The sequence below is a fragment of the Myzus persicae genome, unplaced genomic scaffold (assembly GCF_001856785.1).
Source record: "Myzus persicae strain clone G006 unplaced genomic scaffold, MPER_G0061.0, whole genome shotgun sequence".
Taxonomy (NCBI): domain Eukaryota; kingdom Metazoa; phylum Arthropoda; class Insecta; order Hemiptera; family Aphididae; genus Myzus; species Myzus persicae.
Genome location: NW_019103930.1, coordinates 2,862 through 116,333, shown reverse-complemented (window position 1 = coordinate 116,333; position 113,472 = coordinate 2,862). Strand labels below are relative to the sequence as shown.

General features: G+C 29.8%; 8 protein-coding genes, 3 long non-coding RNA genes and 1 other non-coding gene across 18 annotated transcripts; 6 read left to right on the top strand and 6 right to left on the bottom strand.

Moving 5' to 3' along the window:
* Nucleotides 1-6,547: 6,547 nt before the first annotated feature.
* LOC111036481 (probable ATP-dependent RNA helicase DDX20) lies at nucleotides 6,548-10,718 on the top strand. Its single transcript, XM_022318508.1, has 7 exons — nucleotides 6,548-6,870; nucleotides 6,964-7,137; nucleotides 7,346-7,550; nucleotides 8,175-8,480; nucleotides 8,551-8,807; nucleotides 8,868-9,125; nucleotides 9,191-10,718. Exons 1-7 carry the CDS (start codon nucleotides 6,687-6,689, stop codon nucleotides 10,555-10,557), a joined length of 2,751 nt encoding a protein of 916 aa, XP_022174200.1. The 5' UTR covers nucleotides 6,548-6,686; the 3' UTR covers nucleotides 10,558-10,718.
* Nucleotides 10,719-10,850: 132 nt separating this feature from the next.
* On the bottom strand, nucleotides 10,851-33,035 carry LOC111036478 (chondroitin sulfate synthase 1-like). Its single transcript, XM_022318505.1, has 6 exons — nucleotides 32,025-33,035; nucleotides 16,039-16,179; nucleotides 15,754-15,940; nucleotides 15,479-15,636; nucleotides 13,649-13,850; nucleotides 10,851-12,161 (listed from the first exon to the last, which is right to left on the bottom strand). The coding sequence occupies exons 1-6, from the start codon at nucleotides 33,033-33,035 to the stop codon at nucleotides 11,092-11,094; spliced, it is 2,769 nt and encodes a 922-aa protein (XP_022174197.1). The 3' UTR covers nucleotides 10,851-11,091.
* An 8,613-nt stretch (nucleotides 33,036-41,648) lies between these two features.
* Nucleotides 41,649-45,880, bottom strand: LOC111036489 (DNA helicase MCM9-like). Its single transcript, XM_022318514.1, has 12 exons — nucleotides 45,544-45,880; nucleotides 45,309-45,487; nucleotides 44,952-45,118; nucleotides 44,572-44,706; nucleotides 44,397-44,503; nucleotides 44,118-44,334; nucleotides 43,815-44,054; nucleotides 43,603-43,749; nucleotides 43,332-43,507; nucleotides 43,031-43,261; nucleotides 42,551-42,720; nucleotides 41,649-42,489 (listed from the first exon to the last, which is right to left on the bottom strand). The coding sequence occupies exons 1-12, from the start codon at nucleotides 45,636-45,638 to the stop codon at nucleotides 41,789-41,791; spliced, it is 2,565 nt and encodes an 854-aa protein (XP_022174206.1). The 5' UTR covers nucleotides 45,639-45,880; the 3' UTR covers nucleotides 41,649-41,788.
* An 82-nt stretch (nucleotides 45,881-45,962) lies between these two features.
* LOC111036483 lies at nucleotides 45,963-50,294 on the top strand. 3 transcript variants are annotated; one of them, XM_022318510.1, is made up of 9 exons: nucleotides 45,963-46,172; nucleotides 46,504-46,637; nucleotides 46,817-47,122; nucleotides 47,195-47,281; nucleotides 47,472-47,640; nucleotides 48,312-48,558; nucleotides 48,682-48,813; nucleotides 48,881-49,182; nucleotides 49,796-50,294. In XM_022318510.1, the coding sequence occupies exons 2-9, from the start codon at nucleotides 46,507-46,509 to the stop codon at nucleotides 49,931-49,933; spliced, it is 1,512 nt and encodes a 503-aa protein (XP_022174202.1). In that variant the 5' UTR covers nucleotides 45,963-46,172; nucleotides 46,504-46,506; the 3' UTR covers nucleotides 49,934-50,294. The 3 variants fall into 3 exon arrangements, with proteins under 3 accessions (XP_022174202.1, XP_022174203.1, XP_022174204.1); XM_022318511.1 differs by having other exon boundaries at nucleotides 45,963-46,264; XM_022318512.1 differs by lacking the exon at nucleotides 45,963-46,172 and adding an exon at nucleotides 46,209-46,281.
* A 2,301-nt stretch (nucleotides 50,295-52,595) lies between these two features.
* Nucleotides 52,596-60,659, bottom strand: LOC111036484 (facilitated trehalose transporter Tret1-like). The gene is made up of 3 exons (XM_022318513.1): nucleotides 60,429-60,659; nucleotides 58,702-58,820; nucleotides 52,596-54,907 (listed from the first exon to the last, which is right to left on the bottom strand). The coding sequence occupies exons 2-3, from the start codon at nucleotides 58,745-58,747 to the stop codon at nucleotides 53,478-53,480; spliced, it is 1,476 nt and encodes a 491-aa protein (XP_022174205.1). The 5' UTR covers nucleotides 58,748-58,820; nucleotides 60,429-60,659; the 3' UTR covers nucleotides 52,596-53,477.
* A 4,102-nt stretch (nucleotides 60,660-64,761) lies between these two features.
* LOC111036482 lies at nucleotides 64,762-66,019 on the bottom strand. The gene is made up of 2 exons (XM_022318509.1): nucleotides 65,686-66,019; nucleotides 64,762-65,596 (listed from the first exon to the last, which is right to left on the bottom strand). The coding sequence occupies exons 1-2, from the start codon at nucleotides 65,789-65,791 to the stop codon at nucleotides 65,349-65,351; spliced, it is 354 nt and encodes a 117-aa protein (XP_022174201.1). The 5' UTR covers nucleotides 65,792-66,019; the 3' UTR covers nucleotides 64,762-65,348.
* An 854-nt stretch (nucleotides 66,020-66,873) lies between these two features.
* LOC111036479 lies at nucleotides 66,874-74,055 on the top strand. The gene is made up of 8 exons (XM_022318506.1): nucleotides 66,874-66,978; nucleotides 67,063-67,153; nucleotides 68,270-68,296; nucleotides 68,463-68,625; nucleotides 69,935-70,089; nucleotides 71,544-71,745; nucleotides 72,403-72,520; nucleotides 73,872-74,055. Exons 3-8 carry the CDS (start codon nucleotides 68,272-68,274, stop codon nucleotides 73,911-73,913), a joined length of 705 nt encoding a protein of 234 aa, XP_022174198.1. The 5' UTR covers nucleotides 66,874-66,978; nucleotides 67,063-67,153; nucleotides 68,270-68,271; the 3' UTR covers nucleotides 73,914-74,055.
* Nucleotides 74,056-78,924: 4,869 nt separating this feature from the next.
* LOC111036480 lies at nucleotides 78,925-85,948 on the top strand. Its single transcript, XM_022318507.1, has 3 exons — nucleotides 78,925-79,402; nucleotides 83,953-84,097; nucleotides 85,452-85,948. The coding sequence occupies exons 1-3, from the start codon at nucleotides 79,182-79,184 to the stop codon at nucleotides 85,680-85,682; spliced, it is 597 nt and encodes a 198-aa protein (XP_022174199.1). The 5' UTR covers nucleotides 78,925-79,181; the 3' UTR covers nucleotides 85,683-85,948.
* A 2,161-nt stretch (nucleotides 85,949-88,109) lies between these two features.
* On the top strand, nucleotides 88,110-93,570 carry LOC111036486. The gene is made up of 3 exons (XR_002604770.1): nucleotides 88,110-88,221; nucleotides 92,465-92,545; nucleotides 93,497-93,570. It is a non-coding gene; the product is annotated as an uncharacterized LOC111036486 (long non-coding RNA).
* LOC111036485 lies at nucleotides 90,364-93,624 on the bottom strand. The gene is made up of 3 exons (XR_002604769.1): nucleotides 93,517-93,624; nucleotides 92,458-92,543; nucleotides 90,364-90,460 (listed from the first exon to the last, which is right to left on the bottom strand). It is a non-coding gene; the product is annotated as an uncharacterized LOC111036485 (long non-coding RNA).
* A 10,633-nt stretch (nucleotides 93,625-104,257) lies between these two features.
* On the top strand, nucleotides 104,258-108,632 carry LOC111036487. 5 transcript variants are annotated; one of them, XR_002604774.1, is made up of 9 exons: nucleotides 104,258-104,353; nucleotides 104,613-104,658; nucleotides 105,171-105,285; nucleotides 105,376-105,488; nucleotides 105,558-105,692; nucleotides 105,848-106,133; nucleotides 106,324-106,487; nucleotides 107,230-107,904; nucleotides 107,972-108,632. It is a non-coding gene; the product is annotated as an uncharacterized LOC111036487 (long non-coding RNA). The 5 variants fall into 5 exon arrangements; XR_002604772.1 differs by having other exon boundaries at nucleotides 104,275-104,504; XR_002604775.1 differs by having other exon boundaries at nucleotides 104,275-104,658; nucleotides 107,972-108,034; nucleotides 108,164-108,632.
* Trnad-guc lies at nucleotides 107,755-107,826 on the bottom strand. Its single transcript has one exon. It is a non-coding gene; the product is annotated as a tRNA-Asp (tRNA).
* Nucleotides 108,633-113,472: the final 4,840 nt, after the last annotated feature.

Sequence of the window (113,472 nt, the reverse complement as noted above, 5' to 3'; positions counted from 1 at the left end):
TTGGTTGTGCATATTACGTTATAATAGATGCAACAAGCTCACATTTTTATCAACAGCTGTTATTTTATTATTTTTTTCAACTCAAATGACAATTTCTAAGAAATCTTAATAACGTTGTAATTCTGCAATTTATGTTATACAACTAGGTTGTCCAGTATCATATTTTCAGTCGATGTTTATAATGGTATACATAAGTGTTGAGTTTTTCTTTAATTATTCATACCATTTTAGTTATCAAAAACAACACCGTCATACAAATTTAAAAAGTGGTATTTAAGGTTTAATCAGCTATCAAATATATAATACATCTCAAACCCAAGTATAAATAATATTAAATATTTTAATAATAAGAATGTATTTTTAAGGTTTAACGTCTCAGACAAGCAGTAAATATTAAAATGTACCGTAAAATCTTGATAATTCTCTTTAATATTCGGCGTTCGGCTAATAAGTAATCGTATAGCATAACTACGTATATTGGTGTATTACTATATACTTACATAGGTACAGCTAATTAACAGTAATAGGCATACAATTTGTAAAAATATAGTAATTATTATCATTGGAATAGTGTTTTACCTAATTGTTTAAATGTTTATAAGCTATATCATATTATTAAATAGATGTTTACATTGTTAACACTTGTAAGTAGTAATTATTAACTATGTTTAATTTATATGCGTGCACTAGTAAATCTACATCAGACGAAAACAAACCGACAATTAATAATATTATAAATTAACGTTTGTAAATATGTGCTCGTGTTTTTAATTGCATTGTGAGATATTAAATTATAGAATATTATAATTATGCATATAGAAACCAGCTACAATTGTTATTGGCCCACGAAATTTTGAAATATTCGAATTTTTGACGTTATTATGCAACATTATACCTATTGTTAATTATTATAATAATTATTATATTTACGGCAAGCCCGAGGAATAGAGAGGAAGTAATTTTGGTGATGGTGTCTACGAATTTTTTTCGAGATCGTGAATTTCGATCGTGTTCAATTTTAAATCAAATACCTTGTCTTTCATTATATACATAGGTAATGTGATTGTATACATTGGCTACCCAACAACAGGTATCATATGTGATTACAATCAGTTGATCGTTTACACGACCTGCTGCAAGACAAAAAGCTGATTTCCTTATTACCTATTGCACTTATAAATTGCCCAGTTGTTGGTTTTATTATACACATCACACCGTACAGAAACGTGATGATATTATACACCACTCGTACTACCTATACAGTATCAAAACTTTTTTATTTTAAAAGCTATTTAAAATAGATAATTTAACGACCTTAGGCATTAATCACAAATTGGTGGAGAACTATAAAAACAATATTATAGCCTATAGGCTATAGGTAAATGTGTTGATGAATCTCACACAAGTCATAATAGCAATAGCCAATATGTATAAAATATTTAGCCAATGGCCATATTATTGTAATATATTTATATAATATTATGTAAGTATTTAGTATAGGTACTGTATTTCAATATAATTACTGCTGCAAGTTTGTTTTAGCGTTGTGTCTTAATTACTAATACTTTTATACCTATAATGTAAAACCTAATTACGAATAGGTTCTGTTTGTTTTTATTAACAAAATGGTAAAATAAATGATTCAAGTGATAATATAAAACATTTTAAATAAACGATTTAATTTAAATATACCTCATCTTCCTTGTCATATATTATGTATTGTAAGATACTAAGGTGCTCAATGTTTATATTTGTTATTACTTACATTATGCAGCAATGAAATGTTTATAGAATATAATTATAAAGCGTAATAACGAAACTATGAAAGCCGAAAGGTAACAATAAGAGAATCGGAAATGGGCATCTACTTCAATGATCACGATTTCAAGTCGTGACGGTAAATTATTACAGCAAAAGCGTCCGCCAACAGTATTGCATCCGGATAATTCAGTTACATTTTATTTATAAAATAGAATACCTATTATATTCAATCTTTGTTATTATTTAATAATTAAAAACTTATAGAGAATATACTATAAATATCATATTACAAACGTCAAAAACACGAAAGTTTTATGAAATCGAACGAGAGAGAGAGAGAGAGAGAGAGAGAGAGAGAGAGAGAAATTGCCCGATTGCAGTAAAAGTAAATTGTTTGACTCGTTGACCAGAAAATTGAAATTTAAAGTACGAAATAAATACTATTTAGTATTATTTTACAACATTAGCAGAGTTACAAATAAAATTACTACAGCAGTATTGTATGGGAGCTGGGAGTATACAATAACAATGGGAACTTTTACACCTTTAATTAAGAATTCTCACCAAACCTACACTATTGGCTTCGCACTCAGAGGGCATCCGTGAGACCAACGCACATTAAACAATACTATTTGCACACTAGATGAACATTGTGTATAAAATTGATTATAAGAATAATTTTAATTTTATTATTACAATTGACGCTGTAATAGTTTATAGCTGTTAATTTACTATTAAGTGTGAAAAAATCTTGGTTATGATTTTTATTCAAAAAAACCTTTCCCAATAAACCCTTAGTGATAAAATAAAATATAATACATAAGTATCTCTTACTACATACATAGTGGTGTGGAGGGGGATGCCATGGCAATATATTACTATATATTTGACCTAAGGGACAAAGACAAACTAGCATCTTATGGCAAGAATTTTGATGGAGCACTAATGCACTTAATTAAGCTTTAAAAATAATTTAATTAATTAACTTTTCTTTAAAAACGTCAATGTCATTTAAAAAAAAAAAAAAAAATAGAATTACTAGGTCACGTTATTCCACAAGATGGTATTAAACCACTAAACACCAATATTAAAAAAAACCTGCTTAAAATGCATCAAACTCTTATAATAGGTACTAACTGAAAGAACACTTAACATCCCAACCTTTGCTTAAACATTTTGATGACAGTAAAAATGTATTCTTAACAACCGACTCATCACTTAGCAAATTTGAAGCCAACTTTCTTCAGATATTCGATTTGTGTATAAGTTTCTCACTATTATAGTGTACTCGGTCATACAACTTTCTAAGAATTGGTTATTTCCGTCCTGTTTGTCGGTAAGTTTCCTTGATTTATTAAGTAGGTACTTAGAAATTTAATATAACGCCAATATAACAATTATTATTGCCATTTCATAGTATATACTATATTTTAATGAAGGTACAATTTTTTTTTATACTAGGTGTCTAATTTATATTTTGCACCAATTATACATACATATTATGATTTACTCAGCCAAAGATTATACATAAAATGGAAATCGTTACTATTCTACATGAACACAGATGGGAACATATTCAGCTCAACTTAATAAAATACATTTATCAAACGGGAACCTCTTCTGTTACTCTCCCTAAAAATGACAATGACAACCTTACTATTGACTTAACAAATATAAAAAAATTAACAAATTAATGATCAATTGTGCTCACAAATTTTACAAGCAATTAATAATAATTAAATCGATCAAATACCAATAAATGTTCAAAAGAAATCGAGACAGTTCATAATATCAAACAATTTATTTCATTATAAACAATATAAAGTATAAACACAACAAATCACCAAACATTATCATTACCCGGTAGTATTTTTTGACAATCTTTAACAGAAAAAGTCTTAAAATCAAATCATGAATCACCTATCGGTGGCCAAACGGAAATAACACAAACCCTTAACAAAATACAAAAAAAAATATTACTGGGCCACTTTATTCATTATATTCAATTTTGTCACAATTGTCAAATAAATAAGAAAAATAAAATGAAAAACCTATTGACCAATTACAACCAATAGTCATACCTTTTTCAGAAAACCTTTAGATAGGATGAACTTTCGACTATTTAGGACCATTTATAAACAGTAATAATAAAAAATATGTTTCGTTAGCAGTCTGTTTAGAACACCAAATTCATATTTACTAAAGATGTAGAAACAGCAACTGTCTAATCAACTATTACTTTTAATATTCAAATTTCAAATAATATCGCAATGGGGTTGTTTCCACCAGTTTTCATCCGATAGAGGTATACGTTTTAAAAAACAAATGTTAAGGGAATTATATGGAAATGTAGGAATAAAACAAATATTATCAGGTAGATATTTCTCACAAACACAAGGATTTGTCGAAAAAATAAACTATGAATTATGCAACTCCATTAAAAATTATATATTGATGAAAACAATCAATCGAGATTCGAGATGGTTTTACTATTTAATATACGTTACCTTGAGTTACTCCACAAACTAGTACAAAATATAGTATTTCTTATCTAATACACGGATTTGAACCTTACATTCCAATTGATAATAAAATAATTCCAACCAATAAATTTCTTATGACATAAAAAAAATCACTAATAGAGCTAAACAGGCTAAGAGACAAAATTCCGAATTTAATAAAAATTGCTCGACTAGCAAAAAAAAATATTACGATAAAAAGCATCGCTTATTCACATTTAAACCAGGAGATTCTGTATTAATCGAATTCCCAATTAATACAGTAAGCAAATCTCCCAAAACTAGACTTTTATTATGAAGGACCATTCAAAATACTCAATTGACAAAATATAATACCTAAATTATAAAGTCCAACTAACATTAAACAATAAAATAACAAACCAGTGGCTTGGTATAACGCTGTGTCTACATTCAATTGCGTAAGCGCTCTGAGTGTATGGCACAGGCTGGTCGCTGGTGTTATTAGTTCCTGGATGGATAACCATTAACCACCCTGGATTTTTAGAAACAAATCCTTTCCACACAAACACAACACGTATTCAAACCAACCATACCCCCATAAAATAGTTGTAAGTAGGTACAAAAATAGCTTAGAAGTTAATCACTAAAACTTCTAATAAAAAAAAACACAACAATTTTATTACACAATGAAGTGATAAGGAAACAATGTGATATAAAAGGAACAAAACGATTAATTAAAATTATAATTAGCCACATAAAGTCTATACAAATTTGCATATACTAAATTGGTGAAGAAATCATCGCAATAAAATCAGGTGAAATAATATAGGCACTTAATCAAATGTAAAACAGTCGATGTACAATATGCACAAAAAACTGCACAATAGAATGAACCACTCAGTTACGCATGACAACAAACATATCTAAGGTAGTACTACAGAGTACAGAAACCTCTTAAACTATTACAACTCACAAGAAATTCAGACTACCCAAAAATGTATTGCCTGTAATATATGTGATATTCATATTATGTAGACCAAGAACTATGTTTATAAAGCTCGATTGGTGGCAGTATAATATCAAAAATAATAGAAGACGGATTATACAAAATGGGAAGATAGTCTACATTTCAAGACCTTTCAATTTTTTGTCTGAAGACCAATATCATATCAATAAAAACGAGTATTAATATAACCATCATAGTATAAGAAACAAGTAGTATGCTCAACACGAACAGTGTTTTCGTTCTATTTCATGCGTGTGCATCGCCTTGCGTTTTTGTGCGTACTGCATTACATAAGATAAAAATAAAAGTATACGTGTGACGCCACCTTGGGTTTATTATTGGTTGCATATATAAATTATGCATTGCCCCTTAAAAATTATGCGCAGTCTTATCATTGTGCATATTTCTTATTTTCTTATTCCTTATACCTTGAACCTAACTCATGGCAGTAATATTCTCCAGTACAACACGCTATATTATGCACCATGAAGATTAGAGATATCTCTAATCTTCATGTTATGCACAATTTACACAAAAAAGATGGCATAATAAAAAAGAGCAACGCTATCTTGTGTCCAATATCCAAACAACAAAAAAAACAGATGAAATAAAAACATCACGGACAATGCCTGTCTAAAAATGTGTGTATAAACGGTCACCAATGCTTGTAACAAATGGATAAATTAACCCTCTTTAATATCTTGTATACACTAGTACACTACCTACTTCATGAGCATGTCTATGCGGGAGGCAGGTGGGCAAAATGCCTCCCCAGTGACTTATTGGAGGATTATACCAGCGTTTAACCAAGCGAGTTGAATATTTTAAGATGTACCAACAATTTACAATTTTAAAATATTAATAACTACCTTCAAAATTAAAATATAAAAAAAGCCTTTTTTAAATATATTTGAATATGTAATCGGAATATTTTAATACTAATTTATTCGAATAAGTATTCTGAATACCCACAAAATAAAACTAGGTATAAAACTATAAACGTATTCTTAACAAGACTATCCACTATATAAACTACATAATAGAAATATAGTACTACTCATGTCTCATTACTTGTAACGATCAATTGTTTTTAATACCTTTAAGTTATAACTTAACTAAAAAGGAATACTAGTTTAACAATAATAATAAATTAATAACTAATAAATAATCTTAGTTCGTACTGTTCGTAGTAAATTTAAAAAAAGATACCTATTGTAGTTGCTGATTACTGATAACGGAGATATCAAATAATTTAAAAATTACAAAACATGTTGTCCTGATAATCGTTATCAATCATTACAATAATGATAATAATCTCACAATCATGAGACAAACAGAAACGATGTTTGAACTTTCGAATTAATTATACTCATTTCATAGAGGCTTTTTTTCATTCAGTTATCTTTAGTTTTTTTTTTGCTTGATTTTGTATTGACACGATGCCGGTGTCTGAATATTCCAAGGACTCTGACCGAACCACAGATGTACAGACACACGATCAGGCGCCATTCGACGCCATCATAACGGGACATCCGCTTATATTGAAAGGTTTATCTGATTGTGGATTTATAAATGCTTCTCCAATACAAGTTGCCGCTCTACCGACAATCATCGCAGGACATGGTAATTACTAATTTGTACAAATTATTTTCATTTTACCTCTTACCTACATCAAAAAACCACATTTCCTACATGATATATAATTTTTATTTATAGACACAATTGTTGAGGCAAAAAATGGAACAGGAAAGACATTAACTTTTGTTATACCGACTTTGATTAGATTGAAATTAGAACAGGTTCATTTACAAACTATTATTTTGGCACCAACACGAGAAATCGCTGTCCAAATACAACAGTGTTTCAAAAAAGTCGGACAGCACTTGCCAGGTAAATACACAAAACTTAATTTTCTCCAAACTTAACTATATGACATTCACTAGGTTAAACCTTCCCAACTTATATTATCTAAATAAAGATGTATTTATTATTTAGGTATCTGAAGTTGTTAAACAAAATTTGGTTTACATTAGTATCTTTATGGTTATACAATTGAGTTACAAAATCTAAATTAAACTTATCTGTTTGCAAAATTTAGAACTGAAATGTGAATATTTCATTGGTGGTACTCCAGTTGATGTTGACAAACAGAAGGCAAAATGCTGTCAAATAGCTGTCGGTTCCCCCGGTCGCATCAAACATCTCATCAATGAGCATGTGTTAAAATGTTCAGAAGTAAAAAGCTTTATTCTTGATGAAGTTGATAGACTATTTATGGACAAAAGTTTTACAAAAGAAGTCCGGTAATATTATTAATATTGACATTTATAAAAAATTAAATAAATAAATATTGTTCCTACAACCTACTGAAAACTTTATTTATACTTAGGAGTAAATATTTTTGTGTATCCAAATTGTCCATACTTACTTAAATGTATAAGCCAGTACTTATTCACAGTAGATATTAAAACAAATAATTAATACAACATTTTTTGCATTATTGTTTAATATTTAAAAGTTATACTACCCATTTTTATACATTTTATTGATTATTTCTTCATTTTTATATAGTTATTTCAAATTTTAATTTAATTTTATAAAATGGAATATAAACTATAAAAACTATACAGGCTAACTTAGAAGATGAAGTCTAACAATAATTTTGTCATAGATTATTTTAATGATCAGTAAAAATTGGTTATTATAAAATGCTATGTACTACACAAATGTTTTCATTGTAACCAATCCTTTATATAGTAGATATTATAAGTAATTTATAAACATATATATATATATTTAAAATAATACCGAAATTGATTACTTTTGATCATAAAATTGTTGGTAAAAATATGTTTATAAATAGATAAAAAAAAATTATGTTTATTTTTTTAAATTTATAATCAATAGAAATATATATTTTTTTCCAGACTAATTGATGCTAAGCTTCCAAAATTAAAGCAAACAATTGTTGTAAGTGCATCAATTGATAAAAACGATATGTCTGTCTTTGATGAGTTCATGAAAGAGTATGTTATGGTTAAGGGAGCAGAAGAAGATATGAATGCATTGCAAGACCCATCAAAGTTCCTATTAGGTATTAAGCAATATGTAGCATGTGTTAAAGCAGTCAGTACTAATATAATATTATTACCTGCAAAAAATGTGCGATTACTCAATATACTACAAAATTTGCCGTATACTCAATGTATCATATTTACTAACTACATGACAAGGTACTGTCATTGATAAAACAAATTAGACAAAAAATAATGTGTACTAATTTTGTTCATTATAATTGTACAGAGTTGAAGCTGTTTGTAATATGCTACGTGACCATAAATACAAAGCTGATTACATTAGAGGTGATCAAGATCAAAGTATTCGATTGGAGTTAGTAGATCGATTAACATCTTTTAAATCAAAAATACTTGTTGCCACGGATTTGATTGCTAGAGGAATAGATTCGTCAAATGTAGACCTGGTGATTAATATGGATTGTCCTAATGACTGGGCTACGTATCTACACAGAATTGGTCGAGCTGGAAGATTTGGAAACAAAGGTTGGATAATAGTTTTTATAATTCTGAATTTACAAAAAAAACTGAAATGTTCTTTTTTAGGAAATGCTTTTACAATATTGGATGATGACAAAGAGTTGAAAACTTTTAAAAATATTATTAACAGTATTGAAAATGTTAAGGTCAAAATGTTACCAATCGCGATTACAAAACCTATACTTGAATATGCAGACAACGAGCTTGAAGACCTCAATTTAACAACCGAACCTAAAATTTTACCATTCCAAGAGATTGATAATAACACAACAAAAGAAAATGGAAATGATGTGATTGGAGAAAACTTAAAAAAAGATAGTGAAAGTAAGATAATATTTTAAATAATCGATAAACATTATAAAAATTTTTTATTTTTTTTATTATTTAAGGTGATTCTAACTTTAGTCCTAACAACATTGAATCAAATACCAACATTATGTCTGAAGAATGTGAACCATGTTGTGAAATAAAATCTGTTTATGCATATGGTGAATCTGAAAAGGAGTCACTACAAAAGCTATGTAAAGTTGTTCAAGAAACTGAAAAAAAACTCATTGAAGATAATATGGTTGACAAAAGACTTTTAACTGATGACAGATCTTTTGTGTTATTTGATCCAGAACCCTTTCTTGAAAACACTGATCAATATCCAGAATATAGTCCCGATGATCTATTAGAAATCATAACAAAATATGATTCAGATTTTGAGAAATATGAAGCTGATAAAAAACGAATGTTAAAAACAACTGTTAGTGAAAATAACCTCTCTAATATTAATCAAGTGTGTGAAGAAAATGATTTATCAGATTTGTCCAATGCTACTGATAATAAAACAAACAATATAAATACAGATCTGCAATTACAGAACCAACATGAAGATCAAATTAATTGTGTAGACAATATGCAGATTGTTAATGAAGTATGTCCTGAAAGCAGCTTATCAAATGAATCAAACAACATTGTTGATGACACTAAAATTGATACAAATAATAGTCAAAGACTGCGATTCACCGATATATATAGTTTATTTGAAATACCAGATTTTAGCCTTTTAAAGCCAACACAGCATGATAGTGAAGTTATTGCTCACTCAACAAATGCAGGAGAAACTGATGTGTCAACAATGATGTGCGAAAAAGCTAGTGAAGGTGAAGAATTGTCAGAAGATGAATCTTGTGATGAAGAACAATCTTACGATGGAGAAGAATCTTACAATGAAGAAGAGTGCTGTGATGAAGAAGAGGGAGAAGAAGAAGAATACTATGATGAAGAAGAATGCTGTGACGAAGAAGAATACTGTGATGCAGAAGAATCCTGTGAAGAAGAAGAATACCATGTTAAGCAAGAAAATTGCAATGAAGAACATAGTGATGGTAAAAAAGAATATGAGGATAGATTTGAGGATGAAAATCAAGAAAAAGAAAATGAGGAAGAAATTAATTTAGAAGTACAATTTAAGGAAAAAATGAAATTAGATGCAGAAAATAAAAGATTTGATAAAAATATTACAAATACGAATTGCTCTTATGATGATCATCTTGACAACCATGGAATATATTTTGTGAAACACAACAATAAATCTATACAAAAACCACTTTGCAACAATATCCAAGAATATTATATACCTAAAAGAGAAGAAGAAAATATTGATAACAATGATCAACAAATAGTGGATTATGAAATTTTAAATGACTGGTATGGCCAGTGGAAACAACAAATGAATCGCATACAAACATTTGTCAGGATGAGTAAGTGATCATCTAGTGTGAAAAGCTATAAGTTTAAGAGAACTGAATGATTATTTTGCTTAGAAACTTAAGTCTGTTCTTTAATATTTAGTTTTTTATGTTTTGGTGAACAATGATAATCACCGATTTTATATTTTTCTGTAATAATTTATGAATTATGGGTGTAGTTTTCTTTTTATAGACAATAAAACACCACAAAATGTATTTTAATTATTATATTATTATTTTCTTAATTGTTATGATAAACATTTATCAGTCGTAATAACTACTAATAATAGTATTATAAATACCTACAAGTAATAATAATGATATCATATTAAGGGTATTATAATAATATCACGATACGTTTTATACATTATATTTATATACATATAGAGAGCGAGAGGTAAAAAAAAAGAGAGACACGATTTTCTCGATCGACTTGAGATCACGACGCGAATCGCCGTTTTTGTTCGTTTACAATCAAAAAAATGATAAACAATAGTGTGCCAAGTACTATATTATTGTTGAAATAGTAATTAACATTTAACGTAATAAATATATTAAACTCGAGGCCGCGGCGCCGACACCGAAGCGGGCTGCTGCGGCGGCGGCCGTGCAGTCGCGGCAATCGACTCATTGCGCAGCCTTCTGGCGGCGAATTCGTACACCGCGTCCCGGTTCCTGTAGATGATGTTGGCGAACTGGTCCACGTTGCCGTACGTCTCGAACCTGGTGTTGGCGCACATCCGGGCTTTGGGCTCTGGCAATCCGGCGTCGCACTCGACCGGGTGGTAGACGTGCACCAGATCCGGGTCGGCGGCACGAAACACAGACGCCGCGGTTCGCGACCGCACAAACTTCTCGTACAGGTCCACGTCCTCGTTGCCCCAGCCCCTGATGGAAGTGTCTAGCCCGCCGGCTGCCGCGAGGTCCGTAGCGTATGCGCTGACGATGCCGAACCCGTACTGCCGCCAATATCCGGTGTCCTGGTTGACCAGGAAGTGGTTCGGGGACCCGGCCGCCCGGCCGTACACCACCACGGGATCGTATTCGCTGTACACGATCGGGAAGTACGCGGTGTGGCCGCGAACAGTGTTCAGCCGAACGCGGTCCAGTGTCGCGGCAGTCCACAGCATGTCCACGTCCACGAAGAACAGTAGGTCGTCCGGCGGCGGACCGGCCGCGTGGACGGCGCCCGCGTGCAGCGCGGCCGCCCGGGCGAACGGGACACCGGGGTCCGGCAGCACGGTGAGCCGGGCGTCCGGGTGACGGCCCGCGAGCTGTGCCACCGCGGCGGCCGCCCCGTCCGCTGTGGCCTGCCCGAACGGGACCACTGTCAGCGTGACGCGTTCGCCGTTCGCCAGGCACACCGACTCGTAGTTGTCTACGAACCGGGCAAACGTGGCCAGCCGGTTGAACAGCGGCAGCACGAAGTGCACCGTCTTGGCTCGGCTGTCCGCCCGACGCTTAGCCGGCGGCCCATCCTGCACCCGGACCATCCCGTTGTCCGCAATGTCCCTGGACGGACTTCCCGCCGCGTCGTCGTCGTCGTTGTCGTACGCTTCGGCGTCCTGTTGCTGCGTAATGAGCTTCACTTCCGACCCGTCAAGTACTTCGCGCACTTCGAAACCTGTAATGGCCGAGAATCATATGGATAAGTATATACTATATATATATAGGTATTCAATATTATTTTTGTTACATAACATGCACTCTATGCGAAGTCAATGCGATAAAACTCGGTAGTCCCGTGTATTTCAACTGGATAGCCTATGTGAGTTGTGCCATAACATGGACAATTGTTTTGCGATATCGCACAAAGTAACTTCTCGAGTCTGGACATTAAGCGTATTATTAGTCTGAGACATCTATAGGATTTAAACTTGAACGTCTCACTGCCTAATGAGATATCTATGTGAAGTATCGAAGATTATATTTTGCACAAAGTCTATGTTTAATACTTGGAAATACAATTAGGATAAAATATCGTTTAATAATAATGTGAAATTATGAACAACTAAAATAATATTTTAAACATTTTGCAGTGTCTTGTATTATATTGGAAATAATTTAGTGCTTAAAGATTTTTCGGGATTATTCAATTTGATTACTTCTCCTAAGTGTTATAGGTTAGTTACATTTACCATACTTTCAAGTTCCGGACATCCCCAATGGTCAGAATAAAAAACGGGCAATATCATGACATATGAATAGTGAATACCGCGGTTAATAGTATAGTCGTATTATAGAGGTATACATTTCGGTGACAGTCATAATATGATCACAAATATTGTATATCTTGCAGTTCAAATAAAATATCCAAAAAAATGTAAGATATAGTGTAACGTCCCCTCTTTACCTATCGCTAGATCTTACTCGCGACCTGTGTCGATCTGTTTATTTTTACGAGGTCTCGGGGACTCGACCTCGGTGTGTGATATTATTGTTAGGGATCAGGGTTACCTTATGTGAAGCAAAGTACACAATGTATATATATAATGTATTGGTTATGCACAACTATTAAGAGGACGCCACACCCGCATGTGTTGTCTCCGTCTTACAAACGCTTAACATACCAAATTTACGCTCAGCAGTTCACGTTTTATGCCTTTAGCTTAAAAATTAGAGTAAATCGACCTATTATGAAACTTGATGATAAGAACTTTATCTGTGTTTTGTTGGAAGTTTTTTTACGACAATTCAGTTTTTAAGCGAGGTATGCTTGTATAATAAATGTGAATTAAAAATGCTCATAACTCACTTAAAAACTGAATTATTGTAAAAAAACTTCCAACAAAACATAGATATAGTTCTTAACATAAAGTTTCATAATAGGTCGATTCACTCTAATTTTTAAGCTAACGGCATAAAACTTGAACTGCTGAGCAAATTTGGTATGTTACTCGTTTGTAAGACTGCGACAATACATGCGGGTGTGGCGTCCTCTTAATGTATAAATGTAATATATTCCTGTTTACCTATTAGGAGTATTAGGCGTATTAAACTGTAACAGAGGGTTACCGATCGGTACAATCGTTAAAATAGCTTCTAAATTATTACTGCGAAATGCCGCTATTTTAGTTTCACTATAATAGAATATCATATTATCCTCCTTACCGGTAAACTGCTGTTGGAGGTATGCGTGCCGCCGCACTGGAACGGTCATCTTTTTTCCCCTGTATTTCTTGTACATCAGTAACATGTCTAACATGTAATCCACTCCAAACAATGGATTCACCCTCTGGTAACCATAAAATATTTCTTTAAAATCGATCACCCGACCGCGCTGCTTGGAAAATTTATTTATCAGATCCATCACCTGCAGAATACAATATAATATAATACATAGGTAGGTACATACAAATGTAATATTAATATAGGCAGTATATGCCTTATTTGGTTTTAATGTGTTATAATAAAAACAATTAAATACATTGGTCAGAAGTATTTTATTTTGTATCCAGCCCAAAAACATGTTTAAAAAAATGTTCAATCTTGTTCGATAATCTATTTAGTATAGATTTTGTCTTATATTATTTTTGTAAAATTACATGCGGTATTTATTAGGTATATATTATTTGACCTTATTAGTATTTTTCCAGAATTCTTAAACGCAGAACTATAAATTTGTGTATTATATAGATTATACCTATGTTTTATGTATATTTGGACACTTAAAAAAATTGTATGAACAGAATGATCCGATATGCTGCAATTGTTTGTCATTTTTCAGCAGTCGTATTATCATAGGTGCAAAAAATGATAAGTTATAAGGTAAGTAACCTTCATAAAAACACTTCGGTAGATTCAGAAATCCAATTCCATTAACCAGTTCACTACCGTTCCTACGGGACACTATATACATATAGATCAAGGCTGGCCAACAGGGAGATCTCCCTTTCGTTTCTCATTGAGATTTTTTTGAAAAACAGTAAGTAAAACATTTTTTAATAATTTATTATTCTTTGTTTAGCCTACGAATGTAAAAATGAATTACAATGGCACAATTCAATTTAAGTTGCAAATAATATTATTGATTTTGTTTGGCAAAAAAAAAACTATGAAAAACGAAATTATACATTCAGAATGAGTGACCATATGAACATTTTACGTAATCCGATAGATATCAACCCGACCATATGACTATCCTATTAACGAAATGAATATTATGAATATATTAAACTATTTGATGTGTACAACTATAAAGTGTTATTTAAATAAAAAGTATAGCACGCATGTCGCATATATAAATATATATATTACAACATGCAAATCATTTTTCTTATCATTAATTAATAAATCGATCGATTATATTATTTAGTGTTGCCATAGCCATACATCCCGGTTTGACAGGGACTGTACTGGTTTTAAATATTATAGTGTCCCCTTGTTTTGGACGATGTATTGTTTTCCAGGAATAGTCAATTACTATTGATAAATATTTTAATTGTTTTTCTGTTCTCCTTGACAATTTTTGTTACTACTTATCAATCACTAATTGATTTATGTATTAATTTGTTTGCAATTTGTTGGCTACTCATTCCAATTTGTAATGTTGAGTTGATTTTTGCCTTGCAAACGCATGTCAATGAGTGCTGCCCATTGTGAGTCGTTTTCTATAGTTACGAAAAAATGGTGTGTTAAATGTTAAGACTGTTGACTAACCGTGGAACGTGGTACAATTTTTCCCATAAACATTTAAAAAAAAAGTTTATCCCGGTTTAAGTGAAATAAAATACTAATCACAAGTCTATTAAAGTAGGCCACCTCTGATATACCTACTGCCAAACAGGTGGATAATGTAGGTAGATACATAGAGATTATTGAGTTTCGAAAACAATGATACCTAGTTAGTCCGTTTATTCATTCATGGTGAGTATGTACACAGATATTCTCAAATAAACTTATATTTCATTATAATATTGTATTATACGAATATATAGATACCTCCCGGACGACGTCATCGAGTCCTTCTTTCGTGTACGAGTCGATCCGACGCCTGGGATTCGCATCCGTGTCCGAGTACCAAGCCTTCGATATGAAGTCCCATTTGATGACGTCCGCCACCTTGCGCGGCCTATACTTGTTCAGGCCCGGCGGAAGTCCTACACGTCATATGATTATATGATTATAATTTATAATACACGAACGATACGGTTTTAGCCGGTTCCGCATGACATATAAGCGGAACTGTAATATAATACAATATTGTTTATAGTTACCCAACAGATCTGGGTCGCCCAAGTAATTCGGACTTCCCGGCCGGGACGCGAACAGTTGTTTCGAGTCGCCGGTCAGCCGGAACTCGTTGGACGGTCGCGGGTGCTCGCTGTTCAGTTGATCGATCATGGATCGTACGTCCCGGTGCAACAGGATCTTCTTCTGGTGTATTTCCTGTAGCTCGAGACCCTGCAGCATCGTGAAAAAGGTCACGAAACAAATCAGTACAGTCGACGCGAACGACAAAAAACTATTGAATAAAAAATGCTCGACGTTGCGCCATATACCTTCATGTAGTTGTGTATCCTATACATGTGAGTGTGCTGTTTGACAGGATGGAGAGTAATTGCTCGGTGCACTTCTTTCTGTTTCAAATTTCCAGTGAACGCATCGCGGCCACTGGAGTTGTGGTACAAAATAGTTTGCATCTAAAAATAAAATACCAAAAATAAATAACAATCATTAAGTATTATTATAGTGGCTTTAAATGAATGTCAACGGGGTATGGTTACATAACTATTTATAAAGGGGTGTTTAGGGCTTGGTAGCGCTTGAGCACGAGGTACGAGTTACAACAAATAGATGAATACAGCTAACAAAATATATTATTATACTCTTTAGACTTATGGTATTAAAAATAATAATTATAATAATAATATAGTTTGATCATTCCATAATTGTATATTTGTATATGGCCCGTTAATTGATCGAAACAATAATGATCCCACAATGCAATTGGACAAACATTTTTGATAGAAAAAAATCAAGTTCAATTATATAAAAAACACTGATTTACTTCGGTTATTACTTATCTTAGATATCTGTATCTAATGAGCTAGCGAACTCAATGACAACTCTCAACCCAAAATATTAATGTTGAATAATATTTAAATATAATTTTATTATTATATGCAATTTCATGGAGATATAATTCTTAATTTCCAATTTATTGTATCCAAAGACATTTTTTTTTAATATTCTTTATAAAACAGTTCCAAATTTAATTTCATATTTTTTTCTCTTACCTCATCAATCGTATTACCTTTTAATTTGAAATAATCATATAAAAATTACTCAGATATTTCTTCATTTTCTGTGGGTATAGTAATTAGTGATTACTTTCAATCAAAACATTATATAAAATGTAATAAAATTTTCTTTAGGTACCGAAGCTAGTTATAATTTGCAATAAAAAGTCGGGATTTTATATGCATGCCGAATTTCGAATATGGTGCCATATACATTATCATATTATACAGGTATCGTATGTGCCAACCTATGAAAAGGGCAACCATTTATTTATGTAGGTACTGAAAAAATTCCGATTGAATGTCATTGTGGTAGCACGTTGCTTAAAATGGACCATCGTGCTTCTTGGACATACAATTGGTTTCAACAACTTTAAGGTTTCAAACATTCTACAATAAGTATATGCTTCAATTTTCGCTGCGGTTGGAAAATGATTATTATGTGCGGTAAGGCACACTTGCTTCAGACACCAGTTCGACGTGAGCCGGTCGTATAATACCATAATATGCTCTAAACTTACGAATAAATTCCTCTACAAAAGATATTTTACAAAGCGTTCACATCATTACGTCAGTGAACGAAAACATTTCAGTAATAAACGTTATAGTTTTCTAGTAATTTTTAATAATTTGTTTCGAGTATAACGTTCAATAATCTTTTTTCGATCAATAAATTGTCATGTGCGATCGGAGGTTTTTCGATCAATTAGTCTGATCATTATAGACTACGTGCGTCGCATGATCATTTGTTTTCGATCAACAGCGGTAAACTATTGCTAAGATGTGCACACAAACACAAGTCCGCCTTTATGATATAAATCATGATTCTCGTATTTATATTATTTTTATCTTTGAGTCAGCCGGGCTAGTTCTTTATATCCCCAGTGCTCATAAGTCATAATATGCATAAGTTATAATTACAATTTGCCTTGTTACGACTTATGAGAATAACTCGTATATAATTTACATAAAGATATAGCTGATCCCCATAATATTTCAGTACTATACACTATAATATTCCTCCGCGGTGTTAATCTTATTTTCTCGAACAATAAACATTCTCACCCCGTAACTTCTGGCTTTAGCATTTGGTCGAACCCTCTCCTCTGCTGTTACATATTTCATATCCGTTTAACGTGTTCACTGTTTAATTTCACAGTGTCAAAGATGATTATCAAATATATGTCTAACTTTAACGTCGCATAATATTGTGCATTACGAATACGAGTTATTTGACTACCTATTGGTACGTTTTCAGATTACACGTGTACTTATCAATGGGCGTATATTGTTTCACTTTATCTTTCTATACTTAATAATAATTTAATATAATCGATTTTAAGCTGAATGGTATCGTGTTCAGATTGCACGCGCAGTGATAAAACTTATAATATACTCGTAATATAGATAATAGGTATTATGCAGACTGCTGTATTGCACCCGAGTGCAATAAAATTGCATTTCTTGGTTTATTGTGTTTTAAAGAACATTAATTTATTCATTAAGATTTAAGGCGACAAAAAATAAAATTAACATCTTAAAAGATTGTTCTGTGAATTATAATATTGTTTTCTAGTTACCGACGTATAACGGTTATACGTGTGAATCGTGTGGTTCTTAGTGCTGGTGGGGTGTTAAAATAATATTATTTACCTCTAACAACAATAAGACGCACATTAGATTCTTAGCCATGTAAAAAACTTGATAAATACAGCTGTATAGGTACAGTAGATGTACATTGTACAGTACATACGGGTGTTAGGTTACGTTAATCGTTACATTAACGATTAACGTAATGTACATTTATTTCTTCTGGCCCTCTTTGTATAGGTACAGAATGGCTCCAATGGCTATGCACCTATTATATTCTCCTCAAGTTCATTCACTCCAGTAAATTAATAACCATATTATTAGTTATTGGTTTTTTTTCGTTTATGTGTATAACCACATGTTTCAGTCCAATAATAATATTCTATGACTAGTAACAACTATAACTATATTATATACTATAATACTGCTACACTTACACGTCTAACGGTCTACACTTACAGTATAATTGACGTATAGTACATTAGTACCTATTCTCACGTGCGTATGATAAATAAGTAATATATAATATAATATGACTCGTTCGAGTATTAATTAACGACGTTTTTGTTATCGTATACCCACTTTAATTTGTATACGTTCATACAGTGATAATAAAATAATTTAAATCATCTACCGACGTTTTTATAATCGTTATTATTATTTTAATAAAATAAAATTGATCTGTACGCCAAATTATGATGTTCGTTGTAACACCGGCTCGTAATGTTACGTGCCTTCGTGGGTATCCGTTTACTCTTCATCATACAATGTTGCTCGACAGCTGATTTTATTTATTGTTAAAATATTTTACGGTAGAAATCGACGCACCCATTGCGGGGGTTAAAAGGGTCGAATTCCTATAATATAGGTATAGCCAAGTACACGACTATATGTAGGCATAATTCAGGTGAGGTTGTATGTATATATATTATGTGTATAATATACCTATACATAGCCGTGTAGGTAGTATCAGTGTTACGATTTTCGATCTACTTCATGGATTTATTTTTTTACAATCAAGTCGGATCTCTGAGCCGAAAATAGGTAAAAGCAACATAATAACGATCACAAACGTAGGTTACACAAGGTTTTTATACGGCCAACAGGCTAATTAAATATTATAAACTGTGTATTATTATTAACAACGCACTGCGTCACTGCATCAAATCATAATATTATATGCGTCATGAACCGAGAGGATTTACGAGCGCCCCAGCCAGAGTTAAAATATTTTACAGTGCGACCCGTCCCGACTCGACCCGATTACCGCGGGGTCTGTGGTCGAAAAATTTTCCGTTTCGCGTGCTCATAATAAAACATATAGAGGGACCTCCATATAATATTTCCAGCGCACCTATTACGGTAGAAACTAGATAGGTAGTACAGAACATACGACTCCGGCACACGTGGTACGAGCCAAAATCACGGCATTCTTCGATAATTGCGTATATTCGCGGCGCACATGACTCGGCGTAAGATTCGGGTGGGAAAAAAACCTCACACGTACGACGTACCTACGTAGGTACTATTATATTATTATATGGCCATAAGAGCGGCATGTAATTCAAAACGGTTTCTCGAGTGTCCCGAAGCGACCAGACGTTTCGCACATACCTACCGTTCTATTTCTATATATGCAATAAACGAACCTATACCTACACGTATACATAAAGCAGCGCAAGAAAAAAACAAATTCGCGACCAAATAAAAACAATAATTATGAGTGACCATAATTGGAAAACGAGTCCATTCTTGTCTGCGCTCGTCCGACAAATATAATAATATGTAAAATAATGATATTATTAAACATCCTCTAATTTAATATACAGTATATATATAGGACGTGCATTGTTATACTGAGCGTCATTTCGGATCTTTTTCTTTCCTTTTTTTTCCTCATTTGTTCGCGTATAATACACGACATATTATGGTATATACCGAGCGCGTCTGCAGATGTCCGTCGCAGTCTATACCGTCTAAACCGATTCCTCGTGTGCTATTATATAGACAAACAATTTGTTTTTTTCTTAAGGCACCGCGCGCCTCATAAAAAATCCATTAATTATCCGTGAACGAATTCGTATGCATATAATATATATATATATAGGTGTACAACTGTGAGCTGCAGTGTACACATTTCTTTTCGATTTATTATTTTTTTTTTTCGTCCCATTTCCTCCGCTGTCCGCGGTGCGGGCACAGCGGTGCTGTTCACCCTCTACACACACACACACACACACACACACACACACACACACACACACGCGCACACACACCCACAAACACCATTTCATTGGATCGGGAGGAAAAAAAAAATAATGATAAAAAACAAAAAAACCGGTCCTCCGGACTGGCAACGGTATCGCATTAGGTCCGGCGGCCTTGGCAGTTGGCCGCGTCACACACATAATATTCTCCTCGACTTACCTACGTGATCGCAGTCGTCATTGAGCCACGCACACATAGGTTAGTGACTTCCTTAACGCGCATTTTTATTTATACGCTATTATAGAGCGCGAGCACGCAGCATGCGGAATAGTTGGCACAATAATATAAAAAGGGTTCTTAATTTCGTAATTGGTCTATAAATCTAACCTTAATACGCGTGCACATATACATCATGCATAGGTACGTGTATAATAATAATAATAATAATAATAATAATATAATGTGTATGTATAAATATATATATATTAGAATATATGTCGACACGTCTTCGTGATGTTCTCGTCCGTCGCGAATAATTGTCGTAAGTCGAACGATGACCGTGACGTCCTGTTTGGTACGAGATTCGCGTTATTTTTTCATTTCGGCTTTTAACGAATGCGAGGACGAGTCGAAGGTACTACGGATTTTCATAACGCTTGTAATTTCAATTTTTTTTTTTTTAAACTAGTATGAAATAAGTAAAGCCGTAGAAGTAAATGTAAAATATGTTATCATGTTGTAGAATCCATGCATGGGATCTTAAGTGTGTTTATACGAACAATATAGTAGTATAAATACTGAACTATAATATAGTATTATAGTACCTAAATAAATGCGTTAGAATCTACCACTATAATGTTATGATTTGTAAATCGTCAAATAAACTAGCATACTTATCGCAAATTTGATAGCAATATAATTGTAGGTATATTTTATTAATTTGGCTATTAGATATAATATTATCATGGTAACGATGACGGGGTATCGAAATGTTGGTCAGTACCTACTCAGTATATAACCGTGGTATCGTCCAACGCTTTAAACGATTCACAAACGTGTCGAACCGTTTTCGAATAAATTTCAATACATTATTTTTTGCTGTTACCTAGTTTGTTGTAAATTATAGGAGCACGCGCCCTTCGTCTTCTGGGTCTTCATTAATTGTCTTATCCAGATTGATAGATAAATAGTAATTAACTCTGGGCATAGCAGAACATAAACCTTAGGTATGTAATTAATTCCGCTTTTGATTCGAACACAGTTAAAGATTTAGTCCGGTTATAGAGCCCTTTAATATAGTAAATATGGATAAAAATTATTGTTCATATATTAATAAACAATATAGGAGACCTCGAAGTAATGCAAAAGCGGTTTAGGGGTGGTCTAGAATTTAAAAAAATATGAGGGAAAGTAGGCAACTGCTGTACAGTAGGTGCCAAGTGTATACATCGTCATCGAGTACATCATTGAAATAGATATGTCAAATCGGAATTCAATGATAAATCATCACAAACGAAGATGATAAGACCCCCTTAGGTCTGCCAGCCTATAAATGATATATTATTAATTATATTTTATGATTATTTTTTAATTATTAACTATTATAAAGTAATTTATTTTACTATTATAAAAAAAACTATTTAGTAGGAGAAAAGATGGAATTAAAAATAAATTTAATCATTACAATTGTTAGTTAGTTATTATGTGCCGGGCTTTCAATAATCTTAATACAAACCTGGTCGGCATTGGGCTTTTCGTTGGTTTTCACACACCAATGAATTACATTTCATTATTTCAAGAAGTATTATGCGATTGCAATTATTTTACTATTCAAACACAAAAACTGACTAATGTGCACGAAATTCTATACTATTAGATCATAATATAATTAACATTTATTATTGGTCATAATAGTGTTTACGATTACAATAATTTCGTTCATACTACTACATTCAGTTTAATTTGCTTATGCTATACACAGACTTCTCCATCAACAAATGACTGTTGTCATACATTTTTTTTTATTAATTGAACTAAATAATTACCAAACATCATTTCTACACCAAAATAATGGTACTACTACTTAATATTACACATAGTTCTTGACTTCTTTTAATTAGTCGAATATTAGGTTAAAAATTTTAATAGGTTTTTGTGTTGAAATTTAAACATCAATGATAATACTAATACACACACCCAATAAAATGTATGTTATTGCTTATTAAAATGAATGTTTGACGATCGTCAATTCTCGTATGTCTTTACATTAACTGGTATTTTCAATACATTTTTGAAATTTTTGAAATTTTATTTTCAAAAGGCAGCTAGCTAAAAAAGTTATTATTAGTAGTAGTAGCATTAGTATTATATTAGTAGTATTAACAGTAATATAGGTTTATACAAACCATCAAACAAAATAGTAGTTATACCATTATGCAGATAATTTATGAAAATCAAATTAAAATCTAAAATAAATTATAATTATGTACTCTGTAGGTATATTTTATACACGCTAGTAAATAACAGTTACCGATACAAATTATGTAGGTACATCGGAAAAACATGAGAAAACAACACTTGAGTATATTCGATACTTACAAGTAGGTACCTAGGTATATACTTAACTACAGATTTTGCAATCTCTTTGTTAAGGTGATTTTATACTAGTGTTGCGAAGAATACAGTTTCTAGTAAAAAAAGAATTGGAAACTTAAAAGTGGTATAAACAGTAAGTCTATAAAGTATACATAAAATTTCAGCTAAATACAAAAGTATATATATAGGTGCATGATCTTAATTCAATTTGAATCAATTCGAATATAAGTATAAAGGTCCCCACACACTGCCGCGGTGGTGGTAGCGGTGGCGGTAAAATGAGTCCGGACACAATTCACCGCCACCGCGGCGGTACCGCCAAGACAAAAGAATTTCACCGCCACCGCTGCAGTGTGTGGGGGCCTTAATGGTTTCTTACGTATTTATAGAGACATTTTTTTTCGAATTCTGTGTACTAGAAGTTTGTTGTCTATTACAATTCTATTCTTATAAAATATCAGGCAATCTATTATTTAAAGTTGAACACTAGACAAACTGAACTTTTTCTATGACTTTAATCTTTGATAAAAACCATAAACAAATTATTTTATTTAAAAAGTTAAAATAATATAATGCTGAAACGTAAAAGGATTTCAACCCGGGTACCTTATGGCCCATTAATAAAGATGTCTAAAACCACGATTATCATAAGACATCCGCCGACACAGCAACACTTCAAGTGAATACACCATTGAAAAAAAGTCTATGACATAGTTAATTATTTGTATGATCATAAAATACCTACTTCAAAACAGTTAAACATTTATAGAACAAAATTGATGTTCATTTTTTTAGTGCTTCATCGCAAGGCATTTTAATTATGAAATTTAATGTCTATAATTATTTACGTTTTGTATTCTATCATTTTTTTTTTTTTGGCGCTTAGCAGTCATTTACGTATTATAGATACCTACAATGTTAACCGTCGTTGTACTTCACCATGAAAGTTGAATAGTGTATTGTGCAACGTGTCCAACTTTAAATATAGCAATACGCGCGTAGTGAAAAAACATACTTTGAGTTTCACATTGCAATTTTTTCACCTTCTCGATCTGCACGCTAAACAATTTTAAATATTTAATTTTATCTAGGGTAAGTGCGCATACAAATCGTATATAAATCGCATTGACAATTTACATGAAATTCTCGTTGACATCATTATTATGATTTTTTATTCATCAACTTATTATACAATAGAAGTTTATATTTTTTTTTATAACGTTTATTATTATTCATTAATTATTATTTCACAAAGTGAAGTATCAACATCCGGAATCCTCGACTCGATTTCGGTCATCATCTTAATTCGTCATAAGTCGTTGAGTTTTCAACTGAAATGCATTTCCTTGCTATGTGTATACAATATTACAATAATATAAATCATTGTTATAGTTTAACAGTCTGATAATAACAATTAATATTTCGACGGGTACTTCTGACACACGCAGGGGTCTGGAGAGGTAATATATTATATCTGTTGCACGCACAATATGCACTTATACATTTAGTTGTACATAAATTTATATAAGACGCGACGAAATGGGTGCAACTTGCAGTCGTGTGATTTGTACAGTTTGATATATTACGCGCCATTAAGCTGAGTCGGGACCCTCCAAACTCTTCTGAACAGGACGAAGGAGTGACACAAGAGTCTTTCAACAATATATCGCATTATCGCCTTCAAACGAAAGCGATTCCTTCATCTAATATCATCCTACATCTAACTTATAATAATATAATATATTACATTTATTTATACGTGCTCCTGCAGACCCCGATGTGTTTTTAAAAACAAATGCTAGACATGTGCGCGCCACACACGAAAAAAACCCACGTCAAAGAATCCGACCGACAGATCAGTTTTTCAAAACGCCATTTTTTCTTCGTTCAACTACGGTTCAGTGCATATAAAGTTAAAAAAAAATACACGCGCATACGGTCTGCACGTGTTCGTTTGACACAGACGATTCGACGCGCCGCGCGAAGAGCTGATTTGCTTCTGAAAATATAGCTACCAGGCACCAGCAATTATATTATATATATTTATAAATTATGATATGCGACGGGGTGAATTATCACAACGTTCACGTATAACGTATATTATATACACTGCAGTGTTTCATGATATATTAACTATTAAGCAAATCATTGTCATTAGACAGTATTTTGTCAACGATCTAAAAAATGTTACGATGGTATGAAAAAAAATCCATTTCAATCAATAGATAAGTTTACAATGAAATCCAATTATAAAAGAATAAAAACCAGGTTCATTACACATCACTCACTCGGATATTTTCCTGCAAAACCTGAAATGGAAGCGTCAACGAACACAACTGTATTATATTACGCACACGTGCACCTATATATGTATACGTACCTATTTAATATAATATACGTATCGTCTATATTGCAGGATATGTTTGATGTATATAAATAATAATTATTATTATTGACACATTGGCGATAGGCGATACTTTCAGAACACCTAATCGAAATAACTAGATCATAATAATATATGTTTGAAACATTATATATATAAAATACGTTCACACATACCTCTACAGCAGGTTTTTTATACGAGTGGAAAACAGAAAAAATGTCAATAAACACAATCGATGAGTATGTACTATATAGGTTACAAAAAATGAAATGCCGTCTCTGAAAAATATTATAACGTCATCATAAGTATTGCGTTATTATTATGAGTTTAAGAGTCACTTAAGACTTTTTTTAAATATTTATTTACGCTTGCATTAGCATAATCAATATTTTAGTAACTCGCCATGTAATGTAATTTTTTTCCGAAAATTATGTTTGCATATGCAAATTATATAATATTTATTATAATATATATAATATATCTACTTATCTACTAACATTATTCTAGACTGAAATATTTACTCTAGTCTCTAATGTAGTTCTTAAGTACATTTAGTTTAAAGTTTAAGTGTACATACAATTTAAATTAAAAAACTTATTAGAATATAAATATAACCACTAAGCTTATTTGTACTAAGTAGTTAGGTAATACAATTGTTTCACGTTGCTATACAGACGGTTATAATATCAACTATACATTTGTAAATACAGAATACTCCGATAAAGTTTCAATACTTTTGAAAATATTTCCACTTGAAAAAATAAAGTAATACCTAAAGTATCTTATATCGCTATGAACATAATATGGCTGTACATTTCAACAATAACCTGCAGTCACGCTGTCGGGTCGTAGGAAGTTGCCTGAACAGAAGTTCATTAAAATCTTTATAATATACACGTGTTTTCATTTAGGATTTAATATGTATCTGTTATTTATTATATAAATACCAATATAATATTAGACCCTACAAGATTTTTTTATACTTAAAGAGGGTAATAAAAGCTATTAAATTACAAGGCTACGGATACGACATACTATTTTTTTTAAACACGTGTGCACATATTATAAAGATCAAATCACGAGCGCCCTCCCAACATGAAAGTCTAGTGCAATGGCATTCGGATTTGTTGACATTAATAGTTGTGTCATAAAGTTAAAATAAAGTATAGTAGGTACTAGAATTATATTTAAAATTTTCTTATAATTTATAAATATTACACTTGTTTTTATTAGATTTAAGATTATAAAGATTTTAAAGTTAAATTCTATAAACCTAGAAGAAAATTAATAAATTCACTGATTTATAATGACTGTTAACGAAATTGTGCTATACCTTTGTTGTTTTTTTTTATTGTTTTTCTATATAACCTTCGTTCTTCTTGATGATATAAATAGTTACCTAGCTATAAGAATACTATACAAATATTATGTATACAAACTGATCGATCAAACACATGACTAAATCGCTTTTGCCCGTTAATAATGGAATTATTCAAATTCTGGTTTTTGAGATTGAAGGAGACTCTTATGGTACAAACTTCTTTTTTCAAATGAAAACCATAATTTTTTACTGTAAACTGTTTAGCAGATGATTTTTTTTTTTAAATATTGATGTGTCTAGATCAAAATTTGAACGAGTAGTTTCTGAATTATTAAAATGTACTTAAAATAATAGTAGTCCTTGATGAATCACACTTGATGCATTTTTAATTGTTAGTTATATATTACCTATTAAATTTTCTAAATTATAAATCTTGACTGTGTATAATCCTGTACGCTAAGTTTAGTTATGGACCATTGAAGAACAATTAGTCGTGACTAGTTTAATAGTATTTCAGTTTTTAAATACTATAATAATTAATATTGTAAGAATTCAAAGAATCAATAGCTTTAATACTTAATATTTAATATTTATTATTTACTATATAAAAACTTAAATGTAAATATTATTCATCAGTATTGTATAATAATAATATATTCCTAAGCTATATTATAATAATATGTCATGCTGGAACTTATTTAATGGTATTTAAATATATTTTTATTTAAACAATAATAATTATCCCGCCACGTTACACCAAATTACATTGCGCATGTAATGGACAAATCACTTTACTGCAATCTCCGAAAGACAGACAAAGATGTGAATATTATGAGCAGCTAGCACGAATTTTTCAGGAAACGTCAATATTATTTTTATCGATAGTAAAAATATAAAAGTAATAATATAGACATTATAATATTTATCACTGCTGCTGTGAGTGTCACATTATTTTAAGACTGCTGTAAAATGGACAAAATTATTTTAAAAAACGGCTAGAAATGAAATTAGAAACGTTTCCAGACTATCTACTGACCATTATTTGACTTTTAGATGTGTTTGTTTTATATTTTTTTAATATATTATAATATAATATCAATTAATCCACTATAAGCAGAAACAATTAACTTTTTATAGTATTATAATATATACATAGTAGGTAAATACCATTATTCATTAGTCGGTATATTGTCAATGTAGTTCATACCTACGTACCTATATCTAATGTCTAAATTTATTCAATGAATGCTTTATTACTTTTAATAGTTACTAGAATTAATACATTAAAGAATCATCACATCGTTAACTATATATGCCATCATTTTAGAATTTGGACCGATTATGATATCAAGCCATCAAGGTTTCGATTTAGATACATTTCCCGATGAATACATTTATACATACTACATAAATACAATATTAGGATATTATGTTATAATGGACATATTTATTTATAATATAATATGATAGTATGAATGGTTTTTGAAATTCAACCAACTGTGATCTTAGTAGCAAATAGGAGATGACGAAAAATGAATTAATATTAAACTGAAATGACTTCATGAGTGATCCTGTGAATAAATCATGATAAAATATAAACCACTTCAGAATAATATTTTTATGAATAACAATAAGGCCTATATAATATATGTTATACACTTTCCGGCACACTAAAGTACGCGGATTAATACCATTTTTTTTTCTATTGATTTCTGTCTGGCTTATCAAATAATAGGTACATTGGCTAGAAATCATTTTTGTACTTGCGTTCATTTAAATAACAGTTAATTTAGTTTTTCAAACATCTATGTAAATTATAATTTTAATTTAAAACATATTTATTTTATGTAAATTATATTTAGGTAGGTAATACACATTTGTGTATAGTCATAGAGATAGTACTATATCGTGTATAGAAACTATACTTACATAGTTAGTACTATATATTTAACGCAATCATATTATTTTTTAATGTATTATACCATGTTCGATCGTGTTTTATTATGTCCATAATAAGGTCTAAATAAAAAGTAAATTACAAGGTACTCGTACAAATAAAAAATAAATGCATGCTGCATAATTAAAACGATTTGGCCCTAGATAAATACACATGTGACATGTTACATAAGACGTGTTTATAACTAAATTTAATATTTACTTCCATAAATAAAACGAAAACCATCTTTGAAAACATTTTTACATCATTTTTGGGTAAATATTAATCATCAAAATTAATTCTTACTATCAGCAATCACTAATCAGTATTAATATTAATAAATGATAAAGTATTTTTTTTATTTGGTTTCGATAAATTATTTAAAGTATTATGTTCAAAGGTTGTTAATTCTTCGATTAATATGTTGATAATTATTGAAATTTATGTCTGTATTTGAAAACGACCTTTATGTTTTTGAGAGAATAATCAAATACATAGATTAAACAATATTGAATGAAACAGGTTCCTATTATACTTGTATTATACATTTATACAGGTACCAGTTGTATTCACGGTGCATGCTATTTACTTTAATAATTAATATATATTATTTGAAAATAAAATGTGTATGCTCCAATTTCTGGATGTACCTTCTTTCTGTCATTAATTTTTTAATGGCACAACTGTGTTTGAAACATGATGCATTTACTTTCTAATTCATGTAGGATGTAGGTATTAGTATTTATTAGTACCTAGTTACAGAGGGTAACTTAAATATTTAACTGGAATCTCTATCATTATTCCACAATAAAGATATTATGATCATAATATAACTAACGACCTCATATGATTATTGGGACTAACAAAGACATATTTAGCACGTTAGAACGAAAACCGCAAATTTAACTTAACCATTGTTATATGCTATTGAATATCATAGTGGCTAAAAATATTTCTATGCCAGTTCCTAGAAGACTTCAAAATTTGACATTTTTTTCAGCAAAACTGATTGTCATGTGCCAACAAAACAGCTATTTTTCATCCCATCAATTGTTTAACTATATTGGGCTTTTGTAATTTATATAAGCACGTATTACTATTTAATTTCAATTTTCTAAGCTCTCGTACACGCATTTGTTTGTTTATAAAATATAAAATTTAACTATCATAGTATAATATAATATTTTTTTGAATGGGACAGTAATTTATTTTTAAATACTATTACGAGGTATTTAAATAGTATGACGTATAAAATATTACTTAATTGCAAATAAAATAAATCAAAATATGAAAAATATGTTTTTAACGTTAATCAAATAATCAGTTATCTTTGTTCAGTGGCGGTGAGGGTTCTCTGAAGAGGAGGAGCAGTGAACATCACATTTTTGTTATCTTCAATACTTAAATATAAGCGATAAGTATAACTATTTTGGTTAGACAGTTAAGTTTGACAGGAAACTGATATAGATTTCACAACATATGATTGATTAATATCTAAAAAAAAATTGAATAACACGTCTTGCTGCAGTAATGTACATAGATTTCGAGTGTTCATCGTTATTGAGTATGTCACTAACGCGATAACGATAGGGATGTGTAATGGCGTTTCAATTTGAAACCGATGATAATCAATTCATACGAAAAACAAATGCGAACCTCGGAGACGGCGTGCAAGCTACTATTTCTAATGATATTTTGGAAATCATGTTTTTGTTAATAATTTGGTAAGTGTATTGCGATAATATTTTTTGAAAAATGTTACAGGTTTTGTTAAATCAATACATTCATTGCTGATTGCTCTGATCTGAATCTAAAATAATCAGCCAATAAGAGATGAGGTTTACTCTCTGGCACCTCCTGACTATATTACTACAGCTTCGTTATGTATAATACAGACTTATATAAAATAAATTCTAATTTAATTCAACGAAGAGCAACATTTTTTAATCAAGAATCACGAAACAGAAATACAAAAAATACGTGTAACATAATATATAATAGTATAGGTATGCATTGTATTAACTCTCGTGGAAATCGAATGTGACCAAAAACCAGTTTTTAAACTATAATATATGACGCAACCGAAATGCATCGTACAAACATAATATTAAATTGAGCACAGTAAATAATTGACGAATTCTGTCGTTGTACATCACCTCATAGCTATAATTAAATGCATAAAATGGGACTTACATATGTTTTTTCTAGGTACAAAGACGTGTACCTTCATTTAAACGTCGTTTCAAACAAAAAAATACACAAAACTAGTGAGGCTGCAGAGAACGAACTTTCCTGTAATGGGTAAAAATCCTTCATACAGTTTGAACGCACGCAACCACCGCTCCGCTATAATATACATAGGTACTCTTTTCCCTCGCGGCTCGCGTGCCGGTTTACGTAAACCGATCGAACGATTTTCAAACACTATAAGTTTATAACATACCTACGCCCAGGTAACAATAAAAAATAACAATATAACGTACAGGGTGTCGATATAATACATCTCGCCAGCAAGAAACAGCGAGTAAAGAACGTTTGCAAAATGAGACAAGTCTTATATCTATGGTGGGAGAATTAATGAAGAGCTAGGGGTTCTGAAATCGTTTTTATTCGTTTTATTCGAAAGCGTAACCAATGGCCATTAGGTACGATCTGACCACTATCGGTGGCATAAGATGATACGCATTACAATGCATAGATATACGATTATTATGGGATTATTAGTCAGGACAATTTTAATGTAAGAATATTTGGGTAGAAAACTATAATTGTGCGAAGTCGGATAATAGTGACTTGATAAACCCAGCATTGACAGTCAACTGACAGGTTTGGTTGGACCAACTACCAAGACAGAAATTGACAACACCAAACCATTTGAAGAAAGAATATGGATCAGCTAATGTTTAAATAAAAAACTAAGACAACCCCTAGCGAGATTGTAATAACGAAGATCAAACAATCAAACTTAATCCGAATGTTTGGGAGAAATATTAGTGATGAACTAATGGAATAAACAACTGAAACTCTTGACTCTACACCAAAGTATGACTTTTTGTGCAAACATACAATATATTGCGCATTCTTTATTTTCCTTTTTTATCTTTTGTAATTTTTAACCGTAAGTCTGCTGTTATCTATTGTTATTCATCACACATAAAATTATTACTAATCGCCATCGTCGTTCGTTGTGAATAATTAAAAAATAAAATTACCTCGTAGGACCACGTGCACGACACGCCCGCGTACTTTTGCACGCACCGGCCAAGCTCGACGTCCTCGTGCGTGGTGAACAGGTTCTTCAGGCAGTGTTTGATGTGCGGCACCACCCTGGCCAGGGTCTCGCGGCTCATGATGACGCCGGGCCCTCCCATGCAGAAGTTTTCGTCGTACTCGAGGCTGAGCAGACCGAACTCCTCCTGGTTGCCACGGCCAGCCTGTCCGATGAACACCGGTTTACGGCTGTCGACGGACCGGAGAAGCGCTGCCAGCCGGTCGGGACGCACGTACACGTCGTCGTCAGCCCGCATGAACCACTCGTATGCGCCTCCGTAGTTGTCCCACATGTGCTGCAGCATCAGGAACGACTTTTTCTGCGGCGGGTACGAGTCGTCCACCGTGGGCAAACGGACGAGCGGCAGGTCGGCCGCGCCCGGCGGTTGGACCGACGTTTCCGAGCTGTAAAACACCACGCGGCCAGGCACACGACGTGCCCACGTGCCGTGAACCGCGGCCGCCCTGGTGGCCAGGTACCGGTTGGCCGTCATCACACCGACGAACAGTAACGATTCGGGTGGACCTCCGGCTTCCCCACCGCTAGCCATAGGTCTCGCTCCACCGCCACCACTATCGTCGTCGCCGTCGTGGGCCTGCGACGATTGCTGCAGCGGCCGCAGCACGCCGGGCCGGCCGCCATCGCTACTGACTCCGCCACCGCCACCGCCGCAACCGGCGTATAACCGGAATCGGCCGTACGATCCGCCGAACGTGTAGCCGACAAACAGTCCAAGAATGATGCCGGCCAACACGTGCGTCAGACGTCGCCTACGATTGCCGGTCGATTTCTTCTTGCCACCGGCCGACGACGACCGTTGTTTCTTGGCCACAGTTTTGTACGCATAGTGGTATTGCTGTTGCTGCTGCTGCGGTGGCCGCGATAGCGCCGGACGGCCGTAGTGGTGGTGACGGTGGTGGTCGCGGTGTTCGGTGTCTGTCGAGGTGGCCATCGGCGGCTCATCGTCCGTACGCTGCAGCGCCGCTCGATGCACTGCACGTTTTTCACATAGCGGTGGTCTGACAGGAACAGCTGTACCGCCGATAGACGGTGGGCATGTGATCGCGAAAATCACCCGATGCCGACCCACGCTGAGATCCCGTCGTTGTTGCGGCGATCGGTGTTTTGTCCGTATATTATCGGTATAATATACCAAACCGATATTATTATCAACGAAATCGGAAATGGCAACTACCTATAAAATAATATTTTTAATATTATACAGACGAATTCGAGTGCACGCGTTACGACGCACGACTATGATACTGTCGACACACCGAAACGGGACTACCGCTGCGTGTCCGAATTGCACGAACGTACTGACACACCGTCGCGTTCGTCGTCGTGGTCGTCGCCGTCGCCGTCGCCGTCGTCGGCACTCGACGGTGGACCGCCGCACGGCCGCGGGCGACGACGGTGACGCGTCGACCACAACGGCGGCGGCGGCGGCGACTGGTTCTCCGACCGCCCCTCCTGCACATGATCGGCCACCGCTGCCGCCGCACAGACGACGTTTTGCGCGCGGTAATATAAAAATTTTCAGCCGCTGCCCGTCCCATTGTTGTGTATTATTATTTTTATTATTATGGTTGACGAGATTTTTATTCTTTCGCTCTCACACACTACACCTATGGGTAGGTACCTACTTAAATATTATTATACTGTGCGTGTACCCGGCGGTCTACGACGACAACGTTATTATCGTTATTATAATTTTACGTCGACGATTCGATTAAATGCGTGTGCCCGTCACAAACACATCACAAATCACAATATTATGTAGGTAGTCGAGGTGCCTATATGATAATATCATGTTATATTACACCCGTCGTACTCGAGGACACTGAGACAGGTATAGGTACGTCGCGTTATGCTTGTGGGTATATGTAGGATGGAAGTGCGTGAACAAATAAGCGATACGGTTTATTGAATAAATTTTATTTTTGTGATTTGTCCGACTAGAATTTATGGGTGATGTATACGAAGTGCTCGAATTAGTGGAAAGGGGGGGACAGGGGACAAGCTCTTCTTCCATTTATTATTATTTTTAATAATATTTGGAGATGAGCACCCTGCATATTAACCATTTGCATTAGATCGGAAAGGACCCCTCCCCGGGTGTACGTTATTTTTTACGTAACATTTAACTTACTTCTTTTATTATTAATGTAACTAATACCGTATATTATTGGTCATATGAAGTCATGAAGTCGTTACTGGCATGCTCGTATATTGTAATAATTATTTGTTTTATGCTCGATGGTTTTCAAGTGTGGGGGGAAGGGCTGTGCAAATCTAGAATATAGTTATAGGTTGAGTTCAATAATATCAAGTCACGCTAATTTTGTTCAAGTATGAGAGTCCCCCATTCTTTTATTTTTCCGATTCGAGCACTGCAACGTATATATACGACACCCATGAGACGACGGAAACATAATATAATCCCTATTCGCACGACAGCTGAAATCCCAAACGTATATGCAACACGCGCTTGTGCCTTACATACATTTATATGTGTTGTCACATAAGGATGAAAATGTCTCAGGATTATGAATTATAATAATAAGGACAAACCTATTACAGTTACAAGTTATAAAATACCTACTATATGCTATTATGTACATAATATATGTATTTATAAAAAAAACATCAGCGGATAAATCATCAAGTTGAAAACAATTAGCTTTTTATACCGGTTCATCAGATCGTATTCATCCTAAATGACTAAATGATAATAGTTTATAGGTACTGCATTGTCTGCATTATATAATATATGATAATTAATATAATATAATGTAAGCCACTTAGCCACTATCACTATTCACTACCTAGTACCCATAACACAATATACATACAATGTATGGTATGCTGTTGTCTGTTGTTATACATACTCGATAGCCGATAAGGTATAATATATTATATTTTGTCGGTGATCGCAGATCAATAAATACATTCACTCAATGAATCCGTGACAATATATAGGTACTATAGCTACTATCTACAGTTTATAGGGAATAATGCAACGAGAATATGTGCATCGCATGTATATTATTATATGGATAATTTACTATACAATATATTATACATATCTACTTATATAATATTGTATTATCCCTACTAAAACTTGATGATCTATTCATATTATTGTATGTAACTATATATTATATGATAGTAAGCCCATAGGTTTATACTATATTGGTATTCAATAATAGGTTACAATACAAATTTTAAATTGCTTGAAATAAGTGATAACATAATAATAAATTTATAATTAAATATATGCATTACACTGTGTTCCGCATATGAGGAAAACCGATTCAAAATGAGTAAGAGTAAAGTTCGAAAGTTGTAAGCTATAATTGATTTTTCTTGTCTATTCGTCCAATTTACAGCTAGATCAAATATATTGTTTATTATATAGTTATTAGTTATTACCTAATATATTTATACACGAGATCTTATTTTGTTTTGTTATTTAAATTTGTTTGTTTTTTTTATTTTTTTACTTTTACGATTTGCATAAATTGTACATTTTGTAAACATTTTTTTTAATAATTTTTAACTAACCGACGTATAACAGTCATATTGCCTGATTATAAGTACTTATAATAAATTGATTTAATATAATAAAATGAGAGTGCCAAGCAGTGTATTTATTAAAAATAATTATATCCTCATATTTTTTCAGGAATTGATTTTTTAATGTTTTATTGAGTCAAGACGTGAAATCTATTAATAACGCCAATGGACAGAAAACAGAGCTATGCGTGTTGTCAAAAATTGAGTATTGTATGAATATTTAATTTATCTTTTTGATAATATGGATAGTTAACTTTTTTTGCTTAGTTAAATGTCTTATAAGCACAGTGGTTTTATACCTTCCAATATTTCTTTATCAATTATCCTGTAATACTGTACCCACCTATAACAATATTATATAGTGTATAATACATGCATTACTACATGATATGTAATATGAGTTTCTGAGTACCCACACTCACTACTCAATTGGGTTTTAATATTTTAATGTTCATTATTGCATAGAATATAAAACGAATAATAAATAATAACATATAGCATATTCCAGCTATTTCCTAAATTATAATTAGTGAGTCAGTATGGGTGTATCGATACACTCGACAAAGAGTCTCCTATTTCACGTTTAAAAAATGATCAGGACAGACAAAAGTATAAACATTCAAAATATATTCTAGTTCTGGATTCCAAAAACATTAAATCTTAAATAAATATTATCGATTTTTTAACTTCTTTCTTAAAATCCACTTATTTAATTTTCAGGTAATTCTTTTTACTTATCATTATAGAAATGTGCTAAAAAAAATTCTGTGAGTTACGACTATTTTCACTGGAAAAATAATTAAAAACTTAAAAGTTACAATTCAATATAGTTGCAGTTCGTTATATTATACATTTTTATTTAAATAAAACAATAATATTGAACAAATTTAAAAAAACATTAATATTATGTATACCTATACGGCTGTACAGTTTGCAGTGTAGGTGTATTAGATATTTTATTTAATTGTTTCTTTTTGGGTGTAGTATATGTAGGTACTATTTGTAATTACAATTTATTGTAATCATACGGTGTGCAGGTGTGCTCAATTAAACGTATAAGAAACTGATTATGAGACAATGAGAAACTCATTATAAGTTCCCCACCTAAAATGGATCACTCTGTATAAATAAAAAAATAATGATTGTAATAGACATCATCGTGTATTATGAATTTATAAATTATTATATTATATTGATTCTTGGACAAAAATACCGACTGTTTTCGAGATATAATGAACATAAGATTCTTCCATTTATAATAAATGTTTTTTTTTATAGTTTATAGTTTTTTAAATTTCAAGACATTTTTGGGTATAGCGAGATTCGCCTACATGCAGAACCGGTTTCTATGCATTCAATGATTTATCATTGCTCTTTTGTTTAAAATAATATGACAAGACATTACAGGGCACAAATTTGCAATGAGGTAAGCAACACGATACGTAAAATAGTTGTTATTACTAGCATATCTATGCCACCTAGTCTGTTATTTACCGTTATTAATATTAAAGTTAAATCTTATAGAAGCTATTATCGGGCATTTTCTTCGAGTGATCATATTTTAAGCCCATCGCACATGCATGGTAATTATATCGCATATACCTACAACCTATTGGCTATTAGAAATAAATTGAGTCAAACAATTTTATCTCACGTGCTTAAAAGAGTATAATATATTAGACTGTATTTTTTTCGTTTTTGCTTAATTTGTTTTGGTTTTTACCGATTATTTTGACCCTCGTAGCACCAACAGCTATATCAGATATTTATTTAAAGAAGGCTGAAAACCACTCTCTAAGTTGAAGATTGAAAATTTTTTTATACTACAAAAAGTGTCTCTAGAGTCTAGACATACATAAAACGCACAATCATTATATAGATCCTCTCATCATCGGTCCGCTTATAGACAAATCAGTTGTTGGAAAACTTGTTTGTCAAACTTCAATTTTCAAGAAATCAAAATTTATTTTTTGCTCTGACATGAATTTTATTCGAACACTTTTCGAAAATTTTCAGACGTAAATATATAGTATGTGTCGTGTGTATCTCGTAATTGACTAGGCCGCAGTATTACAGTAATCTATGTATTAAATGTTATGTATACTCTGCAGTAGATTCTCAATGCCATTATTAAATAATAAATATCTATTGTGACTACTGTTTTTTTCTAGTGCCGAGTTTGTTCATTAAACTCTCTCATATATTTATAATGTAATTGGAATTTATTTATTCCGTAATAAACATTATTATTAAAGACATTATGATTTATGAGACTTCTGAAAAAGGGTGGTGCAAAAAGCCAAAAACTTCAGATTTGTCTACCGAATATTCATCGTTGCTTGAAGGTATCTATATCCAATACATAATGTTGGGTAAGTTACTTTTAAAAGGTAGGTAACTATCATTAGTTGAGTGAAAAATAAAGAATTCATTGTGAAATTACTTTTTTATTTCCTGTACTTATGAACAGCATCACAGCTATACCTACTTATAAATTATTACAAGACTACCACAAAAAATATATACAATCATTTGTTTTTTTTGGATTCTTTATTATGATGTTAAATTTAAATACTAACTGGTGATGTCATTAGAGCGTAATCCTAAAGAGTAGTAAATTAATTTAAACAATAACCACACTCTTTAGTCTTTTCAGACTACTACTCTTTTTTACTATGCATCAATCCTGCAGTGGTTTACGTATATATACTTAGTACACGTGTATAGTAATACAATAACAATACAAAGAATTGTGCCCATCCGACCTTCTCTCATAAAAAAGTACAGCTATGAAACCATAATTTAATATTATTATTTAATAATAAATTTAGTTGGTAAGTTTTTATAAAAAAATATTTATTGATTTAAGTTCAAGTTGTATTTTTACCCTTTCGAGGGTCTTGAATTCGGGTATAACATAATATGGAGTTATTTCAGGAAAAAGACACTCAAAGGGATATAAATAAGCCCTTTTTGGAGTATACAAAAGTATGCAGTGGGTACCCATATTATATGAGCTGCAAAGTACCCACATGCTCACATGTCACCACACTCGCAGGTTTAAAAAAAGGTTAATATAGGTAGGTATATCCACTCTGTTGTACATAGTCTTAGGCGTGGAGTACCTCGTCATTGAGTAAGATACCAACATAATATATATGTGTTAAATTTGAATTCAATGATGAATTATTGCATACGATAAATGATTATGAACGTATATATAGACGGTCTGTCAGCTTAAATTACTAAGTTGATATTATGATATATCTATATCGCTATAAAGTATATATTTTAATACGGAAGGTTGAATTATTTTTTTCGGTGACATCTGAACACAGCATTTCAAAATTTTATTGTGTGTATAAAATAAAGGTAATAACTAATGATATATTATATTACGTTAAACTTATTAAGTGCCCACATGAATAATATTTTTAAATTACAACCAAACACAAATAGTTACTAGAATCGATATTCCTCGTAAATATCTAAACTCTTCCTAATGTGGTGTTAAAATATCGATAAAAAAAATTGTCATGATAAATATTTTAGATTTTTTAGTTAAAGTATAAATTGCGTATGATGATTTATAACTTTATGAGTAATCTCGTATAACATTTTCAAGTTTTTTGACCGATCGAAATTTGTTTTATTGATATTTAAATATATTATGAATATAAAAAATATCAAATGTATATATAAATATAAATAAAAAAGTTACATTATTTTGAAAGTTATACTATGTATAACAAATAATAGTAATACCTATATAAACATTTGGTGAAATTTTCAAGTATCTACGGATATTTTTTTTTTAAATTACAACCAAAGAAGAAAATCGTTTTATACTATGTATAAATAATTTACAAATTTTCATCAAAATTCTAACTTTAAATGCTTATAAATAAATATTGAGTCTATTAATATTTTTTAATTTGTATATAGGTGTATATGAGTTATGAGGAACCTTTTGTATTAAATTTCCTGTCTTTTCTTCGTTTTTTTTTTTTCGGTTGTTCCGAGTTATTTAATAAAATATCTACGTGGAATTTACTTTTGACCCCTGAAAGTAACAACTAGATCCATTATGCCGTCAAAAACCACCCCCACAGTCAAAAATTGAATTATTTTTACTGCCCCGAAAGATGATGACACAAACAGAAAAAATAATACACACAATAGTAAAATCAATACATTCTTCCCTCTGCTCTGAATCTAACAGGAGTTTATAGGTCTTCTCTTAACTGCAACTCGCCATTCGTACTTATTGCACCGCAATTGATACACTAACGTTGGCGAAATATTCCAATAATAATATGAACTATGATGTGAATTGTTGGTATAAAAGTGGGTTTGATGGCTTGGGACAGGTAATAATATTAAGACCATTATAGGAATAGGTATGCGTTCCATCCATATAGTTTCATATCGACTTCCGAGTTCCGAGTATCGTATAAGTTGTAAGTACCGCCTAGTGGAGTACTTTCTTCCGGATTTTTCACCATGAAAACTGATTTCACTGCAGCAACGTGCCAACGTCCAAACATCTGATTATTTATATTTTGTCATAAATATTAAATACGCTGTGTTGTATATTTGTCAATTGATTGCCGATGAGTACCCAAAACGAATACCCAATTTTAATACCCTATTTATCAAAACGTTATACGGATAAAAAAATGATAGAAGTTTTTTTTCGAGCCGACATTAGTTATGTTTTTAATCACTGTAAGTTGCAAATCGCAATTACACCGATTCTATCACCAACCGCGTATACCACGTAAGTAAGTACTATTAAGTATTAATTATGATTTATGTTAGTCTAAACCTTATATTCCAAGTATTATTTTATCGATTTATATTGGTATTTGTAGGTATAGTGTTAAACTGTTGACTGTCGAGCTTACTTATAGGTAGGTACTAATAATTGGCAATAATAAACGAGGTTAGTGAAATTGCAAACCACTTCTTACTTATAAGTTATATTAGTTCTTCATAAACACTCGCAATGCAAATCTTGGATTTTCTAAAGGTGTACTTATGTCATATACGTGGTAGATTTAGGTTGGTATATATGGTAAAAATATTGTATTCAATATAATAATAACTGTGTTCCTTAATATTTTAAGTACCTAGGTAGTATAATTTTTAATATAATTTAATATTCTATTGCATAGGTAGTTTTAGTTACAAAAAAAAAAAATTATCATTTAAACATCACCTAACTAAGGTACATTATAATATAAAAGATAAACCATAACGTCCTTTCTTTTTTGATGAAAACATATTACTTGAATATACCTATGATGTAACCTATACTTCTTCGACTGTACCACTATAGTATCTATTTCTCATTCTCGACAGATGTTCAATTATGCTAAAGCATTTACTCGGTTTGGTTGGTACAGTTTCAGAGTTATGTTTTAATATGGAAAAACTTCTTTTAGCTTCACAATATGAGACAGAAAATGTAGTAAAATACTGAAGAAGCCTAAATATCTGTGTATTGATCTTTATTGTAGTTGTACAGAGCATCAAGTATACTATTTTTGTCAAAATATCTATGCCATAATAGAACTTCGGATTTTAAAAACAGTTTGATCCATGCCATTAGAATACAATTAATTTAAATCTCTTAAAGAATTTTAATACAAATTGTGATAAGAAATAAGGAAATATAAATAAAATAAAATATAAATAAATATTTTTGATTATGTTCCGATCATAGGTGGGATGTCATACCCATAAAACTAGTATGCAGTTGTTAGTTAAACAATATTCTACGTATATCTATCATTAGTAGGTATTTTAAAGAGGTGATACCATTGAAGCATTTCCAATTACGATACATATAGGTATTAAGTATAGATACTATAAATTTATACTCAAATTCTAAATCCAGAGTATGTATTAACCAAGTACTAAAGATGGTATTAAACAAATAAACTTTAATAATAATAAAATAGGTATTTTAACAACATATTAACTGTTTTATAGGATATTTAATTATATATTACATTAAAATATTATGTATAAGTTAAAAACAAAATAACAATACACATGTACAATCAACAGATAAGGCTAAAATTGTTTTTACTGCATGAAATATGCTAATCTAAAATACATTCAATCTATATCTAAATACGATAAATCGTCTTCATCTCCCAATGAGAAAATATTTGACAAATTTGAAGATGGTTCATTTTGGATTGTTGGCGATTTTAAAACATTTGATTGTTCTTGACCACTGTTTGAACTAGTTGGCTTTTTGTTGCATCTATATGCGCTCAACTTCAATCTTGCCAACTGCCCTGTATCTAATTTAGAACTAGATGGTGTTTGTGAAGTGTCATTTTTTCGTTTTAAACAAGGACTATTAAAAATTGTTGTTGACGGGCTCGGTGGTGTTATAGGAAAAGTTGATGATTTTATTGAGATATCAGTAATTTTTTTACTAGTACTGTTGACAAAAATATCTCCATCATTAGAGTCTTCATCAATCATAACTTGAGAGTTTTTGGGAGAATTAGGCGAGTTGGCACATATTTTTTTAATTTTAGAAGATGTTGTTGGCTTTATTATTTCTTTTTTGTGCATCTGAGACTTGTAAAAATCTTTTTGTTTTTTTATTTTGATATTTTGTATAGTTTCTGATATTTTATTTGTCAATCTATTATTTGAACTTTTTGAAAGAACATTCAACGTACTAACATCATCTATACTTGTGTCAGTAATGTCAGACAAATGTATTAAAGATGTATTACACCACAGCTCCATTTCCTTTTCAAGAATGTCATCCAAGCCTAACTTTTTCAAAATTGTTTCCTCTATATACAAAAAACATTGTTAAAAATACTATTTAATAATTAAATTCATAACAGTAGTTACTTTCTTTGATATATGTTTCTTTAGGACTTGATGGAAATTTAGTATACAAGGTATTTATGCTATCTGGAGACCCGTTATCATTTGAGCATTCCATCAGTGACACAGCTACTATGGCATCCTGAACGAGCACTTTATTACGAAACATGAGTTTTGCATGTGCCTGGGATAATCTAAAAGAAGAATTATGGAATTTAAATGTACTTCAATCTACAACAGTCATTAAAGTAATAGTACATAAATCTTGACTTAATCATAAATCTTCAATAGAATCTATTTAATTTTGATAATAGTATATACTATGCTATTACTTTTAATAGTAAATGGTTTTAATAATTTTCTAAGAATTGTAGTAACATGTTTGATAAAATAAGAATAACTTCTTTCAAGCAATAGTTTCAAAATGAGTGACTTTAAATTTGTTGGCTTAAAACCACATTTTCTTATAACTATAATACTCTTTCAACTATATTTATATGATACCTCAGAAGGCTCTCCAAAAACCGTACACTAGTTCTAGCAGCATTTCTGTGGGTACTTTGACGTTGCATCCAATAATATTTACTTAGAACTGTGTTAGCATCTTCTGTAGTCTCAGGAGTCATGCTTCGTATAGTGCAAAAATAGTGCTGAAGTTTTTCTAGATTCCATAATGTTGTACTGTTCTTATGAGCTCCAGGTTTTTTTCCGTGAAGCACATATGACGATACAACTCTAAATAAAAAAGTTAATCCATATATCATATCCAATCAATATTGAATTCAAAGAATCAAAATAATATTACTTTTCCCACTCTTCATTTTTCGTGTCTATAAGAATTAAGATTAAATCAAAACGACTTAACAGTGGACTGGCAATTTTAATATTATCTGTTATAGATAAATTCAAATTATATCTACTTTTTGGGTTCATTGCAGCCATAACAGTACAACGAGTGTCTAGTTTGCATACCAAACCAGCCTATGAAAATAATGAAAAAAATTAATCCTTAAAAAAATGAAAGGTGTATCATAATTACAAGAAATAATTTTTATATGATTCAGTATTGTAAGTACTTTCGCAACACTAATCGATTGTTGTTCCATAGCTTCATGAATTGCTGTACGATCATCTTCCCTCAATGACCCAAACTCATCGACACAGCAAATCCCGCCATCAGCCAATACAAGGGCCCCAGCTTCCAAATGCCATTCAGACCCTTCCTGTTTAATAAAAAATTTAAAAATTGTTAACATTAACTCACTATTATTCCAATTTAATTTTTAACCCTGAATGCTGCAACAGTCAGTCCTGCTTTTGATGAACCAACTCCGGTGGTGAATATTGATCTAGGACATACTTTCCATGCAAATTTAAGTAGCTGAGATTTGCCAGTACTCGGATCACCAACTAATAATAGGTGCGTTTCACCGCGTATTCTAATTCCACCCCCTTCCGAAGCGGGCCGTTGCACTCCACCAGCTAAACCTAAAGCCACGGCCAATTTTGCAGTATACAATCCATAAGTCTAAAGTTTGTTTTAAAAATCAAATTAAATAGGAACATAATACATAATTTGAATATAACTGACTTGAGGACTAATTGATGCAATAATAAGATCTCTAGCTGCAAATAAATCGTTTTTATTATCTTCCCAAAATTTTTCAAATTCTTGCACCCATTCATCTGTTATCATGATTGCAGACTGCTGATCATTACAAACAATTAAATGGTTAGCTCTGAAGCATAATTCTATATCAATATAAGAGTTTTCAATAGTTTGATGCCATCTCCGAATAACGGTTCCACTAAAAAAATAACTTAATACAGTATAAATTCAAATAAAAATAGGTATTACTCTCATTTTTACCATATTATAACATCATCACCAGGTTTACACTTATCAACTAAATCGTCTTCTAGCGATACCCACATTGAGCGAGGCATTGCTCCAAGGCCTACTTTACCAATTTGTTCCTAAGATATTAAAATAATGTGTTAATATTTTTAATGCTCAAATATCATAAATGTAGATAAACACTTACTTGAATTTTAATTTCTTGATAATCTTTTATGTATTGATCTTCATCTTTTAATGGCTTTAAATTAGTACCAGGACAGCCTTCTAAGTTAGGGCATCTTAAAGGAACTATCAATTTGTTAAATTGTTCATAATCAATCTTAAAACGAGTATAATAATTCATAATTATAAATTATATCTAACAAGTAAAAGGAAATATAAAAAAATAAAAGTATCTGTTCTAACATTATTATTTTAAGTAACTAATAATTAATTTATGATGTGGTAATTATTAATGGTAAGGCTCTTGTTTTATATATTGAGCCTTTAGAACAACCACTATTAGTCCATATACCATTATTATAAAATATTACAGATTAGAAATATTAAAAATTTAAATTATACCTTTACGTCAAATGGTTCTTTACATTTGGTACAGTAATAAATTCTTTTGTACTCTAATAACTTGGGCAAAACAGTTCGTACAACAGTGCCATTGACACGTAAAAATGAACCAATATCTTCATTGCGAGGAAATATTGTACGATGAAGTTCTGGACACAATGGTAATGCTACATAATAAAAGTCAAAATTATTTACTTATTATCAAAGATATTTAAATATCCATCTAAAAACAATAATAATTGTACAATATACATTTGATCTGTGAAATATAAATAATATATAAATAAACAAGAAAGTAAATTATTTCAAATAAAAATGTATGTTCAATGTTAGAATCAATGTAATATTAAAACAAACCAGTAATTCGAGTGTGTATTTTTTTTTTAACCCTGAGTTTGACTGTGTTATCTTTGTAATTTTTTTTCAAAACTTTTTGAACATTAATCAAATCTTTGTCAAACTGTTCGAGCAAATTAATTGAGTCCTCCAGTATTTCTTCTCCTAATTTGGCATTTTTCTCAAAAAGTGTTAAGAAACTAAAAACCCATATATTCATTAATGAATTCATAGATAAAAATATTTAATGACATACTTAATTGTTAATGAATAATGCTGCTTTTTGTCTTCAGATTTTAGTATATTCAACAGGTCATCTTCATGGTAAGTGTACAGGTAATCTTCGAACATTTTGTTTAACGTGGAAACTTACGTAATTCATACGATTTGTTTGCTGCAAAAAGTTAAATTTCTATTTTGGAAATTAAGCAAAATGTGACTCATAAACCTTGTAAATGGTAAGTAGTAATTAATAAATATTAAAAAATTAATACCACAGATAAATATGATAAATGTGTAAGACACTAAGACGTAAGTACCACGGACTTCGAAATTTAAATTACTTTTTTCTTATCATTTTATTAAAAAACCGGCAAAATGTTAAAGCAACACAATAATATTATCAATTATCATAGGTTAGGTTAGGTTAAGGTTAGATAAAGGTAATCATAATTCATAATATTATTGTTTGTTTGTTATTACATTCTAGCACAATACGATAGATTCTGCCAAAATTCGATTTCTCCAATAATCTATAGTATTTATGTAGGTATAGGTACTATATTTTATTGGATTTATCTTTAGTTGATATATTACCTTGAGTCGTTGTTAATCATTATATTATGCTCATTGTTCAAGATTTTCAAGAAAAAAAATAATACCTACGTATGTATTATCTATATAATATATTATAGCATTGTAATGTGTAGTCAGAATAATTCTGTGGTCACTATTCAGAACTTTTTGTATTGCATAAAGTAATTTTTAATATTATGTAAGTGTACAACATTAAAATTAAATTATGAACAAGCTTATATTTTTATAGCAATTCATGTGGTTTGACTTTTTATGTAAATATATCAAAAAATGCATATAATAATACAATATGTTAATTATTTTCTAACTTGTATAATTATTTTTTTTTTCTAATTAGGTTTAATTTTTAAGTTTGTTTTTAAACAAAAAATTACAGTTATTAATTTTATTTAATTTACAGATAATGAATAACTTAAATTCTGACATCAGCTGTAAGTATGAAGTGCTTGCAGAAATTTCATTTCATGCCGATACCTCAAAGAATCAGTTTGTCAAATTATTATGCAGTCGGCTTTTGGCTCGAAGTTATTTAAAGTACATATAAATTATTAATAAAGTCGTTTATTTAATGTTAAGTAAAGATTAGGTATATATTAGACTATATTGTTTAATACATTTTTAATGCAATGTCAACTGAATAATCAGTTGATTTTAAAATGTATTAATGAATACCCTATTTATATTATCTATTTAAATTGTATGTTTTGCTTTAGTAAACAGGCGGTATCTAATAAAGAAGATGAATGTGCAACTGTTCATGAGCAGTTTAAAAGCTTAAGCACCGATGAATCTCAAGAACATGCTGAATGGTATGCATATTGGGAAAAAAATGGTGAAGACTTTGTAAATGAATCTTGGATAAAATTGTATGGAAGTTGTACATTGGATGATCTTCCAACAGACCCCGAAGAATTATATCAGAATCATAAAGAACAACAGTATCATATGTTGTATTGGAAGTTTATAAATGAGATTAATTCTACTGTTTCAGAAACTGAAAAGTCTACTTCTGAGTATTCGTAAGTTATTATTTAAAATAATTTTTTTTTATCAATAGTAAAAATGTAATTAATTGTATTATGTCCAAGCAGTGATCATGATGAGTGGAGTTCTAGCCATGCCAAAGAACTTGTTGATGATGATCATGTTTCAAATTTTGAGTTTCTATACAAATATAAGTAAGTGAATTAATAAAGTATATCAAAACATTGAATCAATAACTAACTACTACTATAGCATGTATTATGTAGTATGTACGTCATTGTCCACATAAATGTATTATAATTGCCTACTATTTTTAAAGAAAACCACTATTTGTTATTCAACAAGTAATGATAAGTTTTGTTTTAATAAAGCTTATTTTTTTAGACATTTTCAACAAGCAAACAGTCAACTTTCCAAAGCTTATCGCGCAATAAGTATTATTGGATATGCTTATAATGATCAAAATATGTTTGATATGGGATTTGTTCAATATCTTAAAAAAAACATTATTAAATCTACTCGTCGTCTAAATGTATACAGGTATCCAAAGGTGGTGAGTGTTAATTATCTTATTTTAAATTAACTCCTTGATTGATTATTAGTGCGTAGCAGAACTGATATGAACAAAATGTCCAAATAACATTAACTCTAAGAACTCAAATTATTGTGGAGAAAAAGTAATGTGATATTTATAATTATTAATGTTAAGCTTTACACATAGGCGTATAAAATCTATGATTAGAGTGTTAAAACCTAAAGAACTTATTTTTACCCAATTGTTTTCAGTATTTCATTGCTTAAAAATATTATTACTTATAGAGTGTAATGATCTGATATCTCTAAAAATTTTGGTTTGTGTAAAATATATAAGTCATAATTAATCGATTTCCTCCAGTGTACAATTGGTTTATAGTTCACTGTTAATAGTTTAATACATCATATTCTTTATATCAGGTATTTATTTAAATCTTGTACTATGTGTAACAAGTATATAAATTAAACATCTCATGTAATTTTTGAAATTCAATTTTAATACTTAATTAAATATTGATCTGTTTTTATTTTTTCAAGTTATTAATATGAGCCAATATCAGTTGTTAGTTTATCTCTATTGGTTTATTTATTATTATGAACAAAGAATAAAAGCAAATGATGCTTATTTTCATAATCAGATTTAATTCTACATTATTTGTTTTTAATAAAAACTCTTTATTATATTTTTAGTGTGGAGCATCGGCATTTGATGATAACTCGTTATTAAGTAATTCTGAAGATTGTGTGAAGAATAAAGTCAAAAACAAAAAAGCATTAAAAAAAAAAGAATGGAAAGATATAAAAGAAAAAAATACTATTGAAGAAATGAATAGATTGGGCTATAGCTATTTACAAAATGAACCAAAATTGTTAAAATATTGGAAGAAAAGATATTTGTTGTTTTCTGAATTTGATAAAGGGATAAAACTTGATGAAGGTAATTTTATAAGTTTATACTCACAGATTGTAATTAAATGTTAAAACAAATTATTTAAATAGTTAATAATAATTTAACCTCCATACACTGGATATATTTGCAATGTCTTAAAATTGGTTTCAGAGAGTTGGTATTCTGCCACTCCTGAAATAATTAGTATTCATATAGCTGAACGATGTAGTTGCTATTTGCTTGTTGATCCATTTTGCGGAGCAGGCAGTAATATTATTCAATTTGCTAAGACTTGTGAGCTTGGTAAGTCATAAAATGCCATATGTTTCACACATACCACTAACACAATTTAATTTATTTTATATTTCAGTTATAGCTATTGATATTGATCCAAAAAAAATTGAAATAGCTCGTCACAATGCAGAGTTATATGGTGTTGCAGATAGAATTCAATTCATCATTGGCGATTACTTTGCTTTAGCCCCAACTCTTAAAGGTGACGTTGTGTTTTTGTCACCACCTTGGGGTGGTCCTGATCTTATGGACCTTGAAGAGTACAAACTGAGTCACATAATGCCCGAGAAAGGTGGCATAAAGCAAATGATGAGTTTGGCTCGACAAATTACATCAAATATTGCGCTACATTTACCTAAGAATACTAATATTTTTGATGTAAGACAATGTTTTTAGTAATTAGTAGGAACAGATTTATATGTAAATGCATATATGTATCAGATTAAGCTGTTTAAAATTTGATGAGAATTGTCTACGATTTAGATCATTCTTACTAAAATAACACTAATTGTACTTTGTATATTTTGTAATTTTATAGTGCATAGTTTTGTTTCATCTTATGTTTTTACGTTCACTGGTACATAAATTGTGGGTAATAATTTACTTCTGATTAGATTAGATTATATATTATATTGATCTACAATATTTATAACGATAAAATTACGACCAGTTGTTAAAGATAATATTTTAAAGTAAGACAACTTGATCATCCAGTGCAATAAAATAAAATATGAATTACAATTTTTTTTTTCACTTTTTATTTATGTGTAATAAGAATGTATTACTTTGTTTTTTGAAGAATTAAGTGAAGATGACAAAATACTTACTTTTTATATAATTTTAATCACAAATTTTGTAGCATATTACAGTATTTTTAGAAGCATATTTTTAGAATTGTTTATGCATATAAATCTGTTCCCTAGTAATTAGTAATATGTAATAATTAAAAAATATTTACATATTAAACATGAAAGTCATTTAAATTTTTTAGTGTATTCAATCTGCGGAAGATGGTTTTATTGAGGTACAACAGAATATGCTTAATTCAAGGTATAACTCTTTAACAGTTTACTATAGTGAACTGTATGGACTCTGCGATGAAGATACTGGCACATATTATGATGCTTAAAATTTAGAAACAACTGATTTAAATTAATATTTTATATTATGATGTTTAATATTCCACAATTTGGGTTATTTTTAGTGTATGATACTTTCATAAAGCCCTGTCCAGACCAAGAAATATTTGTCAGAAACAAATGTTTTTGACATTATCATCAACAAATGTTTATGTTACCGCTTATGACAGGAAATCAAAAATATTATTGATGACAAAGTCAGAAACACATGTTTCTGATAAATATTTCTCTGGTCTTCACGGAGCTAGAGAGGTTTTATATAAGTAAATGTGTTGAAGTTGTTTGAAAAAAAATCTCGTAAAAAAATATTAACTAATGCATTTGTTACCATTATACTATTGAAGACTATCATTATTTTTAATTATTTTGTATCTATTTAATATTATAATATTATAATGTATACCAAGTTATTCATTTACCCCATAGGACACTTATTATATATAAATATTAATGTTTTTGAAAATATTTTTTCACATAGTTTTAAGTTTTTATTAAAAAATTATATTTTTATCCTTAAAATTTTTCAAGTTTTTTACTTTTTAGAATTACAGCATGCAGTTTTAATTTCATCTTTGAAAGTATTTCTAATTATTTCCATACTTAAAAATATAATTTAGAATGAGTAGTTTATGAGTTATAAGTATTTAGAGTTTAGATAGTGTAGTAATGGACCGACAACAGTGTACCACTCCATGCAGCTCTAAACTTTAAATACTTATAAATTATAACTCATAAACTACTCATACTAAATTCAATTTTTATGTATTGAAATACTTAGAAAAATATTCTGCTTTCAGAGGGGAAATTAAAACTCTGCTGCCTTTCAATCAAGTAAAAAACTTAAAAAAAATTAAGGATAAAAATATTTATTAGTATATGTTAGTCTGTAATTTTTATTTTTGATCAACTAGAAACCTTGTGAAAAATGTTTTTAAAACTTTTCTACTTTTTGAAATAAAGAGTGTTCAACCTATGTTTGAGTAATTTAGATGTCATATGAATATTAAGAGAGATTTCAATTCCACATATCTCTTTTACATACATATTGTATATCTAAAGAGTAAAAGGTAAAATTGTAATTTCTAAAAATTACATAATAATATACACTATTAACAATTTTGTATCATTAATTATTATAAATTTATATTCCTTAACGTTTAAAACACATTGATGAATTTAGCAAGAATAATTTTGTGTAAGCATACATTTGTATTTTATGAAATAGGGTATTAACTATAAGGGTGTAAACTAATTTAGTAAAACAATTGGCAATAAAGAATAAACTGTTATAACATATTATTACCTTAATCGAATAAAAATGAATATAGTCTTTTAATACCTATAAAATAATAATTTTAATAAAAAAAATATTCATATACCTACCTAATTGATTTTACATAATGCCTACAGTATAAAGCAGGGTATCTCAAGCTCTTATAAACGCTGTACCCCTTTTTATCGATACATTTTTTTTTAGTACCCCCTTGTTAGTTACTAAACTAAAATATATATAAAAAAAATTAAAGAATTTTAAAGCATTTTTTCCTTGTTGGTTTGTTGGCCAGACTCGTACCCCTTAAAACATTTCGAGTAGGTACCCCCAAGAGGTACGCGTACCACAGAGAATCCCTGGTATAAAGTATAATATATTATTATATATTAGATAAGATGCAAACGATAAGGTATTACTATGTACTCTATTGTCTCTACAGTCTATAGGACACATCACTATAACTGATTGGGCGGCGTTTTACATTAAATTTTAGGGAAAGATACATTTTGCCCGAAAACGGTGACGCCTTTTTTTCGACCTTAGTAGTTAGCGATACCTGATGTTGGCCATTTCCATATACATATATTTTACTTGTTTTTGAGTTTAAGGTGAAAGTATTTTCGAGTGAATTTAAAAACTAAGCTAGAATGTGTATGACACTATAGGTATCACTTATAGTAAGTTACGTTTTCGAAGAAAAAAGTATGAAATGTTAATTTTAACTAGGAAGGGAAAGAAAACCGTAGATAAACCTATTACCTTTTAATGCATAACCTATTTTTGGCAACCTAGGTTTGATATTTTTTATGTAACTCAATAACTTATTACCATCAATACTTTAAATTTTCACCAGATATTAACATGACAATTTTCCATTCATAATACAACTTTTGAAATAATTTGACCCATTTATAAATAAATAGTTATGCAACATATTTTTTTGGGTAGGGGCCCCCCGAGTGCAAGCTCCATTTCCTCGACACCCCCACTTCGAAGTGCTGAGTATGTCCCCGGCACCCCCACTTGGAAAGTTCGATATCTCGGTAACGGCGAAAGCACAAACGTTGTAATTAAAAGCCCAAACGAAGCACAAACGATTGGGCTACTTCGAATTTCAAAACTTCGAAGTGGGGGTGCCGGGGACATGGAGCTCTGAGTGCATAACATATTATGATCAGCCTCTTCAGTCTTTACGGCAACCCATCTAGTTATGCCTATGACACGTCATAGAAATGTGGCCCGGTAATATATTTTCCCTGGCCATCCCTCATAAGTAGTATGGAAATTAGGATTACTGTACGTCTCTAGTTCTCTACTATAGAGTATAGACACATCACCGCCGTCATAGCCCACAGGGTGAAGAACAAAAAATTGTAAAATACGTATTTGTTTCGTTTATTCTAATAAATGACAATCGTTATGGAACTAAATACAATTTTGTACAAATATTAAACATTTCTCCTCGTACTAAATTTTGAGAAGCAAGTTTAAATTTCAATGTTAAAAATACAAACATATAATATATAAGCAAATAACAATTAATTATGTTTGAGCATGCCATATGTGATCAACATAGGTAAACCTTATTTGAACGTCAAAAATTGTTTCAATCATAATACATATATTAATACAAATTAACACTTAACATATAACTACATTACGATTGATTGTTATAAATTATTAATTAAGTACCTATAGCAATTGCTGCTGAGTCCCGGGACCAGCCAACACTAATATAATATCTATATAGTATCTATTTACCTAATACCTACTTATCTAATTCACAAGATGATTTTTTGGACTGTACCTAATCACTCATTATCTCAAAAAATATTTTGTTCGATAATTCTAAGTCATTGCGATGCAGAATTTAAAAAAAAAATTAAAAGTACATGTACGCATTTATTCAGGAATATGGCATTCAAAATGTACACAGCTGTTAGAATGTCATTAAAAATAATAATAAGAAGCGTAAAAAATATTTTTTTTTCAACAATGTTGTTTTACAATAGGTACATCGGAATTATAAGAAAACAAATTTTCAAAAACTCCTGTAATATTTTTCAAAATAACCGGTGTTTACACTGAATCTGCACCCTACAGTATCTATTATATCATATTAGACATACATATAGCCGTATGTATCATATACCTAAAATACTTGCGATCTCGGTCTTACTGATTGAGGACATCGTACGGGCTTCCCCATGTATAATGAACCTAATTTAATATTATTTAGTATAATAGTATATGTAATTTTTTTAAATATCGGCCGACGGGTTGTCGTAGGCAATGACTTGCGGTCTTTTCGCGTTCTTCCTCCGCGTGGCTGGTCCGTCCCTGACGCTGTCGTCCAGGATTTCTTGGATCTCCAAGAACGTCTTACCGGTGGTCTCGACCGCGTACCTGTGCGAGAAATACGCGCAGGCGAAATTGACGGCGGAGAACGTCCAGAACATGGCGTAGTAGCCGTACCTGTGCGAGACGACCAGGAACGTCTTGTTGGACACGAACGAGAAGAAGGCGAGAGTGACGGACGCGAACGCCGAGCACCGGGACCGGACGTTCACCGGGAACATCTCGCCGAGGAACACCACGGGTATGAACCCGACGCCGATGGAGAACGTGGCGGCAAACGTGGTGTGGCACACGTAAGGCAGCCACCGGTACGCAGCGGCGGCGCCGGCGACGTGTTCGGCGGCGAAGTAGTAGACGCCGAAGACGAACGTGATCACTCCCAGGCCCGCCTCGGAGGCGATCAGCAGTGGCTTCCGGCCCACCCGGTCGACCAGGGCCAGCCCGACGAAGTTGACCACCACCAGAACGACGGCGAACGCGATTATGAACTCGAACTTGCCCAGGATGGGTGACGGTTCGGGCAGTATGAGCGCAGAGTACGCGGTCAGGCTGCTGATGCCTCCGGCGCGCTGTCCCGCGCACGCCACAACCACCACGGCCAGCGCGCGGAAGTTGTTCCGGTTGGTAAACAGCTCGCCCAGCGAAGACCCGTGCTCCATGTCCTTCCGCACGTTGGCCTCCATCAGCCGGAGCTCCGCGGCCACGGTGGCGTCCACGGCTTCGTCGCCGTTGCCACTTTCGGCGTCGCAGCCCCTGTACCAGCGCAGGCATCGGGCCGCGTCGGCCGCCCGGCCCACCTTGAGCAGGTAGTACGGCGACTCGCGCACCCAGAGGAACGCGGTGAAGAACAGCACGGGCACGACGGCAGACGTAGCGTTGAGCGTGTGGTACGACACGTACGGGCCGACGATCACTTCGAACAGCACGCCGCCGCTGAGCTGTATGGTGAACACGCTGCCCAGGGCGCCGCGGATGCCAACGCCCGCGATCTCGCCCAAGAACACCGGCACCACCGTGTACGAGACGCCCTTGCCCAGGCCCGCCATCAGCCTGGCCGTGTACAGGGCGAACGTGGTGGGCACGAACAGCGTCAGCGACCAGGAAGCGATGAACAGCGGGCCGAGAGCGGCGATCACCTTCTTCCGGCCATACCGGTCCATCAGGTAGCCGCCGAACAGCGGGCTGATGAAGTTTCCCATGTCCATCATGCACACTATCCATGACAGCTGGTCGTAGGTCACGTGTAGCTCGCCCGTCTCGTGCTTCATGAACTTCTCGGACGCCGAGCTTGGCCATCCCAGCCACATGCCACTGATGAATATCGACATGGACGCTATAATAATAATAATAATAATAATAATATAATATAAGAGTAGGTGGGTCATGATAGTATTTAAAGATATTATATTTTTGAACTCAGTCATCACAGGGGGGTCCGTATTTATATGTATATATGAAATTAAATTAAATAAATAAATATTATTATATCGTATAATGAACTTATATCGTGACTCTTCTTTATATTTATTGGATCTATATTAAATGATTGGGAACTGTGATATTCGTAACACTACCCGGTGAATATTATAAATATTGTGTACCAGTCTTTCGAATTGCGTCCCACTCTTGTATTAAAATAAAGGTAACACAAATTGTGTCTTGAGTTGATTTATTAGACATATTTTGTTAGTGGTTTTTTAACTGATTTTTAATTTTATAAAATCATTTACCTTGCCCGAACATCATACGTTTTTAGAAGTTCTAAAAAATATGCAAACCCATACTATAATACTAATAAAAGTCTAGAAAAAGTCTACGTATCCTACTTCTTAAAAAAACAATAAGATAAACAATATACTATTTAAAGAAAATAAAAATAATTCAATTATCAAATAACAATTAAATAGGTAGTAGGTTAAAAGACATTTTTTTACAATAGAGTTTAATCTCAATTCTCGCCGATTGACCTAGTGAATCAATAAGAATCCTAAAAACAAATTTGAATTCTTCATAAAGTCTTCTTGAATTTGACTTTAACAACCATTTTTGATTTTAAATTCATTAACAATTGAAATATGATCCTTTTAATTCTTACTTGTCTTCATAATATATTTTATTATGAACGTTTTAAGATTTATAGGTAGGTGTACAATGTTCTGTGTAGGACGTAGGTTTATCTCTATAAATATGACATACATTTAATGTCGTTGTGTTTTATAATCAACACATTTTAAATATGATTTTGAACAACTTTTTCTGTATTATCGATTTATTAATAAATAATTACTATTAGTTGCACCCACCTAGTACCTAGGTAAGTATCTACTTACTTACTTATTTATTTATTTTTATTGATGTTTTTTTTAAAAGTGAGTAGGTATTCTAGTTAGTAACTAGTTAGTATTCAAAGTTTAATAACATAATGTTTATTTTTTAGTTGCCGAGGACAAAATATTTGCGGCGAAACACTGTCTGCATACTCTATAATTCAATAATTATAGTTTATATCCTACAAACTCGAGTATAATTTAATCATTTTCTTAAAAGTTTTGTTCGATTTTATGGAAATTTGTTGTAAGTTGTAAATTTCTTCAATTTAAAAAAATGGTGTTATTTATTTTTGTGTGTACCAATCGTATTGCGTGCAACACGTATTCTTATGTATACGACATCCATTTATTTTTTAACGAGTGTCAAGGCTTATTATAAGGTCATAGGGATTAAGGAAAAACATACCTTACGATCATGCTATTTACAGTGGGGCAATGACCTGGTTTTTGTACCCAATGAAAATTAAATTAAATACAACCGAAATTAGAATATTGTTAATCAAATCTGTAATTAAAATAAAATGTAATATTGTTTAATTTGTGTCGTTAAATGTTGAAAAAAATTATATAAGCCACTGTGAGTATAATGTACTAGAATCCGTTATCTTTAAATATTGTTATTAATACAAAATACATAACTTTTTTCTATTACCTATATATTTACGATCATCACCTACCTATCTGTGTAAATAGTGGATCCGGTGTTCATAGAACCTAACCAGCTATGTAAAAATATATGGGCACATTAAGGTATTTAGATACAAATTCCTTAATAGAATGCCTTAAAAAGAGGTTATTCGAGTGAGTAAGGGTACAAAAAAATAATGTAGGCGAGACTCAAGCCTCTCGAAATTTAAAAAAAGTCCTATAACCATTGAAACTAATCGCCATAGTCCACATCCCGTGCATACACTTTCGTCTACTTAGGTACTTAATATTTCATTATTGTAATTTGTGATTGCATAATATTATGAACAGTGCAAGCCGACCATTCTCGGTTCGATGACTTCTTGTTTATTATATAATAAAAAGTTGATGAAATTTTGGTTTATTCTTATCCACGTTGTCAACGTTTATTATTATTATGCAAACGTCATAATAAAACTATAAACTGCACAAGGTTTTAAATTTTAATTGCTGACGATGAGACATAAGTGTATTATTATTTTAACATTAATTTTAATTTTACGATATGTTAATCATTTAATGTGGCAACAATTTCCATAGACCATAGTTAAGTTATTTGATTAATCTAAACGCATTTAGTAATACTTAATGGGGCTATATTATAATTGAAGTGTAATATTGATATTCACCATACGTGAATTAGAATAATTAGGATTGGTTATCATAAAATTCATAACTAGTGTTCTAGATTCCAGATACATTGTTATATTCGAATAACAATATTAATCTCATCTCAATTATTTAGATTCCTATTTTTGGTATATACTCGTAAGATTTATTGATAAAAGTACATTAGACATATTTAAAATTATACATACTATTCATGAGCACAATTATTAATATCACAGTTTTAACAGTGGTATAATAATATGAGTCATTCCGTTTTTTTAAACAGAAAATTCATACAGAAGGAATCAGTTATTTTTGATAATTATATGTATAATTTTTAATCATATATTTCAGAGTTTCAGATAGATAACAAACAATTAATATGTCAAATTTAATTTGACTGTACAAGCATTAAGTAGATTTATAATACATTTGGATATAGCCATGTAGGTATATACATGCAGGCAAATATTTTAATATAACTATTTTAAATTTGTTATGTATTATACATGAGTTCATGGCTAATAATTATTTTGGTACATAATATATGATATACGAACTACCGGGTTTCAAAGACTGAACAAATTTTAAGCTACACTAGAATCTACAATAATGGTTAGATCTATTTTTGTAGATTATCATAAGATGTTAAGTCGCAGCAAGGTTGATTTAGACGAAAAGCGGGAAAATGGGTAACACTCTGTTGTACATTAGGCGCCTTGAGAAGTCATTGTAATGGTTTATGTACTGCAAACAAAACAAACATTGGCTACATACAGTTAAAAAGGGATTCATATTTGTGTTTGTTCATCTCTTAGGTTGGGTTAGGATAAAGCTTGAATGAATGGATGTGTTAAATTTGAATTCAATAACCGAAGAGGTTCCGTCTGTTTATAATATTACTAAGTAGGTACATCGTAAGATCATATTAGGTATTGTGAATAAAGTAATTTAATTTAACTATTAGGCATTAGTACTATAATAGGTAGGTTAAATTATTTTTTAGGTTAGGTTAGGTTTGTTTTCCCCGATGCTTTTGAAAAGTATTGGGAGATTTTTTATATTTGACCCCTCCCCCCCTCAAAGTACCAACTTGATTATTTTTCTGACTAGAAAAGATGCTGAAGTAGAAAATCGAACATTTTTACAGTATTTCCAAAAGCTGATGACATATAAGTACAAAAAAAATGAGATACACATCATTGTAAAATTAATATATTCATTGCTCCTCTCAGAATTTGAAATCTTAACCTTAACGGTTTTTATATATTATAATATTTGTTTAAGTGTTTAAAAATAGCTATTACAAACATTTAAAAAAAATATAAACCCTGAAACATTTTTATTTCATTTTTTGTTTTATTTTTATTTCAATGTATGCTTATTGTTGCGTATAGATGTGATATGTTGTTTTGTGCAAACAAATGAAATACCAATCATAACTATACGCTATCTAGAAGTTATTGTAATATCGTATGTTCTTTTATACACATGATCTTACCGGCTATAGTGGCGTATATTTGTCTATGAACTCCCGATTTAAGCATCTTTGAAAGTGTTTCGGTTCTTCTTCGTCAAATGCACAAATTATTGTAACTATAATACCAATTATTAAGTCACCTGTAACAAAAACATAATTAAATTGTTTGAATACATTCATCGTTTACGACTTTATGAGGTGTGCATTTTCTCATTATTGACTCGAATTTAGTACAAACTAAAATGTTCGGAAGGACGATAATAATTAACCTATATATTATATATTATATATACACCGATTATAATATAAATAGTATAATATGACATTAAAATTGTTGTACAGTTCAACCAAAAGTTACATCTTGGTTATTTTATAATCCAAGAGAAAAGTGAAAGGTATATACAATGATGATCAACATGCTATGATATCTGAGAGGTACCTGTAGTCAAAATTAAAAAGTTTCATTTTCTAAAAAATTTTTTAGTTTACTCTAACTTCTATGTAACTTTTAAGTAAATAAATTATCAATTTTTTATGAGTAAAAACATATAATTTATAATTGTACAGAAGTATATATATATAAATATTTTTTTAAAAAAGTTCTTATAATATACTTAAATATTTTAAGTTATATAATTATGAATTATGATACAGGTGATAATTGATAGGTGTGCGTGATTAATTATTTGGATATTACACATATTTTTAGATTATTTACTATCTTCTGGGGGGGGGGGCACATTTAGCCCTCGGGCAGTAGTTTGGAGACCCCTGCCATATTTTATTTTATTTTTAATATTTAAAATTTTTAAAATTTTTACAATCTATAATTTGTGACCTTAGAATAAAATATGCGGTGTAGGTAACGATAAAAAAATAAAATTAGGTATCCATTTCAGTAAGTATATCAACGGTAACGTTAATGTAATTTTTTTTATTATTATTTAAAATGAAAATTTATAATCTGTACGATAATATGACTATAAGTAAGTTAAACTTAAACTATTCAATTGGATATTGTAATAATATATTAATACAATAATATAATCACACTATGTCCATAGACGGAAATCTTGTTTAATATATATTAGGCGGGGAGGGTTTAAATATTCTGTAGCATATTATGCCATATGATATAGAGTTATTTAATGTTTAAGTTTATGCTTTATCCCCACACTACAAACACAATTTGCCAATATATACATTTTTGGCAAAAACACTATATGATTATCTAGTCAATTTATTACAAACATAATAATATCTAATGTATTATTTATTATTAATAGATGTATAAATAATAATTATAACAAAATACAATTGTTACTAATTTGTTTTAAGGTAAAAAAAATTCCACAAACAATTACTAAGATAACTCAAAAATGTTATTTTGGAGGGGTTAAGCCTCCGTAAGCCCGTCAACTATCATCGCCTATGCCTGCCTATATGGCTATATGTCAGCATTTTTAACATCGTTCATACTATTGTTGTTATTATTATGTCCCATCCAGACCAAGAAATATTTCGCAGAAACATACCTAATATGTTTCTGATATTGTCGCCGACAAATATTTATGTTACCGCTTGTGATGGGAAATCAGAAATATTGTCAACTGCAATGTCGGAAACACGTGTTTCTGACAAATTTCTCTTTGGTTAAAAGTTCTTTAGTTTCGATGATACTGATTTTTAATGGATTTTCAAGTAGGTTTTAATTGTTGAGTTTTGACTAGGTATGTTAAAATACTCACGTGTTGTTAGTAAACAATAATCATAATATCATTTGAACCAAAGTTCCTCCTCGATGAATAAAATAACGTTACACTATGTTTAGGTTGAACACAAATTACAATTATTAGGTAAACTAAATACTAATAATCGATCGGAGATTAATGCGAAAAAAAGGCACAGTGGATACGTTCATGTTCAGTCAAACGTTTGGCTACTATAATATAAATATATAAAATGTGAGATGTACAGAATTCCATTTCCCCACTATAACATTTCGAACAAATCGTTTTTATGAATCATCTATACTATTTACTATTAAGATTACAAAGCATAATAAATATACAATTATTAAAAATTAAAAAATTACCAAACAATTAAATTTGACATAAATAATCTATGCATGACGCGTTTATATACAGATTAAAGCTTTATATACTCATTAGATTATGATTAGTATATTATTTTGGTTATATAACATATAAATCTAATTTATGTCAATGTAGTTACACGAATGGCCAAGCTGCGGGGGTCTTTATGTTCAATAAAAAAAAAACAAATATATAATACATATTATATTCCATTTTATTTTATACGATTACAAAGTTATAAGTTCTACATAGAGTCCTGACCCTTCCACCCATAATTATTTCAATACCTATTTAATGTATTTTTTTTTAATATTACGTATTTACGTTACTTATACAGTGCATTAATATTAATCGGTAATTACAAAATCATAATATTTGTCATTTAAAAGTGAATTCATTATTTTATATTTGGACGATGACAAAATATGACGGTTTACAATAATTATTATGTTTTCTATTAATAGACTTTTATTGATGGGCGGTGGAACTATTGATGTCAACCAATAACAATAATGTGTCTACAATTAGTACAATTAATATACTTAGATAAAATATGGATTGCACAGTTAATATTGTATAGTGAGTATTTAATACATAATATACCCATCATGTTGGTTTATAAATTATAATTTTCTCCAAAAACAATAATATTAATGGTTATAATTGGAAGCATTCGATTGAGTGATTATGCCGATGAAGTCCCTTACACTTTTTATATTAATATTTATGGTTTTAGTTAGGTGCCTAAATGATTTATTATTAAAATTAGTACCTATAAATAATGACTTATTTGTTATTAATACCAATTAATATTTGCTTTAGTTATGGGTAGGGTATGTTAGTGTTTTTTTTTCATAACACTGAATGATTTCATTATATAGAGAACTAGAAAGTCTCTAATTTGTATAGGAAATAGATATTATATCTTAAACATTTTAATTGGAGATTTGATTTTAGTTGTTTCCGCATTAACTTGAATATCGATATCAATATAAGAACTAGTCAGAGACCATTACATATCACTCGAGTGTTATTTTTATAAACTATATCTACCAAATACGTGCTTATATGCTAAAAATTTAAATCAACAACCAAACTTTATCATATAAATACATATTATTTATTTCAAAAAATTACATATTTTCTATAGAGCGGTAAAAACTTAAAACAAATATTTTTAGAATAATAATTTTAAAAGATTAAGTCGTTAAGTTTACTAGTCTTCTTTATTAATACTTAATATTTTAATATTAATATCAATACTTAATATTTTAATATTAATATCAATACTTAATATTTTAATATTTTAATACTAACAAAACTATTTATATAGGTACGAGTAAGAAAAAAAAAACTAAGAATGTTGTATATTATCATAAGGTATTAGAATAATTTTTTTTTTTTTTGTAAAATCGTTGTTATTAATTATCCCAATTCAAATTCAATATTCATAATTAAGACAGGACAACGTCTGTCGGGTCAGCAAGAACAGGTTATCCAAAAGTACTTAATATTTTAATTGCCTAGGACAGAGTGCCATGTGTTGTTCATCACATGTTTATTAAATAATATTCTTTTTGATGAAATTTTTCTGTCTAAAACAAGTTTAAATTTTATCAAAATCCGTTGTTCAAAAATATTTTATAATTTATACCTAACTACTTTTTTTATTTTATTCCAGCTCCTGGAAGTAATTAGATTTATTTTGTAAAAAGTGTTTGTCCTCTAGAGGTAGAGAAATATTTATGGAATATTCCAAGTTCCTGAGCACATTTCTTCGAAAATATTTCTAGTATATATATTTATATTTATATATGGGTTCTAAACGTTCTCGATTCAAGACTGGTATGTTGCTAAATTCCATGATATTGCTTACAAAACTTAAAAATTAAATCTCCAAAAAATGTTTTAGCCAAAAATTAAATTTTTTCATGAATTAAAATGGAAGTAAAAGCCAATAGATACAAAAAACCGTTCCGGAGGATCTGGTCCAATTGGAACTTTGGCTAAAAACGTATTTAAAAAAATATGATTTATATCAATTGACATTTTTAAAATGTTGCGACTTGCATGAATCTACACACCTGAACATCTCACCACTATTTTTGAAAGAAAACCCTGCATTTATATGCTTGTGTTTTATCAAAAAGTCTATGGTCAAATCATAAGATGGTAAAAAAAATTATACTTTATATTTGACTGTAACTACCCTATATAAGATCATCCAAAAATACAATTTTATAAAAGTAAATTCATGGTTTTTACTAGAATAGTATAGGTTTTGATAAAATATAGGTACTTAACCAGCGTTAAATTTTTTGGCGCCATAAACTTGGTGCGTATTATAATAATAGTCAAATATAATAATATGATGATTATACACGTCTAGAATAGAATATCGTATTGGCCGCCAAAAATTACAGCCTTGACACTTTTTCGCATTCCACAACCATAATATCTCAACCCTATCGCCCCTTATCCAAACTATCTTAAGTGTTAAATATAGGTATATGCTATTATAATATTATAACGATTAACGATATAATGCTTTTAAATTCCGTGTATAATTATTTAGAGTTATCAGACTTAGATTACAGTTATAGGACCAGAGTCGAGCTGATTATATGTGGCGCTGACATTCCATTAAAATAATATTATAATGTTAGCCATCGAGTTTTAACGCGGTTCAATCAATCGTATCAATTATAAATTGATTAGTATAATAACAATAATTGTTATTGTTGTCGTACATTCAATTTACTGTGAAAAATAGTACATATTAATGTTCTACAACTGACATTAGTTCCTAACACAGTTTGGTAACGATAATGGTACTGGAAAAAACAATTAGTAATAATGACATATAGCATATAGAACTATATTTTGCCGAAAAGAATCACAAATATTATATTAAATCATAGGATTATGTTATATCACTACATCAATACCGTGGAGTACCAATATGTGGCAAAATACCATAATATAATAATGGTCTGAAATCCGAATAGGTATACATCACAGAATTGGTTTTCTCATCATGTTCTAATTCAAAAACGAATAACTATATATAGGTAGTTGAAATATTTACTAAATTTTTATATATATATACATACCGCATACATAGTTTTCAAAATATTTCGATTATTTTTTAAATTTATTTTTAGACATTTGACATTTGGTACTTTTTTTAGTTTAATTTCTTTAAATATCAATAATTTTGGACTATTAAAAAACCTGAACATTTAATGCAAAATTGCTCAAACGCTGTTATTGTAAACCAGGGGTCACCAAATGGCGGCCCGCGAATGTATTTTAACCGGCCCGCAGACTGAGACGAAAATCCAATAATTTAATACGAATTTCAATCAGATGATGTCATAAAAAATTTGTATAATGAAAAGTATTCAAAAACTGAAATTGATTCTACATATGATGAATTTTGGTTGAAATATGTATCTGAAAAGAAATACCCGACATTGAAATTATTGACAGTGAAAATGTGTACAATGTTTGGCTCCACATACGTCTGTGAGTCTGCTTTTTCAAAAACGAATTATATCAAAAACAAATTCCGATCCCGACTCACCAACGAACACCTTGAAATGATGATGAAGATAGCTACCACCAACCATAACCCCGACTTAAAGCAGCTAGTTGAAAGCAAGATCTGCCATTTTTCTCATTAAAAATATTAATTTATAATTGTTTCATATATTTATTAAATTTAATTATATTTTCATTAGTCTTAGTTACATAATAATTAATAAGTGTACATACTTTTTTTTTTTAGAAATAAAGTATTTTTGACCAACCGGCATATTATAATAATTATTATGAACTTTGAATTTTTATGGCCTGCGAGAATTTTCCGAATTCTTAATGTGGCCCGCGGAAAATATTAATTGGTGACCCCTGTTGTAAACATTCAAAAATATTAAAAATACAAATTCACGATATTTTGAAATACTCTATAGGCAATTCTTGCTAAGTAGTACGCACTCTTGTGGCAGAAAGTAGTACTTCTCAAAGAAGTACTCTGTACTCTTTAGTAGTGTAGTCAGACAGTGATAATGTGTTTTGATTACTCAGCAAATCATTATAATTAATATTTAAACAATAATTTAAACTTTTCTTATTAAATTACTTATACTAATTTAAGTAATATAATTAATAGTTATGTCTGACCAAACCACGAATAGAACTAATTGTTGTGTATATGGCTGTTATATCTATTTCAGATACTGTTGATGGCATATTTAAGTCATGTGCTTTAATGCAATTTGTATCTATTAAAGGCCTAGGTTTGTAATTTTGTACTGACGTTTCTTTTCTAGCAGACCAAACACATTTTATATCTGTAGATGATATTTTCTCAAATTCCGATATATTTTCCCTAATAAAGTAAATATTTAGGTGAGTATTGTAAATAAGTTGAATATAAACTATATTTTAACATGTGTATAACAAAGATACATACTAGTTAATAATAAAATATGTTTATAATAAAAATAATATAATACCTATTTTAATCAACATTTCTAAATTAAATATCATTAGTTGTAATGTGTTTAATTAATACCTTGTGCATTGAATAAGTATTGCTGATACATGCTTACAACGGCCGCTTGCTCCAGCCTTACACGAGCAAAGAAATTCAACCAACTTTATTTTGTAATTATTATCATTTTTTAGTTTTTCCATTTCAATTGAACCATTTATTTCATGAGGATGACTAGATAATGCACTAGTTTGTAAACACAATGCATATAAACATATCTTACTTTCTATTATACTTTTTATTCCACACAATATTATATGACCTACATGACAAAATATTGTATAATTAACAATAATTGTTAAATTATGAATATATTATTATTTAAGTTGGAAGTTTAAGCAATACACAAACCTGCATTTAAAACTTCCTCCCCTTCTGAAACACATCTTGCTCCTGGAGTACACTGAAGATAATTAAACATTTCATTAATGCTTAAAAATGCCTTTTGCTTATCCATTTTATTATTAAAAACAATGAGAGAAATATTTAAAAATTATAAATTGTTATCTCAACAAGAACTTTATTAATTTAAATTATACAATAAGTGTTTACTATTTAGTCATTCATAAAAATTCATGATTCTATTAATAAAAATTAAGATTATAAAGCCTAATACGTATATTAGTAATGTATAGAGTACTTCTTTGAACCACCATTTTGTAAATTATTTTGGCGGGAACTCTTAATTTGAACACCAATAGTTACTATAATATTATATTTTCAAACATAAGCTATTGAAATTGAAAGTTTTATGAATGTTTAACTACCTATAAGATAATTTCAAATATTATTTTGTCTAAATTTGATATTCAAACGCTTCTAATTTCTAATTAAATATTTTATTATTGCTGTGAGGACTACCTATCAAAAACTGTATTGCAATTTTCATGTTTTTTAATAATAAACAAATTTTTATCACACATAAATTGAAAAAAAATATAAAATTATAGAATTTTAAATGTAACCAAAAAGACCCAACATATTATCATGGTCTAGAAAATACAAATATAGATGAATATTTAATGGACATTTAAATGCTCAACGGTTATTTTATTTTTGAATTAATATTGCAGTATCTTTATACTCACAACATGAAGGTTGTAGCAGTAACAACATATTTATTAATAGCATTTATATTATGCAAACATTTCTTTATTCTTATTTAGGTTCAACCTTTTTTTACCTATAGAAAAATACCTATGTCTATTACTTATTGAATATCGAACAATAGAACACATGTAATGAGTTATTACTAATACTTGTAAAATATTTATTAATATTAAACTTGTCTCCTTTTTTAGTTTTTGGTCACAAAGTTTGATATCATATCCATGTTGGTATATTTCAATTAAAAAATGTAAATACCACTTGGTACCTGCTATTATGCATATTAGCAATGACAGGAAATTATGGTTATCAAACAAAATTCCCGGAAAACCGATTAGAAAATACGTCCCCACGATATGTCCGCAATAAAACTAATAATAATAGTTAAAGAATTGTGCCTTGGCGAATAATAAACCGACTTGCCCCACCCTAATGAGCTTCTGGCAAACCGATCAAAATAAAACCGGTCTGGGTGATCCAAAATCACTAGAATCATTTTGGTCGTGAGTGTTCGAGGGTTTTTCTCCGATAATTGTTGTGAGTGCTCAATAAACTTTGATTTTCCATTGAGTTTATTCTTAATTTTTTTTTTCTGGTAAATTTCTATTTGATTTTTTTCAGCATTGTTGTAATACTAGTTTCATACTCATCCAACGGACTTAATCAATAAATAATTATTTACAGCTATTACGGATCACTGCAGCAATTATCAGTAAGATATATAATAGTTTGTCATTAATAAAATTATTAATTTACCTGTCATAATATGTTTTGGGGTCCTTAAATACTTATAATGATAATATTATTTATTATGTATTTTAAAAGAACAAAAAAAAATTGAATAAACCTTATTATTATAAATGTCTTAGAATCAGAATAGATAACTATGGTTGGAATAGATAAGTTGTTCCAAACTTATTTAACGCTTGATAGAAGCTACAACTTAACTGCACGGGTAAAGGAATACCATCATAAACCCAAAAATTAAACTTAATTTTATACCCTTAAGGAATTTCAGTATTTTTACATCAATATGTGTCTTGTTTTTATACTTTATTATGTATTAGTCAATATACATTTTAATCTTAAGAGTTACTAAACGCATGATTAATAAACACAGTACCTGCAATAATACATTAAAAAAAATGTTTATTAGCTTTCAACATACAAGTTATTGTAGCTCCACAATTTACAATAATATATGTATGTTACGGACAATGTGGTTCTGCCCTGGCAATGTAAATCGCGATTTTTTTTTTTAATCAACTAATATTATTTTTATTATTATTATAAATTATAATTATTACCTATTAATATATATTATATACATTATTATTTATTTATATTATTTTAAAATATTGATTTTTTTTTTAAATAATCATTATTAATTTTATTCATGTATCATAATATAAAATATTAGAAATATTTGATGGAATAATAAAAAAATTTAACAAGTATATCATAATTTTATTTTTATAATAAATTATAACTTTATTATTAGTTATTACCTATTTATTCGCACAAGATTTAGAAGCTTAGCACTTAGAATTACATAGTCTGTCTGCTTTTCTACACTTGCATTTATTTGTTTTGCAGCCATGTATACAAGTACAGTGTACGTGTACACCGATCTCCTTATCCTTATCCTTGTATTCCTAAATTAGAAAATGATCTGTGTTCTTGTATTCCACATTGCCCATAACATAGACATATAGCAAATTGAATTAACTTAGGTATAAAATATACTTAAGTGTTTTATTCAATGCTAATATCCATTACTTGAGGTATAATAACTCATCAGTCATACATATTATATTGTATGTTACAGATATGCTGAAATTATTCTTCGTAATCAGTGAGTACCATTGTCTTAAAATACATCTTATCATTGTTTTTACAACAATTTAACACAGCCGTGGTGGATTTGAGATTCGTCTCCCATGCGTCTATATTATACAAACACCGTTTTCTTCATGAGATATTTAATAAGTTGGGTTTTTCTTCCTCTGATATGTCCACAGTTACTTTGACGACATTGGTGAAATCTGAGGATGCGGCCGAATGGATTTGTGAAGAAATTAATCAAATGGGCAACTGTAGTTCCTTACCTAAGATTCCACCTTTGATAAGAATGATGGAGATTAAGAGCAATACTAATGAATATCCAGACGCCTTCTATTGCCCGTGAGTATATCATTGAATAATAATACATTTAACGGTATAATATAATATATTCAAACATGGACAAGTTATTACAATTAATTAACTTGATTTCGTTATGTTAAGTTTACGTTAAGAATGTTAAGTTATTTGTTAAAAAAATATAGTTAAAATTTAACCCTATAGAAGTTAAAAACATACTGTGGAGAAATAAATACTAACTTAACTTAAAGTTTAAAAGAAATTAATTTGTTTTGTTTTTATTACGACCTCTCGGCTTTGCCTGTCACACATACTGATTCTGCAATTTTCAAACATTTTTAATAATAAATTAGATATAATTAGCCCGAATTAGGTATTGAGTATAATTATTGTTTAAAAGGCGATCTATTAATTATTCTTTTCTATTGTACATTAATACTATTTTTTTTTTTTTTTTGAAATTACATGTATCAACTTAATTATTAAATTACTAAATGGAATAGCGTAATGGATATTTATTCGTTTATTTAAAATTATTATATAGAGAGTGCAGGTTAACAAAAAGTAATTCGTTAATTTTTTTTTTAACTACAGGTATGAAAAATTCATAAATATTATTTTCTTAAATTATTATTTTTGCAAATTAACTAGAAAAAGCTAGGCTATTACAATATATACTTTACAGTATGTTATTAAGTCGGTTCGGAAATAAACTATAGCAACTAGCAGTTTAGTTTGAAAGTAAAAAAAATAATTTTTGCAATAGTTTTTACTTAAGTATTATCAATTTTATGATTTTAAATTATGAAATATTTATTGAAAGAAAAAATACTTTTTTGGGCATAAAATTAATTGGTTAAAAATTACTCCATATTTCTATAATTGATAGACGACTAGTATTAGTAGCATTCAGGTACACTTTACGGATCGCTTACAAGCTATTTTTAGCCAATGGGTCACATCGAATAGCACTGTAGGTATAAAACTATAGACGTAAAGTCGTATATAGATGTGCATTGTGGAGGGCTGCAATATTTCTGGTAGACCCAATGAGTTTTATAATAACTTTTTAATAATCAATAATATATATAAAAAGAGTATTGTACATATTTGTTTTCACCACTAATATGAAATGTGTTAAAATTTGAATAGATATTATTAACAGTTTTCAAGAATTGATTATTACAGGTTTGTAACTTGTAAATTCTGTGAGGCATTTACAATTATAGCACCCCACTTCTAGAGGTCAGCTAGTTGTATATATGCTTATACCCATGTAATTATCGTTTTATCAAATGTACCCATTTTATTTTTAATTCGTAATTTTCTGTTTCCGATTTGTCAAACGCAGATACAGTATTGTGAATATGAACACCAAGTGCATACATACGTACTTTCTGAGTTGTTATGATCATATGACCGAAGAAGAGAAAACTTTCTTCTCGGAAAATTTGCCAATGTTTGACGACTTGTCTTTCTGCATCCCTAACCGGCCTTACAAGAAAGGTTTGTTGACATTAAAATAAAATAAACCCAGTACAGGTAAAATGTGAATAATACGAGAAAAAAACTTGAAAACATTAATCTATTATACATTTTAATACAGGTATATTGAAAACTACGAAGGAACATCTATAAAATACAATATTGTATCATTATGTTGTCAATTTACGTTGTACTTATGTGTAAATGTATAATATTATGCAAGATATTTATTAATATTTATACCTTTATAATTTCGTTTGATGCCTGTGGCCTATATACTTATTAGTTTATTACAATAACTATAATATAGTTGTTCGGTCTGTATCTGTATGTGCATAGTAGTCCCCCCCTTCCTTCAAATGTATTAACTATATTATTATAGTTATACAGAACACTAACTTGATATAATAGTAGGGGTAATCGGTAAAAAAGACCAAGGAAAAAAAGAACACGGAAAAAAAGAACAATTTTTAAAAATTTTAAACAGTGTCCCACTAATCAATATTCTTTAAAAAAACAATTTTAATATAATGCATAGACACTTATGCTATATTTTTGGTATTATTTATTATTATTATTATTTATTATAAAAAAATACGAAACATAAATTTTTGATTTAGAACGTTCATCGAACTCGGAGACACCTCGAGCATAAATCTCGACTGTATTTGTAGAGGATGTCATAGCCATTAATTTCATTTTTGATACTGCTTTCATAACAATTTCCATTTCAAATGTATTGAAAAAATTGAAGAATATAAAAATTTAATGGAAACACTTGAACACTTCAATGACTGTCAATAGACTAAAATATGTTCACTCAAATTATAGCTCTAAAGTATTAAAAGGTCACCTATAGTCAACTATAAGGGCACTAGGATTACTTAGGGCATTTCCAGTAATAAAAATGTATCTTACTCTATATTATTATACTAAGCTTTATTGTATTTATGTTTCGTATTTTTTTTATTATAAATAATACCAAAAATATAGCATAAGTGTCTATGCATTATATTAAAATTTTTGTTTTAAAAAATATTGATTAGTGGGACACTGTTTAAAATTTCTAAAAGTTGTTCTTTTTTTCCGTGTTCTTTTTTTCCTTTGCTCTTTTTTTCCGTGTTCTTTTTTACTTGTTCTTTTTTTCCGTGTTCTTTTTTTCCTTGGTCTTTTTTTCCTAGATTCAATAGTAGGTATACCTAATTAGCCGCGAGCGTAAAATACAAACTAAACTTACTCTTTAGTTATTTTACTACAACAGTTTGATCGAATAATTCTATCTTTAATCCAATAAGTATAATTTTGTGAGTACAACGTACACACATACACGTTTCATAAAAATAATTCATCGACGGTATTTTCATATTTCCCTTGTAGGTAAATATAGTAAAAAAATGACAAACCGTTGTAGTAGCACATTTTACTTAATATTACCTTATCGAGACTGCTCAATTTAATTTCATTGTCGTTATTAGAATTTAAAGAACATTCAGCTTGTTTGAGAGAACTGGCAATATCCAATGATCAATTAGACGAACCGCAGAAGGAGTGGCAGCTGAATCTGGAACGGCAAAAGTTGATGTACGAATTGCAGAAATTTGAGGAGATGGAAAATGATCAGATAACGGACATTGTGGACCTACATTTTTGGCGTCTGCATGACCAAAAGAAATGCCAGTGAGTTTTAGTTTAGTGTGTATTATAGGTAATAATAATAATAATGTACAGTAGATTAGTAGTCTCATTCAGTCTCAGTTCCTTTGATATTGCCTTAGACCTCATTTTGATTATATTACGTGCAAGTCAATTGAAGTATTAGGTTTTATGATGAGAAACGCTGAATAATTTAAATTTTCAAGGTATTTCAAGGCTTTATAGTATAGATTAGTTGGTCGATTCCTCAGTATGGTTCTGTGGTATGCGGGAAACCTCACTCAATGGTTTACAGCCAACATTTGCTTCAACGGGGTTCAAGTTAAATATCTTGCATCCTCCTCATAACAACTACGACCCAGTGCTCTAATACTTGCTCCTATCTGGCTATCTCTGGCCTATCGCCGTCTTGCTTGTGACTTAATTTTCCTATCCATTACAGTGACCTCCTAGACACCTAATGTACAGCAGAGCGACATCCACTGCTCACCCGCTTTTTTCTCCTATATATTTATATTATGTTATAGCAAAATGCAAATGCCAAATACTGTAATATATTTTAAGAAATTGGGCTTCCATCCGTCATGTTAAACACATTTTTAAAACATATTATAATAATACCACAGCGTGTTTTTCTCGCTCAATTTTTATTTTTATTTAATATATTCCCATTTTGTATAGATATTTCAAAGACTTTATGCGGTTACGATACATACAAATGCGTTCACGATGCGGAATGAAGACCGAAAAGTTTTTCCGCCAACTTTTAGGCAACATATGGCCGATGTCGGCGTTAGCGGTCAGTATACCTATAACTATTGTCTATTAATAATAATTATTTAAATTAATCAGGTACTTCCGGATTCAATCTTTTTAAACCATATATCTATACATATATACCTAAGTTTCACAAGCGAAAAAAAGGGATTTAGCTCTTCCCACTTAAAAAATTAGCAACACCAATATTATAAAAGGTCTGTTCGACCTTTTTATTTTATAAAATATGTGTAGGCGCACGATATTGTACATATAGATAGCCTATATTATAATTTAATAATAGTAACTGTATAACTTTATAACTTTACTTTTATAATAATAGTTACTTTATTATATTGCCATATGAATAAATAAATAAGTAATTATATTATTATTAATATTGTTATCCTTCAATCTTCATTAGTATTAATTAGATATAGCTCGATCAATATATACGATGAGCATTAATGCAATAATGCGTATATCTGGTATGAAGAGACCTATACCTATCTATAGTACGATCATTTCATTTATATTTATGTATAGAATGCGGGTTTCTTACACTAATCGGTGACTGCAGTCGGCCAAACGATTGTTGTAAGTTTGTTGGATGCGATATGAATAATTGAGGGAGACACCGGATACCTATGACTTTTTTTCTATTCAAATTTGTTTAACCATGGTAAACTGTAGTGGTACAAAATATTTTAAAGAGTATAATAAATAATATAGTTATTAATAAGATTGTTTTATGACATTGCTATATGCCTATATAATTATATAAATACCACCAATTTTGCAATATAATATTATAGTTATAGTACACTATAACAGAGTGTTAAGTGATAACTGTAGGTACCTACATGGTTAGGATGTTTATGACCTTAAAAATTAGTAAAAATATCAAAGCATGCTCTTATAATGCCTTAAAATAATTAAATTGTACATAATAAAATGCGTTATAATTATATAAATCGCATTATTCATTATTCATTAAAAATGCATTTTAAATTGTTGATAGATTATTAACATTATTATATTCATAATAATATATTATAATATTATTATTCATTATTTATTATATCATTATATTTTATACATTTTCTTCATTGAAATCTAAAATTTAAGAAAACTGAAATAAAAACACCCACAAAAAAACAAAAAAAATAGTTTTCAATGCTAAAAGAACCTAAAAAATGCAAAATTAAATTTAATAATATAGGTAATTGCTAATACGTAGTAGCAAATGGATTTATAATTATGATTGTTTTTCAATGTGTACCAGTGCACGACTAAAAGAAAAATAGGTATGCGAAATGCATAAGTATCCTAACCCTATTGATAAGATATCACTGATAATCACTCTAAACTAACTTCTTTTTTTTTGATTGCAGAACAATTGTGAAGTTGATTTATTATCATACCATGAAGGATGACGCGTCATTCAGTCATAATCCGCAAATATTTCGGCTCATCAACGGCGACTGCAAAGTGCAAGCCACTGCTTTTAAATTGATATAGTTGCGTTATCGTCTATTAATTTACATTTATTATAAATTAACTGGAATTTTATTTTACCTATTTATTTTCTTATTTGATTTTGTTGTACTTTATAAAATAATAAAATACACTTGAAAATACACTGGTTAAGATTCATTAGTATCATGTATGGTATATACACCTAATTATAGGTTTTTGCCATTTTCAGATGTATAAAATAAATAATTTTAAAATGTTTCATCACATTAAGTGCTATTACAAGTACGATACATTACATTACAATTACGATTTAATATTTACATTTATGTTAGTGATTACAATGCTATAATAATTCATAGTTAGGTTTGACATTATTTGTTGATTTATTATTCATCTTCCGATGAGAACTCTTCAGTGTCTGATAGGAGAATGTCTTGGGGCAGTCGAGGTCGCAGTCGCCTATTTTGGGTTTTCTTTCCTAGTTGGTAATCGCGGGCTCCGTCCGAGTCTTTCAGCTTAGCGTGAAAGTTTTTAAGTTGGGTTTTAATCCAGATATTTATTAGGGATATTCCAGTATCATTGTGTATTTGGCGATTCCTCATATACCAAGGTGCTTTAAGACAAATTCTAAGGAATTTGTTTTGGAGGGTTTGGATTTTTTTTATTTTAGTGGGCGAGGCTGCCGCCCAAACAGGGCGGGAATACGTTAGAAATGGTCTGATTATTAAGGTATATAGGAGGAGTGATGACTTGATTTGTAACGTTGATCTATAGTTGACTAGAGGGTAAAGATTTCTCATCCTTGTGTTGCCCTGTATGAGTTTTTTGTTTATGTGGATGTTCCAAGTAAGTTTTTCATCTAGGTGGACACCTAGATATTTGAATGCGTCGTCTTTTTTATTCCATTGAATGACCTGGTTGTTTATGTGAATGTTATAGGGGTTGTTGTATCTTTTAAGGGTGAATATTTTAACCTCACTTTTATTTGGGTTTAGATTCAACTTCCATTTTTTGAACCAGGTGATTATTTCATTTAATGAGTTGAGGGGGATTGGAATGTTGTAGCAGTAAATATTAAATAGGGTTGGTCCCAGAACTGATCCTTGGAGGACTCCGACTTTGATTTAAAATAAATAATAATAATAATAATAATAATATGATAAATGATAATTTTGCAATTACATATTTATGTATGGGAATAATTTATAATATTATACTGATCATTGATCAATATATAAATATAGTAATATAGGTACTCGTTATTCTATTAATATACCTACTACAATGTTATTTTACTAAATGCTTTTATAAGTAGGTATGAACTATGAACCATACTATTATATACTATATTACTATGTTCAATAGATATAACCTATAGGTACAATCAATTTCAAACACTCAAAATGAACCTATTAAAGTTTGAACGAAATTGGTGACGCTAATGCTTCGACCCCCCCCCCCTTTAAGTTAAACATTAAGGTAAAAAATATAAAACAATACAAATATTAAACCTATTTATGAAATGCGAATGTGTGAAAAGTAGCAATCTACAGTAAAACCTCTGAACAGTAGACACCACCAGGACTGTCAGAAATGACCACTATTCGAAGGTGTAAAAAAAATTAGAATATATATTAATAATTGTTGTGGTGTCAGCTATTGGGAGGCGTAGGATCTGTACATTTTTACATTTTTACATTTTTAATGTATTTTTATTTCTTGTAATTTGTTTTTTGTCTGAATGCCACATTGTGACATTTTTTTAAGGTTACTTACAAAATTAGTATTTGCTTATTTCTCTTAAAAATTAATGATCTAATTAGATGTATTATAAGTTATAACTACTCCAAATTATTGAGAAAAAAAATTGAAATATATTTTTATACATTTTGTTATTCATTTGTTATCCTATAGGTACGGCTGTTCAACAATGTAGAGAAAATAAATATATGTAATCATATTTATACAGACAGATATTGTGCATCTATACCACAAACTAAAAAAATACAAGGTATTTTATATTCGTATAGTACAAAATATGAAATGTCAAAAAAATGAATACAAGGTCGAAAGTTCCTCATAAAGTCATAAGTTGTTATAAAAGCAAATAAAAAAAATTAAAGAAACAAGGGTACAACTTTTCTTTTATATAAGCATTTTAAGTTGAAGTTTGAAAAACGAAATTCGAATAAAAATACTGGAAAATGAACTAAAAAAGGAAAATAAGACCTAAAAATGCACAAAAATGACCTAAACAATTAAAATATCAAAAAATGCAAAGTAAAAGTTGCATAAATGGATTCGTAGTTACATAACTTAAATTATTTACTAACAAAGCTATGTTTCGCAATCACCAAAAAAATGCACTTTCCTACAAATTCATGCCCCTAGCAATAAATAAACGTAAGTAATATATATTATTTTGTTTTGTTTTATTTTAAAATATTATTAAAACACTGAACATCTAAAACGATTATTGCTGTCACGTCACTGTTTTGTGTTCGTTGGCAATTACCACGGATAAATTAAAATACTATAGATTTAGATAGTCAATCTCATATCATCCCTTATTCAAATAATGAAATTTTATTTTAAGTATCAAAAAATGGCAAAGCCAAATCCAGCGGAGACGCACCGTGTTTTCTGGTTTTAGTTGTGTTATTGTTGCTTAGCATTTTCAACAATTTTACGTTGCACGGTTTTAGTGTTCCCGACCAAACGAAATGGCTACATCTACTCAGTGGCCATATTAACACGACGGCCACACACAATAAAAAGTGGTCTGGTCATTATTATATGCACCGATCATTGGATCCAGCGCCACTGATAGTTAATCAGGATCATGATCACTTGGAGTATTTTGTCCATTGTACAAGTCAATAGATTTTAAATTTGAATTGTACCTATCTTTAGATTTATAAGTTATATTGTCATAACGTGTATTTTTATAAATTAAACCAAAACAGTAAAACGTATGCCTCAAGAACCTAGATGTGTACCTGCTATTTTCCATCTCTCCACTTATTTTGGACGGCTGTTCAAGCAATATAATGAGAACTATATAAATTATGAAAGGTAGCCCTCCACTTATTTTGAGACACTTTGACCCCTCTATCTATTATAGTATTATTCCATAGCTCGTATTTTAGGCATTTTACTTTCGGAAATAAAATAGGCGTCTATATGGACAGGGAGAGTTCTGAAAATTTATATTCCTGTTTTTTTGGGTAAGTACTTAACGACCAGTTACCATAAAACTAAAATTTATATAGAACTAAAAAAGTCGTTAGTAATTAAACCAAAATTAGATTATATAAATGTATTATCTATAAATGGACAAATATTTTAATAGCTAATAAATGGTTATTTCAAATATGTAAGTACCTATGTTGTAAACGACCATCCGGAAAACTATTATTTTCAGCATTGATTATATAATATTGTACAATATAATCAATAGCAATAGGTAAATACTCGGAAAACCACTAAAAATTATCTTAACCATGCGGTCCGATACGGAAGCAATATCATTAGCCCTTGGTGCAACACTGGTGGCCAGCTGGTCACAGTCGGTTTCCGCATGACAAAATAAATATTTTAATATGTTTTTATTATACATGTATCAGCTTATTTTGTCATTGGTTTCAGTACGCCTGTCCGTGGTAGGCGCCATCCCAAAATCTAACCCGTCATACGCTTATAATTGGTACATACGGCTGTAAAAGTGACGTCGAATTTCGATTTTCAGCTTGAAACGGAGGCGTCGCGACTGCCGATTCCATATTCTTTCAAAAACGAAGTACCGTTTTTCTCCAAAATACTACCTAAGGTTGGTTTCCATTTTCCTCCACATTATTTTCGACTAAAATTATGTCTATTTTTCTCCAATATTTTAGCCAGTGTTGTAGTATTACGTACCATATTAATATATTATAAAAATAGAATCACAATATTTATAGTTTATATTAACTTTTTTATTATTTTACTTGTATTAGACATAATACCTGACAAAAATGTTATTATTTTTTTTTTGCCATGCATTAATTATTTATATTATTAACCATTTTATTATTTTATTTATTATTTATTGGAGGATAATAGTCAAGAATCTCGTTTTTGGAGGAAAGCGGTATCTCGTTTTTGGAGAAAAATGGCTACAACTGTCGCGACAGCTGCACCGCTGCCGTTGTTTTGGGGCCCGGCGGTTTATTCCACAGACCTATTAGATCAGCGGTTCCCAAACTTTTTCCCATCGCGGCACATTATTATTAGTTATTATAAGTCACGGCACACTTTGAATAAATATTATCTACTTATCGAATAATACGTATATAGGTAATGATGTCTGATATTATTATCGTTAATAGGTAATAATATTATTTTTTCTTGATAGCTGTACTTGTATATATATATCATAGAATTGTCCCGTGTACTATACATTTTTGGCCTTTCAATATTAAGTAATAATTCGTTCGGTCATACGAAACAGTTACGTTCAAAAAACACAACGGCCAGCCCAAATTGTATTGAAGCTTTGCGACGTTCGTTTTTGTATTAATTATTAGTTTTATTTGTATTATATATTTTAATATTTAAAAAAAAAATCATTTTATGTTTTTTTTATAAAAAAAAGTTCAAGTTGTCGCGGCACACCTTTCAAATTTCACGGCACACTGTTGTGCCGCGGCACACCCTTTGGGAAACACTGTATTAGATAAACGGACAACGGGCACCTACCTGCCACGATTCTACCTGTAGAACAATCCCCATCCCGTAAATGACGCACTATGACTATTGACGCATCGAAACAGCGGCAGCATTGCAGCTATCGCTAAGCCCCCCCTCCCCTCTCACCCGCCGAAAATCGAAATTCGGCATCACGTTGACACCCGGCCACCCGACGGGTGCGCCACGATCGCCGGCCAGGTAGCGCACCACCAATCACCATACAGCGAGTCCCGCATTCCACAGGCGTCCAGCGTCCCGCGCTCGCACCGACTCGTGTCCGTGCCCGACATTAAACATTGTAGAGCCAGTAGGCATTTCGTAACGACACTCACATGTTGCTGTTGGATTAGAATATTAGTTAGTCGTAAGTACTTCATTAAGCCTGTTGTCCGCTTCGCCATCGCCCCGCCGGTTTTCACAACCGTTCCCGACGTTTATCATCAGAGCTGTGAATATTGTTTCGGCTCTTCATCATCGGCGTTGAGCCGTTGAAGGTGATGGCGGCGTTCACGGCTTCTGGCCGTCCATTCGATGTTCTGTCGGAGCCCGAAGATTCGAGCGATTCGGACGATTCTTTTCGCTTTTCCCTCGGCGCTAGTAGCGTCGGACACTCGTCGATATCGATTTCGTCGCTTGGATCCTACGACAGCGACGCCATGGAAGAAGCCATTTACCACGAATTGGAAATCGCCGCTTTGGAGAACGAAGCTAACATGTTGTAAGTGACATTCCTGATTTATAAACGTCATATTCGTCTGTGTGGTAGATTAAAGGCTATAACGGGTTAGGGTATATAAGGCAGGTATGTATAATGTTCATTTATATACTAGTAGGTAACCAAGTCGTACCTTGAGTAAACTAGCAAATATCCGTCTGCACAGTGTTTAATTCTCCTGGTTGTTAAAAGTCAATGCACAAGACTAGTAAATTCTCGGGTCAACGTTATTTTCACTAGGAAGAAATGTGTAAACTCTCCCGGAGCAACAAGTTGACACTTGTCATAGTGTTGACCTGATGGAAATGTGTAAACTATTCAAGGTCAAAATTATGTTTGCCTGGAGTAAATGTGTAAACTCTCTCGAGGCAACAGGTCAACATAAAGTTCATCTGATGTGAATGTGTAAACTCTCCAAGGTCAACATTATGTTTACCTGTGTTGATCATGCGAGTGAGCTATATGTAATAATCTGTCAGCCAATGAAACACTTTTGTTTTTATTATTTATATTTTGCTGTTTATATTTTTTTTTTTTGTATTTAAACTAAAACTTCCTTCAGTATGTTTAATTTTGTTAAAAATATTTTATACACTATACAGTATACTAGCATACTTAATAACTTGTGTGTGGCTTTGTTTGTTAAAAAATCTGGATTTGTAGTTAGACAAGTAAAAAAGTTATTAAATGTGATCTTTATATTTGTGCTTTAACTTCAACTAAACATATATCTGGTGACCTACTGGTGATTCTGAAACATTGATCATTAAATAGTTACTCGAGGTGGACTCACAAACGTATCACCTGATGCTATTTATTTGTGAAAACTATCTGAATCAGAATTTAAAATAATTTAGCAACAGATATCATTTAAATAAAAAAAAAACATTATACAGATATAAGTGATCAAATATTTCTGTAATATTATGAATAAATTACAGTAAGCCAAGTAAACAAGTAATTACAGTAACGTTCAGTAAGCCGATAATAATGTAGTAATTGTTTATTAGTGATGGGAGGCAATGATTAAAAAGTTAGTTTTTTAAAATAAGTTATTCAAATTTTTTTATTTAACTGCAAATTATTCGAATAATTTTTATTCAAATAATTTGTAGATATTCAAAAGTGATTTAATAATTGTTAGTTGAATAACAATTAATAACTTTTTGAGTGACTTACTAATATAGGTAAATCCTTAATAATTTTAGATAGTTGGTACAAGTATAACTATTATGGTAATAACTAGAAAATCAGAATTAGGTACATGTATGATCACAGACAAAGGATACTAATTTAAAGTTTTATCAAAGAAAATATATGGATGATAATTTCTAACTTCGCCCATCACAATGATACCATTGTTATAGACATTAGACAATTAATAGTATGAATCCAGATGATCGTAAATCGTAGTTCAATATTTTGACTCTGTGATTTAGCGATTCTGTGTGACTGTGTTGCAGTTAATAATTTGATTTTTAAAACAATATTGTTAGTTGTATCAATATGTAGTGGCTCAAGAAAAACAACTCCATATTATGGGGAGTATTTAAAAAAAAATGCTAAAGCGCCAAATCAAACTATGTACCATTTGTAATAAATCGTACCAAAGAGAATATGGTACATCAAATTTACTTTAATTTATTTTCATCTTCATTTTAGAAAATGCTTTACCAAAATTATGGACTCGATACCTAGCTAATATCAATTTACCAGGTAATTATTATGTTATTTGAACCTGTCAAAATGTTTTAATGGATATGTATATTGTACAATATAATTATTGTTAATTAATCACTGAACATATTAATAAATTATATAGGAACCTGGGTCATCCCAACACTGCCAACAGCCAAATTCTTCTTATTTTGTTTTTAGAGCTGACAGGACTGATGCTTCAACCTCTAATGAATAATTAATAAAGTGATAAGAACAACTTCTTTTATCAAATAGGTAAATAAAAGTTTTTAAAAAAATATGAAATTATATTGAAATAAATAAATAAAATAAAATCTGACTTAAAACTATAAAGAAAATGTCTAAAAATTGTGTGTTAACGATAGAAGTCAACTGTAGACTTACTACATAGTTCCTTGTTCATATTTTCTATTTTAATATTTTACATAACATATTGATGACTTAAAAATTATAAGAAATATCTAATTAACTAGTTGTAGTCTGTAGATATACCTCGACAATTTTAATTTATATAAGTTATGATCTTTACACTTGACATAGGTAGGTACTTTATTTTTAACATGTCTACTATAAAAAGTAAATAGTAAAGTTTCAATAACTACTGGATGATTATATTATTTTTGTTTACCAATATCCAATTAGTTTGGATTGAAATTAAAATTGTTTATCGTCTGACTGAGGAGATAAAACAATTTGATAATAACAGTTATGTTGCTGCCATTTAATTTGAAGTAATAAATTTAAGAAGTCTACAAATATTATTTACATTTTCTTTTATGATAAATTCTGTTAACACAATAATGTATTAGGTACCAAGGTTTTAATACACATTGTGTAGCATTGCCTTTAGATTTTTAACATGGCTTGGATATAACTTATTAAACATTTTACGTTTTAATAATACTTTGAACTAAAAGATTTTTTACTAAAATACAACTAAAATATATTTAAATACATGTTATTATTTAACAGGTACCTAGGTATATAATATAATAGTAATATTCAATGATGGGCATTAACTTGTTAAAAAGTTAATTTTTTTAAACTTTTAACTTAGGTAACTAGTTAATTATTTTTGTTTTTAACTTATTAACTTATTCAGTCAGTTAAATTTTGTATTGTCTTAACTTTTTAAAGTTAATTATCATTATGGCACACTTAAGTTAATTTTAATTTTTTTTTTATATCACCTATTCACGTGGAACAAACATACAAAACTTATTCTTTCGATTTTGGTAATTTATTTTTCTAATGTTATAATATCATCAATTCATAATAATCAGATTATATTTTAATCTACACTAGTAAATAGTAATAATTAGAATACTGACAAATGATAATTGACAATATTGTTTGGACTGCCGATTTTCACGAGTTTTATTTATAATGATCTACTCGGTATTGAATAATCCGATTTTTAATTCGTCTCTCCAAGTATAGATCTAAAAACCGGCTTAAAAATAAATATCGTAGTGTTTATGGCGATATCAATAATATATACAATATACAACTGGTAAAGTGGTACGACAATATTATTCCAATGAACAAAACAAAAACTAATAAGTTGTCTGAGAATCAAGATACCTATTTATATTTATACTGTCGTATTCGTTATAAATACAAGTATGACACAATATGAGATTATATGTTTGTATAAATCAAAATACTAGGGAAATTTATGGCTTATGAATTTATGATTATTGTGACTTGAAAAAAAATTAACTTTTTTTTAACTGAGTTAAGTTAATTTTATTTTGTGTCTAACTACTTAACTAGTTAATTTTTTTGGGGGATAACTTTTAACTTAACTGAAGGAAATTTTATTGAATTAACTTAACTTGCTATAGTTAATTTTTTTCATTAACTTGCCCACCTTTGGTAATATTTAATCAGGATAAATTGGTGGTTGTAAATACTACCTAAAAAAAGTGTCAAAAGTAGGTATATATAATTACTATTATTATAGGTACTAAAATAATTTTTGTTTTAACCCAACTTCTTTTGAAAAACTTTAAATAAATAGGTAGTAGGTACTAAGGGAGGTAGGTAGCTTACCCATATTAAATTAAATTTAAAATAGTTAGTAGTTTCTTTGAACCTATGCGCGTAACAGGGGCAGATTTAACAATTTGCAACCCTTATCCTAAAAATATCACAATTTAACTCTAACTTAAATATAATTTTTCACAGTATAAAAAATGTGCCTCTCCAAAAAATTGACGCCTTATACAGCAGCATAGTTCACAGTGCCTTAACGCTTTTCCTCTTAGCTGAAGACGCCGTCGTACCTAACCTAACCTAACCTTCCCCCCCCCAATTTCAAAATCCTGGCTACTCCAATGCCTGAGACCGTAGTGCGGTCTGCTGACTCGCTTTTTCTCCTCGCAGTTATCTTGCCGGCCAAATCACTATATATATTTCCGGTCGCCGCCAATTCCACAGCACCAAATCTCTTCGTTCCGTGTGGTGTTGCCGTGTTGGTGTCTGGAATCCTTCAACAGCTCTGTCAACTATACATCACTAAATAATATGTTATATATTATATACTTTTATACTTTTTTTTTTTGTTTGAACCGACGGCGCCGCGGGGACTGCTTGCGCATTACTTCCGCGAAAATATACTTTTATACTACCTATAATCAATGGTACTAGGTACTGATTTATGTAATTTAGTTTACTCAGGTTGTATTGGTTGTAAGCCATTTTAAAACGAAAACTAAGTTTGCTGAAGACATCTCATGTATACATGTATGAGACTCTGTGGCTTACATATCCCGCTTTAAGCTCGCACCCCCCGCAGGAATATTATTTTTAGGGTTTTCTTGGTCCCGTTTGACCTAACGTTATTTTTACAGATGCGATTTGCTGCACAGTATGGCCAAGGCCAACGACAGGATTTCGCCGGGCGAGTTCATGATGATGAAAATGCAAGACAGGCCGCCACGTTACGAAGATATTGGAAAAGACCGTAAAGTTCCTTTTGATATCCACCCCGATGAGGTACGTTTTATCATATTATAATGTAAAATATAATAGTACTTCTAAATACATAATAACATATCGTGGTACTTATACCTATATACCATGGTGGCTGCCTAAATTTAGTCCATGACCATGTGACTAGAGGTGGCGCTTTTCACCATTCACATTTTCTAAAATTATTCGTTTAGTATCTTTTTTTTTTTTATTTGGGATAAACAATCTATACCTTAGGGGCACAATAGTTTTTTATGGTTAGAGTAAATTACACATGATACGCTTGACGTGAGAAGTCATCCACTAATGACACTTAATATTGATTTTTTTTTTATATAAAATTAGTTAAACAACTGAAACTCTGATTTTGGATTAGTTGATGGGAGGGGTGTGAACAAGTAGGTCATGACACCATTTTCGTTTTAAATGTCTGGGTGGGTTTCCAGGAATAGAAAGAATTGCGAGATCTCGTATTAACAGGTTGCTATTAGATGAAAGATGATTGTAGAAGCGTCGGTAATGAGCTATAACTTCTCCGTGTACCAATTTCATTTTTAGATTAGTGTGAATAGTGTTGTTCGAAACGTAAGGAAGAGCATTTAAAAGTTTCCTGAGTGCTATGTTTTGAAATGTTTGTATTTTATTTACGTTTGATTTTTTTGCATTACCCCATAAATGTATGCCATATGTCCAGACTGATTTGATTAAAGATTTATATATGAGCATTGAGCAGTTATATGTTGATATTAGTGTATTTGTTATTGTTAATAAATGTTTTGAGAAGGCGTAATCTAGAGAAATTTAGCATTTCTTAAATATTATTATTTCAAACCAGATCAAATGATATTATTCAAACAATTGATATAATATAGTACAGTTATTTTATTACATTTCAATTGATTTTGTTTTAATATCAAAAAATATTTCAGGTAATGTTTGGTGTCGGTGGTTTTTTTAGTGATAAAAAAGATCACTGAAGTACCTACTATAATATTGAAATATTTTATAAACACAATTAAGTTTTGAGTTGGTAAAAAAAATAAAATTGGATAGTGTTTAGTGTTATAAACAAAAAAATTATTAACTTTTATAACTTTGGTACTTACCTAATAAAAGTTTAAAAAAATTGTGTAAATAATAACTTTTTAACTTATTCTTATTCTTATTAATGTGTATTATTAACTTGACTTAACCTATTTAAAAACATCAACTTGCCCATATTCGCTATAAAATTGGTTGTACAATTATTATTTTTTGTTCTGGGGGAGAGCCACTGTATTTTTGATCCTGATTAAGCCCTGCCGTGTCCAAAAAATTGGGCCTTAACCTTAATTTTATTTGCTGATTATTGATAATGTTATTTATTTATTTTTGTCAGCCGCCTCCCTTGTACGCCTCTATTTTTTATCCACACCCGGCCATGTTCAGGCATAACTCCCTGGAACGGCCGACTAACGACGAAATGGAAATAGACATGGATGAGCCAAACTATTTTATGCTCGACATTATCCATGAAGAGGAACCTTTAGAGACTTCTGAGGATGAGGCGATTGATCTGACCCACGACGAAATCATCGAATCGGAACCGATCTATGAGAATGAAGAATAATTTCCTCTGCTCCAGGTCCAGAATAACAGTATACAGCATTCCGCTGTGCAGATATCCGCCTGGCCATATAGATATTAAAATACATATTATATTATATCATTGTGTCTTACCTTAGGTTTATTTACTTGTGTATATGACCTGCGTTCTCGACATCTTTATCGCTACAGATCACGTCAAATTATTTTTTATTTTATAATACAATTTAGCTGACCGACGTTGCCGGAACTAAAGATTTGTACTCTTAATAAAAAATATTTCAACAAATATATACGTCGTATTTCTTGTAACTTTAAAAGGACATTAGAATGTAACATGCAATTGTCTAACATTGACCATTATTATAATATACTAATATATAACCATTTAGATATAGGTAAAAAAAAATTTACGTTTTCATAAACTGAAAAAAAATTATGTTTGAGCTACCATTTAGCTCTCTAATAGAATTTCAAAAAAATAAGCTACACCTCTAAACACCCTTCATCTTCAAGTCTCGGGGAATCTATTGATATAACTTTTATTGAAAATGGTATTTTTTGTGTCTAACTTCAAATGATTCAAATATCCAATACAATCCATTTTTAGCCGTATAACTCAATTCTCTCCCTTGAAAACATGAAAAATGATAAAATATAGCATTAATATAGGTGCATATTGGTTTTGGTGTGCATCCATTCAAAGGAAAATTTGAGTCGGTGTACATTGTTTAGTGAACTAATTCGACCAAAATGGACAATATCGTTTGTTCAAACTAATCTCCAAACTTTCCTGATATCTTCAAGAACAATTTGATATTTTTACAAAATCGGTTAAGTAGTAATTTTTTATAGGTACTCATAAACCATCAAACAAACATTTGAGCTTGTAAGTTACCAACATACATTGAACTTTCATATTTATTTTAAGATATTATTCCAATAAATGCTATTCTAACAAATTTTCATTTTTTTTCTTGGATATATGAATAAATATTGAGAATTTTCAATTTTTACCTTCTAAAAGTACCAACTAGATCTAATTTTCTATAAAAACCTCTATCAAAGTTGATGATCAGAATATATTTTCTACTAAAAAGTTGATAAGTGAAGTTGTACAAGCTTTTTCAAATAAATACCTCACGACTTCATCCAAGTGTCTAAAATTATTAGACTGGACGAAATAAAATTTGAATATTAATTAATATTATATAATGTGAAAAATTAAACATTACTTAAATTGTATTGACTTGAATATGCACTCTGCATGAAGTCCAAATTAAAATTAAGACTTGTTATGTAGTTACTGTACAAAAGCTACCCACACATAACATTTAAATCTGCCATGTTATTTTTTTTTAATATAAAATACAGATATTATTCTACAATACAAATTAGCAAATAGGGTCCTACACTCCTACATATACAGTAAAATTATTGTATTGCTTCATTTAATTATGCCTAGTATATGCCTATTGTATTGTTAGAATCCTTTTAACAAATAAGTCTTAATGTATATAGGACTAAATAGAGTCGACAAACGGCATAATATATGAGAATGACTTTATTGGCACAAAACAACTTAAATAATATGCGTTCCTAGTCGAATAATTATATAAAAAAAACTAATAGGTGCCGTTGATCTCGTCGATTGACAAACAAAACTGCAGCTTACTAAAATCGACGGATCCGTAGATCAATTAAATGTCGATCGACAGATTACATCCGTAATTATTATTTGTTTCTATTGATTGAACAACCTACGGCGTCATCACACCGCCGTAATCGTGTGCGCCTACGACCACTCCTTCCTCATGGATTTTGGCACGACCAATAACGCTCTTCCTTCGTAGAACCGAATTTTTTTGAAATAATATTGAATAGTTTGAATAGTTTTAAATGCCTATTATATTTGATACGTGTCACTGTGATTACAACACATAAAAAAATAAAACGGTCAACATCGACACCTGAAAGGACGTTTTCAACTTTAAAACGCCTAAAAACGTTTTTAAGAAACAGAACCGGACAACGGACAAGAAAGGTTAGTAGGACTAGCCCTCATGAGTATACATAGAGATGTTGAAATTGACACTGAAGAAGTTATCAAAAGATTTTCTAATACTTCGAGGAAAATTAAATTAATATATTTGTATTGTAGTACGTTTTACACATTTTTTTATTTTTTTGATATAAGTATTGTATTTGTATATAGTTAACTTGTTTACTAAAGTGTAATGAATTATAATTATTAATGTAGAAATATAAGATAATGTACATAGTTACCTACCGAAATTTTAAAAAAAATGTCATGTTCTTAATTTTAATAATATTGGTATAGTTTCATATTTTATTACACAATATAACATATTTATACTCTAACCCCCTCCCCCCAAAAATATTTTTCTGGCTACAGCCTTGACTGTAGTATTAAATTTCTGGAGGCATTCAATGTTGTTGTTATTATTATTCACAAAAATAAAATAATAAAACAAAATAGATGTACGAGTTCAACATCACGAAAAGTTCAAAAATATACTTAACCTGGTGAAAACCACAGATATGTAAGTATGAATAATCTCCCTAAAAAAAAATTAATTAATATATACCAACATTCCGAGCACCCATTTATCGTTTTGTAAATTAACCGGAGATGGCTATGATCGTGGATAATTATATTTTGTACTACCACTTTAGTCGAATATGTAGTAAAATATTAAATATGATTATCATTATTACCTACCACTAACTATGAAGGAAATGATTCTTGAGTTTTATTAAACTTTCGAGTTCCAACAAAAATAATATCATAACATTGAAACTAGGTAATCTTAATATAGGGTACACAAATTGTGGTTATGTTACTATGTCAACATATAAATTGTCAGTTGTACATTCATAATATCATTATAAGTTGCAACTGGCGAGCACAAGTTTGGAAAGTTTTGTTTTCATTCCGTTGGGGTTTTCTTATGGAAATAATTATTGTTCTAAATTTGTGCAGGGTCAGTATGAAAAAAAAATCAACAGCGTAAAAATTGTTTTATTTATTTGGATATACTTCACATTTATAATAATAATATTGCACAAGTTGATTCTTTTAATGCGGTGAACACTATTTTTTCCAAAAAAACCATTTAAGTTACAGGAAATATTTTTTTCTCCATAATTTGAGGTCATCTTTGCGAAAAATAAAATGTACCAACTGTTAAGGCACTAAGTAAATTCATCAAGTTTCTTATTTTGTAAATTATTGTATGCATTTCTATTTCTTTTTTAATTGAAGCAGAATATTTTTTCTGAGAATATTCCTATAGGTACCTGAATATACTTCAAGGACTGAATTTCAATATTTAGTTAGTTATATAGTTCTGACTTATTTATTAGGTAATGAATAGGTTCATAACTTTCTAAACTTTTAAAGATGAGTGGATTAACATTTTGTAAGTTACCCATGTGGATAATAAGGTACTATATACGCAATGTAATTTCTAAAATATTTGGAATCATTTCAAGCTACAAACCTATTAACAACACTCTAAAAAATCTAATTTAATACATAAAATAGGCTGACGGACCATCTCAATTCAGTATCACTTTTCATCATACTAAATGTAAAATATCCATTACAGCAACCAACTAAATAAAGTTATTACATACAACAGAGCAACTCCTCAGTTATATAATATTTGGGTAGGTATTTATTAAATGGACAATGAAATAATTGCCTACACGCTCTCCAAATTCAATTATAAATATACAACACAACATTGTAATTGAAAGATTTATATAACTCAGAAATTAATTTTATGAACAATTTACTGAGTATTCTTGATAATTATGTTACAATTATCTTGTTTTAGGAGAAGATATTATTATAATTAAAAATACACTGTCAAAAAAAACTACGGATAAAAAAGTTTATTTGTTCACAGTGGTCATAGTTTGATGTAACTTCTGTTATTTGTTATTAGAGTATTAATTGATATTAACAATAAATATAAAAATAAATTAACATTTTTTAGCTACTTTGTATTTTTAATATATTCATAGAAAATTATGAAAAACTTAACTATTGATAAATTCAATAAATTATAAAAAATAAATAAATAGCATCTAATCTTTAATAAGCATAACAAAAAACAAAAAATATTCAGTCAATATTCTTTATTAATGTAATTCAAAAAGAGCTCCTAAAAATATTTTCTGATGAAAACGCCAGATAACAATAATTCAACATTATAAGGTCAAACATTTAAAGAGTTAAACAAATAAAAACAATTTTTATTTTAAAATTACAACTATTTATATAAAAAAAAAAATAAAAAACACTTATAGTGCTTACAACAATATTTTTAATAAACATACATTCTTAATATACGTACATGCTAAATTCATGTATAGATCACAACTTATTCCACATATTTTTCAAGATTAAATTAATTTCTATTGGCTAACATTTTGAATCAAACAAATCACTATGAATTTTTAAATCCTATTTGTATTGCAACTTTAATATAGTTTTCAGTAAAAGCCAATTATTCAATTCAGGAGGATATATTTTATCCTAGTACTACAGGTGGGACATCCCTGATTACTTGATATATAATTACAGAAAAATAATCAATGAATGTTGCACCACTAGTACTAAAATAACCAAGCCATGAAACTTGAATGGAGCAATTTTTTTCGGTTTGTTACACTTTGTACAACCAATACATAGATTCCAACATTATTTATAATTTTAACAGCATTGATAACTTGTTGTGACAAATATCTAGTACCTACCTAAAGTGACTCAACCTGAAATTTAAAAAAAATAATTATTATAAATATAATAAATAAATAGTATTTTTAATAATTGGGAAAAACAAAAATAAATCAATGAACATATTTTGTTAAAATTGTAATATTATTATTAATAATAGCACCAGGTATCTTATACAAGTAGTTCATACTTAATCAAAAAATTACAGATTATTTTAGGAAAATTGGTATGATACACTTGAAAACCCTAACCTTTCGCTTAGTATTGGTATTCCAAACTGTGTACCATTTAATAATGCATTTTCAATAACTAATTAATATTTTATTTTGAACATATAAATTGAAATAAAATTTACTTTATTTCTTACTTATTGTTTCTTTTTAAATTATAAGTAGATTCAAACAATACAATAAACACATACCTAATATTTCAAAATCTATGGTGAAAAATCATTTATATTAAATCAAGTATATTATCACAATAAATTAAATAGTAAATATAAACAGATATTGTAACTTTACCAAGAAATCAAAACATGCTTAATTAAATACTAATATTAATTACAAATTCTTCAATGTTACATATCTTATGAATCGGGAACATAAAAAATAAATATAAATTCTACATTTCTCTAGCATTGGATTTAATTTAAATATTGAAAAATTAAAGTGAATATGATCAACTGACGTAAGAGTTGTGTAAAAATGTGTTTTTAGTACACAATTTCAGGTAAGAGTATTTTTATTTTTGAAATTCATAATTCTCCTCAAAAAAATGAATTCTGATTACGCCACTGCAGATTATAGTAATTTTTTTGCACATACTATTATAACCATGACTCCTAAATTTGAGATTAAATTACAGACAATAAATATCTAAGGAATTAAACACAAAATATAAAAACTGAAACACTAATTTATGCAAATTAAAAGAAAAATTATGAAGGTACTCATTAATAATTAATTGTATTTTAGTAGTATAGTAAGTTTTCTTTCTGGATTCAACTGTATACATTTTTAAAAATATATTACAGCTGCTTGACCATTTTCAAAATTGTGAAAATCAAACATGTTTTCTTGATCTAATCCTATTGCTTTTAAAATGGATTCACTGAAACTCTGAAATGATAAAAAGTGCAAAAGATATTTTTGGATATATTTTTTTGGTGAACATGGTTATTATCTAACTTGTTACCTACCACAATGAAGTACTTGAAGTAGTTCAAAATACTCAACAATTCTGCAATGGGTTGGATCAAGGGAAAACAGAATCCCTGTACAAATGGGGTATTTAAATTTTAAAATAAAAACATATAGAAAATATATAATACATAATATAAAATGTATTATATTTTTTTGTGAACAGGAGCGGCACTTGCCATCAATGCCTTCCCTGGGTCCGCCCTTGGATTAGATGGTTATTAAAATGTGATTGATGAAGACTAGTTAAATTGTCTGTAAATAGCTTAATAAGGCAGTTCATAAAAGATAAGATAAACATTTGATGAGTACCAAAAATGCAAAAATTTGACTTAAATCAAGAATAAAAAATGAATTACACTTGCTTCTATTAATTACACATACCGTTTATAATACTTTTAATAATAACATTAATGAGAAAATTTATTGTAAACTTTATATTTTTTTTCCTAGCAAAAAATGATTTATTGACTAAAAAAACATTTTAAAAAAATCAAAAACTATACAAGCTTAAAAAAATTCAAAATATTTTAATATAAGAGCAATGATTTTTTAAGTTGTTGTTAAATATATTATAATTTTTAATATCCAATTCTCTCAAAACCAAAAGGCATTAAGCAGTTAAAATTTAGTAGCTTTAATAGCTTTGATGTGCAGATAAACATCAAATAAATGTAAATTAAGAATATATATTTCACACACAACTTAAATAAATAATACCTTATACCTAATATAAAATATATTCAATGCTCATGCATTATACTTCTCAATTATTTTTTTTAAATAACTTAAATCCTTATACACAATAATATTTATAATTGTAAATTATTTACTTTATAGGGTCATCTTCTGATGAGTTTTTAGTAATAGCAGATCATTTCAGTGCTTCACAGTGTGAATGTTTTCCACAAAATAAATCCTGTAAGTATTAAAATTATTAATTGTATACAATATTTATAATTAATAAAATGAGTGTTACTGGTTTATTAAAAATCTGACTCATGAAATAAACTTTATTTTAATAAAGATTTTACGATAATGGTTGGCATTTTTAGACAACTATCTCATTTAATAGGACCTCAAACACCAGACATCACACTTGTTGTCTTAAAAGACAACAAATGCCAATTTATTTATTGGTCACATGGCCAATTAATGTAGAGCATCACACATTTATCTTTATTAATTTGCTGTTACCTGCTTCAGTACTTGTAATACTATACAATAAATGAAGGTTTGGTATCTCCTCAATTTTGAACATATTGTAACAACAAATATACTATGAGAATTGTAGTTTCCTATTCACCCATTTTGATACACAATTTATGAGATAGGGATTTTGAAGGACAAGAAATATATAAAAAGAATGTATTAGTCATTAAAATGCAAAATAAGGACTTTTCAATTCAGTTAATAGAACCTTTTTAATATAATATCAGATTGCAAAATAGCATTTTACTCATTAGCATGATATCATCCTCATAATATCAGTAAGAATTTAGTAAGAATATACCACAAGTGCCACAACACATATACATTGCAGATAACATATAGTTTAATTATTAATATATTACTTACAGATGGTAGGTAACGAATTTGTAGTTTAAAATATTATACAAGAATAGTTTTTCAAATAAAGACAACTTATGATCCACATAAACTTATCGCCAGACAGTTGACAATGACCTGCAAAAAATGCATAACCTAACCTAACCCCCCCCCCTCACCATTGATATTTATTCCCCTAATAAAATGTATGATATACATTATTTATGTACAAACTGTAAAAATTCAGTTTCATTTGTGCTTAACCCCCCTCCTCCTCATAATTCATTTCATAATACTGACTCCGCCACTGTACGTCCCGCACAGTGCACATACTATATACTTACACTCATTACAACAACGACGGAGTGATCGACGCAGAGCCGTAGGTGGTGTTACAACTCAAGCACACCGCAACAGAATTTTAGTTTTCCAATTCCAGACATACAACACGGAATATGGTTCCAGACTCCAGTACTCGGGTTCACTAGAAATGTCCAGCGAATTGAACTAGCAAGGATAAAGATAAACAAAACAATGAATTAATTACACATTGGTATAGATATAGATTAAAGCGGTTATAAATGGTGTAAACACAATACATTTTCAACAATTTGAATACCGTCTATTAAATATTTTGACCTCTGGCGAACTGTTGGGCGTTTTGCGCGTCCGAGCAGCTACAAACAGCCTTTTACCTATATAGCTACAAACAACGCCATTGCTCCGCGACCCTTGTGACATAGTTAAGCCCGAGCCCGACCGACTGCTGAGCTGCAGAGTGCAGAGGGTGCAACCCACGCCACGCCGCCACCCCGGGTCCAAACTACCAGACTGGCGTGGACCTCAAACAATGGTTTTTTTCCTCCATGAAATTTCGGGTCATGTGCCGGTGCCTGGTCAATTGGCGGGCTGGCGGTCTTCATAGACCAGCTACGAGACCTGATATTCTCAAAGGTGGGTAAGTCCATGATATAATAAACTCACTACTCAGGTTAAGTGAAGTTCAGAGAACACTAATCGATAAGTTAAATTTTAACAGTTAACAAATCATTAGTTTAATTCGATAAGTTAAAAGATAATTTGAAAAAAAATATTAACTCAGCTCAGTTTGAAAATGTTTATCTACATTTTTAAATTAGTATGTAGACTGCAGAGTGACTGCGTTCTTGATATAAAGCCATAAAGGTCTAATTTTCTAAATTATAATAATCAATTAGTATATTTATTTATCTTTACAGTTAACATTCATTATGCGGAACATTCTGTATGATTTATAGTTTTATAAAAAAAATGTCCTCGACCTAACCTATCGTCTAAAAGTATAAACATCATGTCATAGGTCATACGGAACTATATTTCTACGATAATTTAATTTTCAAGTTATTCTTAGCATTATTTTTTCCAATTTCCAGAATCTGGTTTCCGGGCAGTATTTTTCTTATCGATAATTGTTGATTGTACTAGAAAGATATTTATAAAATATTGTGTATGTGTTTACACCTATGTAATCTATTAAAATATATTTTTATAAAGAAAAACAACAAAAATGTTTGTGTTATTATAGTATGGGAAGTTTTTAGATTCCGAGCGGAGCGATGAATGTATTGATTTTACAATGATATGTGTTTTTTATTTATTTATTTATTTATTTATGTCTGTCATCACGGTTTCTTGCAGTAAAAGTGCTTCGATTTTTTTAAATGGCAGCTTTTCTGATAGGAAAGTGAATCTAGTCAGTGCATTCTTTTTTATATTAGATCCAACAATTAGAAATCGCCATATCGAATGTATGCATAATCATTCTCAGAGTCCATTTGCTAGATCGTATAAATATACGATAATAACTTATAAGTTGATCTAATTTATCAACACCATTTATTTTAATATAACCTCACTATTTCGGGCCTTTCAATATCAAAAAGTTTTTATTTTTTCTCCCAATGAGTTACACGACCTACTCACCTACTTCTCCAGATGCTATGAAATTTGATCCTAAATTGACTGCTTTGTTGTTGCACCATTTTACAATGCCAATATTACAACCAGCAGTGGCGTAATTTGGTCACGTTTGTGGGGGGGGGGATGAAATGTTTTAACATTTTACCCCCCCCCCTAAAAAATAAAATAAAAAGTATTTATTATAAGCACCTTTCAGTGCAATATATTATTAGATAAAGAGTAAGTTATGATGATTTCAAAAAAAAAAAAAGAAGTACATAGGAAAATGTAATAACTAACCAGTCTTAAAAAAAAGGTCGTCATGGGGGGGATATGACACCCAAATCCCCCCTGTAATTACGCCACTGACAACCAGGTACATCTGTTGTTACCTCGAATGTGGTTCCTCTGCCAAGTTTATGCATTTCTTTGTTACTCAACGATGGTGGGTTATCAAACCAATTTGTTCGAATTGTTCCAGCAGCATAAATTTGAAGTTGTTGTAATCTTTCAAATAAGCCAAATGAAGAAAAAAAATTATCAAAAAATAAAAAATGTCGATTTTGCTTCACGTTTTGCGTAAGATACAACACAACACTAGCTCCAGAAGTCAGAACCAACAGTTTTTATTAAGTTTTGGTTCAATTCATAATACCCATGACACTTTCGCCAGATAATAGAAAAACTTTTACACCCCATTTAATAGGTTCCCTTCATATATTGATTAATAGATAGTTGCCATTTGAAGGGAACCATATGCAACTCACAAGTTTCTTTCCATTGGTAGACCATTACATTATTTTTGAACAGCAATGTACAACGGCCTGACTTTTATAAATTTTTCTTTTGTTTCCATTAGGAATTTCATTGTTGCCGACGATATGTAAATTATTACACAAATAAAAAAACCTGTCTCGGGTCATATTTTGAGCAACTAAATTTACTTCAGAATGTTTTAGCCAATACAAATGCACACGTGGATATTTTAAATTACCCATTATGATATGAATACCGTCATACCGATTAAGTGTTTCATTTCGTATATATCAGTAGGTTTAAATCTAGTAACACCTTTTTGATTCGCATAAAGATTAGTATGATATGCCATTTTTTCGAAAACATCATCACCAAAATACTCGGAAAAATATTTTAAAGGTGATTTTAATTCTAATATAATATTATTTTGTTCTACGTCATCAAATTTGAGAGTTGGCTGATTGAATGGTTTTTGAGCCCACCTAATGTTACGTTTACTTGATATAGTTAATGGTGGTGGTACCCATTCCTCGTCTTACACAGTTAATTAATTTTCATTTTCATTATCAAAATTATCTAACAAATGTTCAAATTCTGCAAATGGAAAATCAATGTTTTCGGTTTCACTTCTCTGACTTCCGATTTCCGATGTTTCCATAGCCTAATAATTCTAAAATCTCTTCGTCACGAATCATATTATTTTTATAATAATATCAGTAATATTATTGGAACTAATAAAATATAAAATAGTAAAATACAGTTCACGACATAATAATAAAGTAAAAATGTGGTGATTATCACAGCCGGCTGTTATCAAAAAATACGTGCGTCCAATAATGAACCAGTATTATACCATGAGACACGAAGTGACCCGAGGTACTACCACAGATTATAATTTATATTAAAATATAATATTAATATTAAATTTAAAATTTATATTTAATATAATCTGTGGTACTACCTTGTCTACCTATGCTGCCAAAGAGTAAATATTAAATCAAGGTGGATTGATCCACCTTGTATTAAATGCTTGTAAACAGTTTGATTACAGTGTTACCAACATTTCTAACCGGAAAAAAGTTAATTTATTTCTATTATTATTTCTTGGAAAAAATATGATATAAAAACCACAGATATATAAAAATGTATTTTTATATATCTGTGATAAAAACTCAAAATTTCGTTATCAGATTATCTAAATTTTCTTGGGAAAAATTATCAAAATTAATACAATAACCACGATTAAAGATAAAAACTAATCGTACCACAAATCATAGTAATCATACCATGTTCATATTTTATTACATATTTACATGTAGAATTTAGATAGGTACATAGGTAATATTATAAATAAAAGTAATTTGCTGTAGTTCACTAAAAGCACACTATTACATTGATGAAGTAAAACATTACATGAATGTATTGATATACCAACTAAATCTTTTATAATCATAAGATAACTTAATAATAACAAAACAAGCAAAAATAAGAACTATGGAATTTAAAAAAAATTATAACTAACATTTTTGATGATAATTTAAATAAAAAAATTGATAGATTCAATTACATAAAACAGTCGTCAAACCACAAATTAAAAATATTTTGTAAAATAACCAATCACTATAGATATTTGAATTATATTATTTTATTATTTTAACAAATTTTACACTATATTTAATTGCATTCTTTGCCATAGTAATAAATTATTATTACTAATAATATATGTATAATTATATTATATTTTCAGTTGCCGATCAACAATGTTGTAATTGTTTTTTAAAATGTCAAAAAAAGTATGATAAATTGGGTGTACTTATATTGGCTATATTAATTTTAAAAAAAAAATAGTATAATATGATACATCGGTTATTGTTTAATAAACAGTCGGTGGTATCGATAGCCGCGGAATTTATATTAAAACGGCCGGAATCGAGCCTACCTGCTTTGGTCCACGAACGTCAAAGACTTCGACCGTTGCTCTCTTTTTTTGAAGTTTTTTATTATCATGATTGGTGGCCGTCGATACATCATATTATATTATACTGGTTTTCGAATCAGTGGCGTAATTCCTTGGGTAAACGAGGGACACTATCCCCCCCCACCCCTCAAAAAAAAAAAAAATGTTTTGATGAGTTTGTGTGCACCTTTTTAATATTATGATGGTCCTATAGTAGCTGGTAAATGTTGGGTGACCGTATAATTATATAAATGTATGTAATGTTGTATGATTCGCTTTTGTTTTGAATTGTGGTTGTAAAAATTCAGTTTTTTAGTGAGTTATAAGCATTTTTAATTTACATTTATTATACAAGCATACCTCACTTAAAAACTAAATTATCGTAAAAAACTTCCAACAAACACAGATAAAGTTCTTACCATTAAGTTTCATAATAGGTCGATTCACCCTAATTTTTAAGCTAACGGCATAAAACGTGAACGGCTGAGAGTAAATTTGGTAAGTTACGCACTTGTAAGGCCCAGACAACACATGAGAGTGTGGCATCCTCTTAAAATCTATTCATGGCATCATGGGATTTAACTGTAAAAATTACTTACTATAACCCCAGATGATATAGGTATATTTTATTAGATAGGAAAAATGCCAAAGAAGAAATCATCGTCACATTTTTGAAAATTTAAATAATGTAAAAATTATTTTGTTTTTGAGATGTTATTTTATTGTTTAATAACTAATATGCGCGTATTTAGATCTTTTAAAGTGTATATTTTGTTAAATTTGTATTTTAAGTGTATTTGTACATATTTTATACAATGCATAGATGACATTTTTTACAGGAATTTATTAGAAAAAAAACTGATCAAAATAAATTAATGTTATTCGAAAATATTCGAATCCATTTTAGCTGTACAATGCAACCATAGTTTTTTTAAGTAAAAGACAAGACTACATTAGTTTAATAATTATTGAATCATGAACATAATATGCATTTATAATTGAAATTGATAGTTTTTTTTGTTTTGTTTAAAGGTGAGCTTAAAATTTAGAAGGACTAAGCTCATAATTGGATTAAAGCCATAATGCAAGACCACAAACTAAAAGAAAAAAATTAATCAACATTAATCACTTACCTATACCTAGGTGTAACTTCATGATTTGGCATTATAAAATCTACTTAGCTAGTAAATTTATTTTGTTTTTAACTAATAAACTTAACTTAACTAGATTTATTATCTCTAACCTTTTGTGAAATTAAATTAACACCAATTGGCCTCAATTAGCCCAATTGGCCTCATGTACTTTTTTAGTACAATCACCAAATTATTTTTGGGCTTTCTGCTACTTCTCTTTTCTTCTTCATTCTCTTGCCGTCCTCCCTTAATAATTATTAGTTATTTCCAGTTTCTTCTCATAACATGTTTAAATCATCCTTTCTTATTTAGCTTTTTAAATTAAATCTTAATTATTCCTTCCTCTTTTGCATTAGAAGTATTTTACAATGTATTATTCAGAGTGTAATATTTTGTATAACATTTCACTGGAACAGAACTATAATGATAGGATAGCCATAGTTAATTAAACCATTTATCATGTGACATGTATGTATAATCATTGTATAATGAATTGGACAATTATTTTTAATAAAAACATTAATTATAATGATGATGATATTAGTTGTAATCATACTAACGAGGTAATTTACAATTTAAAAAATAATAATAATAAATAATAATAATAAAACTTGGCATAAAATATTTTTAGGTCATTCATTTTCTCAACTTGTTGAGTTTTTAGAATTACATTTTGGACTTAATGGATTATTGGTTGAGCGACTGGTTGCTATAATTAAAATCTTTCACAATTACAATTATTGTTACGAATTACCTTTTTAAAATTTTCTTCAAATGACATGCTTGAGAAAATTGTTTGTGTTAAATTGGCGGCCACATTTGGTTTGTTAGGAAATTGATCGTTTGTAAGCTTGTTAAATAACCATTCGGTTTGTAAAATAATTTCTATAAAATAACTACTGGAAGTAATTAACTTGTCATAAGACAAATGCCTAAACCATGATGGCATCATGGAGTCGTGACCTAGTACAGTTTTGGTTTTATTGAATTCAGTTGTTGTACATTATATTTCAGATATTGTAGACTAATATTGTTTAGCCACCCAACTTGCTAAATACTCTATTAAAATAAGTTCCATTTCATTTATATTCCTGTCTTCGGTTAAAATTTCAGATTCAGTTGTGTTCAATGAAAGCATATTCACATCTTTAGACACTTCTTTTTCAATATCTCTTAAAAGTTTACTTGTTGTACAAAATTCTTTTTGTATAATACTCATATGCTTGTTCTTAGTTAATCATTAATCTCTGTATAATTATTAGTAGACATTTTATGCGTACCTAAGTAATATAAGAACCAAATAGAATTTATATACTGCATAGTGCATAGCTTATAGTCAAACAATGAACTCTAAGAATACTGCAAACTCACACATTTTTGGGGAGTTTTATATAGGAAATCTTAAAATTTTCACATTTTATTATTATGTATAGTTGTGATATTATTGGTAGGTTAAACTTCTATTTAGTACAGATTAATAGGTTACCTAGATCGAGTTTTAAGCTAGTAGGACAGTAGGTATATATAACTTATTATTCGTATTTCAATTTGATTTTATATCCAAAAAAATATAACTTCCCCAATCATCCAATCATGACTAGGCTTAAAGTTGTTATCAAGATTCATAGTTTAAAAACGTATATGTTGTTTTCTAGACGATTTCAAATAGGATTATGATTAAAAAAATTACACAGTTGTTGCAGCATCAGTTGCTATTTTTGCAACCCGTGCACCACCGTACATTCAATTTTCTTATGTGGGGGAGGGGGACAATTATATACATATTATGTTTATCGGAGTATAGATGTAGTAATGATGTATCAGGGAAAGCTTTTGAAATAAATGGATGCATTTTGGGTTGCCGGGGTTGAGTAGGGCAAGTGCATTAAGAATAGAATACAACATTTTATTAGTATTTTGACAAATACTTTATTTTATACATACGTTACAATTTTCATGACGTGTTTATTTTTCGGGAGTAACTGAATTGGTTCCCGTTTGTTTTCATGCAGGTTAGGTTCATCCAGGTCCTATAATAGTTAGAGTTTTCACTTTAAACATTATTTTTCAATAGTAAATCATATGTACCTATATGCAAAATTAGTACAAAATATAAATTTGATATAGCATAAATATAAAATATAAATATACCTACACTCCATAGTCCATAATACAATAAAATTGCAATAATTATTATATTGGTGTTATATTAAATTTCGAAGTAATAATGCAAAGGAAGTTACCGGCAAACCGGAAAGAAATACCAATACTTGGAAAACTGTATATATGGCGAAATACCAATACTTGGAAAACTGTATATATAATATATGGCTGAATACATTTATGAGAAACTTACACAAATTGAACATTTGCAATAAACCAAATCAAATTTAAATTATATATATTGTATTATTTTTATTTTGTATCCCTAAGTGGCGACTGGTTAACTCCCAAATCAACGATTTTAAATTGCATATAGCTATTATATTTTATTTTTTTTAACAAACATAATTGCACATTTTTAATCAAGCCTATTTTAAAATTGACAGTTCTAAGCCTGTAAATATGAGAAGGAAAATAGAGTAATTAAACGGGAACCAATTCGGCTTACATAAATAAAACACCTTTTTTAAACGGCGACTAATTCGACCCTTGGGGTTGGGGCTCTCGAATCACCAATTCGGTACCAGCCTATTTTTCATTTTCATCATTTCAAAATGGGTGTTTTTCGTCCTCACAGCTTGGGGGGATTTATTCTGGAAACTCCCCCTCCCCCCACCATTTATTCACTACTGAACATATGTAAAATAAAATAGGAATGATTCATGTTTATTTTTCGTTATTCATAAAGCATATGCAATAATTATTATACTCAACGGTGGTCAATGGGTGAATCTTTATAAATTATATATATATATTTATTTTATTTTATTTATATTTTATTTTATACATAGGTATTTGTATTGATATAGCTCATAATAGAATATAAGCGTTCATAATTCATACATAATTATATGCGGCCATATGTATGTAAATACTTTATAAATCTTTTATGATTGAAAAAAAAAATAATAAATAATTTAATTAAACAATCAGTTAGGTATCACTGCATCAAATCATACTAAGACCTTTGTCACTGGCGAGAGGTAGCTCTATGCATTTTATAAATTAAAAACATGAAATAAAATATAAAATCATGTTGTACTGTTGTAGTAGAAGCTAGAAACTGGCAACTGCAATCTATACAAATTTATAGTTCCACTAATTTAATAACAATTTAATTCATCACTAAATGATCATTCAGAGGTCACTTGGGTATTAGTATTTAGTCCGCGGATCATAAAAATAAATAGATTTATGCCTAATAAAAAAATAATTTGTAAGAGGAACACAATCATTTTTAATATCAAAGTCTCAATCATTATTAACAAATAAATTTAAATTATAGATTTTGTAATATTTATTTATAGTTTAACTATTAACATTCACTGTAAATAGTTTTTTTTTCAATTTATGTACTATAAAATATTTATTTCTAAAAAAAGACCTTACAATTTAATACAAGGATTCTCATAAATTGATCTTAGCAGCCGTTTAAAATATAAAAATACACAATTACTTATCTACATGGAACCTTGTTTTAAATATTCAATTCTTATAGCTATAGAAATTAAATATTTTATATATTTTTAACTAGAAAAATACAAAATAATTTGCAAATGTTGTCAAAATTTGAACTTTAAATAACTATGGAAAAAATTGTTATTCTTCCGTTATAACAATATATCAGGTACCTTGTATTAAATTTTCAATCTTTTTGAAAAAACGAATATAATATTATTGACATTTATACAAATAAAAACTAAAAAAATTGAAGACTGAAAATATCAGTAAACAGCTTCAAACAAGTCAAATATTTTGAAAATTGTATCAAGTATAGGAAATGATAAAATTAATATTTGGTGTTAATTTCAAGAATTTTTTTAGGTAGTTATATTCGTTTTCGAATTACCTGAGACAAAATAGAAAATTCCATAAAAATCTAGTGAATTGTAAATATCCAATGTTGTAAAAATTTCACCTTCAAACGCTCATAAAAATTTAACTTGACTTTCCGGTAGACATTTTTCTTTGATAAAGGTATAGTCGTATAGACATAACTTATGAGGAATCTTGTATTTAATTATAAAATCTAAGATTAAAAAATTTTTTTTTATGAATTTCTAACTCAAAATAATTTGCACATTTTCGGGATTTTTACGTAGGTATTTTGTCAAAATTTGAAATTCAGAAGCTCATAAAAAATTATTGTGGATTTACCCTCATTTTTTTTTTTAATATTTCCACTAACAACAACTGGCTACATGACATAAGCGCCAAAGGTACAAAAATGACCTATCATTTGCGCCAAAATTTGTATGACATAAGCGCCAATCTAATATTGTATACCTGTTTTACCTAACACATGGCATAAGCGCCAAAGGTATAATAATGACCTATCATTTGCGCCAAAATTAATATTTTATTTCATATAATATATTACATTAAAAAAATTGTCAATAATAAATTGTTAAAATATAATATGAGTATAGGTATGTATACATGCAATAAATATAAATTTAATAAATTGGTTGAGTTTTTGTAAAATAATACATTTATCGATTAAGGTTAAACGTTTGGAGTTTTTGATCGATATAGTTCTAATCATAATATTATCTGTTATTTAATATCTATTAACCGTAGCACCAGTGGCGGCTCGTGGTGTTCAAAGTAGGCGGTGTGCAATCATTGCAAAAGTTTATTTTAAAAAAATTAGTCTGTTTTAAGTATAAATGTAATTAGTAAAATATTTATTAGCATTTTTAATTTTGAGATTATACAGTTTTAGAAAATAATATTAAGTACTTTAAAAAATATTAATTAGGAGTATAATAATAATTGTCGTTTGTTTGTTTTTAAAATTTAATTTTTTTTATAATAAATACAGTTAAACAGATATTTGTTAAAAATTAATTTATTATTATACATTTTCACTATTATATCTAATTAATATATGTGGTGAGCTCACACTTGCACACCTAGGCACGAGCCGCCACTGCGTAGCACACAGGTACCTAGAATTTTGGCGCTTATATACGATACGATTTTGGCGCTTTTGTAAGGTACGATTTTTTTTTCTTATCACATTTTGGCGCTTATGTCTTTCACCGCAACAACTTACGAGTTATTCCACCGGTGACCGGTCTAGTTATTATATATACCTGTGGATATTACTTAATAAGAGATAACGACTGTAAACTGATAAGTGATAACTCTGTATCACGACGGCACGACGCGTTTGCAATTACATTATAATAATTCATAGACATTACTATAGTTAGTAGTTAGTAGTTACTAGTAAGTCTAGTATTACTATGTTAGACCAAATACTTATATATAACCTATAGTAATCTATCAGACTGGAATGCTCGACTTGCTCTCACTCTGTAGTCTGTAGATACTTATAAAAATTATTTATTTATTTTTAGTATCAACATTATTTGTCGTGGTATTTACCTACTCTATACCTATTTTATTTAAAATTATTTCTGTTGTTTCCATTTAATTGTATTTATTGTTTTCATTATAAAATGGCTAACTATTTTGATTTTCACAGATTGGAGTTAATGAAAATCCTAAAGTACTAATGTCTTTTTTCATAAGTGAGTACCTATCATAAAATATGACATCCCATATTTAACTATTATTTGTCTATAAGCAGCTTGATATGTATTGTATACCTATAAATTATGTACTTACACATTGAAATAATAATTATTTATTTTGAACGATTTCCGGGTAAAGAATATATAAAAGAAAAATTGTTGAATTTCTTTAATGAAATTGGCCTAAACACCACAGGTATAATTATAAACAGTTAAACACGTTCTGCTCATTTTAATTCTGCATACTTTATTTTTAATTAAAACAAAAACATAAGAATTCTAAAAAAACACTGCTATTCTATTGTGGAAAGAGTAAAAAAGTAAGTTATACCAAAAATTAGCCTCAAACCAGTATGAAAAAAAAGGTCTGTGCGTTTGTTCCAAAATATCATTAATAATGTGGAATAATTTTATTGTAATTTGGACCAAAAAAATGTTTAAATTGTATTATGATATATTTTAAAAATTAACACATTTTAGAGTTCTTATATTATATTATTTATTTTTAGCTTAAAAATATGTTCACCCAGGATTAGTTAAACGTCTCCTGCCAAGTGTTTCAATTATTAATGAGCCAAGTACAAGATTTGCAATTGTGTTTTGTTTGAAAGGACTGAAGTCAAGGTAAATAACATATTTTAATTATTTCATTTATTTATTAATTTTTCTTATTTACTTCGCAAATAATAATAATAATAATAATTTTTATTTTAGTTATTTTCTATTAATGATTCAATGTATTAAATACCAAAGGTGAAATGGATATTTCATTGATATCAGCTGTATTTTATCAAGGCTTAGAAAAAAATGAAAATTTATATGCTCAGGTACCTAATTACTATATTATTATTTTTAAATGTTTTTATACATAATTTTCTATTCTTATTATATTTTAGAATTCTGCTAGCTGTGTAAAAAGTATAAACGATGAAGATGAGATTGCATTATTGTTATCAGTTAATTTACCTTCTACTCTGCCGTTCATGAATATAGAAAGCACTTCCAATATATTAGTTATTAAAAACCCTTTTGTAAGCATGACAATTTAAATTGAATCGTATTTTATTAAAAAAAAAAAACTGAGTTTAGTTGAATAGCAACTATAAATTATACTCTTTTGTATATATAAGTATATTATTTTAAACTTTCTTTATTTAAATAAAACATTACTTATGGCTGTTGGCAGAACGAATGCTTCAGATATTCCATGTTGTCGCTTTCTAAAATATGGAATTCGGGCGTTAACGGATGAGCTTGCTATTAAAAATCTGAAGCTCAAAACAGTTTGGAAATGAGTTAGCCGGCAGAAAAATAAAATAGCGACAATGAAAATAATTATCACAAAACTACAAAAAGAGAACTTCATAAATGAATACATTGATTTCATATTTTTATAATCCTTTGGTAATTAATCAACGTAAATGAATCTTTGATGATCATGTTTCAAATTTTGATTTTCTTTATAAATATAAGTAAGTGAATTATTAAAATATATTAAATCATAAAATCAATACCTAACTATTATTATACTGTGTGTTATGTAGTATGTACCCATAAATTGATTAATTACCTACTATTTTACATTTTAAAAGAAAACCACTATTTATTTTTCAACAAATTACTATTGCTTCAGTTTTATTTTAATAAAGCTTATGTTTTTAGGCATTTTCAACAAGCAAATAGTCAACTTTCCAAAGTGGTCAATAAGCATAATTGTATATATCTATAATAATCAAAATATGTTTGATATGGGATTTGTTCAATATCTTAGAAAAAACATTATTAAATCTACTTGTCGTCTAAATGTGTACAGGTATCCAAAGATGGTAAGTTTTAACATCTTATTTTAAATACATTAATTTCTTGATTGATCATTAGCTCCTTGCAGGACTGATAAGTACACAATGTTTAAATAGCATGAACCCTAAAAACTTAAATTATTGTGGTGATGTTTATAATTATTACTGTTAAGCTTTACACATACACATCTATGATTAATGTGTTAAGACTTAAAAAACTTATTGTGTATAAAGTGTCTGTAGATTGTTCCAAACACTTTCCGTTTTTTAATTTTAATTATGATTTAAAAAAGTTCATTTTTTCAAGTTTTCAATTACTGTTCACAATAATATAAGATATAATTTTTACAAAGTGTTCTGTTTAATCCATAGATAATTTTCAGCCAAGTTCAAACTTTTTTTCAAAATAAAAACCGGACAATGTAAATCAACTTAAATGTTGACAAAACTAATGGTCTTTTAAGCTAAAACTGACGGCAGTAGCTAGGCCCCTTAACATGAGGAATAAAAGTCAATGATGCTCATTTCCATAATCAAATTTATTTCTATATAATTCATTTTTAATAAAAAGTTTTTATTATATTTTTAATGTAGAGCATCAGTGTTTGATGATAACTTGTTATTAAGTAATTCTGAGGATTGCGTATAAAGGAAAGACATTTACATAGTGAAATTAAATGTTAAAACTTGTAATAAATTAATTAAAAACTAATAATAATTTAACTTCCATACACTTGAAATATTTGAAATGTTTTTTAATTGGTTTCAGAGCGTTAGTTTTCTGTCACTCCTGAAATAATTAGCTTTCATACAGCTGAATGATTGACACGGTGCGTTACGGTCGCCAGTATAAAGTACGGGCACCACAACGACCGATCTTCACCTTACCAACCACCACCACGGGCAAAGTCGGTTCGACACAGTCAACTCTCCCACCTCACCACAAAGGCATAGGGTGGGACGGGAAGACAGGTCGGCCCGGGCAAGTACCGGCCGCCCGGTTTCGTTCTCTTTTGCCACCGCCGTCATCGCGCCAACACGCACCTTTGTCGTCGTGCATAAAATACATATCTTTTTCTTTTCTCCACCGTCAACACCAATATTGGTCGTTGTTATCCACACTACATTTCTTCGTCATTCGCGTGTGAAAATAAACGCTTAGCAAAAAACCACAATCGGTGATCGTCATTTATTGTTTCTTTTTTTTTTTTTGAATCACCACCTCAACCTACACCTTTGAACGGGGTACCGCGGAACCTTAGACGCTAAACCCGCCGTCGCCACATCAAATTGGCTCCCCGGCGGGGAATCGAACCCCGGTCTCCCGCGTGACAGGCGAGGATACTTACCACTATACTACCGAGGAATAGTTGCAATTTGATTGTTGATCCTTTCTGTGGAGTTGGCAGTGATGTTACTCAATTCGCTAAAATGTGTGAGCTTAGTAAGTCTTAAAACGTAATATGTTTCACATATAACACTAACACGATTGAATTTATTTTGTATTTTAGTTAAAGCTATTGATATTTATCCAAAACAAATTGAAATAATCCGTTGCAACGCAGACTCATATGGTGATGTTTATTGAGTTAAATTTTTGATATAAGACAAAATTACATTTTCGTATTAATTAGTAATTAATTAGTAATTACTAAATAATTATATATTAAACATGATAATCAATAAGTAATCATTATCATTAGGTATGTTTTTTCAAACGGAATATAGCAGAATGCTTGTTCAATTCAAGGTTTAATCTACCATATGGACTTAGCAATGAAGAAACTACCACATTGCACGTGTCATAATGGTTTGAAATCAGAATCAACTGATTTAATAATTTTTAATATTCTATAATTTTGCTGTATATTTAGTGTTTGTTACAGTCTTAGTAAGAAACCAATTGATTATGTAAATTTTCCTTTGTAAACTTATTATAAGTATTGTATTCATCAGTTAATAATTTAATGTATTAATCTATTATGAATCTAACTTAAGCTTACCAACTATTTGTTTTTACAAAATTTAATGTGTATTGTTGGACTCTGTATTATGTAAGCATTCCGGTAGAACTGGAAAAGGAAATTTTCCAGATGTCCTATATTTATTATTATGTTCCACTGAATTATATATGTTATATTATTTAGAAAATTAAAAAATGCTTTAAAAATATTTTCATAATCTGTTTTGCTAATATTGTGATAGAAAGTGCTGAATGCAAAATATTACATAAATAGAAACATTGAATAAAATAGTTAATAATTGATAGAAATATTTTATTTTGTGAAACAAAAATTAACTTGTGCATTTTTATCTATTGTCTTACAAATATTCTATTTAATAATAATTCTACTATGTATCATTATTTTGTACTGTTTTATACCTATTTAATATTATAATATATATGTATATTTCACTATTTCCAAATTTGACTGACGATTTCCATATTATATAAATATAATACTAGGGTACAAGAGCCTAATCCCACATCACTGTTTTACACACATGTATAGGAAAACTGCCATATTATATTCATTGTAACTAGTGATTACTATGTTAATAATTTAAAAATATGCCATGGCAGCATGACCTATAATCTATATAGTTCTTAATATTAGTAACAATATAAAGTGTTTTGACCTTTGGTTGGAGCTTTTTTTTTTAATTGATTTAAATAATAAAATATACTGTATAAACAAACTTCCAAATTTCAAACTATTAAAACCTTAAAAATAAAAACATTAATTAAACAATTTTGAATAAACACATTATATTATTCTCGCTTAATATTTTTCCTGAAAGGTTGTATATCACAATGAATGAAATATGGGGAGCAGCCATAACTCATAATTGATAATTGATTTGGTCATTGTGCCCTCTAAACTTAAGAGTCTACAGAGTAAAGAGTAAAAGGTAAAATTGTAATTTTGTAAAGTTCATACTGTACCTAAATTGTTAACAATTCATTAATTATAAATTATAATATTTCTAAACCTGTAAAATGTGTGGATAGACTTTATAGGTTTGATTTTTAGTATAAAATAAGGTATATTAAATTGTTGTCACTCTAGGATTTAGATTTTGAAGCCATTGTATGGATTTACTTTCAACACTACACAAATGAGGAATGAAACAGAGATTGATAGGTTTACGTTATCTTAATAATGCGTACATCTTTTTATAATACCTAAATTATAAGCAATTTATTATTGCAAACAAATAAATTATAGTTTCTTACAATAATTTGGAAAAGAAAGTTGAAAATTGAAATTTAATACAAAATTGTGTTGTATTATTAGATATAGTGTGGAGTTCTGCTAATAGTACACATGAACTCATCACTCATCACTTTTTAGGGCATTACAAATGTAATGATGTTCAACTTTGTAGGTATCAAATTGGTATTTTGAGACAGTGAAAAAAAAAAATTAAGGAAAAACTGGAATTTTTACTCAAAACCATATTTCGACTAAATCGATTTTGTGTTTTTAGTGTCATCGCAGACATGAATAATAACATCTGTGGTTGTAGCTTAAAGTTAAACTATAGATACTTTATCACCCACCTATTAATTTTTTGTACCTACAAGTTACAACCTACTTACATCATTGCCGTATTTTGGGATAATTTTTCACTGTGACACTATAATGAAATTCCAATAATAAATTTTTTTTTAAATTTAGCTACAGTTTTTAGACACTATTTCAAACTTGTTCAGTTCTTATCAAAAACACACTATTTTGACACAATAAAAAGTACTTTATTCATTGCTCAAAATGATGAATACATACTTTTAATCAGGACTTGAAACCGATTTTGCTTACTAGATAAAACCGTTAAAAACCAAAATCTATATCGAATAATAACTGAAAACGAAATCGAAAAAAAGTGAATGCCGGTAATCGAAACCGTAATTGAAATCTGAAAAAATTGAAACCAACATTCAAATCTAAAAACGAAATAAAAATATATTTTCGGTTGTAAGCCCTGCTCTAATACAAAGTAAATAGACGTATAAAAATAAAATAATTGTAATATCAATTGCTTCATAATTTCATATATTTGAATATCCTTGTGCAGTTGTGCCTATGAATGCTCAGCAAAGTCAAGCCAACAAAGCGATCTTGTCCTATATTTGACTGCAACCAAGTTTTTAACCTAAGTTGAAATTGGAATTTAAAATAGGATTTAACTTTAATCACATCAGCTTCCGCAAAATAGTAAAAAAAAAGCAACGGGAGTCAAATTCCTCTACAGCTCCCTTCAAAAACGCCGCTGACTAACACTAGCTTAAAGTATAGCACAGTTTAAATTGAATGAAATATTTTAATATTATAATATAGGTAGGAAAAGTAGGTAGCTACCGATAATGTGGAAAAGTGTGTACTTATAATTATTTATGTTTTATGTAGATAGGTCTGTCCTGTATTACTGTCCTCAAATTACGATTATAATAATGGAAAAATTATGTGAAAATATATTATGATACTTTGGCCAGAAATGTTTAGACACCGTAGAATTGTACGGATTAATATCCATGCAATATGCAAATATTTCATAAATATAGGACGTGATGAACTCATTATATTTAAATTTACACTAACACAGAATTTACAGGACTCTACAATATACTTTTTTAATATTATTTATATTTTAACATACGTAACGAATATCTTATAATATCATCTATGGACTATTGCGTTAAATGTTTTCTCTGCTTTACCAACTGATATTATAGGCAGGTATATTCTATGAATTGCTGAAAGGTTGTCGAAATGAATAAGTTTCGTTTTCTGATATATCTATTATTTTTAAATTAATTCCTAAACAATTTTTTTTCTTAATTGATTTTAAACTTAATTAAAAAATGATCTAGTATTTTTATGCGTGAAGCCGTGAATATGTAACTATTATACCTACTATTGTTTTTTTTTATAAAATATGTTAAATGTAGAGTTTTCGACAATTTATAATATATATGACCTTGAGGCTTAGACTACTCTGTGTAACAATATATTTTATAAATAAAAAATTATTATCTATTTCCGTAGGTGGGCATATCAACATTCCACCATCCACCGCGAGGTCTGTGTAGTAGAGTAGTAGAGGCTACAAAGTATATTATTTTTAACTATTTTTTAAAACAAAAAAATTTACAATCTGTACAACAGTTTGATAATAAGCCGTTAATTATCAGTAAACTACTAAAGTGCTCATAATAATATGTATACTATTATAGCCAAGGTGGATTTATCTACGGATTATCAATACACCTTGAAATTACCTGTATGATGCTATTACGTGACTAGGTAGTAGGTATATGTCCAAAGGTGTAGATCCTGGCTAACAAAGGGGGCTTCAATATTCTGTAGCATTATATAGAGCCGCTGTGGCTATGCCCTCACACCACCCAAAAATTTTTTGGCAAAAATGTATCTGCAACGCATAATGTTTAACAGAAACACTTCATCTATATATAATTAGCGATTAAAGCTACGGATACTCTAAGGTCTAAACTATATCCCTTAGAACAATCCCTGAAATTTTCATAAAAATCGGTAGAACTGTTTTTGTGTCTTTAAGTCACATCCATGACACATAATATGGGCATTGAAGTCTTTTATACAGAATGTAACGGGAAGACCCGACAAAAGAAATAACTTTTGTTCTATTCAACATTTAAAATTTTTTTTATATATCATTTATAGACGCTTACACTTCACTTAGTGTAACATTTTTTCTTTTTTTTTTAAAACTGAAAATAAAATTTTTAATCCAATATAACTACATTTTTTTTGAAAAATTAAAATAGTCAATTTGTAGATCTAATTTTTAGAAAAATTTTGTTTGTAAAAATAATTAATTAAGTCATATTGTAGTTTATAGTTTACAATTTTTTTAAATGTCATTATTTGTTAAGTAAAGTTAATCTAGTTGTAAAAACATTTTAGATTCAATACGTCTAAACTTTTTAAAATATTTTATGAGCATTTTTAAATAAGTACATATTTATAAAAATCTGTATATATTTTTAAAAGTTTTTAGGTTTCAAATTAATGAGTCATTTCAAAAAAATGTTGAGTTAAAAAAAATCATAAATATAAACTACGACTTATATAAATGTTTTTGTTATCTAAAGTTATTTAATAACCAGATTCACAGGTTGGCTTCCTATATTGAAATTTTCAAAAATATTTAAAATCAGATTTAAAAATATTTTCAGTATTAAGAAATAAAAATAAAAAGTTACAGTATATAAAGTTATAGTATATAGTATATAGTATATAGTATATAATACGTGTTACACGGGAGTTAATAAATTATATATAACAATTAAAAAATATTGATTGGAACAAAAGTTATATAATTAGCCAAAATAGGAAATTTATCTTTCCTTATTCCATTTAAATACCTACATAATACACACACAGAAACATTAATTATTTTTATGATTTTCCTCTTCTTAATAAGGTTTAGACATATTTTTAATGGAGACACAAAAAACTGGAGACCGATTCAACGATTGCTTAAAAGTTGACGTAATCCTGTAATATCGTTAAGATTGGTAATAGAATTTATGAAGTACTGGGTTAGGTATACATAAAAAATATGACTAGAATTATGTAAGAAAATCAAGATTATAAATCATCAAAGTAGTCATAATAATATTGTGTTCATAAGACGTCACTGGTATCTACGTATTATTTGATTTTAAGATATGTTTTTTTAAATATATTTGTAAAAAAGCAGGTGAATGGTAATGGTTCACTGTAATGGATGGTTTTAAATTTGAATTCAATGATATCATATATGATATATCATTGTATATGAAAAAGGATTCTGAACCGAGATGGTATGTCAATCTAGATAATAAGTTATTATTAATACTGTAGGCAAGTTGGATTAATATTATTCATAATATAATCCTTAAATTATCAGTGATGCTGGAAAAATATTAAATACACTTGCGTAAAATTGGGATGTTTTGGAACCGAATTACAACAAAATTTCC

Coding starts and splice junctions, on each gene's coding strand:
- LOC111036478 (XM_022318505.1), bottom strand. CDS start 33,035: ATGGCCACCTCGACAGACACCGAACACCGCGACCACCACCGTCACCAC. Junction 15,941..16,038: donor GGATACACAACTACATGAAG/GTATATGGCGCA, acceptor ACGATGCTGCAG/GGTCTCGAGCTACAGGAAAT. Junction 13,851..15,478: donor TCGATGACGTCGTCCGGGAG/GTATCTATATAT, acceptor TGTATTCTGCAG/GTGATGGATCTGATAAATAA.
- LOC111036479 (XM_022318506.1), top strand. CDS start 68,272: ATGCTGAAATTATTCTTCGTAATCA. Junction 68,297..68,462: donor GAAATTATTCTTCGTAATCA/GTGAGTACCATT, acceptor ATATGTCCACAG/TTACTTTGACGACATTGGTG. Junction 72,521..73,871: donor GGCCGATGTCGGCGTTAGCG/GTCAGTATACCT, acceptor TTTTGATTGCAG/AACAATTGTGAAGTTGATTT.
- LOC111036480 (XM_022318507.1), top strand. CDS start 79,182: ATGGCGGCGTTCACGGCTTCTGGCCGTCCATTCGATGTTCTGTCGGAG. Junction 79,403..83,952: donor GAGAACGAAGCTAACATGTT/GTAAGTGACATT, acceptor TTATTTTTACAG/ATGCGATTTGCTGCACAGTA. Junction 84,098..85,451: donor TTGATATCCACCCCGATGAG/GTACGTTTTATC, acceptor TATTTTTGTCAG/CCGCCTCCCTTGTACGCCTC.
- LOC111036482 (XM_022318509.1), bottom strand. CDS start 65,791: ATGGATAAGCAAAAGGCATTTTTAAGCATTAATGAAATGTTTAATTAT. Junction 65,597..65,685: donor GGAGGAAGTTTTAAATGCAG/GTTTGTGTATTG, acceptor TTTGTCATGTAG/GTCATATAATATTGTGTGGA.
- LOC111036481 (XM_022318508.1), top strand. CDS start 6,687: ATGCCGGTGTCTGAATATTCCAAGGACTCTGACCGAACCACAGATGTA. Junction 8,481..8,550: donor TTTACTAACTACATGACAAG/GTACTGTCATTG, acceptor ATAATTGTACAG/AGTTGAAGCTGTTTGTAATA. Junction 9,126..9,190: donor CTTAAAAAAAGATAGTGAAA/GTAAGATAATAT, acceptor TTATTATTTAAG/GTGATTCTAACTTTAGTCCT.
- LOC111036489 (XM_022318514.1), bottom strand. CDS start 45,638: ATGTTCGAAGATTACCTGTACACTTACCATGAAGATGACCTGTTGAAT. Junction 44,707..44,951: donor AAGAACCATTTGACGTAAAG/GTATAATTTAAA, acceptor ACTCGTTTTAAG/ATTGATTATGAACAATTTAA. Junction 42,490..42,550: donor AGAAACATATATCAAAGAAA/GTAACTACTGTT, acceptor TTTTGTATATAG/AGGAAACAATTTTGAAAAAG.
- LOC111036484 (XM_022318513.1), bottom strand. CDS start 58,747: ATGCTTAAATCGGGAGTTCATAGACAAATATACGCCACTATAGCCG. Junction 54,908..58,701: donor AATATACGCCACTATAGCCG/GTAAGATCATGT, acceptor TTATTATTATAG/CGTCCATGTCGATATTCATC.
- LOC111036483 (XM_022318510.1), top strand. CDS start 46,507: ATGAATAACTTAAATTCTGACATCAGCTGTAAGTATGAAGTGCTTGCA. Junction 47,641..48,311: donor TATACAGGTATCCAAAGGTG/GTGAGTGTTAAT, acceptor TTATATTTTTAG/TGTGGAGCATCGGCATTTGA. Junction 49,183..49,795: donor AGAATACTAATATTTTTGAT/GTAAGACAATGT, acceptor TAAATTTTTTAG/TGTATTCAATCTGCGGAAGA.